We start from the raw sequence: 144,179 nt of genomic DNA, 5'->3' as shown, positions 1-144,179 counted from the left end.
TGCGATTTTGAAAAAAATGGTTTGTGGCTAGCGTGTTGCCTAGAGCCACCTAATGATGGTTTAGTCAGTAAGCCATAGTTTAGCAAAACATGGTTAGTGCAGGGAGTGTGGTCAGGGCGTGAGGGAGGTGGGTGGTTTCAAAGAGGAAAATACATTGCTTGGAGCAATGTGGTTGCGCTTTTTCAGACTTTCACAAGCTTTTCAGGGATGATCCAAAATAAAATGGCTCCTCAAATGATGTGTATCTTTATTGCTCCTCTTCTTGTTCTGATCAATTTGGAGAAATCTCCCCCTGATTAAAAATGTAGCCTATTTGACAACTTTAACACACACATGATAGTGTTTATACTTCTCACATAAGGCAATGCATGAATACATATTAATGGTCAGCATTTCCCCCTGGTAATAGTTCAGAATTCATTGCCCCATTAACAGTACACAGCTGAGCCCCCCCAATCATTGTTGCAAACTTTACTGAGGGTGGTGAACTGTCTGTAGCTGAACCCAGCACCATCCCCTGAGCCTTTTTGCGTACATCTTGTCACCAAGGAGACCCCATCCCTCACCCCAGCCAAATGCATCTAGGGCCTTCAAAGATGAGCTCAATAGGGATTTTCTTATTTATTTATTTATTTTATTTATTAAACACATTTATAAGAATGGGAGAAGCCAGTCCTTCAAACATCCTAGTCCTCATCCATTCAAGACTTTCCTTCTTTTTTTCCAGTCCTGGTAGTGAAGGTGGTTCAACAGTCATAGAATCATACAATTGGAAAGGATCCAAGAGGTCATCCAGTCCAACCCCCTTCACACTGCAGGATTTACCTCACTATCCCTGATTGATGATTATCCAGCCTCTGTTTGAAAACCTCCAGTGAAGGGGAAGAAACCTCTCCATGCTATAACCTATTCCACCGAAATAGGTTATTGGGGGGAAATTTCTTACTGTCAGGAATTTCTTCCTAATGTCTGATCTGTATCTTAACATCTTGACATCACTTCAGTGCTAAAAAGAGCATTTATGAGCCAAATTTAGGGGGATATGTAGATGTCTCCCTTATGTTCTTAAAGGACATGGAAGAACAGAAGATAATCCCTTTGAGCATGTACTAAGCTTTTCCTTCATAACTGAATTATCAGAATTAACTCCTTTGGATTGGAACTGGCTGATATTAGGTTTCAATGGAACTGAATCCCAGGATGCTTATTTTTCCAGAGGTTGAGTGTTCAACATGTTTGACTGAGGACTGGAGTCCTCAGATAAAGGCATGCAAACCTGTTAAACTGGTTTAGAAAATATTTGGGACAAGTAACTTCTATCCTGATTGGTTTGGCTAATTTGCTTTGAATGCTTGATATGTAGATGCTGCCTCACAATTTAAATATTTTATTTCTTCTATTGCTGACATTTGCCCAGAGAGAGAAGGATTCTAACGCTCCCAATTCTCAAATCAGAATTAGGCTGTTTGTTGAAGGCTCTATTCCTTTTCTTGTTTCTAAATTCTTAATTAAACTCAGCCCACAAGAACATTACAACCAGGGTGTATGTGTGCTAAATTTTATTAAAGAAATTTTTAACAAAGTAATAGCTATAAGAGAAAATAAAGATAATAAAGAATAGTATACAGTGAAAAAAGAAAATAGAAAAAGAAATAGAAAAGAAAGATGTATGCTAAATGATATTGGCATTGAATCTTTTGCTTTCCCCCATCCTAAGCAATATTCCCTAACCAGTTGTCCTCCAGATTAGTTGGGACCACAACTCCCAGAATTCCTGCCCATTTGGTGGGGAACTGTGGGACTTGTGATCCTAACTCAGCTGGAATGTGCCAGATTGGGAAGTTTTTCTAAATGGGGAGAGGAAGAAAGGGAGAGAGGCTGATTTCACACATTGCATTAAACCATACTGCGAATTGCTTGGTTTTTGTTTAGAGTTATATAAACCAGCCAGCTGTGTCTTAGACCACACACAGGGTTAAGCAAACCATGCTTAGTGTGTTGTATGATCCTAGTTGAAGATGGATTGAGAAACAACATTTGCAGCAAGGAAATACATTTAATAGAAAAATGGGTTGGGACAAAAGTCCTTCCTCAGACCTTGTGGTCAGTAGACTTCAGGCTCAGCCTGGATGTCCTGTAGGACCGAAAGGAAGGCTAGCAGTTTTTGAAAGGTTGTAAGCTAACTAGCACTTAAACAGAAGACTTTTGCTTCTTTCCTTTCTCTGGGCCTCCTTGGCACCCAGCTCAAGCAATGCGCAAAAAAACCGCAGCAGATTTACAACCAGCCATAAAATTCATATGCCACAATAACGCCCAGTTTCACTGATGTGCCAGAGTGCCACAGGGAATAAAGAGGTCTTTTGCTGGGTGCTGCAAATAAGCTTCCTTTAAGGAAAAGGTGATGGTGGGGATGGACTCAGAGAACGCTTTCTGGTGAGGGGTGTGTTAGAAGAGGGTTGCCGTCCACTACAGAATTAAGAAACTTGTTATGCAGCACCACAGCAAAGTCAGTGAACCCCAACTAACAATGCTGGGAGACTACTGGTAGATTTTAAAAGCTTTAGTTTAGCAAGATAAGCATCTCTCATTCATTCACTCATTCAGGCCTTACATACCAAGGAAATCCTCCTTGACATTGGCCAAGTGGCAATGGGGTGTTGGAAGTCCCCTTGGATTATTCTGTGAGATGATCTTTGATGGAATATAAGACAGGACTTCAGACTTTTGCTCCCTCCAGCTCTCTTTTGTAGGTAGTGCTGGATTATCTCATCTGAATTGCTGGGTGGCCTCATCATCCTTCATCAATTTTTAGTGGTTGGTCACTGAGTAGTCTGGTTAAATGTCAAGATATCCTTTGTCACGACTGTAGCATAATAGTATGGAGTACAAGAATGGCATGTTCAAAAATTCCTACCCCTTCACGCTTCAGCTTAGAACATCTTGCAGTGTCTTCTGTTTCGATTTACTCTTGCGCAATCATTATTTTTCCATTCCAGATGTCTTTTTCAGCAAGCACAAGTTCTCAACCCTTTAGTGTCTGGCCATTAGCTCATAGTGTATGTGTTAATATGCAGGCAAGTTAGCATGTGAAAAAGCAGCATCAGAATGGGTAGAAGGACAACAAATAGATTTGTGAGGTGTTTGCAGAAGAAGGTATCGTTTGAGATCTGTGTTCCTATGAAGTTTTGTAGGGCACAGTAGTCCCTCTAATAAAGTCTCTCTCTATTTATTAGTCCTTCTAAATAAATAAGTACATAGGTAAACAATTAAGGCAACTTTATGCCCTACTCGAACAAGAAGAAATCAGTCACAGGGAACATCTGACTTTGGACAAAAAAAACCCTTAAGTCCACTGCCACCTGGTGACTAAACCATATAATGGCACTATCCACCCAAAGCATTTACTGAAAATTAAGAGTCTTCACTATCCAGTGCCACCCCATGTTTAAGATTTATGGTGGTATTTCATATACTCTCTCTTTTACATGGATGTGTATCTTCACATCTTCTCCATAAAAGTTCTTTGAATGTGATAGCAGGAATGCATAACACCCTGACACTTCGCATAGAAGTTGCTTTCAGTTGTTTACTGATAATACTGTATGGAGGATGCCTAACCAAATGGCCATTCTGTAGGAAGAAGCATAAATCATTGATTAAACTTGCTCAGTAGGTACCCTGGTTGCAGTGAAACTCAGGCAAGGTGTTCCCAGCCAGGAATGGAGGATGAGGTCTAGGGACTAGGAGCCAAAGGCTAGTTGCGTGCAGCCCTCTACTCCTGAGATACCCTTGGTTAATTCTGTTTTGGAATTAATATAATTAACCAAATTAATTTACTCTTTGTAGATATTCATACTTCTGTTCCTTTTGAATGTAGCAGGGCTTACTTCTGGGTTGTTGTTTATTCGTTCAGTCACTTCCGACTCTTCGTGACTTCATGGACCAGCCCATGCCAGAGCTTCCTGTCGGTCGTCAACACCCCCAGCTCCCCCAGGGACGAGTCCGTCACCTCTAGAATGTCATCTATCCATCTTGCCCTTGGTCGTCCCCTCTTCTTTTTGCCTTCCACTCTCCCTAGCATCAGCATCTTCTCCAGGGTGTCCTGTCTTCTCATTATGTGGACAAAGTACTTCAGTTTTGCCTTTAATATCGTTCCCTCAAGTGAGCAGTCTGGCTTAATTTCCTGGAGGATGGACTGGTTTGATCTTCTTGCAGTCCAAGGCACTCTCAGAATTTTCCTCCAACACCACAGTTCAAAAGCATCGATCTTCCTTCTCTCAGCCTTCCTTATGGTCCAGCTCTCGCAGCCATATGTTACTACGGGGAACACCATTGCTTTAACTATGCGGACCTTTGTTGTCAGTGTGATGTCTCTGCTCTTAACTATTTTATCGAGATTTGTCATTGCTCTTCTCCCAAGGATTAAGTGTCTTCTGATTTCCTGACTGCAGTCAGCATCTGCAGTAATCTTCACACCTAGAAATACAAAGTCTTTAACTGCCTCTACATTTTCTCCCTCTATTTGCCAGTTATCAATCAAGCTGGTTGCCATAATCTTGGTTTTTTTGAGGTTTAGCTGCAAGCCAGCTTTTACACTTTCTTCTTTCACCATCATGAGGCTCCTCAGTTCCTCTTCGCTTTCAGCCATCAAAGTGGTATCATCTGCATATCTGAGATTGTTAATGTTTCTTCCAGCGATTTTAACCCTATTTTACTTCTGGGTAAACTTGTTTAAAGGTGTGGAGTAGCTCTTTGCTGGCGGCAAACATATAAACAGCAAATTGCTTGGATCTTTATGGTGAGAAGCACTGCTTTCAAGCTACAAACAGAAAAGTCTTTTTTAATAAATGGAGAAGGAGCATTTTGGCTGGCCGTAAAGGACATCATGAAACATATTTTCCATAGCTGTTCTAATTAGGATCTTTTGGACTGGGGTCTCTTGCAGAGTTGTTTGTGAGAGCTGTGCCCAAGGCAGTAATAGAGTTTATGCAGCACAACAAGGCTTTCTGAAGCCAGTTAGCACATGCTGTTTGGCTGATATCTGCCGTTATTAAATATGAGAGTGTGTGTTATGAAAGAATTTCCTGTAGCGGAGATTCAGAAGGAGTTTTATGCATCGGGTGAAGTGAGCTGCAACTCATGAAAACTTATATCTTTTAATAAAGTTTGTTAGCCAGAAAAAAGTATTACCAGACTCCTGATATTTTGCTGCCATAGACTAATGCGGGTCTCCTCCTCCAAGGCCTGCAATCTGTGGCAGAGATTGGAGATCTCAAACATACAGCTTTTGCTTTCTTCTTAATTCATGAGAGAAAGCTGGGGTGATGTCTAGGACAGAACATTTGGATTTGGATGGAGCAGGAAAAACCCTGAATTCTTGGCAGGGGTCTCAGGGGCGTTGTCAAAAGTCAAGACGGCGTCCACAACTGCATGGTTGAAACCCTGCCTCTTTTTTACATGATTCATGTAAAAACTGAGTAGGGCTTAATTATGTAGTCATGGCTGCCATCATGATCTTTTTGACACCCCCCGCCCCCCGAGACCCCTGCTACCAATTCAGGGTTTAGTCACCGATTTGATAGTAAAAATAAATGTGGGAATGGGAGTAGAATTGTACTAGGATTTTGACTGAGTGATTATGTGCCATCAAGTCAGTGTTGACTCTTAGTGACCACATAGATCAACCTTCTCCAGGATGATCTGTCCCTGTCTCCAGGCCAACCTGGCCCTTCAGGTCTTTCAACAGTGGACACATCACTGCAGTAATCAAGTTCATCCACTTTACTGCTAGTCATTCTCTTCTCTTTCCTTCCACCTTTCCCAGCACCAGGGACTTCTCAAGAGAGCTAGGTGTTCAAATAATGTGTCAGGAATATGACTGTCTAAACTTGCCCTGAGTGAGAGCTCTGGACTCAGGGACGCAACTAGGGTCTGTGTCACCCGGAGCAAACATGGATTCCGTGCCCATTTTGGCGCCCACCCAGCACTCATTTTGGCGCCCCCCCCTAGTTGCAGCCCTGTCTGGACTGATGTGTTCTGTAATCCATTTGTTTGTTTTTTGGCTCCATTATATTTTCAGCAGTCTTCTCCAGTACCAAAGTTCAAAAGCACCAATACTCTTTTCATCCTACTTCTTCAAAGTCCAACTTTCACTTCCATAGAGGGAAAACCATTGCCTTCATGATTCTGATCTTTGGCACCATCATGGCATCTGAATATTTTTTCCAAGGCTTTCATTGCTACACTACCATGGACAAGTCTGAAGTGTATTTTTTGCCTGCTGGTTCTTTTGCTGTTGATAATCAGTCCTAAAAGGCAGAAGCTGCCCACCACTTCAGTATCTCCAGTGTCAGTTCTAAGGCTGGTTGCTTTTGTATATTTGATATAAGTCCCATTTTTTCCCATTTTCCTTAATAGAGTTGCAGCTTGTTTCATGAGGAGGTGAACTTTAAATTCTCACTCAACCATGAAGCTTGCTAGGAGATGCTGGTCAATCATTTGCCCAACTTATATCTGATGAAGCAGACTCTGCTTTACAGAAACTGATGCCTGGATTTCCCAGCTTTTTTGGATGGGTCAACACATTTGGAATTTGGAGAACATGCACTCACAAAATGCCCATTTCCTGAAAGGCAAACTCGTGAGGAAGCTGCTTTCTCTCAAGATGCTTTCTCCATGTCAACTGCTGTTTGTCTTTTTTCAGGACTGGAGGGCACTGTTCCCAAAATAGGTCTCGGCTGCATCACATACAGTTTTTATTTTCTAAGGAGGTTTCCAGGTTGGGTGTGGGACTCAGAGACCGTATTCAAAATAAAGTTGACATTTAATATTAATGCACTGCTTCACAGACAGACAGCTCCTCCCTCCCTCCCTCCCTCCCTCCCTCTCTTCCTTCCTTCCTCTCTTCCTCCCTCCCTCCCTCCCTCCCTCCCTCCCTCCCTCCCTCCCTCCCTCCTTCCTTCCTTCCTTCCTTCCTTCCTTCCTTCCTTCCTTCCTTCCTTCCTTCCTTCCTTCCTTCCAAAAGAAATGAATTAAAATAAAGCAGGACATGGAATCTGGTGTGCCTCAAGGGAGGTGAGGTGTTTGCAGGCATATTGAATCCAGGGAGGCCACACTGGGAGACCATAGTGCATTCCATTAAAGATGTGTGTTGTTAAGTTGCTGCAAGATTCTTTGTTTTTTATATTTCCCAGACTGGTTGTGAGCATCAGCCCCTCTTTGTATATCTTATTGAATTAATATAGGGCAAGGTTTATAATGGTGATACAATTTATCTTATATGGTTGATAAAACCGCTTCTTCGTAATAGAGAAGAGTTTTTGAATCCGAACTCTGGGTGTGTGAAGTTACGGCTCATATTTGCACAGGGCATTTGCCTGACGCCACAAACAGTGACAGTGTATTTTCCAAAGAGGTGTCTAAAGCAATTTCCCTGAATAACTCCCTGGAAACACAAAGGTTGCTTGTGTGCATGTGTGCTTTTCAAGCTTTCTGCAGTGTCTGTGGTTTACATATCATGTGGCTTCCAACGCTGGCCGATGTATTGATCTCTCTCCGCAACAACTCTGCTTCCGTTACAGAAACCAAAATATGTTTTGGGACAGTTTTCACTGCTTATTGCAAGATGAGTCAATGCCATGTCTTTAAAGGCAAAAGGAATTGGCAACTCATTTGGATCGCCCAATGCAAAGTTTTGTCTCTGGGCTGCCTTTGGAATGAAATTTCTTCAGAAATCTGTTTTATTCTTTTCTTTTTTTAAAGTCCACCTCAAAACCTTCCCCATTCCACCTTTCCTTCATTTTACCTCCCCTTCCTGACTCAAGTTCTGCTCAGTACTTCTCCTAAGACAGAAGACTTCACTGGATCTTTGCTATGTTCCTTATAATACCCAATTATATTGAAGGTAAAATATTCTCCTCTGGATTTCCCCAGCTTGAGGCCATTCATTTGGGGTTAAGAATTCTCAGTCCCGCTCCTGAGGCATTTGGAGGGCGACAAGTGGGTGAAGACCTTTGGAACAAGCAAGAGACAGTTGAAAATCTTCCTTTTTTCTTCATTAAAGTTTGACAAAGCAGGGTTCATTCTAGTCTGTATGTAAAAGGAGGGACTTAGATTTTGCTCCATATGAAGCCCTATGATAGTTAGCCCCCGCAAACACAAAAAAGAAGATGTTAAAAAGTGCCTCTTCCAAATTGTGTTTTTTAATATGCATCCCAATGCATTTTGTACAGTGAGCCCATCTAATTGCAATTTCCCCCACCGGAAACCCTGGTGGGCCAGATGATGTACAGCAGGGCATAGGAGCCTTTTCAGGGAGCTAAAATCATTTTACAGTTCTATACATTCTTGTGGGTGCCCCCTCTTAAAACCTTACATTACATTTGTTTTTTTAAAAAAGCTTGAATTAAAAATGTTTAGAAACTGATGAAATCTCGTGCAAGAATATAGATTTTGCAAGATTTGATTAGCTCATGAGATGTGAAGCGTTTAACTGACTTTTAAATTGCTTTCAGTTTTTGTTTGTTTGAGGTCTTGGGGCACTGTCTTGTTAGAAGGATTTGAGGGACACCCCCCCCCCCGTTTCTCCTTCTCCTTGGGGCTGTCGTTGTTGCTGGGAGATGCTTCCCGCCTCTGTGGGCTGATCCATGCAGGAAAGGCGGAAAGGCAACAGACATCTTAGCATTAGTAAAGAAAGGGCTCCCCTTCTAGAGTATCAAACGATCAAAGAATCAAAAAACCTGAAAGACAAAATCCGCAATCAGCAGAGATAGAAACTTAATTGATCAAAGGAGCCAGAAACCACAAAAGCAGCAGCGGGTGGAATGCCTTTGTTCTTTAAGGCTCATTCAGACAATCCTAGAGAGAGATTCCTGAAACTAAAAACAGGTGTGAATCAAGCAAAACTGCTCACCTCCTCTTCCATCAAAGGGCCACATTTCTATATAAGGGGCTGGCAAGAAGATACACATGTGGCCACCTTCCAACCAGCATACTCACTCTGTACATGCTCTTGGGAAATAAACTTTTATCTCTGCTCAAGCAACTGCCCATGTTTCTTCATTCCCGGCTCGGGATGAACCCTTGGTAAGATTTCCTTCTAACAGTCTACTGACATCACAGGCATCATGGCACCCATGGAAATTGTGCTGCCTTATCTCTTTTCTTTCCTCTATATAATGGGATGGCAGTAACAATAATATCATAAACATATTGCTTCTGGGTCCAATTCAAGGTGCTGGTTATTACCTTTAAAGCCCTACATGGCTTGAGGCCAGGTTATTTGAAGGACCGCCTCACTCCAGTCACATCTACCCAGCCCACCAGAGCGGGGAGGCAGGATACGTTGCAGGTCCTATCAATGAGGGAAGTACATCTAGTGGGACCGCGAAAAAGGGCCTTCTCCGTGGTGGCTCCCTCCCTATGGAGTATTATTCCCCCAGAGATAAGATTGGCCCCCATCTTGCTCCTTTTCCAGAAGGCCCTGAAGATGTGGTTTTGTCTGTGGGCCTGGGGACCCCAGGTTGATTCGGAGCAGATCAGGTGGTTAATTTGAGTGTGTTATTTGCTGTCGTGGGGGGTGGGGGTTTATTTATTTATTTTTTTGTATTATGAATTTTAATGTTCTAAGCTGCCCAGAGTCACTGTGTGTGAGTTGGGCAGTCATATAAATGTGTTACGTGTGTATGTGTGTGTGTCTGTATGTATATGTGTGTGTGTATACATACATACATTCATATATATTCATTCTGTGATCTGTGAAAAACAATCCAAAAATCAATAGTTGGGTAATACCTTTACTGAGACCAATCAAAATGTGCAAGAATTTGAGTTCTCCATCTCTTCATCAGCCTGTGCTTAAGTGGCCAAAACAGAGTAAAAACTATGTGTCTAGGTACAAAACAAAACCACACATTGTTTTCTAGCAAGATAGTTGTTGGCTTCACAGATTGTACTGGCTTAATGTAAAGCCTTAGTTTTTCTATGCTAAAAAAAGGCACCCCACTATATTCTGAACTCTACCCAGCATATCCCACATTCTCTCCCTGTCTTACACTGAAGTTCTACCAAGATCTGGGCTGGACACGGGGTCTCTAAAAATCCTGAGTGCTACTGATTAGCCCATTGTCTCTTTTATTTCAGGAAGATGACTGACGGATTTTCGGTAAGTCTGTTTCTGAGGAGATGGTGCTTTTTAATGCCACATTTCCTTTTCCTTTTGTTTTTAATTGTTATTAAATTTATACCCTACTTTTTGGTTTGTCTAAACACTTTATTGTCATTTAAAGAAGGGGCATTTAGAAGTTGCTGTGGACCATACAGCTTTCTGGGAAAGCCAAAAATCCCATACCTAAATTCAGACAAGATATTACTACTGGCTGGGAAAAGGCTTGTAGGTAACAAATGTCTCCTTGTTTCCTTCACAGCTATCAGATGCCCTGTCAGGGTCCAACAACCCTAATCCAAATATGCAACCTACTCCTTGGGGGAATCAGCCTGGTGCCTTCTCAGGCTATCCCGGAGCACCAGGCGCATATCCTGGAGCACCAGGCGCATATCCCGGTGCACCAGGCGCATATCCGGGAGCACCAGGCGCATATCCAGGAGGCCTGTCAGCACCTGGAACATTCTTTGGAGGCCCACCAATGCCTGGCACATTTCCAAATGCACCAGGAATGGCTCCACCGGGGGCCTCAGGAATGTATCCTGCTCCTGGGCAGCCCCCAAGTGACAGAGGAGCACAGCCAACTCCACCACAAAGTGGACCTGGAGGCCTTTCTGCTCCATTGGTGAGAAAACTATGTTCATGTTTGTGGTTTGTGCAAGGCAGGGGGCATCCACATTTTTTCCAGTTCTTGATTAGGATGTTTAAAAAATTTGGTTTTTTAAAAAAGGAACAGCAAATCTTGTTGATAGAACCAAAATTAAATTCTGAATATTTGGTGGGTGATCAAATATTTCACATAGACAACAAAACCTTTCAGCTCCAAACTGAAGGTCCAAAAGTCTAGTCAGTTATTGAACACCAGTGGTAACTTATTCTAAATGCATTTAATGACACTCAAGACCAACATATACAAAGGAATAGTACAGGACAGAGATATAAACTAGATGGAGAATAACATGGAGGAAGCCTTTATCTGAGACCAAGAGGCCAGAAGGAAAAGAGGCTAGGAGGAAACCTTACAGAAAATGGGGTAGTGATGGCAGGGATATATTTTTAACAGAAAGGAAGCTGAAAGTCAAGGCAAGCTACAGCATTAGAAGGTTGGACCTTGTGCTCTTTAATTTTGTTTAGTTTGTTTGTTTTGATCTGATCTGATGCAAAGTAATCTGTTTTTCTCTGCAGAAAGTTCCTTTTGACTTAGCCCTTCATTCAGGACTTGTGCCTCGCTTGTTAATAACCATAACTGGGACAGTGAATCCAAGGCCAAACAGGTAGCAATGCAGGGGTGATAGAGGTGGTGGGTGATACTGATCCAAAGTTTCTTGCAGGATACAGTTGGGTTTATTGTGGGCTAGACTGCCCCTTGGCATCCAACCCATCATCTTTCCTTGAAGCACAGTTCCAGTGTTACTTGGGGGGATTAGGAGGACCAAATTAAATCAGGGATGCATTGGAAAGTTTGTATGTGTTACAAGATGATAGTCACAATCAAAGCCCTGCCCCTTTGTTACATGTATTGAGGCCAATCTCCAAAAGTATAGCCAGTGGGACATAATGGCTAAGGTGTTGGACAAGGATTGGGGAGACCCAGGTTCAAGTCCACCCTTAGCCATGGAAGCTCACTGGGTGACTGTTGGACAGTCTCTCAGCCTGGCCTACTTCACAGGTTTGCTGTTGTGGGGAGAAAACGAAGGGAGGTCTCCTTGAGATCTAAGATATAAGGCAGGATATATATCTAACAATCAGAAGGGGGCATATTTTGGCTCATTCAATCCGTGGGGTTCTGGAGGCTTCAAAAATGATGCTGGAGGCCTGTCACTCCAAGCAAGGTCTGTGGCCCAAAAGACATTAGACACACTTGCTATGGTTAGAGCAGATGGAACTTATATAGTGCCTGCAGATGTCTCCCTTGGATCTTCCTGGTACTCTGTCCCACATGACTATTTTATTATTATATTATTATTATTATTATTATTATTATTATTATTATTATTATTATTATTATTATTATGATATGCTGGTAGGGTGCAAAGCAAGGTGCTAGCCTGTAACATCCTCTGTAATTGCAAGGATACCTCTGGTGAGTGGCTGTCCTCCAGTACTTAGTCTGAGATTGTGCCCACCTGCCTGGAAAAGTCTGGCTTGCTGCAAACACCCAGGAGAGGTTGCACCTGGCCATTCCTTCTACAACCCAAAGTCCCCTTTTTTGAGGGGAGATGGGTGGTGATAGAAATTTGAAAAATAAATAAATAACCCACCCACCGACCCCCTCTCTCCCCACTTTAGCTTTCTTCTGAGTTTACCAAACCCGTCATTTTTATTTTCTAAGAATGCCTATGGGACCAGCATGAACCTAGTGGTATGATTAGAAATAAAGTTTACATGTGAGACTGGCGCTCTGCTTTGCAGCACACTAGGTTCCCATTTAATGTTTTAATATTAAAATGAAATAACCTGATGGTGCCCTTGGGCACACTGGCAACACTGGGGATCCAAGTTTTCAAGGTAATGATTAATTTAATAAATGTGATAGAGGGTTTTTTTGTTTTGTTTTGTTTTGTAAACATCATAAGCGAGCTTCCCGTAGAACATCAGGTAACATTTTGTGTGTCCCTATTTCTTGCAGATTTCAAGTAGATCTGAAGAAAGGCGATGACATTGCTTTACACTTTAATCCCCGCTTCAATGAGGACAACAGGAAGGTGATTGTATGCAACACCAAGATTCAGAATGTCTGGGGGAAGGAAGACCGGACGGCACCCAGGTTTCCCTTTGAGGCTGGCAAGCCTTTCAAGGTAAAGGGCTCTTTTGCGTGTGTCCTTTTGATAGCGAAGAATCAAATAACAACAAATGGCTTGAATACCTGCAATTTAGTCATCTGAACGTTGCAAGAACAGTTTGATTTACCTAAATCCAACTAATCACTATAATTCCCTTTCTTGATCTGTTTCTTGTTCACAAAATTTGTTGGGACCGGTCCTGTCAGAATCCCCAGCAATTCCCAAGTTGAGTGGGAATTTTAGGAGTTGGAATTGTAATACACCTGCAGGGGCTTCAGGTTGAGGAAGACAGGGATTAATATTGCTTGCATTTCCTTTTCATTGGGTTCGCTCATTAAACACTAGTCAGAAAAATACCTAGTAATTGCATTTGAACAATATGCTTAGTGTTAACTTTGGTGTGTGCATACTGTATGTAGTAGTGTTTTGCACAAATCCAGACTTTGATTAGTATATGGTTCAATTTATTGTGCAGAAAATGGGTCACTCACTCACTATTTTAAGTGAGTCATGTGAATGCACGTAAGCCTGCTGCCTTGTTTCTGCATAGCACCTAAAGCAGGATGGAGAACTGGTTCTGATATGGGGGCTGCAAATCAGATGACATCAAAAGATGGGACTGATGAGTAGGAAGCCCCTCCCTGCCCCCAAAGGAGTGCCCCTGTCATCCTCCATTTTTCTGTGTAGGAAGAAGAGCATTGTCATTCCCAGTGTGCTCCAACTTGAGGCAAGCATGGTTCCTTGAAGCTGGACTTAGGAGAAATGCAAAACTCACTCCAGAACAGCTTCATCCTTTGCATGTTTGTCTTGACTGAGAAAGACAGGCAAAGGATGAATTGTCAGGGGCTAGAGAATGTCATCCGTTGCACATTCTTCCTAGCTGGGAAAGATTTAGGAATCTGGAGCCAATGTATCTTTCCCAGTCCTGATCTGGTACTACTCATAATAGTGCTGTGTAAAAGTGCTCCAGAAATGGATTTGTGGCTGACTTCCTCTCACAGAACTGACTCTATTACCTGTTCCTGGATGCCAGCTTGCTATCAGTTATGGGGGTTTTAGGGGGGTGGGGTAATCAGAGCCTTTGTTTTATTAAGGCATCAGTTTATGGGGATCAGGATCTACTTAGTTAGATGTGTGGAATGTCAATCTCAGTTGTCCAGCATAAGAGAAAAAACGGTAAAGACTAGACTTAAAATGAGAATGGAATGCAATGTAATAGATACATTCTATCAAATCAGAGCTTTAAAATGTACACCATGCTCCTTCACATGGTAGGTAGTCATAATTTTCAGTCCTATAATGAAGTGGCTCTAGAAGATGAAAGCTGATGTCAGTCTTCACCAACTTGGTGCATGTTGAATGTTTATTCCATAAGCCTTAGTCAATGTGGCCTTACTGCATTAGTCTCTAGCAGGACCAAGGGTGCACTTAAAAATGTGTGTGCTACCTAATTCAGCACTGCACTCTTTTGAGATGCTTGAGGTGGGGGGGGGTGCTTTTCCCACCCCATTTCGTGGTTTCATACAGTATTTGTCAGTGGTTTTTTATGTAACCAGGACAAGCACAAGATGCTAGGTGTCTAAGCCCAGTGCAACCAAGCAAGAATCAGGTTGCACGAATTCATGGTGTATCTGTTATCCCTATTCACAATTTTTTGGGAATGTTTACATCTGTCCTTTTACAGATCCAGATTCTCTGTGAAGCAGATCATTTGAAGATAGCTGTCAATGATGCTCATCTTATGCAGTACAATCACCGTATAAAAGAGCTGAAGCAGATCACCAAGCTGTCTGTTACTGGTGACATCACTCTTATCAGTGTCACTCCTTTCATGATTTAAGCCAAGCCTTTGGCCCATTGCAGACTAATGCACAATATCCCTGAAAAAACTGGTTGCTTTTTTTCTAAAGGGAAAAAGATATTAGCTAGTCTTTATTGGGCAGTGATTAACAAATAAAATCCTTAAAGGCTAAAGGTCTTATGTATAAAAACATAGTTGTAAACAAGATTCTGGCTTCTTCCTGCAGTGTGTAATTTAGCATCCCAAAATCTTAGCTTTCATTCATTTTTCAAGCATTCCAAGATTGGCTTGTTTCAGTGACATTATTTACACACATCCATGTTTTTGCTGTAGCTTTTTACCTTTTTTAGTCACATAGAAGAATTGCAAGGATTGGTAATGAAGAATTACTTAGAGCAGTATTTCTCAAACTTGGCAACTTTTAAGACATGTGGACTTCAACTCCCAGAATACCTCAGCCAGCTGACTGGGGAATTCTGGGCGTTGAAGTCCACATGTCTTAAAGTTGCCAAGTTTGAAAAACATTGACTTAGAGTATAGGACACACCTGCTCTGATGCCAAGAGTATCAAGGACATTTATCAATCTCCAGGAAACAGTTATCAAAGGCATGGGAAGAAGTCCCTGTGCCTCAATCTCTTCAGTTGCTGCCGCTCATATTGGATGGGTATATTGGCTTGATTCACAATTGCACTAAGCCATGGATTGCTTCAGGCTTAGTATGTTGTGTGAAATTAGCCAGAGTTAGCAGTTTGTGAACCAAGGTTTACAGCTGATATACTGTAGGTAACTGGTTGGCCAGGTGTGCCTCTCCTCCCATCCAAACCCTATTTTGGAATCTTCACAGCGTTGTCAGAGAACCGAAATTTGACAAGAAAATGGGTGATTTTCAGCAGGTCACTTTATGCAAAAATTAGACACAAAACAAGGGACTTAAGAAAAAGATTTTGGTTTCAGCTCCTCTTAAAGGCCAACATTTTTCATCCCCTTCATTCAGTGATATCAGTGTACGGTATTACCAGGCATGCCTTGTAAATCTCAGAGGCTTAGCATAACTGTCCACATTATAAACCAAATGTAGACAGTTACGTTATTAGTATTGCTAGCACCCAGCCCATTAAACTAATCATGACTTAACATCATGTGTGAACCAGCCTACTACTCAGTTATGATTCAGTGATCAGATCTACACAACTGTTTTAGAAATAGTATCAGTGGAGAACTTGATTTAAAGTAATTATTTAAATTAATATTTTTACTTACCCTGATTTAAAAATAAATCCATCTGAGAAACAATGACTGAGGAAAGAATACTAAACAATCCAAATAGAAGGCAGGTACAGATCCCCACATAGATGAGAGATTAATCTAGTTTACAGAACTTTAATAATTGTGTTTATACATTGAAGTATAAGTTGGATTATTTAGATTAAAGAAAATAGACAACGTTTAAAATGCAGCAGCCAAATAATTAAGATACTTCTTCCCCTCTCTCTCTCCCACCCATTGCCACACTTAATGACAAGCAACAACTTACTATTTAGGTTTGAGATCAGAAATAATTTACCAGTGGTATAGTCAAACCAATTCAGAACAGTTTTCCTCAAGTGCAATTTCACTAAAGATGGATAGTCAACAGATGCCACAGAACATCCTAACATTCATATTCTCTATGGGTGTCTTCTCCAGCAGAAGTATACTTTTGAAATGACAGTTCAGTTCAGTAATGGAACTAAAACTTATGAAGGAAAAGAACGCTTATGTTCTTTTTATATCCATTAATTGCGCATATGAAGTTTTAAACTATAATTTAACTTATTTCTCCTTGTCTGGTAGAGGAAAAGGAGAAAATACAATAAGGTCGTTGCATGAATCAGCTGATACACATTTTTCAGCCTTGTTCCTCAGAGGAGTGAAGAGAGGGCTGGCATCCAGATTTGGCTGTAGGGCAGAAGAAATACATTTAATACATTGTTAAAATTTAGGTCTCCCCAAATCCCACCAAGCTCTTTTATTCTGGCTGAGTTTTTGGATGGAAGTTATTTGCTGCCAGGTTTCAAGGCAATTTAAGAGCTCCCCTCCATTCCAGTTTTAATATGAATTCCATAAATGTTTCCTTGAAACACATGAGATGTCTCTAATATATTCCTTGAATTTGGGGGTGGGGTGGGGGTTGGTGTGAAATATAAAATGCCACAACCAGAAATGCATGTCTGTAGCTCTGCTAGAGCTATTGACATCTTGAGAACCCCAATTTTGTTTGTTTGGAAGTGGGAGAAATTAAGCAAAGGAGAGAAAATTGTGAAGTCCTTGGTGTTCTCTGAGCCTTGTTGTTTTCTTGCAGATGTTTCATTGCCAGACTAGGCAACATCTTCAGTGTCGTACTGAAGATGTTGCCTAGTCTGGCAATGAAATGTCTGCAAGAAAACAACAAGGCTCAGAGAGCACCAAGGACCCCACAGTTCAACCCTGAGCTACAAATATTCACTTTGATTGGAGAGAAAATTGCTTGACCTCATTGATGCAGAAAACTGAGACAAAGGAAAATAGAACTTCTCACAAAACTTCAGGCAAGGCTTTTAATACCCCACCCCCAACAAAAAATGGGCTGTTGGAATCTTTCCACCAACCTGGAATTGTAATGGAACTCAGCCACCCAACACTTGCCCTCTTTGCCCATATTTTCATACTGAAAACCTACATAATTACCAAACTCATACTTTGAAGGTAGGCCATGTTAAGCAAAAATCATTTATCTGCTCAGTATGGAACGGTGATTCCAACAATAATCAGTTTCCTTCATATTTAAAGTTCTGGATTTCTCTTAATTTGGCACATAATACAACCCAACCCCATTTCACTCAAATTGGGTCCAGTGTCAAAAGGATGAAACACTTTTTAAAAAGCTACTTTCCACACTATGCACTTACTACATAACTGGAGAGCAGAAAAGCCTCTTGAAACGCCTTACTTAATAGTGTTAACTTATGGAACATTACTAAAAGCCCTCAAACCAGCCTAACAAGTTGTGCAGTAAGCAGCCTAACGGAGGTAAAGAAAGAATCCTCCTATCTGAAGTGTATCTGAGTTCCTTTGGACAAATATGTATTTTTCTTTCAGGATATTGTTACGGTATAACAGTTGCTTCTATCAGACATTTAAAAAATCATCTTTAGTAGCTCAAAACTTTAAAAGGTTTTCTCCTGGCAGATGTTCTTCACACTTAAGGACTCACTATGACAGTTGCTGTTATATTATGAACTTGTGCACTCATCTCTGACCTCGAGCTGGCCTAGCAGCGAGGATTCTGCCAGTACTGCTTTGTGACCAATACTCCATAGTGGAATGATGATGATGATGATGATGATGATACTAATCATCACGATCCTAGTACAGTTTTGTCCCAAATGGAGCTGTCTAAATGTGTGCTCATAACCATGTTGTTTGAGGATGATGAGAGCCGTAATCCAAGAGGAGATGGAGGGTACCAAATCAGAGAAGGTGGTATGAGAATTGTTGCTCAATGTGGCTCCAGCTAACTTTCTGTGTCCCTTTTCTCCAGATTTAGAATGTAAGTTTTTCTGGGGCAGGGCCCCAGTCTCTTTTGGTAATGAAACTGTCACATTTCATATGCACAGACAGACAATAAATTGATGGCGCTGCAAGAAAGGGATAAGACTAGGTAAGACTAGCTAGACCATTTCCTATGAAGATGCTTTATGTGCTCTGTTTATGGTGCACCGTCATCTTCAGTAAGCAGTTAGTTTTGGAGCTGGTAAATTCTGGTGATGCATCATAATTGTTACAATAAAAACAAGTATTTAACCTAAACTGATCTCAGGCATTTTTTTTTAATTATGGAAAGTCAAGGGGTAACCAGAATAAGGACTGCCCCAAAATTCTGCCCTTTGGTGTCACACATGTGACATAACATAACTCCCAACAATTGTATGAATCACATGAATCTGCGTATATTGAGACTATGTCATATAAATAGGCTTCTATATGAGCTGGAATTTTGACAGTGCAAAGTTTCTACTTGCACGGATGCCTCCTCATACATACAATGTCTTTATGAAACCCTTATCCATACAGATGTTCACATCACAGGCATGGATGCCTGGGGGAGACTCACATATGTGTGGGTTATTCAGTGATGCACTATCTCCATTATAATTTTGTAAATTTTAAATAACATCTAATGGTGCTTCAACTGACTTCAAGCAAACATACCAGGTGATCAAGGATCCCATCATCACAGGAGAAATTGAGAAGACAGCCTGGAAAATAAAATCTAATTTTCAGAGAAGTACTTTAAAAATGCCTACTAAGTTATGCATAGATATTAATTATATTATCTGGAAGCTTCCAATTGAAACAAATGTTGCTTATGCAGACAACATTCTGAGTGGGCTGTACCTAGTACTGCTTTAACCTTATATATCTTTGTAACAAATGATGAAGAACCATGAATGACAAAGTTTGAGATGGGTCAGCTCCCAAAATATCCAGTGGCTAATCTACAGTGGCAATAGCAGCAGCAGCAGGTGAGTTTACAATGAATGGCAATATAGTTGTAATCCTCCTCTTCCTCCTGATTCTATACACATTAATTTAAAAGTGATCTATACCGATTGCATTGGGGACATAACTTACATAAAGGCATGCCCAAATTGCAGCCAACAGTTTTTATCAGCAGCCTGAAGCAAAATAACTTAGACATCTATGACACAAGACACAGCTCTGGGAATTTGATTCCCAAATAATTCTTACATGATCTCAGATTATAAGATCATCCAAAGAAGTTCTTTTTACCACTTATCACAAGAAAATCCACCGACTTTACTTACGTTCTGGAGTATGCCGTACTTCATCCCAATCACAAGTTTCTGCAGCCTGAGAATGCCCTGTAGGACTGAGAAGACCCTGTTTGGCCTCATCTGCAGTGGTCTGTTCCATCTCATCTCCAGTTTCTGAAACTTCATTTTTAAATTGGTAACTAGCAGAATCTAAAACATCCATGTCACTTGAGAATGAGTGCCTGTCACCGCTGGCTGTTTGTGCATCCTGGATTCAGAAGCAAAGATAAAAGTTCAAGGAGCACAAAGATGGGTCATTCTTTGCAATACAGAAAAGCGACAGACAAGATCTCTTTAAACCACTGACGGGCATTTATGCAAGGGCATAAACTGGCCCTTGTATTTTCATCTAGTTCAATGATTCAACCAAGGTTAAAAAAGGAATTAGCTCACAGTTTCACTTCCATTTCATATCATCCCTGATCGGCACCCATCCAGACTCTACACAAAAAAACAAGACAACCACCATTTTCCAGGGTGCTATTTCTGTAGAGAGTGAGCAGAATGGCCTTGACAGAAATGTGCAAGAACTGTTGTGCAGGCAAAAAGGGCTGAAACATTCATTAAGCCCTGAGAAACCAGATAATATTTAGAAGCAGCTCAGATGGACACCTCGCTGACTCACTGGAGTATACCAAGGGGAGGATGGGCAACACAACCAGACTTGCAAGATTCTGTTACTGTAGCCAGTCTCAATGAAAACAGTTATAGTCTTCAGGTGGAGTGGATTTCCTGGTCTGGACTCCCTAGTGGGGCTGACATGTTTCCACTGCCAGCAACTTCTGCAGTCCCACTTTCTGAAGCAACAGAAAACAAATCTGTGACATCCTGATATTAAAGAAAGGCATGTTAAAAGATGGTAACACTTACAGTTGCTATTTCTGCCATGTCTGTTATAGCACACAGTTCTTCTGTTGCTCCAGTGCCGCTGGAGATAACGAAAAAGCACACAGATGTGCAAATTTGAAACTCTATCGCTTCCCAGTTTTTAAAAGCTTTTAGCTTGCAAATGCTGCATGCATACAAACATCATAGCATAAAAACAATTGTGCTCTCTAATTAGTCAAGCATTCTATTCCCAGTGTGCCCACCAGAGATCAACGGGAAGCCTACAAGCAGGACACGACAATAATAGTACATTCCCATTCATTTTCCCCAGCTGCTGGCATCCGGAGGATTGCAGGAAATAACATATTAACCATCATGACCGGGAACAGCCCCATATCCATTTGAGAGGAACGTGAACTGATTTACAGAGGCATACCAAACTGCAAGGCATTGGAAGAAAAATGACAAAACTTAAGTTTCGAGTGTGAATTAATACAAAGATAGAATTAACAGTTCTTCTACAATGAAGAGCAATTTCTCACATTTGCAAGAATGAACCCACTCTCACCATCCCATGCTATTTTATTCAGCATAGGAAAAGCTGATAATATCAGCCATGTGATTTATTAATAAAAATTAGGTTTAACATCATTGCTGGAAGGATTAGAAATCTGAAACAAGAAGATGATTTTAAACCCTTCAGCCATTAGGCATCATCATCAGAAAAATTACACTCACTGCTTCCAGGACAATTTAAATCTACACTATATTTTCTGATGCGTGATGGAGGAATTAAGAATTTACTATGGAGTACTACGATGCAGGAGAGCAGGAGATGCAGTTTGGTGTAGTGGTTAAGGCACCAGGGCTAGAAACCAGGAGACTGTGAGTTCTAGTCCTGCCTTAGGCACAAAGCCAGCTGGGCGACCTTGGGCCAGTCACTCTCTCTCAGCCCTAGGAAGGAGGCAATGGCAAACCACTTCTGAGAAACCTTGCCAAGAAAACTGCAGGGACCTGTCTAGGCAGTCTTCAAGAATTGGACATGATTGAACAGAAAAAAACAACAACTATGATGCAAAAAGAGGCAGTGCTGCTTCTGGCTTGAAAGAAGAAAATGCCATTTGCTCAAAAGCCCCAGCAAGCTTGTGGTGTGAAAGTGAAATGGAGCCCTTCTAAAGGCAGAATTATCCTGCGTAATATGCAAGAATTGTTCTGTACATTTGAACACTTAAGAAATATTTTGCTGTGGAAAACACAAGTTTGATCTTTCATTTGACCCAGAAGTGATTATTCTGCTGTGAGACCCCCCTGGATTTCCCCAACAGGGCTGTTATTTCTACACCAGCCAAAACAAAGGGTTCATCTAGCTGCATACCTTTGTTCAGACGCAGAACCAAGGCAGTCAGTTCCAGCAGGATTTGAGAATGCCTTCGGATCTGGAAAAGGAGAAATGGCTTTGGACGTACTTGGTGTGCCTCGTCTTAAAACACAGAGCTCCGCACAACTCTGAAGCAAAGCTTTATTGGCAGACCTTGGGGCCGTCCGCTGGGAAATCCTGCTGGTTGATTTAGGAGTCCAGCCTGTAGGCAGTGGATGAGGGATGCAATTGAATATTGTATTAATATGTTACCCATGTTAAATTTTGAATTATTAATATGTAGCTCTGTGCCCCCAAATTTGCAGAAGACTGGGGGGGGGGCAGAATGCTTGAAGCATGAAATACACACACACACACAGAGTACACACACACACACACACACAGTATACACACACACACACACACACACACACACACACAGACTGTAGATATAGATATATATAAAAATAAAAGGACTGAAACAAGCCATCCCCACAGTTAGTTTTCCTCACACACGTTATATTGAGACAATCTGGCAAGTTTTAAAAGGGGATTTGACTAACAATAAGGCATGCTGCAGATGTCCACCTCAGCTTTCCTCACAACTTTGAGGCAGGTTAAATTGAGAGTGCCTGACTTTCCCACATGAGCTTCATGGCTGAGTGAGGATTTCAACCTGGGTCTCCTGGGTGTAGCCAGACATACCCTAACGCAGTGTTTCTCGACCGTGGCAACTTTAAGATGTGTGGACTTCAGCATGGCTGGCTGGGGAATTTTCGGAGTTGAAGTCCACACATCTTAAAGTTGCCACGGTTGAGAAACACTGCCCTAATGCAAGGGGCCAAAATGCCTCACTTGAATTTTGACTAGTGTGCTGGAAGCCTTCCCGGAGCAGGAGCTTCTCAGTGAAAAGTCTCCATTTGTAAGTATCCCTCCCTTGGGAAGCTCAATTTTCTCAACAGAGTCTCTCACATGTTCTACCTAAGGTTAGAAAATTATTTACAATCTATGTGTGCTTGTATGCATATTCCATAAACCAAGAGTATACAATGAGAAACCAAAGGGAGAAAGAGGCAGCTCCCTGGGAAACTGTTTTGCAATAAAACAGCCTTTTCCCCATTTACATTCCTTATTTCAGCTTTGATTATTAGCCACTGACTGCTCTAAGGCACACTACTTTCTGGCTGCGGTTCACTGAAGGCCCAATGGATCCCATCACCTTGGGGATGGACAGTTCCATCCACCCAGGCTTTTGGAGTGGGTGGCCAAAATAAAATAAAATAATAAAATATAAAAAATTAATATAAATATAAATAAATGTATTTTATGTGGGGATGCCTTTGAAGATTACTTGATAGCTACGAATGGCATAAAATGTAGCAGCCTACATACTGTTGGATGAGAACCACCATAATCACGTAACACTGTTATTGTGGGCACTGCACTGGTTGTCAATAGGGCTTTCAGTACAATCAGAGTGTTGCTACCTATGGAGTTCTACCTGTCTGGTCACCAGCTGCTTACCACAACTAGAGCCAGACTATCCAGTTTGTACGTACTGAGTGGAGGTGCTAAAGATTCCCAACCCCAGGTGAGCTTCAGGGAAGGTGGACTAGGAGGCAATATTTCTTAGTCTTTATGGAATAACTTGCCCTCAGAGACCTGGGTGGCATCTTCCTTGATGATCTTTAGAAAAGCAGTGAAAGAAAACTATTTCAGAGAGCTTTTGATCTTTAACGCTGCTGGAACTTGAACAATGAGGGAAAATGGATTGTTTTGATGTTTTCTGGATATTTTGTAAACCACCAAGAATTCATGAAGAGTCAGCAGGATGTAGCTACTGCAATAAGCATCATAATAATAAATACATTCTTGCACAAGGGCAGTGCTCTGGACTGACCTGGAAAGGGTTTAGCAGGAGATTCAATTTGGAAAAACCCTCCATCAAATATCCGTTCTGCTTCTTTTGGTGTTTCTCGCCCTGAAGCCTCTGCTGCCAACCCTTCTTTTTTCTTGTTCTTCATGGCTGCTTTTACAGCTGCAAGGCGTTTTCTGGCTGCTCTCCTTTCAGCAGACCCCCCTGCTGCTTTGGTTGTCCTTCGGAGGATGGGCTTTTTCTGGAAATCAAAGGATAATCTTGGAAACACAGCCTTCAGAAACACAGAGCACAGGGAATACAATCAGACCTCTCTAGAGATCCTGCCTATGTCATACAGACACTGCTCCTTCACTCAGAGAGGAAGAGATAAGACCCAGCTCTAGTGGCTTCTCAGCCATCGGAGTACAATCCTGAGTAGTCTGAGAGAGTGTAGGCATACAATCCAAAGAAAAATAAAAACAAAACCCTATATTGAGTGAGGTTGATTGGGCTTGAGAAGCATTGCTAATAACAAGGCAGCAGGAGAGGACGGTGTCCCAGCTGAACTGTTCAAAATCTTGCAAGATGATGCTGTCAGGATAATGCATGCTATATGCCAGCAAATTTGGAAAACACAAGAATGGCCATCAGATTGGAAAAAAATCAACTTATATTCCCATACCAAAAAAAGGAAACACTAAAGAATGTTCAAACTATCGAACAGTGGCACTCATTTCACATGCCAGTAAGGTAATGCTCAAGATCCTGCAAGGTAGACTTCAGCAATTCATGGAGCGAGAATTGCCAGATGTACAAGCTGGGTTTAGAAAAGGCAGAAGAACTCGGGACCAAATTGCCAATATCTGCTGGATAATGGAAAAAGCCAGGGAGTTTCAGAAAAACATCTATTTCTGTTTTATTGACTATTCTAAAGCCTTTGACTGTGTGGACCATAACAAATTGTGGCAAGTTCTTAGCGGTATGGGGATACCAACTCATCTTGTCTACCTCCTGAGGAATCTGTATAACAACCAAGTGGCAACGGTAAGAACTGACCATGGAACAACAGACTGGTTTAATATTGGGAAAGGAGTACGGCAGGGCTGTATACTCTCACCCAACCTATTCAACTTGTACGCAGAAGACATCATGCGACATGCTGGGCTTGAGGAATCCAAGGCTGGAGTTAAAATCGCTGGAAGAAACATTAACAATCTCAGATATGCAGATGATACCACTTTGATGGCTGAAAGCGAAGAGGAACTGAGGAGCCTTATGATGAAGGTGAAAGAAGGAAGTGCAAAAGCTGGCTTGCAGCTAAACCTGAAAAAAACCAAGATTATGGCAACCAGCTTGATTGATAACTGGCAAATAGAGGGAGAAAATGTAGAGGGAGAAAATGTTAGACTTTGTATTTCTAGGTGCAAAGATTACTGCAGACGCTGACTGCAGCCAGGAAATCAGGAGATGTTTAATTCTTGGGAGGAAAGCAATGACAAATCTCGATAAAATAGTTAAGAGCAGAGACATCACACTGACAACAAAGGTCTGCAGAGTTAAAGCAATGGTGTTCCCCGTAGTAACATATGGCTGCGACAGCTGGACCATAAGGAAGGCTGGGAGAAGGAAGATAGATGCTTTGGAACTGTGGTGTTGGAGGAAAATTCTGAGAGTGCCTTGGACTGCAAGAAGATCAAACCAGTCCATACTCCAGGAAATAAAGCCAGTCTGCTCACTTGAGGGAATGATATTAAAGGCAAAACTGAAATACTTTGGCCACATAATGAGAAGACAGGACACCCTGGAGAAGATGCTGATGCTAGGGAGAGTGGAAGGCAAAAGGAAGAGGGGCCGACCAAGGGCAAGGTGGATAGATGACATTCTAGAGGTGACAAATTTGACTTGGGGGAGCTGGGGGTGTTGACGACCGTCAGAAAGCTCTGGCGTGGGCTGATCCATGAAGTCACAAAGAGTCGGAAGCGACTGAATGAATAAACAACAACAATATTGCTGCTGCTGCTATTCTTATTCTTTGTATGGCCACCCATCTCATCTAAGCAACTCTGGGCAGCTTACAACAGGTAAAAACAATCCAATAAAAACAAGTTAAAAAACCAATATACAAGCAAATAAAAACCACTCATCAATTTAAAACAGAAATCTTTGCTGAGAAGCTTTGCTGGGAAGTGTGCCCTTCCATCCAGATAAATGATAAAGATCAGCCAAGTTGGTTACCAGCATCCTACAATGAGTGGTGGAGAAGAGCCTTACCAGTTTGCTTTCTGGGAAATTCACTTTTTGTGAATAGGGACTTCCATCACTGGATGAATGTGTGACCCAATCCATGATGGGATGCCCAAAGTGTACTCTCAAAATTTCAGATGTGACTACCATTCCAAAAGATTTGTCTATCCCAGGGAATATCTCACCAGAGAAAACAGTATTTCAGGTAGGAAAAAAAAAGTTCTACTGTATTTGGGTTGCCAGGGGCTGTTGTTCTGACATCCGAACTGTGATATGTGAAAGTTAAAATATACTTCCAACAGGACATGTTCTTCTGTCAACCCTCCTCCTGACTATTCAGGCAACTACTGTAGAATTTATTTATTTTATTATTCAAATTTAATTACCACCCATCTCCCCCAATTAATGGTTTATTAATAGGAGTGGAAGAAAACAGTACAGAAAAAAGCAGGTTTCCCCCCCCAAAATAAAAGCATATTACAATTCCAAAGTGTGGAACTGCTTGTCACAATATTTTTAGCCAAACCCTGCTCCTTGACTCACAAAGATGTCCAGTGCCATGCCCTCTAATGATAACCTACGATATGAGACAGCTTCACTCACAGGAAGCATTTAAAGGTCATCTTTCTCAATCTGGACTCCAATACTGATAAATTCAGTATTGAATATTGAATTATATAAAAGACAGATTTCACAGTATTATTCTTAGCAGCTAGCGTAACTCAGGACTGTCAATGCAGGCCAACCAAAACATCAGCCGTGTTCAATATTAGCTTCACAACACTAAGATTCACCGGAAATATCATTTACATGACAGATATTAGGAGCTTGGATCAAAATTCCAAAAATCAATGCAGCTATTTATTTATAAGAAGCAAACTTCTGGTGCTGCTTACAGGAAAATGGGCAATAGAATGCATTAACAGGAAAACCTGAACCAGCCAGGAAGTGAGGTGGCTACAAAAAGGAAAGTTGGAAGAGAAAGAGATGCTTCACTGGCACTTAACTGTCAGCCTGAATATGGATGGTGATGCAATTAATTATCCATCAATGTGCACAATGATTTACCAAGTACAGTAAGAGAGATCTCCACTCCAAAGAATTCAGTACTGAAGAAACGTAATAGAAGAGGCAAAGGGGGCAGGAAAGCAATATATGATAGTTCTGCTTATACATGCTTAGCACGGCTGGGCATGGGCATGTTTGCTGTACCCAGCGTCACCTCCTTAAAGAAGCTGTGCCTTTTTCTGATCTCACATGGTACCAGCAAAATCCCAGGAAAATATGGGTATTTCAGTTAAGGAGGGCGCCACTACTTTAATGTCTGGGACTGCATGGGTATCATGCAAACCCAGGAAAAGGCAAGCTTATTTAAGGAGATATTGACAGATGCAACGAACATGCCCATGCCCCCACAAATCACATTTTCCATTTTGGATCCAAATAGCTGTGCATCCCTGGTGCTTAGACTTGGTTACATGATGAGTTACAGTTGCCAGAAGATGAACGGGTAGCTAAGTTTCTGATCCATAAGAAACTGAACTGTACTTTTTTTGTGCAGTTTCCTGTACCACTCAGGACAGTTCACCTTTGGGAAATAGTCTTGGTAATTACGTGCCATGCAAAATCGCCTCCTACAAGCAGAACTAGCGAAGACCCTCAATACCTTGGCAGGTCTTTGGGGCTGAACATTGTCCACCATTTGCCATCCATTCACCCGAAGTTTCTTCAAGTTCTCAAATTTTTTATTTATGTCTTCTACCTGTTTGAGGAAAAGAAAGGTTGCAGAACAAGACTAAAGTGAACATGTTACAAAAAAATCTGGTTATATTTTAAAAAAAAGATATTAAGCCTTAAAATGCATAGTAAGTTTCCTTAGGAAATACTGAGATGAATGTACATCCCAACAGGAAGAAATCTCAGAAATGCCTTTTTTGCAAGCGCGTACTGAAAACATGAGTTAATTTCCTGTATCAAAGTAGTGGATTGACAATGTATTCCATGCACCCTTATATAAGTTTGCTTTCTTTAGAAATCTCTAAGTTTAGGAATTGTATGTTAAAATATGCCATTGAGATGGAGCCATATAAAGCACATCAGCCTCACCTAGAAATCAAAGATATGACACTTTTGGCCATATCTTACGAATGTTCCACCACACTCCACTGTATCCTGCTGTTTTGTGTGAATGAAAATTTAATATGGATTGCCAAATTTAGCATTTGCTGGAGAACCTTAGCTTTTATTGTAAGGTACGAGTTTCAAGTTTACATGATGGCCAAAACAGGCTTGAGTTTTGTTCGTGGAGATTAGTAAACTCTCAGAAGCCAAGAGACATGCACGTTCAAGCTGAAAAATGTAATTTCCTCATGATGTATTTTCTACAAGTTGTATTTTTTCCCCAGTTTAGGGTAATTCTTCTAATTTACGTTTTTAATCAGCTGCAGAATCTGAATTATCAGGCGAGGATTAATTTGTTTACTGTTGACCAAGCAGAGGCCTGGCCATTATGTAAAGGTAAAAGACAAAGAAGGCTCAGCTGAATGCAAACAGGAGCTTCACAGCTAAAAATTCTTACTTGAAAGTTCACCATATCCCAGAATCCATCCAGATCTGCACACATCGTCTCTTTCTCTCCACGTCTGAATTCACAGTTATCTATCAGCCCTTCAAACTGTTTGAATCTCTCTGCCATCAACAGTCTGGTTTGCCCGATGGTTGTGCGGACAAGATCTTTTGCTGGAAAAATAGCAATATTTTGTTGCATACAGTATACAAATTAAAACTGCAGATACAGATATAGATATATAAAGGTAGGTCGTGATTTGTGCGAATTCAAATAATATGATATTCAATTTAGGGCGAATTGTAAATTGATTCTAGGTCAAGTTTAATGTGGCCCAAAATTGAGTTAATGCAAGGCTAGCCCATGTGCAATTGAGGCTAGTGCATGTGCAGTTGCAGTTTTAGATGCTGCTAATCATTGTGCAAAGTGCAGCAAAGGAAGATTCTGTCAGAGGAAAAGGTAATTTGTAAGTAAAGGAGTTCACTCTCAAGGAATGTGAAATCTTTTGAGTTGCAGGAGTTGTGAAGCAAAATATTATGGAACCTGACCCTAACCTCGATCGAAGCATGCAAAGGTGTGGATAAAGCACGCTGAGTCAACCAGCATATGTAAGAAGATTTAAAGAGAAAACAGTTCAGTCTACACTGCTAAAATAAACATAAAGGTGTATTTGTCAGTGTAAGTTTATCTTTAAGAATGTATAGAATTTGTTTTTATTTTGCCTTCTATAACTACTTCGTGACTTTGTTGACCATAAATTTAAATAAGTATATTCTTTTTATCCTTTACTGTAATATTTCCTTAATATACATATAAAAAATTATGTTTAAAATTTTTCATTGCCTATTTCCATTAAGCTGGAACCAAATACCATGTTTTCCATAGAAATATCGAATTCGAATAATGCAACCATTTTGTGGGATTCATTAACCGCACTAATCGAGACCTACCTATACAGATAGAGATATGGGGCTTATCAGAGTCACAGTCAGACCCAGGTGGCTGTTTATTTCCGACAATAATTTCACAAAACCTCTCTGCATTTTGCCTCTTACCCTCCTCTGGAATATCCATTTCAATAGTTTCATCCCATTCAAGACAAAACGATGCCAGCCTCTCTGTCTCAGATCGAAGAATGTTTCTGTTAAAAAAAAAAAAAGCAGATTCAGACATATAATTTCTCATTATTTCAATTAATGACCCAGCTTTCTACTCATAAGACACTCAAAGGAGCTAACAGTGTAAAACTAAATATGGTAGCTTCAAGACCAATAATAGCAATTAAAATTATTATTAATCTAAGTAAAAAACACAACACATTATATTACACAGAGTTATCGCTATCAAGTACTGGCTAAGGATGGACACATTACAGTTCTTTCGGCTGAGGATTACACCCCACTTCTGCTGCTTCTTTTCCTACTCCGACCTTGTTCAAAACAAAGACTGGCAGAACGTGCTGATTCAGTTTTATGCGTGTAGTATCTTTAAGATTAGGTACCCTGTTTGCAATTCAAAAACATCAGTGCATATAGTAGCAGCATGGGAAGTATAGTCCAAATTACAGGAATGGATTCTAGGCTATGCAGTACTGAGTAGGCCCTTTTTGCCAGCCATTTTACTTCACTGCTGCTGATTCAAGGGAGGGAACAGATAGTAGGGAAAATGTTATTCCTATCATTCTGTTCACGCTCTACTTAGGCAGTCCACTTAAGTGCTGGTGCAGGGCTGGTATATATCTTTCCGAAACAAACGTGCTTGGAAAGATATAGGCCTTGGTGCACTACAGCAAACTTATAAGAAGGTATAATCTCATTTTAACTCCAAACAATTACATTAGCTGGTAAATGTATCCCTAAAGCAGGTAAAATGGATTTGGACACCATTTCTACTCCCCAGTACTCATGGTCAGCAAATCTTTTGCTTATTTTAGTACAGAGGTGAGTCTCTTTGGGGAAGAGATTTTAACAAGCATCCCTATTAGTCAGGAAGTTTATTAATTTAGGCCTCTTTGATCTTGTCTACAAACCTGAAATAGGACACGTCATGCTGGAGCTTTGTTGTTGACTCCAATATTTCAGTCACTGGTGGGTCTGGTTGCTGCATACTGCTCTTACTTTCAAAGGCAACATTATCCCCCATCTCATTAGGCCCACATTCTGGAAAAAAGAAAATTATTTTAGAAAGCAAATTGCAAAATCTGCATAAAATATAGGAAGAATGTAAACTGCGGCAAAACAGGCCATAGCTGCTGTTTCAGTAATTATCAATTAAATTTAAACCATCATATTGGCCAAAACACCAGTTTGCTGTACGTTTAAAGTTCCAATTAAAGTTGACTAAAAGCTATCTTTTCACCTTCCTCTTCTTTTACAGTAATGCAAGGGGAAGGGAGGGGGTAACCTGTTACCCCAGGGCTGCTTACGGTCTCTGAACTTTTTTGTTTTTTGTGGCCCTGGAACCTGACCATCTCATTGCCAAATTTTAATATCCTGTCATTTTGAAGCAGTAAATACAGACATTTACAACATTTTAGGCTTAATGCAGTCAAGTAAGATAGATAGATAAGGAAGTTAAATAAGTAAGAAATAAAAAACAAGCTGCCCAATGAAAAACTGAATGCTGTCCATTTGGCTAATTGCAGTCATATTGCATCATCATCATCCCATCCACAGGGATCCCTCAAAAGGTCAATGGGTTTGGATAAAAGCAAACAAACAAACAACCCAACCCTGATGCATTGCCACAGGATCTGAATTAAGGATGTGCCAACAGAGTGCTTCAGATTGAGCATGAGCATGCTGTCAGTGCTCAACCCCAAAACAAATTTTCCTCAAAGATTTCAGGGAATGATGCAATTTCATTAAGGAGGTGTCAACAGATATAGAATGTTCAGCCATACCCATTCCAAAGTACCTCTTCAGTTTCAGATCTGAAGTGTAGCACATCCCTGCCTGTTAGGTGTGCTGGCACTACAAACCAAAGACTGAGGTGGAGGAAAAGGCATCCTGCCTAAAAGCAAATGTGTATTCACAATGGGACTTCTTGCTTCTTTTTAAGTTTTTATCTCTTAGCACCCATAGAGCAGAAGCTTTCTTAGATATACCTCCTTTAACTTCTTCCAATAAATCCAGGGCATATTGGTGTCCTTCAGTGGCTTCCTTTGTCATTTCTGGGTTAGGGGACAACTGTGGATCATAATCTTGTGCTTCTTCTTTGTAGACTTCACTAATAATAATAACAAATATATCATTTGACAAGATATGCATATGAATGGGCTCAATAAGGGTCTACTGCTGGGAAAGGTGGAAGGAAAGAGAAGATGATGACCAGCAGCAAGGTGGATGGACTCAGTTACTGTCATGAGTAAGGACAGTTACAGTGGCAATGAGTACACCATTAGGAGACTTCAAAGAACAGATCAGAGATAGATCATCATGGAGAAAGTCTATCTATGTGGTCACAAGGAGTCGAGAATGACTTGATGGCACATAATCAATCAATCAATCAATCAAATCAATATTATATTCCTATCTGTATGCATGCTCAGATTCAAAGTTTGGTCCTTGAAGCTGAGTCTCTGTGTAGCTCTAGTACAGGTATCCTCCCAAAATTATTTTGAATAATTGCGCCACCTGAGAGACCACAATACCCCTTTGATTTGGTATTTCCATTCAAAAGACTTCCTGGTCCTCATAATTTCAGAGTGCTCTAAACAGAAAACCACGGTACGTAGCTAGGAGCAACTAGGTCATACATAGAGCTGAGGCATTTTAAGAGGAGATCAGCTACAACAGGGGTAAGAAGGACTAGAAATTAGCAAGTGAGGGAATGGGAATAATTATCTTCCTTTGCTGTTTCCTAAGTCAGTTTGACTCTGAGGCAGCATCAAGAAAGGGGAGAAAATAAACATAGCTTGAACAGATTCATAAGATGCTTTATAAGAAAGTCTGAAGCATGAGATCCTTACTTGGTTGCTTCTGAAGGGCTCCAGGAAAGATCAGGTGATAAGAACACATTTGCCCTGGAAGGAGTCATTGGTTTCACCTTATAGGTGGTCAAGCCTTCGGGGGGTTTAAAGACAAAATTCTGAGGGGCAAATGAAGGGTTTCTCTTGGGGGGTGCCGGCATGTTTTCTTTTTCAAGGAAGGCCTGATTCTGTTCACTGCTTGCAGGTTGGAGCTTCACCTCTTCTTCCTCTTGTCCCACTAGAATATCTTGATTCGTATTGTGCACTACCTGCTAAAACACACAGTGATTTCTTTTTCAATTTAAACACACACACACAGCTTTTCTAGAAAATATTAGTAGGTAAGATACCAGTTTCATTTGTCTCTAGGTGATATCTAAGAATTCGATGGATTCTAAAGCTACCAACAAAAAACACAAGCAATCGGGGAATATTTCCATCAGCCTGATTTGCCTGAATATACACTTGCACTCAACTGAGTTGAATCAGCAAGACTTCACTATTTCAGTTTAGGCAAGCCACAGTCATTGATTTCAGAACTGCCAATTGGGGATAATAGTAGCATACCATTTATGGCATGATACACCATAGGTTAAAAAGGAAATAAAATTATACTATGAAAAAATAAACTTACTGCTGTCTCTTTCTTCATTATCTCTTTCTGCTGCTTTCCTTTAACTGTAACTCTTTTCTGTGGCAGATTAACTAAAACAGAACAGATTGAGCATCATTCCCAAAGTGTTTCACCACAGGGAACTCAACGGCAACAACAAAAAAGCAATGGAAGATCACCTGAAATTATATCGGGTTGTGATGCTTGTGGTATTTTGGACTTAGCTGCCACTGCTGCTCTTGTCATTCTTCCATGCGTGGTTCTTGAGATGGCAGACTGCACCTCTGAAAGAAGGTGGGAGAAAGCTGTGCAATCACAAAACCTTCCATGTTCTGTGTAGAAGGCAGGGATAGACACCTTTTGTTGCAGGACAAAAATTAAATGAACTTGGTTGGACCAACCATACTATTGGGCAGGGCTCAGATTTTCTAGTTGTTCTGGTACTAAATCTACTTTAGAGCTTACACTATAGTTTTCCTGTATTTCCTGATCCACAGTGATGTGAAACTGCCTCACTGACTTCTGGCTATTGCATCACCAAAATTCACTAGAGCCATTGGAGCAGGCTCCCAGGGCTGCAAGAAAGAATTCATACCTCGGCTCTCTCTTTTGGAAGGTTTGTCTATGTAGATCTGCTTCTGCTCATGCTGAGATATCTGCAGACTGCAGCCCTTGCTGGCATAGCTAGACGCAATCTAAAGAAATATAAATTTAAAGACACACTCTTTTTTATGAGAAAGCAAACGCACTTAATTATTAATTTAATCCCAGAGTCTATAAGCAAACATTGGCTAGCCCTGTATTCCATCAATGATCCGAGTCTTTGATCCAGCCTTTGTAAATCTCTGTTTAATCACCTGGAGCTTGCCTTAAATCAAACAGCAAGCATTAAAGATATTGCTTCGATAAATTCTATATGAAAGTGATAGCCTTTGCACCTTTCTGCTTAAAACTATACCAACAATGGCACTTAAAATCTTGGGCACATAAAATCTAGTAGTGTTTTAAATCAAAATAATTATTCGAAAATTAATACGTAAGATCTAGAATTCAAGAGAATTGTGCACCTAGTTCCATGTACTAGAAAAGAGAGAGATAGAAGGAACATGAAGCATGTGTTTGTTGACCAGCACTCTCTCCCCTCCTTCATGTTGTAAAACAAATAGCTATGATTAAGAGTTTTCATCACATTTTCTGATATGGCATGAGCCTTCACAAAACCCTCTGGGCATGTCTCTAGATGTTACACAGCCCACTTGAAAGGGAGAATACACTAATGAGGATTTTAAGTTTGTTTTGGATTCTTGGATTTGTCTTTTTTAATCAAAGACACTTTGAAAAACTATTTAATGAACTTAAGAGCATCAAGAAGTTGGAGAAATAGATCTCCTTGCCAACCCCACACCCCAATCATTGTCTGGATTATAGACAGAACAAATCAATTTACATAGTATATTAGTAGTCTAATTCTTCATGGCATAGATCAGAAAGCACAGAACCCCCATCCCCTAGTTTTTGGCTAAAAAATCATTTATTGATCCATCAATGTTTATCTTCTAATATGAACAAAACTGAAGTAGGATAGGTTTAATTTTGGGTGTTGCGATACACCATAAATCACCTAGTTACTAAAATTTCACGTACAAACCAAAACTATCCACCCTGATTTAACTGCCACAAACACAATAGCACATTTTTGTAGTTAACATGCAAATAGTATGTGATCAAAAACAAACATGTAAGACAAACCACTGAGAGCTGTGGTCTCCTTGGTTCTGGCAATTGTTTTTTTGACTTTGACCTTGTTATTCGCATTACAGCTGGAGCTTCCTAGGAACAATCCAGAAATAAGAATGAGCAAAATTCCAATCTTTATATTATATGTACAACTTTTAGCAAGAAGCATTTTGGGAATAATCTGAAAGCAGTTAGGAATTCTCATGTGACTTTAAAAAAAGTCTTATTTTGCTCCTGGTTATTTATTTTCTTAATCACTGCTGCTTGACTGCCTACTGATATTTTAATATGTGGCTTTCAGGAGTTCTCCAAAAGCAATTTATAAAAATGTTCAAACTAAAACAACAACATATTTTTTAAAAAGTAAAGTCAGTAAAAAGGATTGCTGGAGGGTAGGTTTAAAACATATGCAGTTAAATCATTCATGTAACTAGGTACTTTATCTGGAAATTGAAAAGGCTCTGTGTTCACTTAAACTGCTCAATTGTCTCATCCCAACTGAATTTTACACACCACTGTATAACAATTAATGTCTGCCTTTCATGTTTTTGAGATTAATTTTATTCTATCCTTTCTCCAAAGTATTTAGAGCAGCATATATGACCCCCCTGGCATGCTTCTCATAGAAGTCTCTGTTGTTTGCACATTACTGGCTCAAGATCATGGAATCAGATTCATGGTCAAATGCAAATTTGAATTACATTCCCCCACAGTGGTTTAAATGTAACATATCACACTACAACATGGAAATCTCATCTAACGTTACAGAGTACTATACAATGTAAAGCTAAATAGGATGAGCTGTAAGAATCACTTCACCAAACCATACCTACAGCTGTGAAATACCGTATCCAGAATAAAGCATTTGTGCATCAACTCAATGAAACTTTAGAAACTTCAAATATTTAAAGCAGAGAAGCCACCTAACACAGAACATGCAGACCGTTGCCTTCTAGGTGCACCAAGTATAAAGACTAGTTGGTTAGTCATAGAGAAACTGCTTCTTCCTAGCTTGGTCATGTAGCAGCCTCTCTGGTCAGGAAACCAGAGCAGAATGTCAGGGCCATATTTGCGCTGACGGAATACATTCTATCTATTTGGAGGTGATCTGAAGAAGGCTATTCAAGAGCCATGTATGTGTTTATCTTGTTATTCCTTCACTTGAAGAATTAGAAAATTGGAAGTGAAAACTTACTCATAGCTCCTCTTTTATTTAAATAAGGCAACCTGACAAAGCATCAGTTTAAAGACTTTGCCTTTCCTGGAAGTATTCTGGTGAGCATTATGGCATCCCACATAATAATAAAAACAAAATCATGATCTGGCTATTGTAAATGCACCTTATATTATTATTATTAATTTATTCAAAATTTTGCCACCACCCATCTCCCCCCACAAGAGGGACTCTGGGTGGTTTACAATAAAAACAATCAATTAAAACAGCAATCATATTCATGTAACCTTTCCTTCCATTTTCATACACAAATCTCCTCTCCCTTTGTGATTCACAGAAGCTATTGTTATCCACTAAACTACAGGCAGAAACATACTTCAAATCTAGGTATGGACATACAAACAAGAAATGGAATGGACTGAAGTATCTAAGAAGAGCAGAGAACCTGTGAAGTTCAACTCATGCTTTATCAACCCAACATATGAATTCGCTGTTCAGACAACTCAGTAAAAGAATACAAGATGCATAGGAGCTAAATTTAAGTATCAAGTTGTTCTTACCTTCTCCTTTGATTTGTTCAATACTGGGATCTGTGATGCTTTTAAGAGAAAAGAAGGGACCTCTGGTTTGAATTGTCCACATTTAAAAATGGGCTTATCTCTCTGATCTTTAAGCTTGCGAAGTTCTTTTTCAGCTTTGTAGCGCTGAAGCATTTCCATGCGTTCTTGTTCATGAGTCTTGGCTGCAGCACCTAAAATTTAATATATGTGAGGAGGAAAGTTGAAATCCCACATGAAGTGTGGTATCAAGATTAAAACTTAGCTTGAGTAGCTAGAACACTAGACTCAAATCAAGAAGACTATATTCAAGAGAGGTAAAAACAAAGTCCTGCAATTAGATTCACAAAAACACAGTATATGTATAAGGCAGAAAGACCTAGATTGGCAACAATATATGTGAAAAAGATCTAGCCAATTTAGTTGATTGCAAGACGAACAGGAGCCAATATCTAAAAACCAAGGAAGTCTCAGGCTACTTTATAGCAGTATGACATCCAGAACACAAGAAATAATAGCCCCAGTCTACTTTATGTTGCTCAGGTCAGATGCGAAATCATGTTCTGGGCATCATGTTTTAACAGGAACTCTTAAATGAAGAAAGTTCTCCAGAAGAATGCAAACAAGGTAAGTTTGGTGAGAAACAATAAAGAGCTTGGATACATAGCACAGAGAACAGAAAACTAATCTGAAACAGAAGATATAGCAGATCTCAACTGTTTCAGGGACAATAAAAAGTGGAAAATACAAGACGCAGGCTTCATTCTAAACATTAGAGATATAAAGTAAGAATTGCTTCCAGAGGAAATGGCGCTCCTTTATGAGAAATATTTAAACAACAATCTGTTAAAGATGTTATAACCTTGTAAATTCTGCACTGAATGGTGCAGAAAGCAGAAATCCTTTCCCAATTTACAGCCACGTTAACTTGAAAACATCCCCGAAACTGTAATACAATTTAACCCAAGTGTAGGCTAAAACCGAAAGAGCTATGTACTTATAAAGATAACAGACTAACTTAGTGAATTTAGGAAGGGCAATAAAAATAAAAATAAAGACCCAAAACAAGTCTTGGTTAATACGAAGTCACAAGCTTTTACTTACTTGGCTTTGGCAAGCATCCTTTGCTTCTTTCCTGCAGCTGAGAAAGAGCTTTGTCTTTTGATGGCTGCGTATTCACATCAACTAATCCAAATTGTCTGCCCTTATTAAATTCCTTGTGCCTACTCTCTTTCTGAAGTACAGACTTTCGGCGAACAAGTTTTGTCTTGAGTGTCTCGATGCTCAGATCTTTTTTGTACCGAGTGGCAAAATTTGTAGCCATCTTAATCTAGATATAAAATAAGGGCAAGAAGCATTTTGCATTATAGATCTTTGCTATCTCCTCCAAAATGTCTTCACTGACAAGCAACTTGCTTCTATGCATGTTGGTAAACCATATTGTAACAAGCAGCAGAATCTACCACTGTCACACCCCAACAATGTAACTTCCCTCACAATACATGCTTCATCTCTGATAATTTTAGTTACCTTTTTCTATATACCTCTAAATATCTTTCTGGAGTAAGGCAACCAGAAAAGTACACAATACTCTAAATGCAACTGCATTGTAGATGAATGCCTTATAATACTGGTAGAGGGTGCTTCTTTTTTTCCCAGTTCTTTTCCTAAATTCCCAGAACCAAAACCACTGGAAGCTCAGAGTTGCCAAGTCTGACTGGGGGCAGCTCCCTTAGGCATCTTCCAGAGTCTACCTGGATATGGTGAGCACTGAATCTAGGACTTTCTGCAAAAAAGGCACTGAACATTTTCAAATACTGTACCTATTCTTACATTTAAAAATGGTAAAGGCCCAGGAAAAAAAAATCTAGTAATATACAGTAAGTCACAGAACTGAATGTAAATACTTAAAGCCTCTTTGCTTTCTAACATTTTGTCCGACTGCAAACCAAGATTTTTTTTTCTCAAAAACTGCAAAACAAATGCCTTAAACATCAGAAGAATATAATGGTTGGACTGGACCTACAGCTTATCTAGCATCTTGCCTCTTAGAGCAAAGCAGGAAAGCAATGGTCCCCCACTATAGGTGTTCTACAGCAACTTATGTTCAGTGGTAAACTGCCTATAAACCTGGATTTTCCTTATGGTCTGTGGATAAGGCAATTCTAACTCTCTTAATATAGCTGGGAATTAAAGATCTGCTGGTGAAGCAAGTCTTGTCTTTTGCTATGCTACTGTACTACAAGGAAATATGCTATGCTACTGGGCTACAAGGAAACTTTCCATTAATGGAAGACAATGAAGTACTTCGTGCTGTGCACCAGTTACGCCCTTTCCTGGATCGGGAGGCCCTTTGGACAGTCACTCATGCCCTTGTTATCTCCCACATAGACTATTGCAATGTGCTCTACATGGGGCTACCCTTGAAGAGTATCCGGAAGCTACAGCTGGTCCAGAATACAGTCGCGCAGGCTGTTTTTGATGCCCCTAAAAGGGCGCATGTAACACCGCTGCTGTGTGAGCTGCATTGGGTACCAGTCTGCTTCCGGGTCCAATTCAAGGTGCTGGTTATCACCTTTAAAGGCCTACATGGCATGGGGCCAGGCTACCTGAGGGACTGTCTCATCTCCATTACATCGACCTGTCCCACCTGATCATGCAGAAAGGGCATGTTGCAGACCCTGTTGGTAAGAGAATTCCATTTGGCAGGGTCCAGGAGGCGGGAGTTCTTTGCAGTAGTGCCCGCCCTGTGGAACATGCTACCCCTGCAAGTGAGGTTAGCCCCATTGCTCCTGACCTTCTGGAGGAACCTGAAGACCTGGCTCTGCTGCCTTGCTCGGGGCAGAGAGGGGAGTAGCTCCACATGGGGATGGCTGGTACCTTAGAGTGCTCCTCTCACATATGGACTGTATTAGACCCTCCTGCCACTTGGATTTTATTCCTACTTTTATTTTAATATTTATCTATTAAGGGTAATTATATATTTATATATTGTATTTATATTTTATCCTCACTGTTTTAATTGACTATTTTATTGTAAACTATCCAGAGTTTCTCCGATGGGAGATGGGCGGGAATAAATTTAATAAATAAATAAGTACACCAGCCCCTGGGGGGAGATGGGGCCTGAGATGCAGCACACCCAATTCCTCAGTGATTCCCTACACCTCAGCTGGTGGAACATCCACACCAGTGGCATTAAGAAATACGTTATCTCAACTGGCAGAATGGCATTTACTCTACTCTCTGATGCCCCTCTAGTTTTGGGTTTCTTCCTCATGCATTTGAGAAAGGCTAAAACAAGGCAGCCATCCCAGAATATGCTGAAATGTAACCCCCGACATCTCCAGCTGGCACAACCAAGGCCATTACAGACAGGGTGATGGCAATCACAGTCCAACATATCTGGAGGGCATTGGTGGATCTGATTCGTTTTTTCTTTTTAATCCGTCCAATTGCATCTGACTCTGGGAGACTGCCTGGACAAGTCCCTGCAGTTTTCTTGGCAAGGTTTTTTCAGAAGTGGTTTGCCATTGCCTCCTTCTTAGGGCTGAGAGAGAGGGACTGGCCCAAGGTCACCCAGCTGGCTTTGTGCCCAAGGTGGGACTAGAACTCATGGTCTCTAGCCCTGGTGCCTCAACCATTACACGCAACTGGCTCTCTCTGGTTCATTTTAAATCCACATAAATTTAAACCACAATGAAGTTGGTCTGTTTCTGGTAGCACTGCATGCTCTGTTGTTGTGTTCATAGAGGCTGACCAGCACCTTTATGCTAACAAGACAACGATGAAGAAGAGACATCAAGGCTAACTAAATTAACGTCCGCTTCAGCAGAATTTGAAATTAAAATTTCTGCTTTCAAATACAAAGATCCAGAAGACCTTCAGCCCTCCTCCGCCGATTCCATAACCCCACTCCCACGTCCTTCTACTCCCCCAACCACATAACACCCCACCAAGATCCATGTCCTTTTTTTATAATAACTTTATTAAATTTTGAAACAGATAAGATCTAACAGAAACTAATACAGAAAAATAGATCCACGTAACGCCCAACCCACATCCCTGAGGAACATCGCACCGCCATACCTCACGGCTACACGCAACCTCCGCACCAGTAAGATCCACGCGCGAGCTTGAACAGGTGATCGATCAAGCCAGCTTGGCCGGAGCTCCGATTCAAATTTTCGTTACGGTCTCTGATTGGCCGTTGAGACAAAGAAACTGCATTTTAATTGGCTGTGTTCTTATGCCCTGACGTCAGCCCGCCTATCATCGGAGAGATGTAATTGGAAGACGGTGTGGGTCTTTATTCGGTGTCCTAATGGGGACACCCGTCCTTCAGAGCTCGGATTGGTTGGGAGCGACAGATCTCGATCGTTGCTGTTTCATTGGTTATATTTGTCCTCCTTTCTCCGAGCAGTTGGACGTAAAGGAAGTGAAGGCGGGAAAATCAGTTGCTGCGATACTTGTGTAAAATAGCTTTTATGTTGACAGTATAATGCTAAACAACACAGCGCTATTTTATACTGCAGAGGGAGGTGTCAGTAAGTATTATGGAAAAGTTGCAGCCCATCAGTTTCCCGCTTCCATGACCGGGAAGATTGTTTTAATTTAATTTTAATTCTCACCCCCGCCGTGTTTTCTATTTCTTACACTCTTCTGAGAATTACGATTTGAGATGGTTGATTGCTGGAAGCATACATGCATCCACTTTGTTCTAGTTCTGTTCGATTACTATTAGGGAATCGAAGTATGGGTTTTTATGATTCCTCTTCACAGGAATTTTTTATTATGTAACGTTTATTTTTTTGGCTAATTCTTCCTGTTTTGATCGTGTTTGCGTATTGTGAGCCACTCAGTTGACGATTGGAACAGCATCTAGTGAACAAAATAATCACTCCATCTCCCAGTTGCTTCCTCAAAACAGACTCTAAACTATGAATAATGTTTTTTTTAATATACTGCGTTAAAAGTTCTCGTGTCCAAGCCTTCCTCACCCCACTTTCCACTGGGTTGCTGTTGCTGCTAAGGAAATCCCAAGTCAACCCGGAAGGCGGGTGGTGCGTATCCCATCTTATTCTTTCATAAGTCTATGCTCAGAAAACCCGGGGCGTGTCTAGTGTGCCGGGACCGGAAAAGGAAGTACTGCTTCCTTCTGCCGCGTGGATGCTCGTGTTGCGTTCCAACGATTAGTGCAGGCTCGGGATTTTTATAAGCCGTTTTTTTGTTTTTCTTATTGAAGGAGCAACGAGTAGGTGAGTAAAATCTGATGAGAGGACGTTGCTTTGGGGATTTCCAAAGCCGGGGGAAAAGGAGGGGATGATGCATCCTATGCATGTCTACTCGGAAGTAAGTTGCACTGCCTTTAATGGAGCTCTCTCCCAAAGAAGTGCGCATTGCATTTTAAACTGTGCTTCAGAATCCTCTTAAGTAAGAATTGGGACACGTATTTCCTTCGTTCGCTATAATTTATCGTATCCCTTCTTACCCCGTATAAAATCTCTTAATTTGAATAATTTTTGAATATTTGAACATTTAAATATGTTTCTCCCCTTGAGGCAATCAAAAAGAACAATATGGTGCGCAAACTGAAATTTCATGAGCAGAAGCTTCTCAAGAAGCTAGACTTGGTGAACTGGGAAGCTGCAACAGGCAATCTAGCTGAGCTGCGTGTGCTTCGTCGTTTCCGTATACAACGGAGGGAAGATTACACTCGCTACAATCAGCTGAGTCGGGCTGTTCGAGAACTAGCTCGCCGGATCAGAGACCTGGGTGATGTACCAGAATCAGCAGGTTTCCGTGCTAAGAGCACTTCTGCTCTTCTGGAGAAGCTTTATGCCATGGGTGTGGTGGCCTCTAAGAGCTCTCTTGAGCAATGTGATCGAGTCTCGGCCTCTTCCTTCTGCCGTCGCCGGTTGCCTTGTCTGCTCCTAAAGCTCCGCATGGCACAAAACTTGAAATCTGCTGTGACCTTTGTGGAGCAGGGACATATCCGGGTGGGACCAGAAGTTGTAACAGACCCAGCATTCTTGGTGACCAGGGCCATGGAGGACTTTATTACCTGGACTGATTCCTCTCGCATCCGACAACATGTACTTAACTACAATCAGGAACGGGATGATTTTGACTTGACTTGTTAAAAACAGCCTTCCTTTTATTTGGTTATGCATCTGGGTGGATTATAGGATAACACCTCAAATGTTTAACTCAGTTAAACTCACCTAGCCTCAGGAGATGCTCTGCTAGTAGATTTCTGTCTTTTATTTATGTTTTGCTTGTTTTGTTGTGTTAAATACAGACTGTAAACCAAACACACCCATGTGTGATCAGGTGCCAATATTTATTACTTAGGGTTTCTGCCAGAGAGAAGTGGAGGACAACAATCTCATATGAGCAGCTTGGAAAACAAAATGTACTTGCAAAACATTGTGTGTCCCCTTATATTGACTTCATTCTGGAAGATTAATCAAAGGATTACATCTGACCTCTTCCCAGAAGACAGTATCAAATCTTGTTCCATCTAAAATGCTTTAATTAAAACAGACTTTATTATTCCCTTTTGATCAAGATTTGGATGGCTGCCTACAACAAATCTATGCAACCATTATTTTAAGATTTCTTCTTTCTTGGCATCTCAGCAAGTTTATGTTCTGTTTGTTTCTATAGTAACATGTTCCTTAATAGTGTACAAGCTGTTATGCCAATGCTAAATTGTTGGCTAGAACTTCAGGTTTTGAACTGGTTATTGACTGTTTCTACGTCTTTATGCTATCCACAGCTTCTATTACGATGGAAAGAAATTTACTCTGATTAGGATTTTCATATTGTGTAACACCTCAAAACATTAATTTTGAGTTCAGTTTTGGAGCATAAAGATGTTTAGAATTTTTGTAAATTCTTTTCTCTGTAAAATTCCTCTGATTTTTCTGTAAAATCAAATTTACTTTTAGCTTTGTACAGTTTAAAACAAATCATGTGCTTCCCAAATCCTATTAATAAACTGCAAATTGGAACTAATGGAGCGTGAAGCTTTAGCTACCTATCACACTGGCAAAGCAATAACTTAAGGCTCAGGATCTACATAAATCTATTATCAGTTAACTTTCTGGGAAAGCTAATTACTTGATGAAATAGATTGAGACTTTGGTTGTTAAATAGTAAATTAAAAAGCTGAATTTTGGCACATATATTCCAAAATCTGTTCACTTTCTAACAGTGACTTATTTGCATTTTCACAAAAAGAACCCATTACCAAGAGAATGCTTGTGAAGTTACTGCCAAGATCACTGTGCTTAATTAGTCCTTCAATCCTAACCCCCAGCCATATCCACTGTAAGTCAGTGGAGCAGTATTCAGTGAGTAAAATAGTAAATCTAGAAAATGGATAGTGTATACATCTAGATGTGTAAAATCTGGATTCACTGTTTCCTATGGGGATTAAGGAATCCTTAAAACCATCTGCATAATCTAGCAAAAGAGGATTATGTCAGGCAATATCTAGGATTTTAACATAGATGAGATTGGGCAGAGTTCTGTCATTCCCTTTCTGAATCAGAAAGCTAATGCTTGCTCTGATATGCTTTATTTTGGGTTGTTTTGAAAGGGAAGGGAGGTTTTAGTCCATTGAAATGCAATATAAATTAATGCATACATTGGAGCATAAGGTTTCTGCTAGCAAAATTGACCACTGGATTTTAAGTGAGAGGTGTTATGGAAATCATTTCAAACTGATCTTAATCCAGTCTGATGGAGGTAATGCAGGGGGGATTTTTTTTTTACAATAAACTCAAACCAACAGTAGTCTTGAACATGAAAAGTTGATCGTGGCAGATAGAGTAACATTTAAAATTGTGTTTTCTACACAATACAGCCCCAGTATAGCATCAACATTTTTTATATAACTTTTCCTCATTGTATAAAACTCAAAATTTGAGCCTTTGAGAGAGTTACTCAAAATGAGCCACTTTTTGTTTAGAGATTTGCTGCTATACGTTTGCGACTATATTAAAATCCTGGGTTCTTCCATTGTTATGTACAGCTCTTAACTCTGCTCTAAAAAAACCAGGAAGTTTAAGATTTTTCCTAACTGCTTATTACCTATAATCACTGAGATGCTAGTTGTTTGTTTGTTTGAAAGATTTATATGGCCTCCCATTTTAAGCAACTCTGGATGGTTCAGTCGACAAGAATGAGAACTTTTGTCCTAGAGAATACAGTACATAGTCTTCCATCCCTAGAGGAGAATAAATCCTTTTTTAGAATCAATTGAGAAACGCAGAACTGTGCCTTCCTTAAAGATAATTGAATTGGTGAAGAGTATATTAAGGGTGTTTTTACACGATATGCTAAGCTATTGCTTATTGAAAAAGCTAGAGCTGGCTGGAGTCATGTTTAGATTATGATTGCTTAGAGCAGGAGTCCCCAAATTCTTCAGCTCATTGACTCCTTCATGAGTCCCCAAATTCTTCAGCTCATTGAATCCTTCATGAAGTTTGAGATTGTTCATCAACCCCCAAACATTTATTATATGAAACTAATTTAATATTATTTGAACTATTTTTTTTAATCTGTTCAATCATGTCCGATTCTTGGGAGACTGCCTGGACAAGTCCCTGCAGTTTTCTTGACAAGGTTTTTTCAGAAGTGGTTTGCTATTGTCTGCTTCCCAGGGCTGAGAGAAAGTGACTGGCCCAAAGTCACCCAGCTGGCTTTGTGCCTAAGGTGGGACTAGAATTCATGGTCTCCTGGTTTCTAGCCTGATGCATTAACCACTACACCAAACTGGCTCTCTACTTTAACTAATAGTACTATGAATAACAACAACAACAACAATCATGGATAGTCCCATTGACCCTTGCGGGTCGATATTGACCACTTCAGGGAGCCCTGGCTTAGAGTCAAATAGATTGAAATGGAATAAAATTCAAATAAATATGAAATATTGAACTATTACATACACACAGAGCACGATTGGCTGTACTCTAACTAGTAAACTACATTTTGGCTTAATGTGATTGCTACTTGCTAACCTCTATTTGGGAGTATCCAGATCCAGCAACTGATGTTTGATGCCCTTATTTGGACTCGTTGCAGCTGTATTTTCCACTTGCCTTGGAATATATAATCACTGTAGCATAATGGTGCATTGAAAGACTGCTGTTAATACACTGACCAACAGAGGGGTAGGAAATCATAGATTTGTAAATAATTTTTAGCAAGTTGTGTTTGAATACTGTACAGAACTTACCTAAAGATAAATCTTGCTGATTAGGTACAGCACATTTCTGAATAACCATATATTAGCGTAAAGATTTTTTAATGTGTCCGTATTAGCTAGCAAAGCCAAAAGTTTTGCATACAACTTCACATTTATATATGTCAGCCAAAAGATATATTAATGAATTTCAGAAGGATAGTCCTATTTTAATAAGGAGACCTCCAGCCTCTTAAAGGTCAATACAGTAGATAGGTTGCGATGTAAGCTTTGTGGATGACAATACATTTTGTCAAAAGTATGACATGGATAGTAATTAATTAATTAATTTAGCACATTTTTCCACTGCCCATCTCAAACATGACTCTGGGCGGCTTACGATAGAGATCAATGGGATGTTGTTAGATGGATTCGTGGTTTGAACATTGTACTCACAGAGTGCTCCTCAATAATTCATCATCAGACTGGAGGGAGATACCAAGTGAGGTGCCATATGGTTTAGACTCAATGTTTTCCTTAATGACTTGGAGAAAAAAGTGGAGGGAACGTTTATCAGATTTGCAGATGATACAAAGCAGCGGGATAATGAATCATAGAAAACCCAACGCAATTCAAAATGTTCTTGATGTGTACTTGAACAGTGACAAATGTGAAGTTCTTCACTTCTGAAAAAGAAACCACATACACATATAAGATGCAGGAATATCTGCCTTGGTAATAATAATCTTACAGTTAATGAGAAGGTAAATATGAATTAGCAGTGTACTGTGATTACTGAAAGTCAAATGCAATATACTGTATTTGTTTGTATATATAGCTGTCCAACTTGAACAATGTGACTCTGGGCGGCTCACAAGAAATAACCAAGTTAAAAACAATAATCAACAATCAACAGTAATAGTATGTGACCTTGCTCACATTCATATCCTCTCCTGATGGGAACTTACTTACCTTGGCCCCGATATTTGGGAAAATAACCATGTTTTTAAGGCCTTTCTAAAAGTAAGTGTTATTTAATGGGAAAGTACCTCTCATAAGCAAGAAGATAAGCCATCTAATAAGGATAATCAGAAGTAATAATAACAGTAAGTCAATAGAATAGAAAATTGGCAAGTAATTTATTTGGATTATTGTATGAAGAGAATTTTAAAGTTAAGATTCCAGAGAAACTCAATGACATCTTGACAGCTATTTTCACTATAGAAGTTATAGGGCCTGAATTTGTTTTTTAGATTTGTTTGAATAACTGAGGTGTCTTAAATTGAATGAATGAATAAACAATTTTTTTTAAAAAAGGGGGAGGCCTGGACTCTGAGGAATTGTTGCAGATATTGGTGCTGATAGATGAGTTTTTTGATGTTACTAACAAATTGAAAACAAATCACTGGATTCAGATAATTTCCGCTGAAAAATGTACAATGACATCAAATGTATAGTTAGCAACCTAATAAAATATGTAATATAACCCTGAGAAAATGGCCAACTTAAAGCCACCTTAATTTTAAAACACAGAACTGTGGGTAAAAAGTAGTATGTACTATGTGTTTGTTGAGAAGAATGTCAAAAGAAGCTAAAAGATGGCTTCTTGTTTATAAGAGTAAAACATAAAACAAGTTAAAAGCTGCTCGTTTATAAGAGTACATTTGTGCCTACATTGTTATATGGATGTGAGAGGTGGATATGTCAAGAAAAACATAAAAATAAGTTGAATACAGTGGGAATGTGTTCCTTAAGAAGTGTGTAGGGTAAAACAAGAATTACCAAGTGACGAATGAATATGAGCTGAATGTAAAAGAGTGACCAATGCCGTGACACTCCTGCAGTTGTCATGTCTTCCTGTTGGTTTGTCATGTATCTCTGCAGAAAAGCAAAAAACAACTATTAGGTGACAACATCAGAGGTGAAATCTTAAATTACCAAAGAACTGTGAGAAGAAGAATGGGGAGAGAACCTGAGGGAGATGTATAATGGCTGGCATCTAAGTGGGATCTACAGCTCTGACTGTTGGAAGACTAGTTGCTGGTTTTAGTAAAGAGTACCAGCAGAACTGGTTAATCTAAAATGGACAGGGCAGTGTTACACTGCTGAAGCTTGGTTTTGTCCTCTGGAATACTATACATACAGTTCTGGGTGCCATATTTTAGGGATGTTGGATGCATATAAAGGAAGGCAAATCGGGTGTTGAGAAGCCTAGGAATCAAACTGCACAATAAATGGTAGACAGTATTGGGTATATTTCTGGAAAAGGAAAGAACAAATGTGATGGCTATTTTTAACTGAAGTTCTCTTAAGCGGAAGATGGAGCAGATTTTTTATGTTGTTCCAGAAGAATGCATTTAGCAAGAACCGTTGAACAATATAAGTTGTACAATGGAAGATACTGCTGCTTGAAATATCTAAGTATCTCATCTTTCTGCAAAACATTTTCAACAGGGATAGAGATTTTGTTCCAGAGGGCAGGCACCGTGACGAAGAAGGCATGCTTCCTGGGTCCCAATAGGTGGCACTGTTTAATTGAGGGGACCCAGAGAATGCCAACTCTGCCAGCTCTTACTAGATGGGCAGAAACCGGGGAAGATGAGTGGTCCCTCAAATAGCCTGGCCCTATTTTCTCTATAGAAGGGGAACAGGTTGGAGGATCTGCTTGTTGCACACAGGCCAAAACCTATATGCTTCTTCTTGAGCAAATTTTGATTCAAATGACGGAGTATTTGAATCAAAGTAGCTATCCATCTGGAGTATTGTGAAGGCAGGTTGGCTTCATAACCAGAGTGTGAGTATCAAACATTTCACCTGAAAGATAAAAGATGATGCATATACGTAGATTAAACTGATCAGAAGGAACATGCATAATTGGGAAATAAAGAAGGTACGAAGTCATGTTGATTATGAACATGAAATTCCACACTAAACAACAATCTGGTTTGCTTGGTTCAGGTAATGTCTGAAAGCAGGAAACCCAATTAAGTAACTTTGCAAACCATGTTTTAACATGATATGTCAATCCAGCCAGCTATGTCCTTTGTCTTCTCTAATGCTGTTCATTAGTTTTCTAAATTCTTCAGGGGAGGCTTTTTTCCAGTTCCCTTCATATCCCTTGATTGGAAAAATTGAAAAATTGGCAAAGCATCTGGAGCCAGTTATTTTTCTCATTAAAACAAACACCATAGTGATAAGCGGGTATTACCCGGGAGTTAAAAGCCTTGAGACATGCAATGATTAAATCAGGTGGCCACACAAAAACAACAGTGATAAGACATTTTCATTTATCTTTAGAAAGACCATAAAACAGAGACAGGCCTACTGACTGGGGGAAATTATACAACATGCCCACAATTTTTAATTTTGAATAGTGGTTTGTGAATCCCTGGCAGAATGGAGGAGGCTGGTAATGTGCTGGTTGTTTCAAAAAAAGGTGTATCAGCCCACCATTAAAGTTCATATTATACATTTTAAAAAATAAGCAACCCAGCTTTAATAGATTGCACCGAGGATTAGAACAGGGTTTCCCAATCTGTGAGGTGTTACCTCCAATGCCGGCAGCAGCACGAAAGCCATGTTCTTTTGTGCTGTAGGTACAGACAAAGTCCAGGGAGGTGTGAAAAACCTTTTAGTTGTAGGTTATTACAATAAATCCACCTTTCCCCAAGTTTCATTGTATTGTTTTCATTGTTCATTTGTGTTCATTTTGGTGTTTGGATTTTTAGGGGAGGTGTGTACATTAAGATTACACTAAAGGGAGCGGTGATGACAAAAAGTTTAGGAACCCCTGGTTTAAAAAATTATACAGTATTAGCTTGTCCCAAAATTAACATATTGAATGAGAAATATACCGGGTTGATACCTGGCTTAAAAAAAGTGTAAACCTGGAGCTAAAGTCAGCATGGAAGCCGAGCTGGTAGCAGCTAGTCTTAAGGTCCACACCTGGCTTTAAGCGAAGGTGCTACAGCCTGCTCTGCCGCTGGCGGTTTTCTATGTATTCATGTTGTAAGAGAACATGGCTTTTGTGCTGCTGCTGGAACTGGAGGTGGCGGTGCTGTGTGTACACGCTGGCTTCAACTTGGCGCACGGCCCGAAATTCACCCAGGAGAAGTGGGCGGCTGGCCCGCCGATTCCAGGCACGGCGGAGGAAGGCGAGCGGGTGAAGGAAGCCGCTGGGGTCAGAAAGGGCCTCCTGGCCTGGCCGGGCGCCAAGCGCGGGCTCGGGCGGTTCCGGGCTCGGCATCGCGGCTCCGCCTCGGGCCTGGATTGGCGAGGGGCCTCGGCTGAGGCTCCTCCCCGCCGAGTTGGGGCCGAGCGAGGGAAGGGGCAGAGGAGACGTCGGCGAAGGGAACCGCGGCGGGAGACGGCGGAGGCCCCGAGAGCCGGCTGCTCAGCTCGCCTCCTCTCTAGGTAAGGCAGCCGCAGGCCTCTCTAGAAACAGCCCGCGCCGTGGTCGCCTAGACCCGGCTGCCTCCCTTCCCGTTCCGGTGGGCCGGGGGTCCTCTTTCTCCACGCCTGACCCCCTCGAGGGGCTTCCCGGCCATCGCTCAAGGACACATTTCGGAAGAAGCGGCCTCGGAGAGCTGCCCCCCGTGTCTCTTTGGGAGAATGGCCGTCCGATCTCTCCAATATCTGAGGGGCTGGAGGGGAAAATGATGACTTTAGGAGCAGAAGCCTCTCCACTTTGGTGTGAGGAAATTTCGGGTGGGGGCTCCTTTCCTTGTCTATCATTAAGAATTAGGGATTGGAAATTTTTCCCCACACCCGAAGGTCGTGGAGGGGAAAAGAAGAAAAATATTGTTCCAACTGTATAAAATTGAGATCGTTTTTTGAGTTTGTGCTCCTGAAAGAGACCTCCTCTCTGGATAAGGGATGGAGGTCCTCCATGTTTAGATTTTGGTTTAAGATGTTGGCTGCCTTTGCTTTCACAGTTGGAAAAGGCAGCTTAATTTTCTGGGTTTTTTTTTTTAACCCAGAGGGTCTCTGTACGAATATCTTCTGTAATTAACATTTTATCATGAAGGAGGTAGTGCAGAATTGGGGAAGCTGCTCTTGCTTGCAAGATTTGGTACTGGGAAAGATTTCTTCTCTCTCAGATTGATGGGGATCTGAGACTGGGCTTTGGAATAACAATTCATCTCATCTATAATTAGGGTTGCCTTAAACCTTAGACTCAAAATTTAGCTGGAGCAGACAGTTTTCTGCTCCACTTCAATAATTTCAGGGCATACCATTTACCTCATGCAGGTATTCTGATAGGTTTGAGTCCTGGCCAAAGGGATTGGTAAATTCTAGCAAAATGATCAATTAGCCATATTTTAAGGGCTTCTCTCTGTGATTTGTAAGTGTAAGTAGAAAGAACCTACTATTTTTCTGTGTCTGTGTTTCAAGAGTGTGGAAGAAGCTGGTGCATCTTTCCACCCTAGGACAGCTTCAGTGTGTAGGAGAGATTCTGTATGCACTTATATTCTCTTATGCCTACAGGTAAAATCAAATACATGGTGTGTCATGAGTTTCATTCCAAATGGAAGGCTTAAGAATTTATTTTTTGCTCTCAGCTGAACTTTCCTACATGTTGGATTTCTTCTTTTTACCCCATCTTTTAGCTTAGTTTAAGTCAACTGTTAATAAAGTCAACTTTAAACCAGAATTACAACTGAATGTGGTGGTTGAGGAATAATGAGAATTACAAGTCAGTCTAAAAGTCTGATTGTATTTTGGGCACTTTAATGTGTGCCCTTGTCCATAATGGTGGCAGCTTTTGTGTTTGATTGGGTTCTTGCTGTAGCATATTTTAGTGTTTATAGGCATGAATAATGCTATGATGTTAGGACCAGGTTCTCGATTCTGCTGAAAGAGTGGCTTTCTCATTGACTGTGTGGCTGCAAGTATGTAAGGTTGCTTCTAGATTTTACTTACACCCTTTGTTTAAAACAGGAATGGACAACTTGTGGCTCTAGGGTACCATTCAAGCCTTGTTTAATTCCAAAAATCCTCTGTAATAGAATTGGTCAGACCTCTGATAAGAGCTATTAGTCCCTTCTCTGCAGCCTGTTGCTTGAGAGAGAAAGAATATTAAAGAAAAAAGTACATGAGAGAAAGAGAGAGAGGAACAATAAGGTGTCAGAGAGGTGTCTCCATACATTTTTTATTGTGTCTTCTATATTGCTTGTTTCAATCTTGCCCATAATGTGGCTCCCTATAGAGTTTTTGTGTAATGCAGCCCTTGTCAGAAAAAAATAGCCTACCCCTACTTTAAAGCTATATAAATGCAAACCTTCTGGAAAGCTTAGCATGCAATGAAAAATTTATCTTCACATTTCTGTTTCTGTTGAGGAAACTTCAGTCATTCATCCTTTAAAATGCTCCAGCTATTACTGCTACTGCTTCCCTTTAAATAGAATTTTTTTCCTCAAGCAGCGATAGCTAAAGAGTTTTCTTGTCTGTGCCTTTTCTGTCATAGGAGCATTTACATCACTGCCTTTTACTGGGATAAAGTGAAAAAAAAAGTGAAATTGACAAGTGCTATCAATTATACAGTTTGTCAATTACAGTTTCATCTCCCTCTTCCCCCACCTTGAGCCTGTATTGTAGCTTTCTTTAGACTGATGCCCTTTGGATATTTTGGACTGCACCTTCTGTAAATGTAACTCAGCATGGTTATGATGATGGGAGTGAGATATTTGATATTAAGAACCCTCTTTGGGATCCCCATAGGTGAACAATCTGGAACCCTCACATTCTGTATAAACCACTCCAGCAACACCAAGTTTCTTTCCACTTTGAGATAGGAAAAACATAAAATATGTAGAGTGTAATAAAGATTTAACACTGTTGAAAAAATAAATCAGTGAGGGATTTTTTTCTTCTACCCCAGTTCATATGTAGGAGGTGGCCGCTTTATTTTATGTCATTATCTCATCCATCATGCCCTCAGCTTCCCCTCCCAATTATTAAGGATGGCCCCTGGATAGCAGGATGTTGCCCATCCTGCCATAAGGCTCAGGGGTACCCTGGTAATGAAGTGGTTGCTCTTATATACCACCATGGAGGACTTGGAGATATGTCTCAAGGTGACACAATAACATCTCCAAAATTCGAAAGCCCCAAATAAAATATCTAAAAGAATCCTAAGCAATCTTTCTCTCTGGTTTTTCTTCATGGAGTAACAATAAAACATGTAACATGTGAGATTGGCTCCCTCCCTCTGGGACTTTAGGAGACAACTAAAGACCTGGTTCTGTAATTACGCCTGGGGCGAGAGAGAGCGTAGTTATTCCTGGGGATGGTTAGTTTCTTAGAAGGACCTTGCTCTGCTTGCAAATCACAGAGAACTTCCAGCCATTGGGGTTTTTATCATATTTATTTTATTGTGTATTATAGTGTTTTACAGTTTTATATTTTTATATTTATGTTTTATTGTAAACCGCCCAGAGTCCCTTTTGGGAGATGGGCGGTGATAAATTTGATTAATAAATAAAATAAATAAAACATCTGCCTGCAGTGGCACCATCCAGATTAAGCTTCAGTATTTCATTTTGCTGAATGTCTAAACCTTGTATGGTTAAGCATCTATATACTATGTAGTTCCACCTAACATTGGAATGATGTTGTGTAGCGATTGGTGGTGATATGGTACCTCTATGGCTTGGGAGCCATGGCTTACAGATAATGTTTTGCTAAAATACAGTATATTAATGCAGTGGATATTAAAAATAGTTCATGGGTTTTCTCTTCCCTGCTTTTGTGAGTGCTTTTTTTTGCCTTCTTTTCCTCTGTCTCATTGTTGTACAGTGACGGTTACATAAAGAGGATGTTGTGTAATTGGATTGGACAAAATGTTGTAACATGCAGAGCAACACCTCTGAATTTACTAATATTGCACAGTAATGTGCTCAAAACAGTGTGTAAAGAATGAGATAGCATCAAAACAGTGTGTAAAGAATGAGATAGCATCACATCACATTTAAAATATTGAGCAAGTTAGTATCTCTGAAACCAGTAGTGATGTGTTCAATGGCCTGGTTAAATATATTCACCTTTTTCTCTTTTTTAAGCAAAAGAGATAATGATAGTAACTTGTGATGCTTGCCAGGTTTGAGGCTTACCAAATGTTTATGGATGTACTTTGAGCCATACAATTAGATTACCAGCCTGAGCCTTTTATTAACAAATGAAAAGAACATCACTCCAGGTTGTTAGACTAAAAATATCAGAAAGCGTAATTATGGTTAGACTTAATCTGTGTTGCATCTTCTCGTGTAAGAGACAACATATATAAGATTGCCTTCCTCTACTTTATCCCATCACATTCTTGTCTGCAGAGTGCCTTGATCCATGCCTACTGATCATAGATTACCAGCCTTTATCAAATGCACTTTTATTCCCTTGATAAGAAAGTATAGAATTCTATCACCCAAGTCTGGCCAGAATACTTGTTTCCCATTCATGCTGGAAAGGAAGAAAGAATTTGGTTTCTTCATCACTTGCTGTTCCACTATGTATTGATTGGCTGAAAGTGTTAATATTACTGTCTTAAGAACTCCCATGTTTCATTCTTGTTTGTGTGCCAGAAGGTGTTGCTTGCTGGTAATATTTTGGAAGGCTGAAGATTTCATGAATTTCAAAGGCCAGTCCTAACTTAAATCCATCTTGCTAATTGGCCTTGTGTGAAATCACAACCCAAGACTTCCCATCTTGAAGACTGGTGTACTCGAATGGCTTTAAATAAAAAATAGGCACACCACCTCGTTCATTTAAACTTTAGGAGCTGAGGTGCTGCTGGTTTGAGATATAATGAATAGCTTGGAGTACACTGTTAATGCCAACTAACCCATCTTCTGTTTTTTTTTAAGAGTTATGAGGCTTATAGGAGTGTGTTTGTTGAATATTTTATTTTAAAAAATGACATGGCTGACTATATGTGGACATGGGAATATGCTTTTATTTTGGCTGCATGTTGCATTAATTGCTTCAAGAATAGTAGCACATCATGTGCTTATATAGTAGCACATCATGTGAACTACCAAGAGTCCTTTGGGTTTGTGGTGGGACTAAACAAACAAATAAATACTTAGTGTCAAGAATTCTGAAGCTTGTTGTTTATTCGTTTAGTCGCTTCCGACTCTTTGTGACTTCATGGACCAGCCCACGCCAGAGCTTCCTGTCGGTCGTCAACACCCCCAGCTCCCCCAAGTCGAATCTGTCACCTCTAGAATGTCATCTGTCCACCTTGCCCTTGGTCGGCCCCTCTTCCTTTTGCCCTCCACTCTCCCTAGCATCAGCATCTTCTCCAGGGTGTCCTGTCTTCTCATTATGTGGCCAAAGTATTTCAGTTTTGCCTTTAATATCATTCCCTCAAGTGAGCAGACTGGCTTTATTTCCTGGAGGATGGACTGGTTTGATCTTCTTGCAGTCCAAGGCACTCAGAATTTTCCTCCAGCACCACAGTTCAAAAGCATCTATCTTCCTTCGCTCAGCCTTCCTTATGGTCCAGCTGTCACAGCCATATGTTACTACGGGGAGCACCATTGCTTTAACTCTGCGGACCTTTGTTGTCAGTGTGATGTCTCTGCTCTTAACTATTTTATCGAGATTTGTCATTGCTCTTCTCCCAAGAATTAAACATCTCCTGATTTCCTGGCTGCAGTCAGCGTCTGCAGTAATCTTTGCACCTAGAAATACAAAGTATTTAACTGCTTCTACATTTTCTCCCTCTATTTGCCAGGTATCAATCAAGCTGGTTGCCATGATCTTGGTTTTTTTGAGGTTTAGCTGCAAGCCAGCTTTTGCACTTTCTTCTTTCACCTTCATCATAAGGCTCCTCAGTTCTGAAGCTTACCCAGAAAGAAACACATCTAGTCAGGGACCCTCTTGGCAAATACTGATCATGTTCAGGAAACTGTAGTCAGGGAACTAACGTGCTAATTGTCTCACACTTAATCAAGTGAAGGACCCTGACAGCACTTTCTCGCTCTGCTGCCAAGGCCAAACTTCATAAAAACCTTTTTACCAGGCAGCACTTCCTATTTTTAAAATATATGTATATAAACTCAGAGCTGCTGTGTGTGTTGTGGGAAAAGGCTAACATTTTCCGTCATCCTCTTTGTTTCCCGAAAGAAGCTGCCACATACTTCTATGTATGGCAGATGAATAACAGTATAATACAGTAGTCCCACATCTCATGCCCTTTTCCTAGAGGGCTTCCCTAATTGTAAGCTAGCTACTAGGCTGGATTTAGATAACATGTCAAACCATGTAGGCAAGTTAACCTTGGCAAGTTCGTGTTCTAGTTTTGGCTGGCACAGTAAGCCACACTGTCACCTGGCTTAGCATGCAAGCCAGTCAAGGGGAAGTAGTTGACCCTGACCATTTCTCTCTGTCTCTGCTGCAGCACTCTTTTAGAGACAATTGGTGCTAAAGAAACATAAATGAAGTGTTGCTCAGCGGCATCACCTTCAGTACATTCTGCTTTTCTTTGGGGGAGCTCCCAGTTTTGGAGCCTGGCTTAAGCATGGGTTCTTCTGCCAGATTCTGAAGGATAAAAAAGCAAAATATTCTCAGTTGCTGCTTTTCCCTTGCCATCTCCTATATTGGTTAGACCCGGGCCTGCTTAAGTCATGAATGGTGATGGAAACTATTTTAGTTTAAAAGTACCTCGTAACAGCTTATAAACTATATGAGGATCATAAAACTGACATATCTGAGAATGGAACAATAACTTGCGGTGTTTCTGAGATGTTACTTAACTTGCCTAAGCAGAGTTCTAGCACTTGACATATTTCTCTGTCTCTCCACTTCCCAGCAAACCCATGAATTACACTTGCTGTTTCTACCATAAACTTCATTTACCTCTGGACTTTTACCAGCATCAAGTGTGGTCCTTGAAATCACAAGTGGAAAATACTTGCAGTGCATTTCCTCAATAATAGAGTGCCTAATCCTTTAGCTTCAGGGACTGGGTGTGTTTGGGATACTGATTGCTGCGAAGCAAGGGAGTGGCAGTGACAAAATGAAATAACCTCTTTCAGTAGTTGTGCTTCTTTTGCACCCAGCATATGCCTGGTGCTGCATGACTGTTTTATCAATTGTTTTTACTGGGATTTCAGTAAACACATGGCAGCAAAAATAAAACCTTGTGTATTGAGTAATCATTAAACAGTCAGCACCACTCCCTTGCACATAGCCCATGCCCATTTCCTGGTCTTGCATGACTTGTTTCCTTTTAGAGAATATTTAAAAACAGGGTTGCATTGCACATGCTTCTATCAAGTTTTTAATTTAATTTTCTCTAAATTATAATACTGAAATGACTTGATTTTGTATAGTAGAAGTGCTCCATTTCTTAAACCACAAAAGATTTTCTGAACAATATATGCACCTGCAGAATATTCTTTTTCTGTAGTTTTAAAATAAATTGATAACATGTGTCATTTTGTTTAAACATTATATCCTGCATTGCTGTGCTGGCTGGCTCAGAGATGGGGAACCTGTGGCCTGAACCTCAAGTCCCAGCCTCAGTCCACATTGGCCATGCTAGGTCACTGAGTAGAGCAGTAACATTTAGACAATTGTAGAGTTGCCACTCCTGGGCTCATCTATATGCTGTGGAATATATTGATTTTTCCAGTTTTTAGAAAATTGTACTTTAGCTTCTGTTAGTAAATGCCATTTCAGTGTTCACTGTATTCTTTTTAACATGTCATTAAATCACACAGGATTACTTATGATGCTGATGTATAGCCAGTAATTCTCTCAGTAATATGATCACTGTTTTCAGGATTTCTTCACATACTTCCAGGATCACAGATAACAGCTTTGTCCAGGCACCTAGGGTGGACACTTTCTATAACCACTTTTATGTAATCAGTATAATGGTCCTCTCATATGGCTGATCATTGTACGGTCCTATTATTCCTACCAACTTGGGGCTTATTCAGTATCCACGAGACTTCTGGGATCAAAGAGACACAAGTTCTCCATTGCACAAATGTGCAAGTTCTCCTAAAATGGGACTATGAGAAAATTAAAATAAAATATGAGAGCCTGTGTGGTACAGAGGTTAAGGTGCTGGACTAGGAACAGAGAGAATCGGGTTCTAGTCCACCCTCAGCCATAGGAGCTCACTGGATAATTTGGGGCCAGTCATTCTCTCAGCCCAACATACCTCACAGGATTGCTGTTGTGAAGAAAAGTATGCTTATGTTCATGCTATAACACAACTGGCTAGGAATTCTGGAAGTGGTAGTCCAAACACATTTGGAAGGCTGGGAAGGACATTGAGATAGGGAAGACTAATAATGTAGGCTTTGGAGTTAACAAAATGTCTGCAGATAAAGATATGGGATTATGCATTCTTGTTTAAAATACATATCCTGTAAGTATAGAGGTGAATATCTTTGAAAATTGGCTTTGAGATTCTTTGCTTAGGAATTTGGAAAAGTACCTTCTATTTCAAGAATAAACTCTTGGAAATGTTAAGAAGAGAGGAGAGTTCAAGATAAACTTTTTATTGTGCAGTTGCCCTGCTTCACAGAATGGGAGCTTCAGACATTGTCGTCTTTCTATTTTTCCCCACAGCTACTTCCTTTTTTTCCTTACTAAACGAAATCTTTTAGGTTGGAAAAGACTGAATAGCTCTACAGTGTTTTTATTGGTAGAAATAGGAGCCTTCTGGAAGCACACCAAGTTATGTAAAAAGGCTTTAGGCTTCTAAGATCTAGAAGGTTAAGAATAAATTATGAGTATCAGAACTGGATTTTGTCCACAATCCTCTCATCATTTTTTTAAAATCTAATCCTGGCTACTACAAACTTCCCTAAATGATATAATTTCTCAGAAGGTGTACATCTGCAGTTAGCTTTTCCTTTTTATAAGTGCTGTGATGTCACAGAACATTTTTATGCATTACCATGTAAGGAAGCCATTTTACACATTTAAACACATAGCTATATGGAACCAAATTTATGTATCAAAAATAGTAAATATGACATTATTTCTAATAATATATTATGCCAGTCAAAAATGTATTGTACTAGTCAGAGTATGTTTACCTGCAGTTTGTGAAGCAAAATACATTGCAAATAATAACATAACATTGTATGTGCTACCTAATGTTTTTAGAATTTTTTTTTAAATGTATTTGTGCCTTCAAGCAGGCTTGACTTCTGGTGACTGTCTGAAAAAGTCCATTCTGTTTTCTTGGCAACATTTTTGGACGTGGTTTGCCATTGCCTGCTTCCTAGGCCTGAGAGAGAGTGACTGGCCCAAAGTCAGCCAACTGGCTTCATGCCTGAGGCAGGACTAGAACTCACAGTCACCAAGTTTTTAGCCTGAGCCTTTAACCACTACACCGAACTGACTCTCATTTAAAAAATACATGATTATATTCTTTTCCCCATCCCAGGGATTACCTGTAATACTCTCATGAGCCACAGACCACTAAAAGGTAATCACTGATCTGTGCTTTCTTTCTGTCCCAGCTTAATCCACTTGATCATCATTGATTCAGTAATACAATCCAGGTGGTTTTTCCACTGGATTCTGCTACATGTATATAAACTGGCTCTATAGCCTTCATAAAGAAATGCATTATTGTTTTTGATGCTGATGGCCCTTCCTGTAATAATCTTCAATGGCATCGAAAGATTTTTCTGATCTTCAGAAAATCTTTTATAGAATCAAGATCATGTAAAATTCTTCAGCTATCCAGATCTTCACATGGCTTAATAATAATTCATATGAAAATCAATTAGTGGATTTGCATCTGTAGCATTAATATGAAAGTATTCCTTTGCATTTAGACTAGAAATTTGCAATGGGGGGCCCACTAGATGTTCAACCCCTACTGCCATATTCTAGTCAACATAGCCAAAGGCAGTGTTTCTCAACCTCAGCAACCTGCTAGCTGAGGAATTCTGGGAGTTGAAGTCCACACATGTTAAAGTTGCTGAGGTTGGGGAACACTGGCCAAAGGTGAAATGTCATAGGAATTGCAGGCCAAGATTTGGAGCTCTGTGTGCCTGTCCATCCTGATTTAGATTTAAATGTGTTTGTGGAAGGAGAGTAAATAATTTGGCCTGTAACTCCAACTGGTACACCAGCAGAGGGGTGGCACATCTTTGTGGGAATATGTCTGTTCTGAAGTGAGGAGGTATAATGGGAACTTTATACCTTCGGCACTGGAAAATAGCTCCAGAAGCTTAAATTGCCCAACTGAAGAACTGCCTACTTGACACAAACCCTCAGACATTCATCTTTATTGGAGGCCGTTCTCTGCGTGGTCATTGGTGAGAGACAATTCTTGATAGTGGTCCCCAAATAATAGGTATTTTTTTCATATTAATTAATTATCCCTGTTAAATTTTTGGTCCCAGATTAAAGTTATTTTTCCAAGTTTTAATGAGCAGTGGATAGAATTAAATGTTCTGCAAATGGAATAAATATCTGCTTGCACATTGCAACGTCCGCTTGTTCTTCTTTTCTCTGTGAATCACCTAAATCTGTTCCAGATAGTTGGGTGACCCTCTGGACAAGATTTTGGAGAGACATGGAGAGTTGTGGACAGGGAATCATTCTCCTATTCTATGCTACTTCTTGCTCATGCAAATTTATTGCTGAATTTTGCTAAGAATCTTTGTGTACATTGTTTTATCTGGATATTTATTATTATTAGTTTTATGTAGTAAGTTCTAATTGAAAGTGGCTTTGTTCTGAATTTAAATTCTACTTTCGTTATAAGAAGAGCCAGAAACATGTTATTTTGCAGCAGTTTTTCTGTTTAGTTTTAGACAGCTTAATAGTGCATAGTTGTACAACTGCAACATCTCATTTTTACTAGAATATTTGTGTATAATGTATGAAAAGTTTCACTACTGTTACTTGTCTCTTGATATTGGCCACAGCATATAATTTTACGGTATGTTTCCATCAAAGGTGTTTTTGCTGCTTTTGAAATCAGTGATATGAAAATATTGATGAGTTTTTGTTACGCTTCAAAGGACACCACAATGCAGTATACAATGTTAAAAGCATCATTGTATCAAACAATGCAAAGGAAGACCAGAACAAAACATCCCTATAATAACCAGAGAGCAGCTGGCCTGTCAAAAAGCAGCCTCAGTGGAACAATTTTTATCGGCTGCCCAAAGCTTGGCAAAGATAGGACCTGTCTGATCTTTCTGAGAATATTCCTCGGAAAAAGCACTGTTGTAATCGTTCTTGGTGGGAGAACATAAGAGGATCTGAAGAAAATGGTAAACTCTGGACAAGTTCATAGGGGGGAACTGAAGTGACTTTTCATTTATTCAGACTCCAAACTGTTTAGAGCTTTATTGGGTGAAAAAACAACGCCTTGAATAGGGCCTGAGAACAAATTGCTAGAAGCCAGTGAATGTATTTGGGTTGAGACTGATCATATGTATCAGTCTCATACCAAAAACATACACTGCTTAGCTTTTTGTATGAAGTGTATGTTAGAAATTAAACTTGTTGACCAATTTTACTCTAGTGTCAGTTTTTGAACCCTCTTCAAGAGCAGGCCCAATGCGCTATGGTAGAGAAAAGCAGCCTTTCTCAACTTTTTGACCCTTGAGGAACCCTTGAAATATTTTTCAGGCCTCGGGGAACCCCTGCACATTCAGGCTCAAGTATAGGCCAGAAGTCACAAAATTATGATGTTCATCTCACATGTACACCTGCATATATGCAGTAACAGTGTTCTTAAACTAAAAATAATGAAAATGTGAAGTTGCCCAAATTTGAAATAATTTTTAATTAATTGTGATCTCCCAGGGAACCCCTAGTGACCTCTCATGGAACCCTGGTTGAGAAATGCTGGAGAAAAGAATGGGGTGGGGTGGGGTGGGAAGCATGTTATGTCCCCAAGTCTCCCATTCAAGAATAGTAGCATAGGAAAATGCAAACGTATTTTCAGTTTAGAAAAGTTTACCCACTGAGTTTCTTTTTCAAAATGCCCTGCAGCAATGGCAATTCATTGCAGACAAAGCAGTCCTTTTTACAACTTTGGAAGTTAAGTGGTTTTTCCAGCAAATATTTTGAATCATTTGAAGCCAATATGTGAAGCTTTGAAGCCAGTTCTTTGCAGTGCAAATCTAAAACATAGGTGTGAAATCTGCAGGCACACCAGTTGCTGTTAAGAAAGCTCTCTTTTTCACTGATGCTTGTTGATGTTTGTTTTCCAGAGAACACAGTTATTTTGTGGGTTCAAAAGTTACAGTAACTTAAATATGCTTGTTTTTCCATGTACATGACTTTCTAGAAGAGCCTGGGAGCTGAGCAATGAATGGCATATACATTGAATATATTTTCCTTTCTGTTAAACTGCTTTGTTGTAAGGAAATATTGTTGCCAGCATAAACTTTCTTCATCTTATTTCTCAATCCTGGGTAGATTCTTTGTCTAATCTATCTTTTCTTACCGTACTCTGCCTACTGACCTTACCTCTAGTTTGCCAAAATTCTTCGTGTATAACCTTGAAGCAAAATGAGGAAGCCAGAAATAGCGGCCATTAAGGGTGTTTCAGTGGGCATAATAGATTTGATCCTTGAAGGGTTCTCTTGCACAAGCCCCTGTTCATTGCTCACCCATGGTAAGATTATGCCTCCTACTAAGTAGGGATACTGCCATTTGGGGGCGGCATTTTGGATTTTTCTACTTTAGCTATGGGTTACATATTTGTGGTTTCCCACCCTTAGTACTGGTTAGTACTTAGTTCTTCAGGAAATTTTTCTCTTGCCATGTTTCAGAAACGTTTAGAATGGATAATTTGGGGATAGTTCATTTTGATTGTCATGTGTATCTTAGGTGCTGGGCCATTTTATGTAGGGAGTTCATTGCAGAAATGGAAGGTGTAGAGCATTTATTTATTTATTTATTTATTTATTTAGTCAGTCAGTCAGTCAGTCAGTCAATCCTTGCTCATCTCCTCCCATTGGGAGACTCTGGGTGGTTTACAATAAAAATCGATTAAAACAGCAATATATAAATACAAAATTACTCTCAATAAATAATTATACAATAAAAGTATATCCTTGCAATAGTCTTTTTGTTGGGTGCCTCAGATTAATTTCTTGGCTCAGAACTTTTTTGATTCTATGTCTTTGGCATCTGGATTCAGATGTTGAGGATTCTGATTCAAAACCAAATCGCTTTAAACATCTTTAGTCTTCTTATCTTAATTAACCTGTTTTAAGCTAGCATTTTTTTTTTCCAGAATTCTCAGTCTTCTTTTGATTTATGTCTTGGAACATGTTCCTGTCGACCTACTACTGCTGATCTTATAAATTCTTAGTAAGTTTGTGAGCAATTTCAGACTTTTCTAGATTTCTAGTTTGAAAGCCATCATGTTGTAAAGCTTTTTTTCTTTTTTTCCTGTGCCTTTGAGTCAACGTTGACTTCTGGTGGCTGCCTGGACTAGTCCCTACAGTTTTACTGGGAAGATTTTTGGAAGTGGTTCCCCTTTGCCTTTTTCTGGGATGCTTTTTCAGGTTCCCCGTTGAGCCCATAGCTTTGGTGTTCCCAGGTGGCCTCCCATCTAAGCATTAACAAGGGCCAGACTTGTTTAGCTTCCAAGCCCAGACAAAGGCTGCTAGGTGCTTTGACTTAGGTTTTTCTTTGTTGACCACCCACCCCCCTTTGTCCTCGCTGCTTTTCCCATTTGGCTAGTGTAAGGGGGGTTATTTTGTTTGGTTGTTTTTTCTTTTTTGCTGTCCTATTTGCAGGAAAGGTTTAACTAACTTGTGGAGAAAAGTGGATATAATGGTGCTGAGAATATGAGGGTTTACTAGATCCCTGCCAGGAAGTTACCAGGCTATGCACTGCTTGATAGCTCTTGGATGGAAACTTGGGTGTAAGCAGAAAGGACATTGGTGGTGTTGAATTCAGCTTGGACTGGCAGTGTCTTGCTTCTGTTTCATTCATGTGTAAATATCCAAACTTTCTACTCACTACTTTTCCTCCTGAAGGGAAGCTGCTGGATGATCGTTTAAATTGCCATAATGGTGACTTGTATATTCTGGAAACGCAATCAGAATTTATTGCTGGATTGCTTATAGTACATACTCTTGCCTATAAGGTCAAAGAGTGGGGCAGTTGACCTTTTTGATGTCCCTTAGCGGAAATTTGTTAGAAGCTAGTTACCAGTTGATGGGAAAGGGCCAAAGTGAATAGGATCATCCATTCTTTCTCACTCTCTGCCTCTTGAATGCTCAAATTTCAGTCTTTTGACCATCCCCTTGAGCTGTACTAAAAGATGAGAGTTCCCTCTTTGTTGACTCTAATTGGGATCATAAATGCCACTAGAAACTTGCAGGCAGAAGACAACACCTGTCCTGGACTCTGTTCCTGAGAAATAAGTCAGAAATAAGTCCACAGAGAAATAAGTCTTTTTATAAATGGAAAAGCAACATTAAGAGTTGTCAGGGCTTCTGTATCTTCTGTATAAAAAGGTAATATTTTAAAAAAAATTAATGGGAAAGGTGTTACTCAGCAATTCAACAGACTGCCTCAGGAGGTGGTGGATTCTCCTTCACTAGAGGTATTTAAACAAAGCTGGATGGTCATCTGTTAGCAGGGCTGCAACTAGGGGGGGCAAGGTAGGCATGTGCCCCGGGTGCCGCGCTGGGGTGTGTGTGCCAAAATGAGCACTGGGGGGTTGCCAAAATGGGCACGGAATCCATGTTTGCCCTGGGTGACACAGACCCTAGTTGTGGGCCTGTCTGTTAGGGTTGCTATAATAGTGGATTGTTATACTAGGTTAGATGGTCTTCAAGGTTCTTTCCAACCCTTACATTCTGTAATCAGTCTCTAGCATTATTTCTTTACAAGGCTGCCTTTGGATCCCACATGGTCTCCATGGGTGTTCTTCAAAAATAAAAATGGGGGGGGGGGGTGCTGCAGCACACTGACAGAGAGCATCCTAAAGGGCCAAAACAGATAGGATGAAACAGCTTTGGTAAGTGGATGTTTTGTGACTAACCATGCTTTTCATGCATCTATATAGCCAGTTTTAAAAATTCCAGCAATGTCTTCTGTCTCCAAAAGAATTGCAGACTCAGATAGATAGATAGATAGATAGATAGATAGATAGATAGATAGATAGAATAACAAAAGCATATGCACAAGGCTTGTTTGTTTATTTGTAGCGTACAAAAAGCAACACATACCATTACAAACCTACTAAGACAATAAAATGACAATCAGAACTAAAATATATTGTTGAACCAAGGATTCCTGCTTCAAGGCCTCCAAAAATACTATGGTGGTAGCGATGGTGTTGCCACTACTGGTTTGTTGCAAAATTCTTGCCCATGGTAGAGACATCCTTAATTGTACTTCCTAGCGCTGCTGCCTTAATGAGGTGGTTCATAGGATTGGCTATCAGCCTTGCTGAATGCTTTTGCAATTCTCCTTTAATCAGATACTCTTCATTCTTATAATTCCTGTAATAGTAGCTTTGGAGATAGATAGCTGTGGAAGTGGGCAGGATTCCCCAGAGTTTGGTAATCAAAGGTTACCTTACACCATCCCTTGAATTTTCTGAATCTCTCCTCCAAGCTCTTGAAGAAATGTTCACATACAGGAGGAGTACTCCCCTGTTCTTAAAAACACAGATAACATTCAGGATTTGACTTCCTGAGAGCATCTGTTGTATATATGATAGAGTCTTCACTTTAAATACAGTTTGTACCCTGAGACTGACTGGGAGGGATTTTAGTCACTCAAGGGCCACTCCATTAAGCCTCTGGGATGCAAAGAGCCACCACTTCCTGTGAATTCCAAGATGGAAACTGAACCCTGGCCTAGTTTTAGGGAATACCACACCAACACGAGAAGTTGCAGGTTGAGTCAGTTGCCAGGCATAGAGATGTCCATTTAAGGTACTAAAACCAGTATTCCCTCATGAGTGAAGGCCTACTTATGAGTTAAGAATTACGAATTCTGCAACAGCTCTCTTTATGGATTAGAATACCTTTGCTCCGGGGTGTTAGTGGAACAATGGCTGTTCTCTAACTTCAAAGCTTCAGTCAAGATAGCAACTCTATTACCAGATGCTCTTACAGACTTCAACTTTCCCTTGGACTAGCAATGCCATTAATTCTTGTTAGATTCTAGCTTCTTTGTGTGATGGGTCCCTGAGCAGTTTGAAATAGGCAGCCAGTACCACATCTAGGTTCAGCTTCGTTTGAAGACTAAAGGTAGGATATTCTCATCATGTGGAAGTGACTTAATTTCTGTGTTTATCATACCAATATGGACCATGGGAGATGTGGGAAGAAGCAGTGATAATTAGCAGAGGACTCTGAATTAATGTAAAAAGTAACAAGTCGATCTGCCATATTTATTTAGCAGTCACCAGCTTTCCCAAGCAAATGTCTTCCAAATGTGATGGACCACAACTACTATCATGCCCCCCTAGCATGACTAAGCTATAGGCCATGCTAGCAGGAGACATGATGAAAAGTGCAGTCCAACTTATTTAAAAGGCTAGAAGTTAGGGAAGCTTCTATGTGCTAACTAAGGAGGGATGACTGTGGCTTCCATTGAAGAATTACTGCTTTCATGTCCTGCTTTTGAGTAGCATTCATTTGGCAATACAGGTCCTAGAAGCAGCGTGATGCCCCATTTTATGTTCTGTAACTATTTGATCTCAAGTTCTGTATTTTTTTAATCTCCAAAGAAATTTGAATCAGCTCTTTTATTTCACTTTTCTTACCTCCTTGATAATTTATTTAAATAAGCCCTTCAGGCCCCAGGTTGTATGACAGTGCCCTGTCTGAAACAGCTTAGAGTAAAATAGATTTCTGTCGTTTTATAAATGAACTGGAACATAGCAGATTCTCGTTGCAGAGAATGTCAAGGTAATACTGTTTTCGTTGTTACTTTTCTCTGAGGAGGGAATTCGTTCCCGCTTCTGTTCTGTGCTCCTCAGTATATCACTCTTGCTGAGGTTTGTATGGTTTCTTTCTGTCCCAGCAGTTGTCTGGGACAGACATTTTTGTAATTCTGAACTACTTTAGCTTGGCTTGCCATTTAGTACATGGTGTTCCTGATAACTATCAGTTATTAAAATTAATTGGATTTTTTTAAATTTGCCACAGTTTGTGTTGCTTTATTTTGTTGTTTATTCATTCAGTTGCTTCCGACTCTTCGTGACTTCATGGACCAGCCCACGCCAGAGCTTCCTGTCGGTCGTCACCACCCCCAGCTCCCCCAGGGACAAGTCCGTCATCTCTAGAATATCATCTATCCACCTTGCCCTTGGTCGGCCCCTCTTCCTTTTGCCTTCCACTTTCCCTAGCATCAGCATCTTCTCCAGGGTGTCCTGTCTTCTCATTATGTGACCAAAGTATTTCAGTTTTGCCTTTAATATCATTCCCTCAAGTGAGCGCTCTGGCTTGATTTCCTGGAGTATGGACTGGTTTGACTGGTGTTGCTTTATACATGTCAAGAATTGAACTAATCCAGATCTTGACCAGAAACTTCATTGTTCTGTTTGGAAGTGAACTTTCACAAGGATTTTAAAGCAGCCTGGAAAATATATTTAAAGTAGGTAGATTGGACTTTGGACAACGTTTACTGTGTTTTGCTTCTTGGTTAATATAATATTTCAAAATTGAAAATACAAGGGTCAGATGCAGATGATAAGACAGACTTCAATTGATGCTGTGTACATTTGTAATAGGAGATAATTTTCACTGATGTTGCCTTTTCTCTGTCCCTTCTGGAAATCTGTTCCAGAGGGTTCCAGATCCATTTGAGTGATATGGAAGACAGCAGTTTGCAAAATTGGCCAAAATTGCTTACTCCACTCCTCAGGTTCTCCACTGGATTTCAGACTCTTTCATTTGCAAAAAAGACACTCTCGATCTAACCCATTGTCTTTAAACAAGTGTTTAAATACATTCCCTAATATGACACAAACATTCAATTGAGTTTTCACTGGGGTATATCATTTATATGTGTTAGTAAGCTCCTTTTTTGTGTCTTTTATATTAAAACAAATATAAAAGCTAAGGGATTTGGCTTTTTGTAGTGCATACTGCTCTGATGTGAGGCTAAGTGATTTTCATACCTTGTTTGTACCATTTGAAAATACTTTTATTGGAGAAAAGATTTAGTTTCTTCCACATCACTGGAAACGAAACCATTTTCATCTAGGTCTTCATGCATTGGTAAGGATGGAAGTGGAGAACAGTTGAGAACATAGTGGTGTGTGATAAAACAAGATTTTACTCGTGAAGCCATATACATTAATTGATAATATTGCACCTGAATTAAATGTCCATTCAATTAGTTCAGGATATTTTTCTTGTATCACAACACTGACTCAGTTTTAGTACCAGTCTCATACCATTTGTGATTATTTATTTATTTATTTTATTTATTGAAATTGTCCCCGCCCATCTCCTCCCATCGGGGGACCCTGCAGTTTACAATAAAATTACCAAGAGCAATGGTGGCTATTGGCTTTAGTCAGGCAACTTCCAGGCTCAGTAAACTTCCTTTATATCTAGCTTAAACTCACAACAGCAGGGAGATTGCCAAGCCCTGATGGGCTGCAGTACTTTGCTGAAAAGCTCAGTTGGGTTTAGTGGAGTCAAACCATATTCTATAGATCTGATCTAAATGCAGCAGTTTTCTGAGATTATATTCAGATAAAGCTTTTGTTCCCAATGAAGGTGTTGTGGAACCACTTAAACTAACTACAGCTGGCATGCCATAATTATGAGAATGTTCATATCTTGTAAAATAATAATTGGGTTAGGTTATTCAATGACATTGGGTTAGGTATCATCAGAATGGTAATGATGCTCAGCTGTACATCTCTGCCCTCAGCAATCCAGTGCCTTCAAAGTTCTTTCCCAGTGCCTGGAGGCTCTAGAGGTCTGGATGAGGAACTGAACCCTAGCAAAACTGAGTGGCTCTGAGTTTTAGGGCTCCTTCTAATTTGGAGATTTTCTATCTCTGACTGTGAGATAGGTTGTATTCCCCCTCTGACTGGTTGTATTCCCCCAGACAAAGCTGGTGCATTACTGGGGTTTTTCTGGACTTGTGGCTTCTGCTCAAGGAGCAGGTGGCAACTGTGGCCAGGAGGCCTATGTACAAATCCACCTTATGTGCTAATTACACCCAGTTCTGGATTGGGAGGTTCTGCTCATGGTCACTCCTGCCTTAGTCACTTCATGGTTGGACTATTATAGAGTAATGTGTTCTACATGAGATTGCCCTTGAGTGTTTGGAAGCTCCAGCTGGCCTAGAATACAATGGTGCAAGCAGTTTGAGGTGGACCATGACACACCCATATAATACCACTGCATTGCAAGCTGCACTGGCTCCCACTAGGTTCTGGGTGCAATTTAAGGTGCTACTTGTCACCTATAAAACCCTGCACAGTACAGGGCCAGATTATTTGTAGGACTACTGATTGTAGTCCTATGTGTTCTGCCCATCCCACCAGATCCAGTAGGATGGGCATGATCCAGCTCTCTCCTGTGAAACAATGTCATTTAGTGGAATCCAGGAGATGTCCTTTCTTGTTAACTCCACCTGCTCTTTGGAACAGCCTCTCTTCTGAGATTCAGATGGCCCCAGCCCGGTTAACCTTCTAGAAGGCCTTGAATACCTGGGTTTGTCCTTGTCTGCAAGATGGGGCAGATTTGTATACCCAAGTAGTAGGTTTCTGATTGTGACTTTTGCTTAAACTTAACATAGAGTCTTCCGCAGAGGCACAAGGTGGGTATCTGTGTAGGAGAAGGGTGGACAGCTCATGTTCCAGATATAGCTCCTAACCCCTGTTTTGCAGGTTTTCGAATTCCATTGATGGCAAACACCAAATAATATTGGCACAATTTTCCAGTGGTTATCTGTGGAAAACTAAAGATAATTAGTTGCAATAAATATTCCTTATCTGACATAGACTGACATTCCCAACCATCTCACAGTGGAAAAAAAGGCTGAAATTTCAGACCTCACCCTCTCCTTTTTGTGAAGTTATTACATCACTGCCACACTTCCTGTAGCCCTTGACTGCTGAAGAAGAATCAGGAAAAAACAATTCATCTTACCATTGCAAAAAATTGTCCAGCTCTGGTGTAGGAGAATAAGATCTAGGGCCTTTTTTGACAGAGTTCTGTGGGGGTGAAATTTGGAGATTAGACAATTCTTTTATTGCTCTTGTATATTTGTTTTACAGAACGTGCCATTGACTCACCTCTGGTCCACATAGCAAGTTTTGAGCCAAACTTTTACTAACATCAGAATAGCTTTCAAGTGGAGAAATGCCTAAAATATCAGTGAGGACTTTCTTAAACTCCAAGTTGTTCTTTTTAGTTGACATATGTGGCTTTAATAACACAAAAGCTCACATCTGGAGATCTGAGTAGGCAGGGAAGATTCCTCCCCTGCATTTCCTTTTACAAAACCTGTATGAGAAACTGTAATGTATACTTGCAGGCAGGTGGCCATGTGAGCCAAGTGAGGAGTCCAATTTTATAATAGAAGCTTATAGGATAATCTGACAGCTTGTACCTGGCACAGAGCTGTATTTAATTGCATTCTCGTTTTTAAGAACACTTCAAAGCTGGGTTCTCTTTTTTTCTCCCTTTATCCTTCCACCACACCCACCGGTATTGCAGTAAACTGCACGCAACTTCCACTAAAGTTGGACTACAGTATTCACTGTCCTAGGTTTGTTGTTCCACCTCAGGGTTTGAGTAAACAGGCCTCCCATGCTGCTTACACATTAGCCATTCATAGTCCATTTCCTTCAGAAAGCACGATACTAAGGCTGGTGTACTTTTTTATATGTCAGGAGTGCATGGGGAAATGCTTGCTTATTTTATGTGAGCTGTAACTTTCCTGTTTTATTCGCCAGGTCTTTCATTGTTAAGTGGATATTTGAATAATGTCTGAAGGGGAATGGGCGGGGGGAGGAATCAGGATGCCTAAATTACAGTGGGGAGATCATGAATGATTGTGGGGGGGTTCCTAATTCCTGGCTCCTGGGGGATCTGTTTTTCAGTGTGCAATCTATAACCTGGCTTATTCTTTAAAGAGGATGGGAGGAGGAAGCAGATCCAGCATGGATATTATCACATTCCACCTGCATTTTTCTGAGGTGGACTTATCTGTTGTGCAAGGTTGGCCGCTTTAATCACTGTTTGTACAGTAAAATGAACCTGAGAAAGGACTTGTGCCAAATCACCGGTCTCTCTTCATTCTGGGTGGGAACGCAGGTCAATAAGCATGGGGTGAATTTTTCTTTTTTTATGAACTTTCCTTCAGCAAAATAACAAAGAATTTTTCTTTCCTGACCAACATAATGAATTGTCAAAATGGCTTGACTGACTATCAAGGTCCTGTTAATACTCTTGGCCCTTGTCCCAATTCCTATTTAACTGTGAGCCTCCTTGAAGAAGCAGTTATTCTCATGGCAATATAGTTTAAACCTGCTGTTTCAAACTATATGTAGGGGAACGATCGCATGGTCTCTCAAGAGAGGAAAATTTTTGCAAATAAAAATCTTAATGTTACTGGAGAGAAAGCTATGCAGATAGATACCTAGAATCTCCGCCTGGGTTTTGGGGGGAGGGCATGTGATTCTGTCACCTGCAACATGAAGGGCTGCATTCTAGAAACATTTTAACCAGTGATGAGCTTCATAAGCTAGAGACGTTTTATGTGTCGTTTCAGAGGCATCATTAAGTTCTTTGTGCTATTCAGTATTGACTTTTGCCACCTCTTGATATATGGTGGGTAGAACCCTTAAATTGTTTATGTTTCTGTTATTTTACTTTAATTTTGTTTTCACCTCCTGCCCTATCTTATTGGCTGTGTTCAGAATACAGAAAGTATTCTTAAATGCAACACATTCTTGCCTCACAGAGCAAGTCTAAGATGGACAAGGAAGAACGAGAGATAGCATCTGTTCAGCCTAAGTTTAATCTTTCTATGTTCTTGTTTCCTATTCTTTATTTTATGTCTCTTCCCATCTTCCCTACACCATTGCTCTCTTAAGCATTATGGTCCTTTGCTCCACTTCTTTCAAAGCTAATATTTCCACTGGTTCCAATGTTGGAGAAAATCTAAGCAACAGTATAAACTTACCTGTATTAAAGCATTTCTAACTTCCCTTGTGGCTCAAACTAAACCTTCAAGGAGGTACACAAGAAAGAAATTAAAACAAATTTAGAGCAGACCAGATTAATAGCAAAATTAGCTTGCCTACAGTGTCTTTTTAATGTCACACAGTACAGTACCTCAGAGAGATTGTAAACTATTAGGGGATTCCTATGGGAAAAATCAGTCATTCAAATAGGATGCTGTAGGTAAGAACCAGCACTTTGAATTGGGCTTGGAAGCAAACTGGAATCCAAAGCAATTGTTACAAGGTAGGGGAAATGTAGTCTGTAAAAAGCATTAAAAAGACTTGATTAGTACATCCAAAGTACTAATCTTCCAGCCTCATCTTCTGGGAATCTTCAGCCAGATCAACTGGAACCAAGCAGTACTGCATCTTAGGTCCCATATTAGCCAATGTTCCAGGAGAAATTCATAATTGAGTTGGAGCACACATGAGGAAAAAAAGTCTACCATTATCACTTCAACCCATATATTTGCTAGCTGTTACTGAAGATATTTGTATCTTCAGTAACAGCTATCTTCAAGTTAGGGTTCTATCTCTGGTTTTTCGAGGCAAAGTATCCTATGACAGAAATGGCTTGGGAGAAGATTTTAAATATTTCTCTTTGTAGGGTTTTTGGTCATAAAATAAATGATTTCCAAGAGATCTGGCAAAACTATGTGACAGGCATGGTGAGCTCTGAATGTTTAATTGTTCATAAAGATATGTAGTTCCTGACCAAATAAGATTTTTGGTAGATTCCCCCTGCCCCCCTGTGATTTTGCTTGGGCAGTTTTAATTCATGATCTATTTTTAATTCCCTTTCTAACTCCCTACTAGCCCTGTGTTGAAGAGGACAAAAAGTATGTCACAAGGTAGAGAACATAATCCTGGTGGATTTTTTTTTTTTTTTTTGCTGCACTGAGATATATATACTGAAGTGTCTGCAATAATTTTAGGCAGGGTTTACATAACCCTGTACTGAGTGCTTTGTCCTTCATAGAAAACTGCCAGTTCCATCAAAAAGATAGCAGACTTCAAAGACAGGTTAATTGAGCTCCGTATATCACAGCTATTTAACTGTGTTTTAAAGAAGCACTAACTCCAGAAGGCTGACAATTAACTAGGCCCTAACTTGCTTTGTGTGCATGTCTTTGAAAACATGCACATTTTCGATGTGTGTTTTATTTTTACCCCACATTTTTCAGTCTCAAGAATAGAGCCAGCTGTGATTATTCAGTGAAAAATAACAAAGCAGCATGGTGGTTCAAGTTAGCAAAAGTTACATTCATTCTGCAAGTTCCCTTTGGACTTTCTTCAAAAACTTCACCTGGGAGGTTGTTTCAGAGGCTGACACCCTGTGAATTTGGGTGTAAAATCCAAATTCATTGTCTCTGCAAAATTAATAGCTCTGATGATCTAGGCGTTGGAGTGCAATGGGGAATGGTCTTTGGGAGATAACTATGTGGACTGGAACATGAGAAAAATATATTTGTCCTTTTAGTGGTGGGGAGGATAATTATTTGGTTCATGGATACATTTTGTGAATAAATGCACAAGCCAAAACACATTTGTACTATGGTTTGCAGAATTGTCTCTGTTTTCTCACTTTCCAGATTTTTTAATGTAGTTTTTCAGACCAAGAATGTGAACAAAAATGCTTGTGCTAAAGAACTTTCTTTACTAACATATATCTGTTAAAAGAAATGTGTATGAACTTTGGTGCATATGACAATGTATGTGAGTTTTCATGCAGACTATATAAATGAATGTTTGCTAACTGAGATGGGAACAGAATAAAATGAGTTTGAAAAAATACACACCTTATAGAAAACAGAGCAGACGTACTGTATTTATGCATTTCTAGTTAAGATAGTTATTTCTAGCATAAAGTATGGGAAGGGAGAAACAAGTACTGTACATTAAAGGTATGACATCAGAGCAACTGATTTAATACTGTACAGCTGGAAATAGAAAGTAAATTCTGGTGGCAGAAAGAAGTGGGAAGTAAGCCCACAGTGTACCTCTAGGTTTTAGGTGGGGTCAGAGGCTTGAATGCTGCAAACAGCACCCTCTTTTCTAAGGCAGAACTGTGTTTCCTGTTCTTTCATTGAAAGCTCCAAAACACGAAGCAGATTGCTGTCAGAACAAATTAAAAATGAATTAATATAAAATCTCATCGCCCCCCACATAGTTCTCTAATCTTCCTTCCCTCATCAATTTCACCTTAACTTTGGCATCTAGAAGTCAGAAAAGCAGATGTTGAGTTTGTCCTGTTTCTAGGACAGTCTTCTACATTCTGGTGACCTCCACTTACACTGAGGCTACAAATTCCAGTATTCCCAGCCAGCTGGAGAGCATCCAGTTAAGGAACATTGACCTATAAGATAAGCAGGTGGTGAGAAAATGGAGTGGCAAAAATGTGGAGCAGCTGTTGAGAACATGCTTTTTGGTGTGCCTTTTCTGTATATCCATGGGCTGTCCTTTGCATGAACACCCTCAGTCAGACTTTGTGATTGTGATGAAATATCACTCAAGGTGCTGTTTTTGCTCACTGTATGTCACAGCTTTGAATATTCTGTTCCATAAGAATTTTATTATGCAAGCCCTTTGATTGTGGAAATAAAGCATCTTTGCATATTGTTCCTGCTTTTTCTTATAACGAAACGATCATGAGGCTTGCATCCAGGACCCAAAAAAGTCAGTCATCCCTGTGGCTTCAACATTTCCACCATTTTTTTTCTCTCTGTGCTGTTGTACTTTCAGTCATAACAGCAAGAAAAAATGTACCTCTAGTATGTAGTTGCCAGGAAGCCAAATTGCAAAATGCATATGCTTCTCTCATTTTTATGGCTGTAATCATGTCAAAGACACATAGTGATATCCTGTGCAGATGTGCTCAGAAATAAACATGTGAAATATACATTCAGTAGATCTAGGATCTTCAACAGGGTTCCTATAGGCACCAGTGTACCTAAAACCCCTCCTGTTGCACCTGCCACACTATATTTCATTGATATATTTGTTTTGTAATTAGCAATGTCCATGACATCCAGAACTCTCAAAATTCCAAATATAGCCACTAGCCAAAAAGGTTGGAGGCCTTTATATAGATAAATATATGAATAATAATAGATGGAACTGACTTCTGAGTTAAGATGTAGGCAACTGAGTAGCTGGTCTAGTCTAGTGGTTTCTTCTATTTTGACTGCAAAAGCTATTAAGCAGCGAAATAGCTGGCTTCCTGATGTCCTGGGTGGTCCATCACTGGAGGTTTTCAAGCAAAGGTGGGAAAACCATTTGTCTAGGATGGTATGAAGATTCCTATGCTGGTCATGGGACCGGATTAGAAGACCTCTAGGTTCCCTCCAACCCTGTGATTTTAGTTTAGTTTAGTTTTTTAAAACTTATATGGCTGCCTATCTTATACATTAGATGCTTTGGAACTGGTGTTGGAGGAAAATTCTGAGAGTGCCTTGGACTGCAAGAAGATCAAACCAGTCCATACTCCAGGAAATAAAGCCAGACTGCTCACTTGAGGGAATGATATTAAAGGCAAAACTGAAATACTTTGGCCACATAATGAGAAGACAGGACACCCTGGAGAAGATGCTGATGCTAGGGAGAGTGGAGGGCAAAAGGAAGAGGGGCCGACCAAGGGCAAGATGGATGAGGTGACGGACTCGTCCCTGGGGGAGCTGGGGGTGTTGACCGACAGGAAGCTCTGGCGTGGGCTGGTCCATGAGGTCACGAAGAGTCGGAAGCGACTGAACAAATAACATCTTATACATAATAATCCTAGATGGCTCACAATAATATTCAGTAAAAACAGAATAAATAAATCTGACCAAACCCAACAATAGTTATCCTGAACACAGTGCCACAATATCCCATAAACTCTACATTTACACTTGCATTTGCTGGGTTCACCTCTATCCTTGTCCAATGCCTGGGCAAAGAGCCAGGTCTTCACAGCCTTCCCAAAGGCTAACAGGGTGGGGGCCCTTCGAATTTCAATGGGGAGGCTGTTCCATGGGTTGGGACAGCCATGGAAAAGGCATGTCTCTGAGATCCCACCAGATGGCAACGTTTTAGAGAAGCAGCCTGGCGCATGCCTACCCTGTCTAACCTGGTAGGACAGGCAGGTACCCTTAGAGAAGTGTTTAAATCTTTAAAGGTGATAGAACAGTGGTGTAACATGGGAAAAATGTGAAATGCCCAGAACTGCATGCCACTGCATGCTGGACCAGTTGTAACTTCTGGGTAGTCTTCACGGGCAGCCCAACATAGAGTGCATTGCAGTAGTTCAACTGAGAGGTGACTAAGGAGTGAGTGATCAAGATCTCCCAGTTCAGGAAAGGACACAATTGGCACACAAGACAAACCTGTTCAAAGTCCCCCTGCCCCCCATCACAGTGAATCCAGGATTCTAGCTTTCTTTTATGATTCTAGCTTCGACATTAGCATGTAATCCTGACATTTTATTATTACAGGTAGTCCTCGTTTAGCAATCACAATTGGGACCAGCAACTTGGTTGTTAAGTAAAGCTGTCACTAAGTAAAACCACACCTGTGCTTATGATCTTACTTCAGCTTTCCTTTGCTTTACAGACCTGCAAAGGTCGTAAATGTGAAGATTTGTCACAAAGTTACTTTTTCATCACTGTTGTAACTGCAAATGGTCACTGTCCGAAGTAGTTGCTAAATTAGGACTACCTGCGCCTCTTTACATTTTAGGTGATTTTTAAAAAAATGCTAACCACAGAAAGTGCAGGGCTTCTGGAACATGCAATGAGGTTGAGCAAGGGAAATGTATTTCTTGGCCCGTCTTGCTTCCTTTCAAGCTCCTTCATTTTGATTTGGCTGCAGGTCTAAACTTAATCAACTCACAAGAGGGGTTGTGCACTTCTGGGTCTTCCTGGTGTTTTATGCTACAGGATATATAAGCAAGATCCCACACACAATTCCACAATCTTCCTTTGGTAATGAAGTGAAAACATTCCATGTTTTTGTTGTCTGTAGCTTTTGAGATACTAAAGCAGGTTGCTGCCGGTTTTTTTTTCACTGCTGTCTTAGTATCGTTCTTTAGGAACATTGCACAGCTGATATTCAACATGTCCAGACAGAGTCAAGATTCCAATTTTGCTTTCAGATCTGGAATAAGTACAATACTCCATTGTTAACTGGCCTGACTGTGAGAAGGATGGGTTGGGACTGCAGAAATAAAAATAAACAAAAATTTGTCCAGATCTAATTTCTGATTTTGAATGCTGGGGCCTGCCTGTTGTAATCCTTTCGGGTGCCAAGCGCATAGAGGATCCCAGGACAATGTAAAGGCTAGATAGGACTAACCTTTAGTTTAATATTATATATTTTTGTTAGATTCAATGCCCTCCTTTCTTCTAGGGGTTCAAGACAGTGGACATTTATTTATCTACAATAATTTGCACACTGCCTCTCTCCTCCAATTTTATCCCCAGTTACCCTTTGAAGTAGGTAGGATTAAGAGATAGGAGCTGACCCAAAGTTATTCAGTAAGCTTTCATACCTGAGTATGGACTTCCTGGTTTCCATGTTCCTAGTCCAGCACCTTAACTGCTATACCAGACTACCTCTTTATAAAGGCTATGTTGACCGAGAATCATTAGAGTTATGTTCAGTATATCTGGAAGGCACCATACGCACTGAAGGAGGCTGAAAAATTTCATGTCCAGAACCTTGACTTGGGTGCACTTTGGCATGAAAATTGTGTCTTTGGGCCAGTCACACTTTTTCAGCCCAACCTGCCTCACAGGGTGCTATTGGGAAAATGGGAAGAGGGAGCGCCATGTATCCTATTTTGAGGTCCCAAATGAAAGGAAATTTAATAAAACTTCAGAAGTCGGAATTGATCTTGAAGTGCCTGCTTTATTGTTATTAAAGTTTTGTCAAAAGTTCATTGTAGCCTTCCCCAATCTAATGTCCTCCAAATGCAGTGGGACCAACCCCTGTAATTCTGGCTGGGAGTTAAGGTAACTGATGTCCAAAGCTGCTGGAGAAGGCTGCCATGAAGAGATGCTATCTGTTAATGCTAGTAGTACTTGAGTTTGATGGACAAATGGTCTCGCTCTGTACAAGAAAAATCCTGTATTGCAGTAAGATATTTTTGCATTTACCCCATTTGTTTAGATATTGTCCAGTCCCAGTGGTCAGGGATTCCTCTCCTTGATTGTTTTGAATTGAGGCTGTCTAGGAAATGTCAGAAGTCAAGCATTGAGTCTGTGTCATTGTGCCCTTAATCTCAGCCATGATCAATGTGGTACCCTGTGGATATGTTGTAAATCAAAGGTCAGGCTGCTCAAGGATAACAGAAGTTGAGATGCATCTAACAGCACCATGTTGGAGAAGCCACCTTTGATTCACTTGGCATTGTAATTCTCTGTGTTCTCCAGAGAATTTAGTCAGGCTGCCACCTCTCTTAATGCATTGGATCTTGTCCCCTTTAACTTGTATGCTATGTTCTTTTTATCAAGATAAAATATTCAGTGTCTGCTAATTGCCTGCTGTCCTCTAACTTCGTCCCCTCCCTATTTGCTTTTCAGAAATGCCCTTCAAAGGATTATATAAAACACTGCGGGTGCTGTGATGCCTGAAACTGCGCAGAGGGACTGCTTTCTGAAGGTAGTCCTTAAGCTTGCCCCAACCAATGTGTCTGCGGGCAGTTCAACTTATTTCTGATTGCCTCCTTGGGGATGGGGAACGCAATCTGTCCCAGCATGTACAGTGATTCTTCCAAAACTGGAGATATGCTACCTCATAGTGTGGTTCATTTCTTATGATGTACAAATAGGTCTAATGAATAAACCATGGTTTGTTTTAGAGCAGTAAACCCCACAATTTGCTGTTGGCTTACTGATTGCACTTGTGTCTTAGTATGATGTTCAACTAGGAATGCAGGGTTTGTTTGAGGTTTCCGAGTTTGTTTTTGTATCCTGCCCAAGCCTTAAACCATTGTACAGAGGCACAAGGCGAGAACAGTTTAAAAAGGGGAGAAATCAAGGCATGAACTGATCGAGCAAATGCTGATTATTTGTAAGATTGGCTCTAGAGCAGGAGTTATACTAGAATCACTTTTATGTGTGAGCGATAATGTTAAGAATATGAGCTGAGGAGGCACATCTCATAATTGCAGGAGGAGTAGGAAATGCTAGGAAGGGCATGTGTATCTGGCAATCAGTAGCGCTGTATTTCCAGCAAAGGTGCAGCAAGTTTTGAGAGATGGTTAAACACATCTCTAGTCAGCTGTCAAAATCAGCTACCAAATACAGCAAGGGTTTTCCATGTGAATATATGTGTGTGTTCATGAGGGCCATCACAGAAATATATTTAACGAAGTCATGACTTAAGATGAACTGTGAAGAGAACTAAGTAAGCATTGCATTTTTTTTTCCAGATACCCATTTTGGGTGTTAAAATAAAAGCTGCTTTGTGGTTACATTTTTATTTGCTTTAAAAATAATGAAAGAAAAACCAGGAAATATTGGGAGGTGGTGGCTCAGAGGTATTCTAAGCATTTTGTTAGAGCTCGCTACAGAGAAACTGCTATGAAAAATAAATGAAACAACTGAAGTCTCCGAGTCCAAAAGTGTGCACACACAGGAGGTATTCATCACATGTCTGCAGGATTTTCTTGCACTGACTTTCTCACCTTCTAATCAGTCTCTGCTAGTTGTGAATATAATAATTCCCTTCTCACCCCTATTGGTGGCATGTGTCTTCCTCAACCTCGGGTCCTCTACCAGAGGCCTGGGAGTTTGAGGGTTCTGCACAGGATCTTAGCTGTTCTTAGCATTGCACTCTTCAGGACAGAGAGCTCTGGTGCTGTTCTTGGAATCTCTTGGAGCCACTCTTCCTGCTTAGAAGTCAGAACCCTGAGTGCCGTTATCACCACTGGGACCACTTTGGCCTTCACTTTCCACATCCTCTCTAGTTCCTTCTTCAGGCCCTGGTACTTCTCCAGCTTCTCATATTCCTTCTTCCTGATGTTGCTGTCACTTGGCGCTACTACATCTATCACCACCACTGTCTTCTGGTCCTTTTCTACTACCATGATGTCTGGTTGATTGGCCAGTACCTGCCTGTCTGTCTGGATCTGGAAGTCCCACAGGATCTTAGCCCTGTCATTCTCCACAACCTTCTGTGGAATCTCCCATCTGGACTTGGGAGGGTCTAGCCCATACACCGTGCAGATGTTCCTGTACACAATGCCAGCGACTTGGTTGTGTCGTTCAGTGTATGCTGTTCCTGCCTGCATCTTACACCCTGCCACTGTGTGTTGGACTGTCTCTGAGGCCTCTCTACACAGTCTGCACCTTGGGTCCTGTCTAGTGTGGTAGACCCCTGCTTCTGTGGCTCTGGTGTTTAGTGCCTGTTCTTGTGCTGCTATGATCAGTGCCTCAGTGCTGTCTTTTAGTCCAGCCCTTTCCAGCCACTGGTAGGATTTCCCAATGTCAGCCACCTCAACTATCTATCGATGGTACATCCCATGCAGGGTCTTGTCTTGCCATGGCACTTCCTTTGCTTGATCTTCCTTCCATGTGTGCTGCCGCCTCAAGCATTCTCTCAACAGCTCATCTTTAGGTGCCATCTTACTGATGTACTCCTGGATGCTCTGGGTCTCATCCAGGACAGTGGCTTGGACACTCACCAGACCCGACCCAACCCGACCTCCCTCTTTCCACCTGGTGTACAGTCTCTGGGTGTTGGACTTGGGGTGGAAGCCTCTGTACATTGTGAGGAGCTTCCGGGTCTTCACATCAGCAGCTTCCATGTCCTCCCTTGGCCAGCTCACTATACCGGCAGGGTATCTGATGACTGGCAGAGCATATGTGTTGATGGCATGGATCTTGTTCTTCCCATTGAGCTGGCTCTTCAGAACCTGTCTTATTGTTTGGTGGTACTTGGATGTTGCTGTCTTCTTTGCCTCCTCATCGTGGTTCCCATGTGACTGTGGGATACCAGGGTAGTTGTAGCTGGTCTGTATGTCTGCTGTGTGGCCCAGTGGTAGTTCCACTCCATCAGTCTTAACTACCTTCTCTCTCTCTTTACTTCTATCCAGCCATACCAGTCCAAATGACATCCCAGTGTCCTCACTGTAGATCCGTGTCAGGTGGGTCAGCAGGTTGATGTCTTGTTCACCCTTAGCATACAGTTTGATGTCATCCATGTAGAGGAGGTGGCTGATGGTAGTTCTACTCTTGAACTTGTATCCGTATCCACTTCTTGTGATAATCTGGCTGAGGGGGTTCAGGCCCATGCAGAACAGCAGTGGGGACAGTGCATCACCTTGGTATATGCCACACTTGATGGCCACTTGTGCAAGCTGCCTTGAATTGACTTCCAGTGTTGTCTTCCACAGTCCCATTGAGTTCTTGAGGAAGGTCCTTAGACTTTGTTAACAGGACATTTAGCGCCAGGCATTCACAGATCCATGTGTGTGGCATTTTGTCCTAGGTTTTCCTGTAGTCAATCCAGGCTGTGCTCAGAATGGTCTGTCTAGAGCTTGAGTCTTGGGTGACTGCTCTATTTAGGAACAACTTGTGTTTTCAGCCTCTGGTGTTGTTCCCAATGCCCTTCTGAGCTGTGCTTATGTACTGGCCTATATGGTCCTTTAGCTTGGCAACTATAATGCCTGAGAGGACTTTCCATGTTGTGGGGAGGCAGGTTATTGGCTGTAGTTGGATGGTGTTGTTCCCTTGTGGGGGTCTTTCATAATCAGCACTGTCCTTCCTTGTGTTAGCCAGTCTGGGTGGGAGCCTGCTGCTACAGCTGGTTCATCTGTGCTGCTAGGCGTTCATGCACTACTGTTAGTTTCTTTAGCTAGTAGGTGTGGATCAGGTCCGGGCCAGGTGCTGTCCAGCTCTTTGTGTTCTTGACCCCCTGTTGGATGCCTGCTACTGTGATGGTGACTGGTTCCTGTTCTGGGAGATTGCTGTGGTCTGCCCTCAGGTCCTGCAGCCACTTTGCACTGGTGTTGTGTGTCTTCTCTTTCTCCCATATGTTCTTCCAGTACTGTTCAGTTTCTGCTGTTGGTGGCTCTGCTGTTACTGTGTTGTTGCACTGCAGTTGGGAGAACACCTTGGATGGTTCTTTGGCAAACAGGGCATTTATCTTCTTGGCCTCTGCTTCTCTAGTGTATCTCCTTAGCCTGGTAGCCAGTACTGTGAGCCTTTGTTAAGCAGTCTCTAGGGCTTCAGATGGAGTCAGGCCCTTTTATTTTTTCAGTAGCCGAGTCTTATTGTTAATCTCCACACCCTGCTGTAGTTCCACCAGCTAAGTAACTCCTCTCCTAGTTGCCTTGATCTTACCCTCCAACCTCATTTTCCAGGGGGGCTATGTACTGCTGTTCTTCTTCATCATGTAGCCAAGCATCTCCAGGATTACAGCGGCTGTAGCGTATACTAGTTCATTGGTTTGAATTATAGCGATAGTAGGGATTGTCATGAGGGCTCTGTTGGCATCTTCTAGGATACTATCTGATGGTACGTCTCCACTGAGCCTTGGTAATCGGTCTCGAGAGTTGACTGTAGCTAGTTTATCCATAATCTTTTGCCTCAAAGCAGCTGGTGTGTTCTGAAATGGAACAGGTGGCAGTGAAGTTCCAGCTTCAGGTGTTGGCTGGACCTCCAGTTGTTCTTCTTGAGTCTGGGATGTAATGTGTAGTTGGTCTGTCTCAAGTGTGAGAACAGCTTCCTCTTCACTATGTTGAAGCATTGGGTAACTAGCTATTTCTCAGTTAGTGTGCTGTTTCTCAGTTAGCTGTTTCTCAGTGTGGATGCAGATCTTCTGTCTATCCATCCATACCTCATACATTTCACATATCTCCTCCCATTAGGACTACTGTTGTAGTAGCGTTCCATCAATTCCAGGTTCTCTTGTCTCGTCCATGTATGGTTTGTTCCAGTAGCCCACTTAACGTCAGATTGTCCTGGTTCCCAACATCTGGCACTAACCTTGTTAATCGGGTGACGTCCAAGCCAGCATGACTCTCTTAGTTCATGTCAATTTCATATCTGAGGTAGGCAGGTGAAGTGTTAGGGAGTCTTTGCCCAAGGACCCCTACTGGTAAGGTAGGTACCAGCTGGGATTTGAACCCAGGTAGGTAGGTAGGTAGGTAGATAGAATCTCTGCTCCTCCAAATGCTCTTAGTGCAAAGATGCCTCTATACACTTAGTTTCTCTATAATTATGGCATTAGTGGAACCGAGGAGAAACTGACTTCAAAGAGATTGATTTACTGGTTAAACAAAGGCTCCCTTTCTCTAGCATTGCTTGTTCTGTGCTAATGTTGCCAGGTGATCAGAAGGAGATGGTGTTTGAACTGTTCCACATATTTTGCGCAAGAAGGTTGCTCTGTAAGTTGTTGGAATTAAGAGGTGTTGATGCAGTAAGTCATGAATACATCTTAAACTATTGGTAAGCAGTGACATTAGTGATCAGTACAAGTTTCTATTGTTTGATTACTGGCTTTCATGAATTTACCATCTCTTCTGGCATACCAAGGAGAGCATCTGTAAACCAAAAGAAAGTTTAATGTTTTTATGTCTTGGTGTGTTACCAGTTGCAGTTTGTTTTGGGACCACTGATGTGCCACACAGATTATGTGTAGGCAGCTGGGAAAGTAAATTGACAAGTTATTTTGTGTGTGAATTGGTTGGGCTCAAAGATAGTCAGATATCATTACAGTACTTTTGTCCTGGGACTCATGTATCAAGGATGTGCAAACATTTTTTTGTTGGAGTATATTAATTCTGGATGTCCTTGGAAGACCTTAATCATGAGAAGATGTGCTCTACTCATGATAATTGCTGGTCTTTTCAGCAAGCCTGTGATGTTGAGGACCATTCTAATTTTAGAAGAAATACCAGAGTTTTGGACTATAGGAATGCAGATGGATAGCAAAACAGATTCTGCTATCCATCAACATAGTTCTGCAATCTATTTTTAAATAGGCACACCAGAATTCCTGAAATTCAGATAGATGGACCATACTTCCATACTCAAAAAGGAATCTAAAATTTGGATGTATAAAAAGGGGGTAACAAATCTGTAGCTATCCTACACGTGGGGAGAAAACCTTTTTCAGAATAGCCAATATTAGTAAAATGAAGGCTTAACTCTATGTAATGGAAATGGGTAGCCTGCAGGGTCCTTGCAGCCCCAGTCTGATATTTGTGGCTCCCAAGCACCCCCGGATTGCACAGTCAGAATTCAGTGGCAAAAATACTTTTTTTGTGGTGGTGCATTTTTTTGCCCCTTTTGACAAAATAAGGGATAGAACAGATGCCTTAAACCCCCTTCAAACCTTCCCCAAACAAACACAAAACAAAATTGAACATTTCAGAGCTATCCATGTCAGTGATGTCATGTTATCAGTTACTATAGATCCTCTGTGGCTCTTGGAGACCTAAAAAAAAAGCAGAGAACAATGGTTATCATCTGTAAAATAGATCCTATGCTTCATTCCAGTGTCTTATACTATAAAGGAATAGCAATATTTGTAGAAGGTGCTGAGGTGGATGGGTGAGTTAAGTGAACACTTGCAAAATCTGTTTACTCCGGGCTGTACAGCCTGAGTCTCAGCATCACAGCCTTGTGAGATTTGTATAGAAAGGGATGGAAAGTCTGCTAAGCAAGAGGTGGCTTGTGGGGCTGAAGTGAGGGTCCTCTTCCCCCAAAACTTCTTCCTGTCATCTGCAACCTGAACAGTCCCATGGGAAGTGACTGCAAATTTGGTCTGTCTTAGCTGCTCTAAACCTTCCCCAAAGACAAAGAACCAAGATAACAAAGACCACAGAGCATTGAAAAGAAAATACATGGGAGAGCTAAAATTGGGCAGGTTCAGGTGGTGTGCCTGCGAAGTAAGGTACTTAAAGGGGCTTCTGTTATTTTGAAGTGGTGCCTCTAAGTGTGGGACAAAGGCGTTGGGGATAGGACTGGATGTTGGCCCTTTCTACAGTGATGTCATCTGGTCTACATAATGGGAATAGAGAGGACATACTGTAGCCTATGTTCACTATCCCTCCCCTCCAGAGGTAGACCAATGGAGAGCAGTTAATAGCCAAAGCTACTGCCAGACAGGAGGGGAATCCAGCAGATACTGAAAGGCAACTGCACGCATCCCCCCAAATGTATATTGGTTGAGAGGTGAGCTTATCTTTTTTTCTCTGACAGTCTCTTTGCCTCAGAGAGATTTGCCTGGAGGTTTCTGTCTATTAGTGCCTTCTCCAACACCACCTCTGAGTTGCTATCCCCAAGTATGGCAGGTTGTTGGCTATTTGGGCACTCCTGATTCAAGCAAACCTATTGGAGTTCAGCATCTTCTGATCAGCTAAGAATTGCCTCTTTTTTCAAGCTTGGCATTGTAGACTAGAATTTATAGCAGTATTTAGAATTAGGATGACTAATTCTGCATTATGGGAAAAAGTCAGCCGAACTCTGATCAAAATTCAATTGCAGCTGCTTCTTTGATGGTCGGCAGCAGCTGTAAGTGGTCTGTATTCCCCGCCCCCCCCAAGTCTTGGTCAGAGGAGTGAACTAGCCCCATTCTCTGGTGCATCAGCTGTTCACCAAGGATAATGTGTTTGCACACAACCACCTGTGTAGATAGGATATCCTTCCGCTAGGAGTGAATGGCAGTCTGCTTGCTTGTGACCAAAGCATGATGGTGAATGAAAGCCCACGTACAAAGAGTGGGCTTTCCTGTTATACCTACAGGGAAAGTATTAAAAGGCTCTTTTCCCATTAACAAAAAAAACCTTCAAAACTGTGAATATGCTTAAAAAGAAGAGATGTCCCAAACATCAGAAAGGCCCCCTGAAATAGATTACAGCACATCATGCTGCAGATGTGTGTTTTGTACAGGTGAAGCAGCACAGCATGGACTTTTTCCAGCATTCAGCACCCTGGAAGGCTTTACCCTGGTGAGACACTTGGTTGGCTGCAGGAGTGATTTCATTTCCTGTGAAAATGCTTCCACTTCAAATGTGTCATTCTTGCAGCTTGGTTATGCTGAAGTTTGATCTCCATGGGAAGATCTAGTCTCCTGGGTTGCAGTCTTAATCATGGACTCTGTCTTCTGATCAAACATTTTCATTCATAAGAGCAACGTCCATAAACCATTCTCCAGATTCAAGAAGTTGCACAAGAACTGACATTTATCTACAATTCAAAGGAATTCAGGATTTCCCTCTTAGCGATCAAAGACCAGGAGTCTGAGTCATTTTGAGTTAGGGTTCTCTAAAAAATTTTCTGTGATACACCTGCTCTTGGATTTTGCTACTCAGGGCACTTCCTGAGCCACTTTGAATCTGCATCTGATGAAGTGAACTGTGATTCACAAAATATTATGTAATAATAAATATGTTGCTCTTTAAAATGCCCCAAGTCTCTTTGTTGCTTGAGTTTGAGCTCTGTAAGGAACTTCCTGTAACATGCCTGCTCTTCACCTGCAGTTCATTGTGTCTGTGCTCATTCAGGCTGCTCACAGTGCAGACTATGGCTGTATATGCACAATATCTAAGCTGCATTAAGGTTAATTGGGAGAGGGGCTGGGAGGCTGGCAGACCCTTTTTGTGGTTAATCTGGTAGACCCAACACATCAGACCAGGGTTTCTCAACTTTAAGATGTGTGGACCAACTGGGGAATTCTGGGAATTGAAGTCCACACATCTTAAAGTTGCCAAGATTGAGAAACACTGCATCAGACAGATACTGGTTTTGGGAAGACTTTCTGACAATCAGATAAATTGGATTGTGTGAGCCAACCAAAAACAAAGGAAAATAAGTTTCTAGGAAGCACAGCAGAATTAAATATCCTGGAGCTCTTATCCACTCCTTATAGTCTGGAGGTCATATAACCCTAACTTCAAAACTATAAAGCTCCATGTATTGTTATCTTTGTGTCAAAGCAAGGCCCATACAAAAGCTCCAGAGATGGTAAGTGCTTTGGACACTGGATTCATACTTTCTCTGGTTTCAGAAGAGCAGCTAAGATCTATCTCGTTTGCCAGATTTTAAACAGTTAATGTTGGTATTTGTTTTGACTGTTTTGACTGTTTATTCTGTTTTGATATTTTATTTTATTTAGCCACTTTGAGTACTCAATTGAATAGACAGATAAGATATAAATAGAAACAAATAATGATTTGGTGTAATGTTCCTTCCTATCCCCACTCCCATCTATGGTTCAGCAAGGGACTAATTTGAAATTAATCTGAATCTTCAGGCTATGAATGAAACCCTCTACTTGAAAGAATGGCACATTTATGAATATTTGCCCTCAGGCCCTGGCAACATATGCAAAAGGCCAGCTATGTTTTAAATTGGGATCCATTCCAGAATGGACTGATGAAGGATACATATTTTACTCAGCTGTCATCCCCTCATTTTCCACTCCCACCCAGAAAAATCTTCCTTGTTAACATTTTATCACAAGCAAGTTCATGGCACCTAAATGCACATGCCGTAGCTTTGCTCATTTTGCAATCATACACAAAGTCCAAGTTGAATTGAGTCTCTGGTCATCTTCATCAAGGCAAAGCAAATCCTAGAAATAGCTATTTAAACCACAGTTTTTTAAATTGCAGTGCTCAACCCCCCTACCCTAACTTCTCTTCCCCCAATAGCATCAGTCCCCAGATGAGGACTGTTTGACAACAGCAACTCATGAGTGTTCCTCCTCCAATGTATTCAGTATGATGAAAAACAGGATCTGTGTGAAAACAGACTTTTTTGTTCAATATGGCATCCTGAAAATACCAGCTTTTCATTTGAAAAAAAACAATCACCAAGCTTCTAGCCTTCAGGGCTGTTATTATTTGTGTTGGTTGTCAAGAAGGAGTTACTTATTTATTTATTATTCAAATTTAATTTCCGCCCATCTCCTCCCAAAGAGGGACTCTGGGCAGTTTACAGTAAAATCAGGCTCCAATATAAACATTAAAATCTCATAAAAACACATCAGAATTATTATAAAATACAATAAATAAATATGAAATCCAAGAAGGTATAAAATCCAGGCTGGTGGGAGGGACTCTAGGGTGTGAGCCACCCCCAAGAATGGTTATTCACTTTCCTGCCCCAGGCAAGATGGCAGAACCAAGTCTTCAGGGCCTTCCGGAAGGTCAGGAGTGAAGGGGCCTGCCTCACCTCTGGGGGCAAGATGTTCCAGAGGGCGGGGGCCACTGCAGAGAAGGCCCATTTCCTGGACCCCGCCAGATGAAATTCTCTTACGGATGGGGTCCGCAACATGCCCTCTCTGGATGATTGGGTGGGGCGGGCCGATGTAATGGGGATGAGACGGTCCCTCAGGTAACCTGGCCCCTGGCCCCATGCCATGTAGGGCTTTAAAGGTGATAACCAACACCTTGAATTGGACCTGGAAGCAAACTGGCACCCAGTGCAGCTCGCTCAGCAATGGTGGTATATGTGCCGACCTAGGGGCACCAAAAATAGCCCGCGCGGTTGCATTCTGGACCAGCTGAAGCTTCCGGATACTCTTCAAGGGTAGCCCCATATAGAGCGCATTGCAGTAGTCTATATGGGAGATGACCAGGGCGTGAGTGACTGTTCGGAGGGCTTCTCATTCCAGGAATGGGTGTAACTGGTGTACAACCCGAAGTTGCGCAAAGGCCCTCCTGGCCACAACTGCCACCTGCTCTTTGAGCAGGAGTTGTGAGTCCAGGAGAACCCCCAGATTACTCACTGAGTCTGTCTGGGGCAGTGCAACCCCATCCAGAACTAAGGATGACAATTTCCCAGAAGATGAACTGCCATCAATCCACAGCCACTCCATCTTACCAGGGTTCAGATGAAGCCTGTTGTTCCCCATCCAAACCCCCACAGCCCCCAGGCACTGAGAAAGGGCAGTCACTGCATCACTTACCTCACCTGGGATGGAGATGTATAATTGGGTATCATCAGCATACTGATGATACCTCATCCCGTGGTGATGGATGATCTCACCCAGTGGTTTCATGTAGATGTTAAATAAGAGAGGAGAGAGAACCGAGCCCTGCGGGGTTGAGGGTTGGATCTCTCCTCTCCTATCACCACCGACTGGGACCGGCCCTGGAGGAAGGAGGTGAACCAGCGCAGAACTACGCCGCCCACCCCCAACTCCCTGAGCCATCCCAAAAGGATACCATGGTCGATGGTATCGAAAGCCGCTGAGAGGTCAAGGAGAGCAAGGATGGATGCACTGCCACCATCCCGCTCCCGCCAGAGATCATCCATGAGTGCGACCAATGCAGTTTCTGTCCCATATCCTCGCCTGAAACCTGACTGAAAGGGGTCCAGATAATCTGTTTCATCCAGGACCCTATGGAGTTGCAACACCACCACCTTCTCAACCACCTTCCCCAAAAAGGGGAGGTGGGAGACTGGACGAAAATTGTCCAGCACAGTTGGGTCCAGCAATGGCTTCTTGAGGAGGGGGTGCACCAGTGCCTCTTTAAAGGCAACCGGGAACACCGCCTCACTCAAGGATGTATTTACCATCGCTTGGACCCAACCACACGTCACCTCCTGAGCTGCCTTCACCAGCCAGGAGGGGCATGGGTCTAAATGACAGGTGGTGGCATTCACAACCTGGAGGATCCTGTCTACTTCCTCGGGTCCAACAGGATCAAACTGTTCCCAGATAACAAGGCTAAAACGTTCCCTCGGCATCTCCTCAGACCCTGCTTCACGCATGGAGTCCAACATGGACCGGATCTGAGTGATTTTATCCTGCAGATGCTCAGAAAACTCTTCCGCATGGCCCTGTAGGTGGGTCACTGGGCCCACCTTCCCCAAAAGCATGTGTGTGATCTTAAACAGGGCCATCAGACGGCAGTCTGTGGATGCAATAAGAGCGGAGAAATACTGCTGTTTCGCCGCTCTTACCACCACAAGGTAGGCCTTAATAGAGGCTCTAGCTTGTATTCGGTCAGATTTGGTCTTTGTCTTCCTCCAGCGGCACTCTAGGCATCTCTTAAGCCTTTTCAAAACCCTCAGCTCCTCCGTGAACCACGGGGAGTGTCGGGTTGGATGAGGCAGGAGAGGCCGCACAGGTGTGATCCTGTCCAAGGCCCTGGCCACCTCCCTATTCCAGGCAGCAGCCAGGGCCTCTGCTGGACCATGCAGCAGATCCTTGGGTACAACCCCCAGCTCCCTCTGAAACCTCACTGGGTCCATCAATCACTGGGGGTGGACCAACCGAATGGGTCCTGCCTCCCTGCGGAGGGGGGCAGCACAGGAGAATCTCAGGGCCACCAGGGCGTGATCTGACCATGACAATGGGGACAGATCTAACTCTCCCCTCAGATTACATTGCCATTACTCCGACAAGAAGACCAAGTCCGGAGTGAGACCACTGTCTCAAGTCGGGTCCCGGATAATCTGGGACGGGCCCATGGCTGCCATGGTAGCCATGAACTCCCGAGCTGCCTCCGAGGCACGCCCCAGGGAAGGCAGATTGAAGTCCCCCAGAACCATAAGCCTGGGGAACTCCACTGCCAACCCCGAGATAGCCTCCAGCAGCTCAGGCAGGGAGTTTGCTATGCAGCAGGGAGGCTGGTACAGTAGCAACACTCCCAACTGTTCTCGGGAACCCAACTTGAAGAACAGGGTCTCACACCCGGCCACTTGTGGGGCAGGGCCCCTGAAGGCCACCAGAGACTCTCAGATGACAGCAGCCACCCCTCCTCCCCTACCCTGGTATCTCGGCTGGTGCCACACCCAAAACCCAGATGGGCACATTTCCGAAAGGGCTACCCCCCCTTCTGAGCCCAGCCAGGTCTCGGTGATACATGCCAGGTCTGCCCCCTTCTCTGCTATCAAATCACATATGAGGGGGGCTTTGTTGTTAACTGACCTGGCGTTAAGCAGCAGCAGCCAGAGACCAGGGCCCTCAAGGATCTGCTGTCCAGGGGCTGGATATGACCACGGAGGGCCAGAACACGCCACCGGTAGCAGACACCGGGGGCATCTTCCCCGAAGATGGCCCACCCTCCAGTTCCCGTCATAACATCCCCAACCCGTCACCACCTCGATGGTACACCCCGCCCTAAGGCCCCCACAATTTCCAGGCCCAGTTGCCTCCACTCCCAGACCTCCAGAAACCCTGGATGGGAATAAGGGTCTCCTCCTCCACTCACACATCCCCAAAACTCAGTCAACAGCCAGGCAGTGGCTGGCCCCACAGCACACCAGCTCACGCTCTCTGCGCTGCGGGAGTCTAGCCAAAGCTCCTCACACCCTCCCTGTGCCCCCCTCAGCACAGGGCTGAATAACATTTCCAGAGCTTGGTGCATCAAGACTTTCTACAGCTTAATTTTCTTTTCTAATTAGAGCTTGTGGCCTTTATTTAACTCCCCACCTTGGGGAGGATGAGGATGCTCCTCAAGCCAGCTGAACAAGCACCTGAAGCAGCTGTTGTGAAGTGAGTCAGATACTTAGGCTAGCACTGTCAGCCTAATATTCCCACAACTGCTCTCCAAGATCTCAAGGGAGAGTTCTCAGTGCTGGATTGTCGGTGCTGGTGGCTGAACCTGGGAGCTTCTGTATGCCCAGTATATAAGTGCTCTGCTGTTCAGCTGTGGGTCCTTTTTTGTACATTTTAATGGCCATCCCCCACCACTCTCTGAATGTAGCTTTTCTTCAAGGACAAATTTTGTCTGAGAGACAGTCTGCTCTCGACTGTAAGAGAGGAAATCTGGACCAGTTTGTACCGTGTAAAAGCAGGCTCTGCTGATTGATCCTGCAGCAGTTCTGTAATGCTGGGTTCTGAACATCCTCATCATTCCCATGGTAACAGGCTGATGTCACAGCCTGAAGGACGTGATTTCAGTGCTGGATGATGCCTGGAATTTGTTTCAGGTGAAGAGCAAGTGGACTTTTGGCAGGACTGAAACTCCAGTAAGGGATGGGAGTGGCGGGCAGTTCACCTCACCTGTGTAAGCCTGCTTGCATGAACAGAACAAGAGAAGCGTTACCTATGAATCAGCTGCTTTTTTTGCCCTCCTGCTGACTGACCTTGAAGAGGGAATGACATGCTGCAGGTATCTCTTGTTTGGATAGGTATTTTGCTCTGGTGCAGCGGGGTAAGGAGGGGCAGGGGGTTCAAACCTTTTCTTTAGCCTTCCCCAGCTTGGGGCCCTCCAGGTATGTTGGGTGACCATTCACATCTTTCCAGGCCAGCCCAACCACGAGATTGCTCTGGCCTGCCACGTATTTCTACTTGCTTTGGTATTGTTTTCTGGTGTTACGGCCTCATTTGTATCCCCTTTGAATCATTTCATGTTTACTGAGCCATGCTCTTCCCAGCTCCCCTCCTCCTTTTTTTCCTTGTATTCATTGGGAAAGGGAACTCTGGTCATATTTTCCTATATCCTATTAGCAGATTCCAAGGTTGTGGAACAGGGTCTCCACCCATTTAATTTGGCTGCAACCTTTTGCTCCCATGAATGCTTTGCTGATTGTTCTGAATCTCGTGGTATATATGCTTTGGCATGGCATGAAGGGACCTATAATCATGCTGCCCATTGTTGGCTTGCAGATGTGGCTACAAATAAAAAGGGTGTGCAGCCCCAGGGCAGTTGAGATAATAGTGAGGTACTGTTTCCTCCCCCCACCCCCAAAATACAACTTCCCATAAGCAATCACATTTTTGCAACTTGTTTGTAACTGACAAACGTTAAGGCTTTGGTCTCACTACTCCTGTTTGGGAGACTGAAGCACAAGTTTCCTTCCCCATGGGGTTTTGCTATTTTATGCTGTCCTTCATTTCTTGCTCCTGTGTGCGGGAGAGTTCATGGATGTTTCCTCTGCTTTTATTTGCATGCTTTCAAAGTGTACCCAAATCTTACTGTTTCATTGTTGTCTGCACTGATGGCTTCTTGTTGCAAACAAGCACATTTCAAGATTAAAATAGCTTGGTGGTGGTAAAACCTTTTTTGAATTGTTGGAGTTCAGCCCAGAGCATCTGCGTTGTTTTCTCTAGGTGCTTGCTGTATACCTGGCAGTTTTATCTCAGCTGATACAAGGAAATGTTGTGCTCTTGCAATGCCCACAAAAATTGCTGCCCTCTTGTATTTTGCTTTGAACAAATAAACCTTGTTCTTAGTTGGACAGTTTTTATTGTTCTAAAACTTGAGAAAGGGTAGCAGTGATCCCTGGTTGAGAGTAGTTGGCACTTTCACTGTCAAGCCTCACTATTACTGATCAGTCAGTGAATTGATAATTCTGTGGGCTAATATCCTGTGTTTTGGTAATTTTCTGCAATCCAGATTAAATGTATGGATGGATTTTCTGAAGAAGGGCCTCTAGGTTCTAAATGCATCAGTACTGAATGATACAGGAAGAAGACATGAGATTATGGGAGAAAATAACATCAGATTAAAGAGAGAAATGATCTGATCCCAGATATATTGTCATTAGATATTTTATGGAAGGATGCTTACCAGCAGTCCCCAGTCCTCCCACAAGTGCCCAGGGCCCCTCAAATCAGCAGCACAACCTTGACTTTGAGAAACCCAAGAAACTCCATTTGCCAAAACTAAGAAAAAGCGTAACCATTTCAGTCCTGTCCTCAGCAGCAGAAAATAACAAAATAATACTTTTTTTAAAGTGCCAAAAGACAAAACAGTGCTTTTCTCCATTTCATGTATAGAAGAGCTTCCTGACTATGAGTAAATGTTTAGCGGAGGGATCCATGATTCTGTATGTCCAGTTGTCTGCTGTGGTCACCTCATTCTGTCTTACGTTTGGGCTAGCAAGGGATGTGCTTAAGGCTGTTATGAAGCTCTTCAAAACCAGACCACTATACACATCTTGCTAATTAGAACTCTCCCCATTTTCATTTTTCAAATGTAAGCCTTTTGGGTGAGAGTCCTGCATTTGATTATGTACTCCTATGAAATTCCTTGTGTACAATGATAACAGTTTCTAAATTATCAAAACTGTCACTGAATGTACAAAATTGGATCCAGATTTAGTCACATTTGAACAGCCCCATTGAAATCAATGGGACTTTCAGTAATTATAACTGACTTATATCCAGTTGATTGCAGTGGATCTACTTAAAATAGTGGTTAGGTCAGATTCTAGAGCAGAATATCCACCTTCTAAATGATCATGCATACAGGTACACAGTTAATGCTGTGTTACTGGGGGGTTTTTTCATGCCAGAATTAAGACAGTTATTTGCAAACATTATTACAGGTTCTTAGATATTACAAAGCATTTAGTGGTTGTATGTGTTTAATATAGGGATAGACAACCTGGTGCTTTGGGCTTTAAGTACTATCAGCTTCAAGCGGCATGGCTAATGGCAAGTAACTGTGGGAACTGTATTGTAGAAAATCTGAGTGGGAATTACAGGGTTGCTTATCCCTGCTTTTCTGTATTATCTGCTAGGCTTCTTGATTGGGTCTTGCATGTTCTTGTGAGAAAAGTAGAAATTATTTTATAGGATAAAGTGATGGGTAAACAGAGCTACACTTTGAATAATAGTAGTAATAATATAATAGCCCTTTGAGGGCCGCAGGGAGAGGGAGGGATATGCAGTGACATCATCATTGGGTTTGACTATGAAACTTGCATGGGGTTTTTTTTCCCCATGGGGGGTTGGGGGTATTTAGAGAAATTGGAGTGGTTAGCCACAATGTATCTATTTTCCTTTTTTGTCCTCAAGAAAAAAAACGAAAAATTGTAGTGCTACATTTCAGTAAGCAACGTATTGAGGCACTGGTGGCCACCAAAAAAATAGCTGAGGGCCACACATGACCCTCAGGCTGCAGGTTGCCCACCCTTATGATAAAACTTTAGAATCTGCTGGGATCTTGGGAGGCACCCAGTTCAATGCCATGCTGTGTCCATGGATTTATAAAGAGGAACTTATGTGTGTATGTGGGGGGTATGTGTTACTTCCAAGAAGAAAGTCTTATATACTAGAATTGATGATAGTCTGGTGCATTGCTATATCTCTTTATGAAACTTTTCTGAGTTCTTCAGAGTGTGATGTAAGTCCAGTGACTTTCCAGATTCCTGTCAGTATGAACTGGGAGGATCTGTTTTGAGTAGCAGTAATAAAAACAGCAGTCCCCAGCTGGAAGTTAGTCAGATCTCCAGTATCAGCACTGTGAATGCCAAAATGGAAAAAAACAAGTTTCTTGGGTTTTGTTTTCCCTCCACCTCTTGGAGGAAAGACAGAGGAGCATTGGCTTGACATCTTGCAGAATCTTAGTAAAGCAGCAAAAAGTGTTTGGCTTTGTCCATGTAGCCTCCATAGGCAGTAATAAGGCGTGGTGGGAGATGTAGTTCAGAACAGGAGTCCTAGTCCTGGAGGTAAGACAAGGCTGAACTTCCTCACCCTCCTCTAATGGCACCTGTAATGAGCAGATTCATTCACTGACTGACTGACTGAGTTACTGGGGCTTACGGGCTGCTGAGCAGTTGACATTCTCTTCTTACTGTTAAAAGGGTTAAATAAAAGGACAATATAATAAAATAACAAAACTAATAACTAATGATAACAAAAATTACTGAGAGACAAACTAACGCCCCCAGGAACATAGGCATCCAAATACAGCCTAGGGTGGGGATTCTAATTTATTCTAGATCCCCTCCCAGGGCTTTCTTTATAGGCCGTGGTTTATGATTCATTGTATTGTGCAATGAGCTAACTTAGTAATTGGGTTGAACATTTTGTGCAAACTCAGCCACTGCATGTGTGTGAAGATGAATTCCCCTTCTACTAGCCTGCTGCCCAGATCAGTTCAGTCTTCCCTAGAAGAAAGGGCTAACTAGAAGATCTGATTACAGATCTTTCCACATTAATAATACTTCTGAGAATTTGCAGCCAGACCTTATCTTCTTGGATACATTCTGACCCAGCCTTCGCCAACTCAGTACCCTCCAATTCCCTGAATTCTCAAAACTCTTTTAATTTGGCAATAAGAGTTGGAAATTCTGGGAGTTATTGCCCTACATCTGGAAGGCCCAAGGCTAATCTGGCCAGTCATTACTTGAAATAGAATGTTGGACTGCATGGAATTGTTGGTTCTGACATTTTGTATTCTTACTCCGAGAGCAAAAGTTTTGTACTGTTTCCTCAAGCAAACAGTATTAAGGATTACACCAGAGAAGTACAGTAGAGAATAAAGTCCAAATGACTTTTAGATTCCTTGAACTATATAGTCATTTCCTTCTTTGAAGAAAATGAAAAACCTTGGTGTTAATTTGCTGTTTCTGTTTCAGCCAAAGCCTGTGATCTTTTTTGGAGATGTGCAAATTGTAGTTTTACCATCTTAGTTTCCTAGCATTTTATAAGCTTTGATCGTAGTTAAAATTGAATCACAAAGAATTTGAGGACTGTTTGCATGGCCCATCAGGTTAAGCTGCTTTGATTACCAGAACAGATAGACTTCTGGGATTCCTAGTTGGACATCTTTGATTTACCACATCAATCCACTCTTACTCCCTGATGCAGCCTAATTACCTGCATCAACAAAAGATGCACTGTACCTTTGAGACTAAAAATGGGTCTTCTTCTGAGATTAGACAGAGGACTTAAAGTGGCTTCCCAAATGAACAATTTCTTATATACAAAGTTACTTTCTGTATATAAAATAGCTCAGCAGGAGTATTTATACTGTTACAACATTTGACAGAACATTTTTGAAGGATTTTTTATGTGCAGTGTTCATGCCTTCAGTGGCAACAGTGCTTTGCCCTTGTGGACACACATGGTCACACAAAGATTGTCCACTTCTGCTCTATGTTCAAGCAGACTCTATCCTTCTGGTCCCTTTTGCATTTTGAGTCAGTGATGGTGGCCATGCCTAATCCCAGCCCACCAGGATTCTTCCATTTTTGTACATGACATTTCAGGCTCTGGTCAGTCCAGTTGCCCAGAGTTTTCTTCCAACTCAGCTCATTTTCCAAAATTGCAGGAATGCTCTCTGTGGAGATCCTCTGGGCACCTTGTTTGAGTACAGTGTTCTACAGAAGACTGTCTATTTAAAATCATGTTTAATTCTTTTATGCCCAATTTGATTTTATGGATCACTTCTTCTAAATCATTATTTTTTAAAATAGCTTTTATGTCACTACTTTTTAAAAAATATGTGTTGTTTGGTGGTTTGTTTATTTATTATTTGTAGAGTGACCAATTTTAGCTTGCTTGATTTTATACTTTGTTAATCCTTTTGTAAGCATCCTTACATTTTGTTAACAGCAATCCTAATCATGATACAGAAAGCTCCCTCACTTTTTTTAAAATCCTTTTAAATGCAATCTACACCCAAGATGCTACTATTGTATATATAGAACAAATGCAGTCCTGCTACCCTAAAGATCTGCTGAGCAGCCATTTGCTTCAGGCCATTCTTGCATGGCTTCCAATACTTGGCATTGGGGTTCCTGAATTTGCTGAGATCAATAGCATTACAGAAATGTCAACATCCAATAAATAATATGACTGCTCCCTTTAGCAGTCATTGGCTGCTTTTATTGCTCAAACCAACTTGTAGAAGCCTGCTTTGATGTGCTTATTGATTAGATAGATCCAGCCTTTTTTTTTTTACTGATTTTGTTTTTCTCAGGGAGAACCAGCAAGTCTGACCCACAGACTGTGGTGCAGTATAGAGGTACTATAGTAATCTGTGTTTGATACGCAGTCCCCCCACCTCCCCGCACCTCCATTTTGTGATCCTTTGAACACACCATTAACATTTGGAGCAAAATTATTTTCAGTGTTAGGGTGTTTTATTTTCATTTTCCTCCTCCCTCCCTTTGGCCTATAAAGTGCAAAAGAAGTGCATTAAGCCTTCACAAGGTTAAACGCACCGATTTGTACTTAAGCCTTTCCGAAATGCCTGAAAAATCAAATAACATTAAAGGGTAAGCATTTTCCCTGGCATTCTAGGGTAAAGTGCTGAAGAATTCAGAAGCCCTGGTTCCATGCGGTAAATCATATGACCTTGTCAGTGAGAATGTGTCTTAGGTACAGAAATGCAGACAAACACCACCAGCAGGAAAAGTGGTGTTTGTAGAATACCTCTGACGCTAGACTTTGTGTTATTGTATGTTAACCAGTTGTGTGGAAAACACCTCTCTGCTTCAGAGAGGAAGATAAGCAGGAAGACTCATACGTGCTATCTCTGTGAAGCAGATGGGATAAAATATGCAGCTTTTCATGATAGAAACTTAGCACCTTGCTTATACAGAGAGGACCAATTTTGCTTTGTTTTTAAAAAGTACTATCTTGTTCTTTGTACTGTTCTCTCTGTGTAATGTTTTTTCTGGGAATAAGCCATAGTGTATGTGCATGTGTGTGTTCAATTTCAGACAAATGTGAGCAAATGGTTAACATTTCACAAATGTTTTTTCACTCTTTGCAAATCACTTGTCTACTTGCATTTGGATATTTTTGAGGGGGGAAATGGTGGAAAAATATGTGAAAGCCTTTCTGATAGTGACAGTGAGCACCACAATGAAACAATGCCACAAAGCATTGAGGTCGCCATGGATACACAGTTGAAAGTACTCAGAATAGGTCTTCAAAAACAGGTGGCCATCTTGTCACCTTCCATCCTCAGTGGGGTGCCTGTCTGAATTTATGCCGATATGCCACGATTATGTGGGCAGCTAGAACTGGACAGGGCCTCACAGTGAAAATGGCCCAGCACCATTGGCTGATGTCACTGCATGGATGAATTTGCGGAGCTGCGTGTCAGCTTCCTTTGAGGAATCGGTTGAAGAGCAAGGAGTGAATGGTTTCTGTGCCTCTGTAGAACAGACTTCTTGAAATATGAATTGGGTGCCACCACTTCACTGTCAATTAGCTTCTGGTATAAGAGTGAAGCTCAGGGACTGTGCAGGTCAGGCAGCTGCTGCTATTGGGAGAGCAGAGTCTCTAATTCAGGGTTTTTCAACCTTGGCAACTTTAAGATGTGTAGACTTCAACTCCCAGAAATCCCCAGCCAGCCATGCTGGCTGGGGATTTCTGGGACTTGAAGTCTACACATCTTAAAGTTGCCAAGGTTGAGAAACCCTGCTCTAATTCAATGATGCTGCATTCTTTGATGCTGCCACCCATTTTGGCACTGTCGTCCTCTATCAGGAGCTTGTTCCTTGAACACCTGCAGGATTCTCAGCCTTTTTTCCCCTCCAAAATCCACTTTTTCTATGAAGCCTTTGATTTAGCCCAGCACTCCATTTGCACTCTCCCAGCACTCAGATTGTGTTGCCAGAATTCAGTGGTAAAATAGCTGAATTTTGACAGGACAATTTCAGTCCACTTTTCCAGATTTTGGATGCTTTTACACATGGGAATAGAAGTGGTTTGCCGGCAGGAGGCTACTCTTGACTGAACCTTTCCATCTTTATCCTCAACAACTCACATCCCTTCCATGTTACCTCTGCTTTTCCTTTTCAAGTGCAATAGATCATGTCTGTTTTCAACATGTGACACCCCTTTGTCATCTCCAGCCAGACAGAATCTCAATTCAACACATCAGGAGGACAACACATTGGGGAAGACTGATTCAGGATTTCCAATAAAGCATTGCCTTCCAGGTTTATTACAGCAGTATTAATAGCTTTGTCAGTGTTGTAAATATTCTGTATTCAGCAGTGGAATTAATTATGTCACTTGCTTGTTTTATTATTTTTTTTAAATGCATATATTTTGTCTACCAATTGAAGTTCTCAGGGTGGATTTAATCTAGTTTGCTCTGAAGGAACTTGAGGTTTTGGCAGAGTTGAATGACATTTGCATACTTACATATTGTTTCACTGTGATCCTCTGGGACCCCCTTGGCAGCCAGATGAGCTATTTGAAATGGAACAGCTTTCTGATAGATTACGGAGTCCAATTTTTTATCCCATGTTAACAAACAGCAGAGAATTTTGATAAATGCAGCAAAAAGTGCAGCAGGCCTGAGCATCTGTGCTGGGAAGTAAGTTCTGTTCAAATCAATGAAATTCGCCTTTAGCTAAGTGGGCTTGAGATGAGGTTGAGTGGATAAATGAGGAAATGGGGAGGGAATTTGGGGCATTTAGTCAAGAATGCTTAACCATAAATGATTATGAACATTCAGACAAGCAAAAAGTGAAAATCTTGTGGCTCTGGTCAATTTGTAGAAATTTGATCACTTTTTTGTTATATCTTTTCAATTATTCAAGGTTGGTTTATAACTGGAAATGATTGTTAGTTAGAGATGTAGTGTTTTGCATGCTGAAAATTCACTTCCAAGCATTTTAAGCTTGGGTGGAGAAATAATACTTGGCTGAAATCATAGCGAGTCATTTTCAGCTAGCCTAAAATTCTACTGTCAAGCAGCTGGTTGTTACAACAGTTCAGAAAGGTACCTTTTAGCTGAAAAGGTATGCCACTGAAATTCAGCCACCCTGACATTGAATTTTAGCAGATTGATCTACTGTTAACTGCTAATGGTGGCACTTGGCCACCAGTCTTTCCCTAGTGGCTAAACAACAGTGATTTGGTCTGCATATCACACCAAGCTACAGTCTTTTATTTAGGATGTTTTTATTTATTTTTTATTATATTGATTTATATGGTCACCCATCTCTCCAATGCAACTCTGGGCAACTAACAGGGATTAAAATACAATATAAATTTAAGTAAATTTAAGTAAAACAGCAACAACCAACCAACACAAAGTGGTTCTTGAACACACCATTCACCAGTAGTGTGAACTACTCTTCTGACCCCCCTACCTGGGAAAACAGCCAGGTCTTCAAGGTTTTCCAAAAGGTGAGGAGAGTCACAGCCAGCTGGACCTCAGGTTCTGTGGTGTTCCAAAGGCAGGCACAAGTACAGAGAAGACCTGCTTCCTGGGTCCCGCTAGATGACAATCGCTAATAGATGGGATCCAGAGCATGCCCTTCCTATCCGACCTAATGGAATGGATAGCAATGATGAGAGTAAGGCAGTCCCTCAAATATCCTGGGCCAATGCCATGGAGGGCTTTAGAGGTAATAACCAGCACCTTGAATTGCACCTAGAAGCAAACTGGAAGCTAGTGCAGCTTTCATAGCAAAGGTGTAACATGGGCATAGCAAAACATACCCATAATTTGCCAAGCCGTTGTATTTTGGACCAGTTGAAGTTTCCAGATGTTCTTCAAGGGCAACCCGTTTACATTGCAGCAGTCCACTTGGGAAGTGACCAAAGCACGAGTGACTGAGCACAGTGCCTTCTAATCCAGGAAGGGATGGAGTTGGTTCACATTATGAAACTGTGCAAAAGCCCTCCTGATCACAGCTGCCACTTGCTCTTCAAACAGGAGCCACGAGTCCAGGAGGACCTCCAAATTGTGCACCAGTTCTGTCTGGGGTAGTGCAACTCTATCCAGGATGGAAAATCACCAGATCCAGGAGGCCCTAACGCCCAAAGCCATTCCGTCTTGCTCAGATTGAGCAAGTCTGTTCTTCCCTGTCCAGACCCCCATGGTCTCCAGACACTGAGATAGAGCCTCCACAGCATCAGTTGGCTGGCCAGGGGCAGAAATATACAACTGAGACTTCACCCCATGCCGTTGAATGACCTCACTCAGTGGCTTCATGTGGATATTAAACAGTAGTGGGTAAAGAGTAACGCCCTGTGATACCCCACATAAAAGGGGCCATGAGGCAGACCTCTTCCCCCCATCAACACTGACTGGAACCAGCCAGGGAAGAAGGGAGAGAACCAGCATAACACTAAGCTCCGGACTCCTAACCCCTGGAGCCGGTCCAGAAAAATACTATGGTTGAAGGTATTGAAGGCCACTAGCACAGCAAGGATGGATGGACTACCTCCATCCCACTCCCTGCCAGAGGTTATCCACAAGTGCAACCAATACCATTTCAATCCCATACTCCGCCTGAAACCCGACTGGGAAGAATCAGATAATCCAGTTCATCCAGGGCCCTCTGAACTTGCAAAGCAACCACCTTCCCTAAAAAGAGAAGGTTCGACACAGGGCAAAAATAGTCTAAAATGTTTGGTTTTACAAACCCAGCTAATTGTAATATATTCAGTAACCTATGGTCAAAGAAGCTACAGTCAATGTGTGAATCCATCTAGTAAAAAATAGGTTCTTACATTACTTGGTTTTCTGGCAAGTGTTGTTTTGCAGCTTCATGATAGCTTTTAGTCTTCTATCCTAGAGATAGCACCAGTTTGTTGAGAATGAAGGAATTCCAATGTCCTTCTACTCTGGAATCCTGAGATATAGGGACAGTATTGGCATTTCTCCGTAGCATATAGAGTGACACACCGATGCTGTTTCATGGGGATTTAAATCCATAATACAATTATACTGATGTCCATGTGTTGATAAAAGACCCAGAGTAGGATTGCTAAGGGTTCTAGAGCCATAGTATCTTTGATACTTCCTTCATCAGCATTCAGCAAACATATGCTATATGAGATGGGCAGTGAAGAAACACTCGATCAATCAATCAATCAATCAGTTTCTAAGCCCTGAGGGCTTAGAACCAATTGCCTCTTTTTTCCTTAGTTACAAGTATAATTCTGAAAAGCAATTTGAAGTATGTCATAGTGGTGACATTTTGAGTATGGTCAATGCCAGGAATGGTAGCAATAAGAAATGGGTAAAAGAACTGTATTGGGCACAGACAGCACTTACACAAACTCTGTGATTCTGTTTTTTTGGTTTTTTTTGCTGCAGCCATGAGGAACCATTATCGATTTAAAAAATGGGAGGTGTGAGAACATGTAAAAATGGTAACATTTGGGACTCTGTATGCTTGGTCAGTAGTTAATGGATTGCACACGAAGTCCAAATAAGATTGATATTTTGAGATAAAGCAGCTTAAAATGGTATGTTAAAACAATGTTCTTTATCAGCCATTTACTCTTCAGCAACTCACCAGGAATTTCCTAGATACCAACAAGGCTTCTTTCCAGGTATAAGTGTAGAGGTATCAGTGCAAATTAGCATAAGTCTGGGTTTACAATACCCCACCAAACAAGCAATCAGGGAAAAAATACCCTAGTGGAGGCTGGTCGGTCAAGCTGCTCCATGTAAACAAACCGTGGTGCTGCTACGTAGTCTGGTAATGAAATGTCTTCAGGAAGAGAGGCAGTGGTTTGGTTAGACTCACAGTAACTATTTGTACTCACTTGATGGCTTACCTTGGTCCACTAGAGCACCAAGGGCAGCTACCTTGAAGATCTTTTTATTTTTCTCCAAAATCCAATATGCTATGTAAATTTTAAGAGCCAGCATTGCATTCTGATAACATTTGCAATTTTGATGCTCTCCTCTCCTACCATAATAGCCATAAAAGGAATTTTTTTAAAGCCATTATATTGTAAGATCAATCCTTGGTTCTGTTACTATGCATATTACAGTACAGGTATTTACATGTGTATGGATGCATTTGTGCATGTGCATATTATAAAACAAGCTTCTGAGCCTTGAAAACCCTTCATCAGAGTGTCCAAAAGAAAATATATGACTAGCTAGCACAAGAAGTGGGGAAGGGAAGTTTGACCTGTAGGTCAGTGATAGGTATCTCCCTTGGATGCAGAAGACACTGAGTTTACTGCCTGCCATCTCTAGGTAGGGGTGGAGAGAAACTGCTTTCTGAAAGCTGCAACAGGACAGTCCTGATTCAGATGGATAACAGTGAGGCAATTATACTCACACATAACCTTGGTCATGATATACACCCCATAGTTGGCTGAGTTCACTCACCATGGCTTCCAAACCGTAACACACAAAGAAACTATCGTATTGCTTAGCGTTTGTGTGAACTACCCTTCTCTGCAAATTAGCCTGTGTCCTCCTGTTTGAGAGGGCATTACCCTGAATATTGGCTGAAATGCTGGTGGAATGTACATGCTTTACTAATTCAAGTCTGATAGCATCATTTCATTTCTCCCCAGCGGTTTTTAGGTGTCAAAGACCCAGTTGGCCGTTGCAAGGGGCGAAACAAATCGATGCAAGAGCCCTGGCAGTGGACTGAGATGGATTGGCTGTGACAACCTGCTGGTGGAGGGGGGAGGGAGTGGGGAGAGTGATGATGAAGAGTTCCTGCCGAGCTGGCCTCCACCGGGAACTGCTGAGTTCTACATCCTCCACCTTCCACCCAGTCAAACGGTATGGAAGACAAAGAATGCCCCGCTCCTCCTGTCTGTCGCCAAGTGAAATGCTCCACAGCCTTAGTGGCTTCTGCTTTGGGATCACCACCCTTGTTGCTGCACTAATCGGCAAAAGGAACTGGGGTGGGGATACCCCCAGGAATGTGTAGGCTTATATATTGTGTTCCTAGAAAAATAATGAGATTTGATTTACGGTGCACTGCTTATTTCAGAGATAGAAAAGGAGAGGGCGGGCTGTTTCTGAATCAGACATAGGAATAAATCAAATTATTTGAGCTATTTAAATAGGGGTATTCTTTGAATCCTAAAAAGGCTTCAGCACTAATCCTATCATGTAAACCAGTGTCTCTCAGCTTAGTGACTTTTAAGATGTGCTGCCTGGGGAATTCTGGGAGTTAAAGTCCATACATCTTGAAGTTGTTAAGGTTGAAAAACACTCATATAAACCACAGAGCAATTCAGGGAGAAGGTGAGGTTAAAACCTCATCACTGACCCACTTGAATCAGCATCATCTGTTGTAGAATGGTTCCACAGAATCAGCTGAGACTTCGGGAAAGCTCCATTCATTCCTTTGGACCTTCCCCCTGGAGTCCTGCTGCTGAATAGGCAGTGCTAGAAGTCCACCCACCTCGTCAGCCCAGCATCTCCAGACATCATACTTACATGCATGATCTCAAAGAAAGATGATTCTTGATAAGCAGCTCCCTTGCTCTGGATTGGGGGTGCTCTGCCTGGCTACATGTTTGCAGCCTCTGTGGATCCCCAGGATGCAGCCACTAAGGCAGCATCATTGTTTCCTTTTTAAAAACAAGACATTAAATGGATATACTGAACATTCACTACTCTAAGTAAAACCCAAACCTCCAGTCCTTCGGAAGAGAAGTTTTCTTTCTTCTCATTACCTGTCACTCTACTCCTTTTATTTTAATGTGGTCCCCTGTTACAGAAAGTTGGTTCATTAGTGCTTTCGGTCAGCTTTCCAACCTTCTCAGCCTCATCTGAACTAGCAGAAATCTTAGCCATGGTTTTGCTGGATTAGCACTTCTGGGAGTTGGAATCTACACATCTGGAGAACCCCCAGGTTTAGATCGTCTGCTCTAGACTGGGTAACTATTGACAGGTTTTGAGGTGGGGGCTTTTAAGGAAGTATAGTATGTGCCTTAAACCTGCTAGGGTCTTAACAGATCCATTATACTTGTAATTAGAAAACATTATGCTACCAATTTTGGTACTTTCAGCTTTCCATCACACAAATGTTCTCAGAGCAGGGGGGAAAAAAGAATTGGGGGCACTTAAGGTCCTTTCCATACGGGTTGCCCATCCCTGATACAGTGATTTGCACTTGCAGCGCAACCCACAATGTAATGATACCAAAGTTCATAGAGCATATCTCCTTTTAATCTTTAAATTCATCTTTACCCTTAAATCAGCAGTTTTTTAAAGTGCATCTCTTCTTTCTCACCCTCTTCCCCCTTCCCTCTCCAGGATATCTGGAATGCACTTAAAGCCGTATCTCAAGTTACAGAAGAAAGAGAGATCTTTTGAAATAAGCCCAGACTCTCCACGAAGCCCACCCATGAATGAGCAGAGATTGGCAAAAGAGGAAAAACCGAGGAGCCCCAAGCCAAGATTTTTACCCAATCCCCCCCTTTGGAAACCGCTGGGGAACCTCTCTTCCAATACACGCTATAGTAGGAACAGCAACCAAAGCCATGTGGAAGGACCCTGGGTCAAAGAGAGGAGAGCTACCCCACCTGCCACCATCCATCAGGGGGAAGATGAGGAGGAACTGCTGGATATCTGGGCAGTTGTGAAGCCAGGGAACACAAAAGAGAAAATTGCCTTCTTTGCAGCCCAGCTATGTAGTGACACCCGAGTACTCTCCATGAAGAACAAAAGCACCTGGGACATAGATGGGCGAGCAACCAAACGCCGGAAAAAGTCGCTAGATATCAAAAAGGCAAAGATCCACCTGGAAAGGATGAGAGAGGCCAATGGGAGGTGCTACCAGCCTGAGCCATTTGCCTGTGGCATTGAGCACTGCTCTGTACATAATGTGAATGATGGTGGTGAGGGGGGGTTCCCTGGCCGACCATTATCCGTTGTTGAGATGGTTGCTTTCCTGGAGCAAAGAGCAAGTGTTTTGCTGGCCAGCTGCACCAGAAACTGTCCCAGTGCCTCTGCTGTGCCCAGGTTTGCCGGGCAACCCAAAGCTGCCCCTTCTGCTTCTGGATTCTTTTCTGACTTCAGGGCCTGTGAGCTTCGGCCTGAAAAGCCACCCTGTGGCAGTCATGGTGTAGAGCAGCAGGCTGAGCCAGTGCGTGTCTTGGAGATGGTTGCAAAGCTTGAATCAGAGTGCCTGAGGCGCCAAAGTGAACGTGAAGCAGGGAGCTTGTCTAGAAACAGTAGCTTCCGGCGGAATGTAGGGCGAGTGCTCCTGGCAAGTGGAATACTGCCAGAGAATGAGTCTGACAAGGTATCATCTCTGGTCCTCCACCAGGAAGAACGTAGTGGGGAGGAGGTTGGGTGGGGATCAAAGCACAGTGGTTCAATGGAAGATAACTTATGGGAAGGTCCCTCTTCTGGCCAGTCTTCCTTTGATGATTCTCTTGAAGGGAACCATGATCTTACACATGGGCAGGGAACCACATCTGTCAACTGGTATGATTCTCAAAACACCACTGAGTCACAACCCTTTACGTATCCAGAAGTTGTTCAGACATCTCCACATTTCTTATATAACAAATCTTCATCAATTGAACGTACACCAAAAGAGTCACTAGATGCTCCTAATCTGAATTCAAATGTAAGAGTGAGTGAATCCCTGAATATTAGCATATCTGTCAGCAAGATAGATCAAAATTGTAGAAAAAACCAGTCTTCTGACACAAGCTTTGTTGAAGATTCTCTTCCAGGAAGACTTTTCTTGCTTTTATCCAAATGTGAAATCTCCCAAGAGTGCCTGCAGTCAGTGGAGACTCCTACAGAAGAATGTCCAGCAGGGACCCAAGGAAAGGAAGCTTCCCCTGCAGACCAAGTTTGTATGAGAAGCCATGTTTCAGGTGACTGCCCTGATGTTTCCTCAGAGAATGCACTGCAGATCCTTGACTCATCTCATCTAAAGAGGCAAAGGTCTCATGACTTTTTGGAAACCAGGTTTAAGATCCAGCAACTTTTGGAGCCCCAGCAATATCTGGTCTTTCTGCCCCACCACATTATAGTGAAGATATTTGGCTTGTTGCCCACCAAGAGTCTGGTGGCACTCAAATGCACTTGTGGATATTTCAAATTTATCATTGAGTACTACAATGTCAGGCCAGCAGATTCACGCTGGGTTCGTGATCCACGCTACAGAGAAGACCCTTGCAAACAGTGCAAAAAGAAGTACACCAAGGGTGATGTCTCTTTATGTCGGTGGCACCCCAAGCCCTATTGCCAAGCTTTACCTTATGGCCCTGGGTACTGGATGTGTTGTCACAGATCCCAAAAGAATGTCCCCGGATGCAAGCTAGGCCTTCATGACAATCATTGGGTCCCCGCCTGCCATAACTTTAATCGTGCGATTCACAAGAAATCCAGGGAAATAGATGAGGACTGTTAGCACATTCTGCACGTCTTTTGGGAGCCTCAATCCTGGGTAGGAGGAGAATTCCACGCCTTGTGATGTTTACACTGTATATAGTTTGTGGGTGGTTTTTCTTTCCCTCTTCCACAGGGCTACGAAACTGCACATACTTTAAGTCACAAAGGCCTTTTTACCTTTTAGAGAAAAGATTGTGTTTAGCCCATCTGTGTACATAAGTGCTCTAGAATAGCCTCGTCTTGGGTGTCTGACAGCCAGTTGACCAACATCAAAGTGCTACAACGCAGTACCCCAGTGTTGTGGCTACAGTCCTGTGTTTTAAAAGTGTCTCGTTTTCAAATCTGTATATCGTGTATAAAATATACATTTATATATATGTATAAATATATATAAATATATATTAACATTGTTTCTGAAAAGAAACTCTAAATATGTAAAAGATCAATCTTCAAAAAGGATGGTTTAACTGGACAACCTTAAAACTAGACTAGAACACATATTTGTTATAATTTTAGGGTGGCAGCAAGCAAAAGAAGACTGTTCTCATAGAGCAGAGGACTAAGAAAAGCTGTGGTCTGTTGCATCCACCTTACCTTGGGTTTTTTTTTTTACTTAATAAAATGCATTCTAAATCTGTCCTTTATTCATCTTTTTTTTTTCTTCCCAGTATTTAAAAAAAAATATTTGGGGAATAAATGTCTATTTTGTGGCAGTTTTTTTCCTTCTTTTTTAAAAACACCAGGTTCTGCTACCAAAGACTTGAAAATGAATATTAAATGTTAACCATGTCTGATGAATTTTGCAAATCACAGAAAATTTTGTCAGCCTTCACAGATTAATCCTATAGTATCTCTTTTCAGACATTCAGAAAATTTTCTTGAGATTGCCAGCTTGCATAAACATTTGCCTTGATCAAATAACAGATACTGTTACCTATATGCATATTTATCTGCACATTACATAATTTGTATGGTGCCAGCTTCAAAATAGCCGTAGACTCTTTACCAGATATAACTGGTTAATAGGAGAGTCTGTGATTTAATCAGCAACAATGGCAGACAACTCAACTCATGTTTATTATGGTAATGTCTTCTCCTGCAGACATTCACACAAACAATATTAATCATAGACTGGGGGCAGCTGCTTACATCAAAAAGCAACTTTCTTCATTAATCATATTTTGGCTACTAAAAAACAAGTCTTATGTGCTTGATCTCCTATATAATCAAGATTTTGTTTCTGGCTTCAGTCTGTTTTTTAATTGTAATCTCCTTGGTTGGTTCTTCCTGAATAAATTAACTTGTTAATCTTCTGGAAAGTTCACGAACAAAGTAGCTAATTTTAAGAAATAGATATTATTTATTTATATTTCAAATTTCCATCACCGCCCATCTCCCCCGAAAAGGGGACTCTGGGTGGTTTACAATCAGAATTAAAACACATAAATTACAATATAAATAACTCTATAAAAATAAAATTAATATAAATATAAATATCCAGCAGTGCAGATCTTGTTTGTTGGGGAAAGACCTATAATAGCCACCCCCAAGATGAACTGGTGCCCCTCCCACCCCAAGTGAGGCAGCAGAACCAGGTTTTTAGGTCCAGGAGCGAATGGGCCTGTCTCACCTCCAGGGGCAGAATATTCCAGAGGGCGGGTGCCACTGCAGAGAAGGCCCACCTCCTGGACCCCACCAGGTGGAATTCCTTTACCAGCGGGGTCTGCAGCATGCCTCTCTGCATGACCGGGTGGGGCTGGTCGATGTTAAGGGGATGAGGCAGTCCCTCAGGTAACCTGGCCCCATGCCATGTAGGGCTTTAAAGGTGATAACCAACACCTTGAATTGGATCCGGAAGCAGACTAGTACCCAGTATATTAAGAAGGCTATGAAAGCAAATAAGCATAGAAGGGAATAGGTTGGTCCTTAGCTTGAAGAATTCCCCCCTCCCCCCCCGTCAGTGTGTAGTCCAATATCCTGTGCAGTGGTTTCATTAAATAATGGGCAATAAATTGCTTAATTTTCCAGATGACATAAAATGAAGATACTGCAAATATTTTAGAGCAGTGTTCTTTGAACTTGGCAGCTTTACGATGTGTGGACTTCAACTGCCAGAGAAATTTAGCCAATTGATAATGAGTCAATAAATGCAAGATGAGAAAACCTGATAACCTTTCTCAGAAAGATTTGGTTGATTCATGGATTGTTACATACTCTGCAAATAACAGCTTCAAGATACTGTGCACTAAAATGGAAAAACAACGAAATGAGTTTGTAGAGTTCATACATTCGAGGCAAATGTTTAAATTATTTTTAAGAAAAATATGCATTCTGAGAAATAGGAAGCAATGCTTTGGCAGTACTTCATATAAAGCAGCATAATTAGTGAAGAATGGAGAAGTTCAAAATGATTGCAGAATTTCAGCTATGAAAATAAACCAAGTCTGCAAATCTCTTAAGGACAGGCGACATCTCAACTGGCTTAAATATTGGGAGGAAATGGGAGAAGATTTTCAGTTGAGAAGAGAGAAGTAGGTGGACTTGCTATGCTCTTAATTAAGGGTACTACCTTAGCAATGATTTCTGATCTGAAAAGTTAGTTTTGCCATTATCTCCCTGTAAGGTTTTGTCCAGAAAATGATTGGTATCGTGCTTTATGCAAAGGGCATCCAGACTTTATTTCTAAGGGTTGGGTTTGATCTGGCAGCCAAGAATCTAATCAGAGATTACAACAGCTATGAGAAAAATATGTTGTATCAGGGCAACACACCCATTATGTTTAACAACAACAAAACACCTAATTTGGTATTGGTGTTCTTGTAGATCTGTTTCATCTGAACATGCATACTTCAGGGTGTTAATATTTTACAAACTTTATAACTCATAAAGGTTTGCATTAACTTGCTCCTGTTTAACTCTTTCCATGGTTTGTTTGGTTTTGGGGGGTGGGGTGGGGTGGGTAGCAGCACACGTCCTGTAAAGAGTTGGTTAAGTAGGAGCAGTGTTCTTCTAAGCCAAAGTGGAAAGAATTGTTTCTGAAAAATGAAGGACAACTAGGGAACCAATAGCCACCAGATAGCATCATGGAGCTCAACTGGAATTCTTGAGACCGAATGCACTTTACCAGCAATATGGTGGCTACCTTACAGTTCTGTGCTGTTTCCCTCCTTGTGGGTATCTCTATTTTTTCTCAGTTGCTTTTATTAGAGTAAGATAGAGAAAACCTCTTAAGACCAATGCCAGTGCCAAGGGAGCACCTGATAGAGGGGAGACCAGCCACACTCTAGTCTTGCACTCTGAAATTTCATGGTAATCACTGTATGTATGTATGTATGTATGTGTTTGTTTGTTTGTTTGTTTGTTTGTTTGTTTGACAAGTTTACATGACCGCCCACCTCACACGTAGTGACTCTGGGCGGCTTACAAGATTAAAAACCAATAAAACACCCAGCAGCAGAAACAAGCACACTCTAAATTAGCCATTGATCAGTTCCTTATTGGCCTGGGGTCCCCAGGCCCATTGACACAGCCACATCTTCAGGGCCTTCTGGAAAATCACCAAAGCAGTTAGCAAGAGTCCTTAGTTGGACTGAGAGAATTGGTATCGGGCATTAATGAACGAAAATCAAGCAGTTTCCAGTACAGCTCCTTCAGCAGTTTTTGCTGAAGTTGGGTACCTGAGGCAGCTACCCCCACTGGTACTTCCCATGGATATTACAATACCTATCATCCCACTTTAATTATTAACATTGGAATAGGGGCTGATGTTGCTGAACTACAGCATCCCTCATTGTCAAGCTAGAACAAATAACTATATATAATAATCAAAATCTGTGGTATGTGTGCATGTGTGTGGGGTAAGGTTTTGAACTAGAAACTCAGTTCAGCTTCTACCACGGATCTCCCCGTTAGCCCTGGGAACTGCTGACTCCCATCTGTAGTATTTATTTAGCCTGTGAAGTTATTGGAAGACAGACCTACATGATTTTCAATTCATCATGCAGAATAGCCAATGTATGATCCATTAAGGGCTCAGTAATTTTTATTTTATTTATTTATTTTATTGTTTATTTATTATTCACATTTCTATTACCGCCCATCTACCCCCAAAAGGGGGACTCTGGGCAGTTGACCATAAAATTCTCCCTAAAACCTCAACATCATAAAATCACCAAATCAACACCTACAATACTAAAATGGTAAGTATAAATATGGAATCCAAGTGGGAAATTTCCATTCAGTAGGAAGAGTAGGTAATCCTATTTTACTGCCTGCCTAGGACCACACAAAAATGTATTGTGTGTGTGTGTGTGTGAGAGAGAGAGAGAGAGAGAGAAAATAAAGATGGCTGATGTGCTGCTTGTGCACAGTGAGCCTCATATGGACAAACTTGTAGGATTTAGGTAGAGAAATGCAAGATCAAAAGCACTGCATAACTATTAAGGGCTATTATTACAAGGAAGGGATTAAAAGACCCACCCCTCTGATTGGATCAAACCTGAACAGCTTCTCAGATTTAGTTGAAATGGAAATGGGATTCTTTCAAAGTAATCTGTATACACAATGGGATACTGTACACACTGTGAGACACGAGACACGACTTCCACTTACGCACTGCCAAAGATACAGGGATGGTCTGTCTTCGTCAGTTCCCATTATGTTCAATAGACTGGGCAACCTGAACCAGGTGCAAAACTAATGGTTCACAATATATGCTCACTCTGGGAATTTGTTTTCAGTGCCAGACAACTCTACATCTGATTTGAAACAGTTTTGGCAGAAACATTTGAACAAATGGCACAGCACCTGGACAACTTGTCTGCCTTGATACTAAGTAGGATTAGGTCAGTTTAGTACTTACATGGGAGACTACTAGGGAATCTTGGGGCTTTAACAGGGAAGCTGAAAAAATCCCCAAAGATGCAATGATAAAATGTTTTATTGGTAAGAAAACCGCATGGACACATCCACGCGATCATCAGAAACGGAGTTCAATCCAAAGATGCCTTTTCTTTGAGTCAGAAACACTTGCTGATCTGCTGTAAATTATCCAAATGTCTAATTATAGATCATAAAGTATTTGTTTTCCCACCCACCCATCTGAATTATTTGAAGGTTTCTAAGTAGTGAGGGAATCTCCTAGAAAAGTGAGTGTTGTAGCACTGGAAGAAAGCTGGTTGTCCATGAACAACAAAGACAAAGCAGTGAGCTTCTCCTGCTGTCTGCAAGCAACTAGTGCAGCTGTCACCTGGCGCTTCAGCTACTTCACCAGTTGCACTTTTCCTTGTCATGCTCACTGCTGTTCCAGTGAGTGTGGCAAGGCACCCCCCGCCCCCTTCCCATCCTGTGACATCACCCCCAATCCCTGGTGGTGTTACAGCTAAGTGCATAATTGTCTTCTATGTGTTCAGAACACACCATGTTATACTCTCAGCTGTTGACAGGAGCCAGGTTCCTATCCATCACCACAACAGGGTTGCAGTGGTGATTGAACTGCTAGGAAATTACTAAGAAAAGTTTGAATCAAACCTAGATTTGATCCAAACATTCAAATGTAATAGGTTTCTGCTAGCCAAACAGTTCTTTCAATATTTACAGAGGAAGTGAGGTCTCTTCTATAAGCTTCCTTCCAATTTTCTCTCCATCTCTTAGATATATAAAGTTCCAAAATTAGCTACAACTGGATGGATAAATTGTATCATAAATTAGGAAAAAAGGGCTCAGTCTGGGGTTATAGATAACCACTGAAAAGATTCCTGACAAATGTTTCCTTTAAGTTAGTTCTTGATTATGTAAACACTACATACCCTTAGCATGAAATGTGCATTTTCTCCTTGATAGTCTTCTGCAACTTCCACACAAGCTATTTGGACATCAAGTATTAGTTTCAATGATAACAGTAACGTCAGAACAGAATAAAATCAAACTGAGCAACTATTAAAAAAACAACAACAAAGATTTATTGCAGTAATACAATTTTAAAAACACAAGTCTGTATTTAGTTAGGACTACTAGTTTGAAAGTGGCACCACAAGGTCATGAAGCTATGGATTTAGGGGTACTCAAATAGCAATCCTTCTGTTTGGAGGGCCAATTTTCAGACAGCAAACCATTTATGTATTTGTAATAACCCACTAAGCATTTTGAGATTCTTGGGCCTCAATGTACAACTTCTGCCTTTGTGACACTGTAACATCTTGCAAAATGCTCAATTAGCTATGTAAACCCAGGATACCCATCAATGGGTGGTCTGTCTTTGCCATCCATTAAACAGAATGTTTCTCTTTTGCACTGTAATTTTAGAAACATATTCAGAGCTTCTCCAGATAGCTCTAGAAGTGTAAAAACATTAAAAAAAATACAAAAATCTTTTCTTGAAAGGGAGCAGCACCCTACCTTATTACAAGTTGGATGCCTCTTGGCAGCCTCCAAAGCGATGCTCCATTCTTGAAGGAGAGAGGCACCATTTTAAGAGGTTGAAACTGACAAGCAAAAAGGATTCATGGCTTACTGGCTTTTAAATTTGTCTCAGTTCACTAGAAATGATTTCCATGTGTTTATATTCAGAAATAAGCAGGAGAAAGAACACACAACAGAAGAAGAAAAGGAAATACACAAACATATTTACACAGTGTTGAGAGCCCACCCTCCATTTTTCCAGCAGTCACAACGTTAAGCAGCTCATCTCACCTGCAACCAATAAAGTGCCTTTCTTCTAACAACTTTCCCATTTCATTAACACACACAGGTAAGAGGACAATCCATGTTACTAAAGATCATTGAGACAAAGCCCAAAGTCATTCACAATTCCATTCACTTCCATTTTTTTATAAATCACTATAGCTTCCACAGAAGCCAATAATGATGCGTGTGGATCATAGTATTACTGTCTTTCTATACTAAGTCTTATGAATGGAAAAATCACATCACCTGGGTTTTAAATCAAAACACTTAACTAAAGGAATCTTTGGTTTAGCAACAGAAATGTAAAGGAGTAGATTTCCTATCCTCCAGATAAGTTCCTATTTGGCAGGAAAAAATCTGCATAGCAAAGTTACTCAAATTCTTATGTATTCCATTATACCCACTCCAGGCTCAAATAGAAGACCATCATAGAAACACTTAATAGAACTGATTTGCCAAGAGCCAATTCAGAAGTTCTTGCAAGACTGCAATCTCTCTGTAATGCAGGAAAATGCTCCCAACATAAAATCTCCAAAGCATTAATGTTTGACAAGCATTGGGAGCATGTTCTTCAAGACAGGGTATTATTTTCCTTTTTCTATTTTTTTTCTTTTTCACACTCTTTTCTTTTCTTGTGTATTTTTCTGTATTGGCGTTTATTCTTTTCATTTATAATTCTTAGTAAAATTATTTGATGAAGAAAAAAAAAAGACAGGATATGCCACATGATAGCAGTACCTGCTCTGCTGAAAGGCTGAACTGTCTCTAAGGCAGAAAAGCATCAAAAACTCACAATGCTAGGAATGGGTGACTTACATACTAACTATAAATGTTAGCCACCCAGAATCCACAAATGGGGCAGCGTATAAATGATGTAAAATAAGCTACAGCTGCCTAGCCAGTATTTTGGACCACTAGGCAATATGAAGACAGAAACTGCTTTATGAAGGAGCAAGTGAGCATATGCCATTTTTTCCTTACTGTGTCACAATATAAGCAATTGGTGCACAGAACTGTTGGTTACAGAGGATTTTCTTACTTGAGTTCCACAGAAGATGGTTTGGTAGCTATGCTCAGGGGGAGTCAATAATTCTTATGATCAAGAAAGATACAATGGTACTGAAAGACATGTGTGATGAATCCTTAAGTAAGTCTGACTTGCAAGACATATCCTTTATCCTTTTTGATGGGAAGAATGATGCAAAACTGCCTAACTCCCAAGTTCTGGTCTCAGCATGGATAGCCACCACATGTGGAGAAAGAGAAACATCAACAGACTCACGTGGACTGCTTTGCTGCCCAGGAAGCATCTCAAAGGAGGATGGACAAGAAGAATACATTGCAAATGGAAAGCTTTTTTACTTCCAAACGCCCTCCAAAACAAAATCACAATGGATTGAAGTCCTATGTACAACATGCTACATCCAATAACTGGACATGAAAAGGAGGATAAGTCCTCGTGTTCTCATCTCAGGAGTGCCAGCTTTCCCAAAGACAGAGAACATGTAGTACACACAACCAAACTGCAAGGGAGGTATGCTTCCACACCATGAAAGAATTTGTGAAAAAACAAACCTTATGACTGCAGTAGAGTTGCTCTATATTGGGAAATTATTACGGCCCAGTCTTTCTTTGGTGTCTGGTAGCTAGAGTAAAGAGCCTGGGAACTCTGGATGGCTCACGGTGAAAAACATTCAGAAAGATCTACTAATGGATGAATGCAACACATACAAAAAAGACATAATTATCGCCAGTAGTTTTTTCTTAAAAAAAAAAAAAAGATAATTTTCTGTATTAAAATTTATGGCAACAGAGTTTAGAAACTCATTAAAAAAGCATCATTTGCCAGAAGGTTCCTGAAATGTGCATTTGTGTGGTTAAGTTTGTGAATAATGCACACTTTAAAAGACAAAAAAGTCCAAGGACTTTGCTAGAACTGATTGAGCAGAATAGACTTAAGCATTTGCATGACTGTCAGATTGCTTTCTTCCACGATTCTCTTCTTGTCTCCATGCTTCAAATGATTGCCAGGTTATATACCCAAAGTCTGTTTTCTTAGTTTCTTTGAGAAAATATAAACTAGAAATTAAATGTGCAGGTAAAATTCTTTCCTTTTCAGCACAAAAAGAAAAAAAAGGCAGTGACTCAAAACTGCTGAGTCCCATTGCAGGTGTCTGAAAATATATGTTGGGAGGAATTTACAGCTTGGGCGAATAAAGAGTTTCTGGATTTTCTTTTGCAAATGGAGGCCGGACCGCCATTGTTCCAGGCACTACTGAACTGAATACAGAGTCTACTGCAGCGATGGGGGGTCAGAATAGGGAATTTCCTACACAGAGGTCCAATTCTTTCTTAGCGGTGCCCAGTGTATGCCTTAAACCAAGAGGTAACTGAGGCTGCTGCTGAGGAGATCATGCCACCGGCACTGCTGCTGGCTATCGGTTGTGAAGCCTGCGTGCTCTGGCTCTGCAGCATCTCTACTGGCTGGGAGGGGATGTCGCAGAACCGTGGGCTGGGCAGGTTCTCCCAGTCTGTTCCAAGGTCAGTTTCTTCATCACTTATGTGCTCATCTCCACTCTCATCTGTTTCACCGGCACCGCTGGGGTCCACAAACTCCATGGAATCTTCCAAATCAGCACTGATCTCAAATGGTCCAGACCTATGGGAAGGGAAAGAAAAAGAAAAAGAAACAGAAAAAGAAAAATGCTTTGGTCACACACTTGATGGCCAAAATGGAAAAAATAAGCACACATTTATGTTTAAAGGTGTACAAGCTGAAGTAAAAGAGTCAAAGCTGAAGGAGAAGACACTTCAGCTGAGCAACTGACTCAAAACCTCAGCAGAGCAAGCTAAGTATGTATGATGAATCAAGGATTTTAAAAAGATCAACAGAATAAGGGAATAAGTATCAGAAGAACCCATAAAGCAACAAGCTAGAAGAAGTGGTTTTTCTATGGGATATGGCAGTTCATGTAGAACTGAGACAAATTGCAGTCCCTTGTCACGGTGAGAAAAAAAACTGAAAAACAGGCAAGCTGTTAACTGAAGTCAGAAACTTGCTCCTGCTGTCATTTCACCCAGAAATTCATAGTTCGGTAACAAAGTACATGTCTGTAATTGAAAAGGCCCATCCCAGATTCCTGGACCAAATTCTCTTTTCTCTCAGACTTGGAGAGTTGGTGATGGTCAGAGTGGATATTACTTGTGACATGAGCCTCATTCAATACACAGTAGTTCATCAAACTTCACCTTCACTGTTGTTTACAGTGATGCTTGATACAGAGAAGTGAGAAAGACTGCCAGGAGGCTCAGACGGCTGGTGAAAGAGGAAAATAACCAAGTTACTGACGGCAGGGGAGAAAGAGGGGCATTGATTGTTGAACTGTTTCTCACCTTCCCAAATGTTCTGTCTCAGGACTGACCAAGTACATCAGGTTTCTGAGAGTGTGTAGAGGGTGCAGAAGATCTAGGTTGACATGCTGGAAAAGCACATGAAGGAAAGCAGAATACTCATCAGGCAGGATGAGAGAGATGAGGAAGAAACAATGTAAAGCCTTCCAAAAAACCAAATAAAAACTACCTGAGAAAAGCAAAGGTAAAGTATATTGGCATTTAGCTTTTTCACTGCCCAGGTGAATTTCCTCCTGCTGAGATTTTCTCCGCAGAACTCACTGCAAAATATATTAAGACAAAAATATTAAGACACAAAAACACTTAAACAAGAACTCAAGGCAAATAGACAAACATGTTTCAGGGTCACTCTGACTTTGCAAAATGGATTTGCTGGAACAGCTAGCAGAAAAAGAACAAGACTCATCCAGTTCTATTTTCCATTTCGGAAAGGAGGCAACACACAATTCCTTCCTTCCCTTCCCCCCTAACTTCCTTTCCTTTCCTTTCCTTTCCTCCCTCCCTTCTCCATCACACTGGTTTACAAAACTGAACATATTAAAATACGTAACACCATTTCACAAAAACAACCCTAATGTCTATATTAAGTATTCATGCCTGTAGTTTAACTCTTGCAGAGGCTTCAGAAACTTCCCATTTGTGTTTGTCTGTGTGTGTGTGTGGAGCAGCCCCACCTGCTCCAATGATATAAATGCCAGGAATGTTCCAGCCCTGGGTGGTCAGTTTTTTTTCTTTTAAATGAAGTCACAAGAGCATTTCCTGCCCACCAACTCTAAAGTTCTATTACCATCTCAGAATCCACTCACAAGCTTGGCTTCTGTCAACCTTTGATTATTAGTGCTTCTGTGAAATCTACCTAGAGCTCAAAATTTGGTGTATATGAAGTGCTATATTGTACTGGGCTCCAATTCCTAGGGGCCTGTCATTCAACATAATGTTCTCAAATTACCTTTTTGGCATGCAGTCTAGCTCCTTCTGGATTCCTTACCTGTTGTATAGCTTTTTGGGAAGGTTTACATCCAGTATAAGTGACAAAATGTTAGTCAGCTGAGTTGCATAGCACAAAGCAGCACTGATGGTATAAGCAGGATTGTTATGCTCCATGTCTAGAACAGAAGCAAGGAAAAAATCAGAAAGTTTTCATAGACTCACCAGAAAAGATAAAGACCAAGGATTTACAACATCGTACTCATGGAGAACAAAGCACCACAACAACTATAGATGCTGTTTGTGGAATCTCAAATTTAAATAAAAAAGTATTTAAAAAAAATTAAATTAGTAAAATCTCACAAGATCACCAAGTATTACTAAAGTTCAGTGTTCCTGCATGAGATCTAAGTTTTATTTTTGGGCACCCAGGGTTGCCAAACTATTGAGATCAGCCAATCTTTTACTTCTGGGATTTCTGTATGTAATGCCGTGTAACGAACCATCATCTTCTCAGCAATGAGAGCTAAAATGTGCTCTTGGGAAACTCTCCAGCCAATATTATGTTCTGCAATTCTTAGGCTCCCCATGAAAACCACGGCTCAGTCAGAAGGCAGTTTATGGTATCCTGTGCTTTTCTTACGTTCCAACATGCCAACTATCTGGGTGAGATCATGGAATTTACATTTCGGTACTGATAAAAAAAACTGAAGCAGCAGCTGGTTCCAAGCAGACTCAGAGAAGTTTAAATTGCACCTGGCCCTTTACCTGGTCCTTGTGTGGTTTTCTTCTCTTCTACCCAATTGTAATAAGCAGAATAATCCCCATTATTGGGAAGGGTTATCCAAGGCCCTGCAATGCCAATGCTGGTGTCTCCATTATGGTCATCGCACACCCATCGCCCAGAAAGGTAGGTGGTCCTCCTGGCTTCTGCAAGCTTGCTTACAGTGCTAGATGTCATGACACTGTCACTCTCGGAAGATACATCTGTGGGGTCCCTAGAGGAAAGGCAAGGCACTGTTACTTATAGGACCGCACAGCACTTCAGATTCTATTCCAAAAGGAGGTTTCAGAGTGTGCCTGTCAGGAAAAGGCACGGCTGCTTTAAAAAGCTACAGCCAGGTGCTGTGTTTGCAGCCCAGTGCCATCCACGTGGTGAAGGAAAACACCAACCTCCTTGGGAGTAAGCCTTATTAGTAAGGAATGAACACTTTCAGGCTCAGTGCCTGATAAAGGTAAGGGTGAGGAGGGCTTCTGAGAAGGGAGGAAATGAAGGGCTAAGGAAAGAGCAAGCCAGCTGATGATACAAAAGCAAAAGGTGGAAAACGTCTGCTAGACATCTCTGTTCAGGCCTGCAAAATTCCCCTGGCTCTTCAAAGGGGCCTGGCTGTGAAGTAGCTTACTTCCCTGAAGAAGAACTGAACTGAGCTCTTCCCTCCAGCAAGAATGCCAGATGGGAAACAAAGCAGTTGGTTCTTGCATAGAAAAAGGACTGCCTAAAAGGCTAAGATTCCAAACATGTATGCCGGGAAAAGAGAGACCAACGGACATAAAGTGCTACTATCAGGACAGCTTGTTTTTCTCATTGGACACTGTGATCTGATGACAAACTGAAGCATCAAGGGAGTGTACTTATTTTAAAGCCCTCTCCTTGAGAGCTCAAAGGGGTAACAGTGAACAAACTGATCCATCTTCCTACTTCCATCTGCCTCCTGACACTTGCAACTGCTTATCTGCTCCCCGCCTCTTTACATAAAGGGGCCCAGGTACACTCCAGGGCACATGCTTGGAATTGTATTTTAAGCACTTCAAGCACTTTAATTATTAAATGGTCCAACTCTATGAAACATAGGAAAGTGCCAGATAAGCACCTTAGTACAGGGTTCCTCAACCTTGGCAATTCTAAGCCGTGCGGACTTCAACTCGCAGAATTCCCCAGTCAGGAGTTGAAGTCCGCATGGCTTAGAGTTGCCAAGGTTGAGGAACCCTGCCTTATTAGACCAGAAAGTGGGAAACACATGGTGCTGGAAACTCCCTGGCTGAATCCTAAGAGTTCTCTCTCTCAGCTACCGCATGTGGGAGCAAAATTATGCCCTACTTTTATCTGAGTCAGGTCTGGGAAGAGGTTATGGCCATCTCCACTAATAACGCATTTTGGGAATGCTCCATGCCAGGATGGGGGGGGCAACTACTGCAATTCCCATTATGGTACAAAAGGGAAAAGTTCAGAGGATGCATCAAATAAGAATAAAATAAAGTTAACAGAATCATTATAGATTAAGAGGAAGGATGATGAGCGGACGTTAAAAAAGAAGTGGATGAAGCAACCTGTTCAGCTTTGCAGAAATAAAAGTGAAAATGCCAGAGGCAGCAGGAGAAGGATCAAGAAGAACTGAAAAGAGAGCTTGTTTCTTCAAAGGAGCTCTTGTCATTACTGCTGCTCCTGGAGAAGAACAGGCAGCAAAGCCTGCTCAGAGTGTGACTGTAACTACCCAAGAACTTTCAACACCAGGCTGAGGAGCTCCAGCCTGTGCTACCCATTTCAAGCAAAGGTCCCACCTCATTTGACCTATACTTAAGGAAGGAGTTTAGAGGGAGGCCTTGCTACTGAAAAAGTGGCTAAATAAATAGGGTGCTATCTACCTATGTGACAGGCAGGTGTGGCCTTTGCAAACAAACACTTCTGCAACTCCCTTAATTATGTCCTTTTTATGCAGACTTGTTGGTTGGGGTTACTGATTCACAATCTTGTATATCTGTTGTTGATATGACCCAGTATTCCAACTCTGCCAGAATTTATACTTCAGCTATCCAAGGGCTCAGTTGATTCATTGCCAAACATTACTAAGGGGATTGCTAAAACATACAGCTAATATGGTATGGTGCTGAAGCTTCCTAATATCCTAGACGAGTAATTAATTCTCAGCCTAACCATCTCAGTGTTATGAGGATAAACTACCGTAAGAAAGGGGGAATACAAATGTAATAGATACTTCAAATTAAGAAGTAAATCCAATTGGTCCCAGTGAGGCTTATTTTCAAGTAAACATAGAACATTTCACTCATGGCATCTCCTACTCTCACTGCCTTCTAATGGCACTGGTTTTCTTCCCCTCACTATGAAAAAATATATCTAGAAATCTCACTTCTTCTATACAGACATGAAAGTGAACCACTTCCTGAATATATGATTAACCACATCAGCCACACTACTCCTCCCTGCCTACCTCATACCAATCTTCACTTCCTCAATAGGGAATATAACAGAGGTTAATTCCAGGACATGTGACCGCCGGAGATTTGCCAGTTGCTCATGATGGCTTCTCAAGTCATAGCTCCTCTTCTCTACCAGCTCTCCAAGCCTGCGATTGTGCCTCTGGATTTTCTCCTTCTTCTCCTGATGGCGCTGAGCCCTTCGGTAAAGCTTCTGGTTCTCATCTTTAATCCTAAGAAGCCACTCAGAATCTAGAACAGCAAAGGCAACAGTTAATCTCTGCAACTTGCTCTCAAAATGGTGCTGCTGATTACTCAATGGATACTGTATAAGTAAATTGTATTACTTAGATCAGCAAACTTATACATTCTATCACTAGTAGAAATATATAATGACTGTGAAATAAAGCTGTGCCTGCGATCACCAAACAGGATTAAATCTAAAATCCAAAGCACAGCACCTTAGGATGCCAACATGTCCTTGCCCCTTCTAACTTTTCACATTAGAAAACTTTTTTGAGAAAAACAGAAACTGACATGCTGTAAGGCAAAACAGCTGTTTCAAGCATTATCTTGATCTCAGTAAAATTTCTGGGTCCCAAGACAGCCTCTTAGAAAAGAAGAATGAAGCCAGCTGCAGCCCAGTATTTGGTTTGTATGTCTACTCACATTTCTCCCCACAGTCAAAACAAAATTGGGCAGAAGTAATAGAAAATTATCAAGATTTCAGGGCAGAAGGCATGAGCAGAGGTTGGATTCATAAATCTTGCACATTCTGGGTAATTAAAATACTCCGCTGACAGAGCCATCCCTTCATTCTAGCTGCTGATATGGAGAGAACTGGATAGGAACTGATGTTCAGCCTGTTCTGGATTGAGCTGCCCTCTTGCAGAAAAGAGCAATCTAGTCGCGCTTCTTGGTCCTCAGCTGTCACCGCATTCACAAGAGGTGACTATGGTAAGGAACACCTTTACACAATTTCCGCTACAGCAACAGCTACAACCCTTCTTGAGCAGGCTGGACAAAGATGGTTATCTATGCCTTGGTTACATCCCAAAGTGCTGAACTTTAAAGTCTTAAACACCATTGGGCTCAAGTATTTGAGGGAGCACTGCCACATCACACAAATCAGTAGGAGGGGCAGTTTTGAAGATGTCTCACTGCCAAAGGTTAATCTATCTGGTATCCGGGAGAGGGCCTGTTCCTGTGTTGCTTGCAAGCTATGAAATGTGCTCTCTATGAAGATGCATTAGGTCCTAAGGCTCCAGTATTTTAAAAACATAATAAGGATGCATCTCTACCAAGCATTTACTCATTAACTGATTTTTAATTTTATTTATTTTAATGCTACAGTTTAATTTGGTATTTTTGTTTTAAATGTTTTGAGCTACTTTCAATACCTATATAAGTAGAAAAGTGGGGTATAAATCTATAAATAAACAGAACAAATTAAAATTAAAAGAATAAAAGAAATTATATACCCGATCACATAACAGTGTTCTTTAACACAAGCAGACAAACCACTGGGCTGAAAATATATTTTCCATGCAATTCTTGTAGTTTTAAGATTTTACTTTTAAAATACAGATAATTTCTAAAACATTACCTATATTTCAATATATTATTAATGTGAAAGAATGTATCTATGATTTTCATGTAAAAACGAGACACATTTTTACATATGTAGTACTGTCAAATAATTATCTTTGTACTAGAACATTGTCTTCAAATTATGTACCTGTTCTGAACCTGTTATGTATTGGAAATGCTGCATGTTGCCCAAAGAACCTCTACTTGTATCAAAGGATTCTGGAAGCACATTTGAGGGTACACTAAATACCAAGTAGGACCATTTGGCCAATCAATTTTATACATATTTAAACACATGCCTTAGGATATGCCCAATACTACTTCATAGCACAGGAGTGCAAAGGAAGATCAGAAATATGAAGGTCTTTCACACCATTATTATTCTTATCAAAGAAGCTTTGGTAAGCTAATGAAACTGGTTAAATTACTTTGAACAATTATCAGAGAAGGGCACAGAAAAGGAATTCTGTAACAGAAATCTGCCAAGACTTCTGCAATCATAATTTACTTTTTGCTATTTCTTCATTTTCTTTGCATATTGTTTGCTTCAGCTGCTCAATTCTCATCTTGCATGACATTATTTTCCATCTCTGAAAGCAAAAGAACATCTATTAGGACCTGTAAAAAAATATGCTATTCTTGCATTCTTTAAAAAAAAATCATTTTGGTCAAAGTAACAGATGTGATAATTGGCTAGAATCTCTTGACTCTGTCCCCAAATACATTCAGCTTTAATCAGCAACCCAGAAGTTGCTGAGGCCACTGAAAAGGGAACATTAAACTATTAGGATGTCCTAGATTTACCTTTAAATTTGATGTAATAATAAAGTAAGCCATATATGTTTTTGTTTTGCCCACATTTTGGTTTTACCTTCATTTCAGAAGAGAGTTACACAATAGAATGATTAATTCTTCAACCAAATTGTCTAGTGCAAGTTATAGATATTGATTATCTGCTAGTTCTTTAGGCACCATCTCAGAAGTAGGAAGTTTCTGGTCAAGATACACTGATCCTCAAATAACAATGGCGGTCAAATCCTTGGAAAAAAATTCAGTATCGGACAGGGACACGTCAGGGGAACCAAGTGCCACTTTCAAGAGGCACAAAACTTCCATCAAACTTAAGGGCATCCGGTATCCCTTTTAAAAATATCAGACTATTGTACTATTTAATAACAGTGTGTAAAATGATTTGAGTTTGATATAAATTGCTCCAATCTTATTGGAAGCACTCTAGCACTGTTACAACCCTCCTGGAGGTGTTTTGCACTTGAAACCACTCTGTTTCAAGTGCAAGCTTGAAGCAGAGTGATTTTGACCTCTGAACACTTTTGAAATGTCTGGAGTGACATCAGCATTAGGTAAAGTCAGAACAGTATTGGAGTATTCTGATATTCCAAAAGAGATTTATTTGAATATAATCTGTCTTGCGGTTGAGCATCCAACCTTTACAGGTACAATAAGCATTTGTTCATTTGGAAACGCAATTATTTACAATGATGTGGGCACCAGCACCCACATATCAGACAGACACATAGGAAGGACCAACTATTGGCTCCCTTCCCATGCAAGTAGCACTGTGAATAACAGCCACTATAGAAAACTTGTTGGAATGAAATATGAAGTGAAAGAATTCTACAATGCTCACCAGCTGATCCATTATCTGCTTCCCCTCCATAGCTTTTAACAACCTAGAAGAAGAGAAAGAGGAGAAAAAGAAACAGAATATTAACTGGCAACCAGAAATATATTCCCATACTGGTTTAAATGATTTAAGTTAACTGTATATTAATATCAACTTAAATAAATAAAGTAAAATAGAATGAATCAGGACTTACTGAGACTGGAATTCATGCTGTTTCTTTCTAAGGTGCTTTAGTCTCTCTTTTTTTTCAGAAAACCTAGAAAAGAGTAATGTTTAAATGTGTTTCGCAGTAAGAATACGAATAAGGTCTACATTAGAACGTCCTTGCTTAGAGTGTTATCACTTTACTTTTTTACTTGCTATGCTGGAACTTCATAAATAACCAACTACTGTAGAAGCAACAAGATGACTGAAACGAACCCTGACTCTTGGAGGATTTTCTGGATAGGCATTGGTCTTATTAGACAGAAATGGCAGAATGCAGATCATTATCTATTGGTGGCCAATGGGCTGATCTTGGCACCAAACTAGAGAGACACCATTAAAATTCTTATGCAAGAGTAGTGAATCTTATGCAGCTTAGTTCTCACCAAAATCAGTATAACCATGTCAGTCTTTAGAGAATCGGAATCAATAAAAGCAATGCCAGAGAATAAACAATTCAAAACCAAGAAACATCACAGTTTGTACTTATGCAATGAAACAGTATTGCCCTATCTGAATTTGGGAAGGCAATTTTATGTAGGAATATTAAAACTTTTATAGCAGACTCTCTCAGGCTGGTACCTGTCTTCCAATGTATTGTATTAAACTCCTCTGAATCCAAACCAATTAGGTAAACCATTCTGGCTGAGGATGATAGAAGATACAGAGCAGCACATCTAAAGGAGAGATACCAGGCTGAAGAGAACTGTTTTGTAACATATTCCTATGCAAGATTGAAAGGTGAAAGGTCCCCTGTGCAAGCACCGAGTCAAGTCTGACCCTTTGGGGGGATGCCGCTTTCGCGACGTTTCCTTGGCAGACTATAGAGCGGGGTGGTTTGCCATTGCCTTCCCCAGCCATCACCTTCCCCAGCAAGCTGGGTACTCATTTTACAGACCTCGGAAGGATGGAAGGCTGAGTCGACCTGAGCCGGCTACCTGAGAATCCAGCTTCCGTGGGATCGAACTCAGGTCGTGGGGAGAGTTTCAGTTGCAATACTGCTGCCTACCTCTCTGCACCACATGAGGCTACATGATGCAAGCTTATTCAGAAGTAAATCCCACTGAGTCAATCCCACGCAACTAGATATAGAATTGGAACTTTAAGGTAACTCAGACAACTGGAATAATAAAACACATACCAATTACATTATGGAAAACAATGTCTTTAAAAAGAAATAAAACACAAAACAGCAGTAAGTCTAAAGCTTAAACACAAAACGACCTAGAAGAATTAGAATGGAAGAAAAGCTATGCAATATATATAATGAAAGCTCTCTGCCAAAGAATCCTGCTCAGCCAGTGATAGGAAATCATATGCTCTGCTGAGGGGAAAAGAGCTCTAGGTACTATGAAAAATATTTTAAAGCATAACGTTTTTCTTTCTTCAGTAGATCAGGCCTTATGCTATTTACAACCTGCCTGATTAAGAGCATCTCAACATTCAAATGAGGAAGTTCTACTGCATTTTAGAAATTCTGTTCCCTACCGTGGATGCTGATCCAACATTTGTGTATGATGTTTTGAAGAAACAAGGTAATTGGATCCTGCTCTTAACTTGGGGATGCAATTCCAAAACTTTTTAAAAGAAATAGTTGAATAACTTTATTTAATAATGAAGGTATCTGATTACTATATTAAATTAAAATATGTTTAAAGCAGTTGATTTTATCAGCACATGAATTATATGTTGAGTGTATTACGGATGGATTGATAGAAATTGGTTAGTTGTACAGGTATGCACTGGGTTTCATATCAATCACTTTTTTTACTTGCTAACAGATCTAGTGTCTATACTGTTTTATCCCTTTTCTATTTATGTAATTTTAGAGACAGAAAGAAAGGATTTGAATCCAAATCAGTGTTTCCCTCTTTATTATTTTATGATCTGATACTATGACTAATCTCTCACTGACTGCTAATTCTTTTCCACAACTGAAATATACAGTTTGAAATAAGACCTTTAAAAATGTGGTGGAACGGGTATTACACCTGCTGCTAGGCCTCTAATAACAAATGTCTAACCTGACAATCACAGAAACTATATAAAAACCATTATACAGTTTCTGTTTACTATAGGTGGTTATATCTCACTGCCATTCCTGAGTATAAATTTACCCTATCGATAGGATAGTTTATAGGCTGAAACTCTGGAATTATTGTGCTTGGCTGCAGCTAAGATGATTGCTTTACTAGTAGAAAGATTCTAGTACATCTGATTTAAAACCCTAGATGGAAAATATGTATTTTTATTTAAAATTTGCAAAATATAAAACAATAATAATTTTCTTTGTACTGGTAAGGCTATGCATGCTTACTTAAAAGTAAGATCCACTATGTTCAGTGGGATGAGTTCACCCTTAATGAGTACAGGACTTCACAATTCTAATGGAATTTCCTGGAAGTAATCCTTCGACTATTTTCACATGATACACTGGCCCATTAGCCAATCACATTTTAGCACAGTTTGTTACACAAACCAAGTCTATGGGATTGGTTTATGGTCCATGTGACCTAGGAAATTGGATAAATTGAATAAAACATGGGTAAGTTAACCACAGGTAATCATGTCATTCAGCAAGGAAGGGGAGGTATTTCTACATAAACATGTGTAGGAAAATATTGTTAATCTTTTCTAATTTCCAGCAGGTCCTGCAAGTTCCAGTTATAGCAAATAAAGATACAAAACTTTAAAAAAACCACCTTTCAATAACCATGCTATTATTGTGGAATGCTCTCTCAATTGAGATTTTCTGGTCTCATTGCTGACAATATTTTCTAACAAACAGTGAAGACAAGGCTCTTTCAAAAATCAAGGTGAAGGACAGTGCTTAATGACTTCCTTCCAGTTTATGCTTTTGATGTTGGCTGTTTATCTTGTCATTTAATTCTTGCATTTCATTACTGTGATTGACAGTCACTCTGGAAGCTTTATAGAGTAAAAGACAAGGTGAAAGTATTCATAATAAGTAACTAAAATCCAACATGCATCCTGTCAATCTAGCTATATATGTAAGAGAGCAGAGGTATTTGACTTCTGTTAAAAATTCTCAATAGATAAAGAAGGCATATGCTATCCCTCACAAAGGTCTGCTTATTTATTTATTTTTCAGGTCACCCAGTCCTAAACGACTCTGGGTGGCTTACAATTAAAAAAACCATCATATATTTGTAAAATGCTTGAAAACAGTCTTTCCATACTTAAAGAACTTGGGGTGGGGAAACTATAGGCAAAATCCTGACCTAGAAGTGAACCCACTGATCTGAAGGAAACTTATTTGTAAGTAAACTGTATTGGGCTATATGCTGGATGGAGTTAGAAGTATAGGTAGTCCTTGTTTAGCAACCACAATCGGGACCAGCAACTTGGTCATAAGCGAAGCGGTCACTAAGTGAAATTGTGACTGTGCTTATGATTTTACTTCAGCTTTCCTTTGCTTAAGAGACCCGTGAAGGTCGTAAGTGTGAGGACTGGTCGCGAAGTTACTTTTTCATCACTGTCATAACTGTGAATGGTTGCTGTATGAAGCAGTCGCTAAACAAGGCCTACTTGTAGTTAACAATAGGCCTTTAGATTAAATGCACTTTCTGAGGATGCTCTTCCATGACTGTTCTGAGGCAAGAAAGGAACATAGAAAAAGCAATGTTTGAGGCAATGGAATTTGCCAACAGATTAATCTAGTTAGAAGAATAATCTCTTACTGGCTTCTCAGTGTAACTCTTAAGAAAATTAGACGTTTAGCAGGAGCTTAACTTTGTCAGCTGTTGTGTGACAAAAATACCCTAATAGAAACTATTAAATACCCTAATAGAAACTAATTTCTTTAATTAAAGAAAGGTATCTTGGTAAACTTTGTAATAGGGTCAATATTATCATATACTTGTCTTGTGGAGGGCTATGCAAAGAATAGGCTGGACTGAGATCTGATCACACTATTCAGTAATTGTATAATACAAGTTTTATTATCTCCTAGCAGCTTTTCCTGATTCTCTTGACAAAACTGCTCCTATAACTTTGTCGCAGTGAGATAGACAGATAGATAGATTGTACAAATTAAGGGAAGATGCACACCTTTGTTTTAATTTGCAACAGTTTCTGCCCACAATGATTAATTAAATGTTAACCAAGCTCAAATTTCATAACATATACATTCACACAAGGAACAGGAAGGGCATTCCAGAAACACTACACTTTGGAATGAAATATACAGTAATTTGAGCAATTAACTGTGAGGACATGTTTAAATCCTGTTAAGAATCATGGATCCTGCAGATCCATGAAGTTTACAGCTAAGGAATTACAATCACACACATAAAACTAAGTCCCACTCAATTCCGCAAGATTTATCATCACATATAAAAATAATAAAGGCGGGATAGAAAATAAATAAATAAAATAATAATGAAATAATGGATGTAGCATTCTTATACCATTATGTATTCTTGGGTGCACTGGACTCAATATTGTCCACTCTCTAGCAGCAATGGCTTTCCATGATCTCAGGCAAATCTTTCCCACCACCAGCTACACCATCTTTTGAATGAGAGGAATTTCCATCTGTTTACTGACTGCCACCACCAGCTAGCCTAAGCTACCCCACAACTTCCTCAAAAAAGCTCTCAAACACCACAACCCTAAGAGAAAAAGAAGAGATAAACAATACAGCAAGGAATTGCTCTCTCTCTTCCCTGCTACCATTGCCAGATAGGCTGGAGCTTCCTCCCCACGGAGGCTGTCTGAAAGCCATCACTCTGCAAGGAAGAGCAGCAGCAGCAGCAAAGAGGAATTGTCAGCATTTCTGTGACCACCCGCCAGTTATCAGGAGCCACTCAATAACTGGAGTGTCATCTGGGTCATTCTGAACAGCCCTTTCCATCATAGCTGACCATTATAAAAACGATGAAACAATAAAAATGGGTTTTTATTTTCTGTATGACCTTTTTCTTCTATGTTGCTTTTTTTTTTTAACATTGGAAATCTGTGGGCAGAAACTGCCTCGTTTTTATCCAGTAAGCTTCCCTGGGAGTCTTTCAGGTTAAAGAATGGGATATAAATGCTTTAAATATTCAGAATGTGATAAAATGAAATTAGCAACTTCTGTTTCAAATGGAAATACTCTACTATGGATCCCTGACTTACTCAGGATTGGATGCACAAGGCAGCTGTGTGTAAAAAATCTAGTAGCTCATGTTACCAACCCAACAACCCTAAACTTAGGTCAACAACTATTTTAAAAAATCCTATTTCAACTGAGATAAACAGATATGTTTGGCCCTCACACCAGCTTAATATGCCTATAGAAATTTATTTATTTATTTATTATTCAAATTTCTATCACCGCCCATCTCCCCCCAAAAGGGGGAGTTATCTCAATTTATCAGTTATCTCAAGCATAACATCTTGATTTTAAAAAAAGTTTGTGTTCTACTCAGAGAATAGAACTATAACTAACAGGTTTAGTTACAGGACAGTAAATTCCAATAAAACTTTAAGAGAAACCTCTTGAAGATAACAGTTGAACACTGAAGCCAATTGCCTATAGAATACTGTAGTTTCTCTTGGTGGAAGCTTCAAGACGACAAGTAACTTTTGGGAATAATCTAAGTTCCAGATTTCCTGTGTCAATCAGGCAGACTGACTAGATGATCCTACAATCCTCCAACTCTTATTATTTCAAGGATAAACCTCTGTTCCTGCTTCACAATCAAGGCACACTGCAGGAAGTTCTACAGTTCTTGGTGTTAAGATGTACAACAGCTCTGCTCAATTTATGCAAACCCTCATTTTCCTCAACAATCTGTCTCATAGCAGCCAACTAGATGCCATCAGGAAACCTAAAAGTAGGATGGAAAGTATCAGTACCTTCCTCTCATTAGTCCAGTATGCAGATTAACGAGGCCTACAATATTGGAGATTTATTTATTACAGCAACTTATATGACACTCCATCACCAGGGATTCTGAGTGGCTTAAGCTTTAATATAGTAAGATTAATATTATATTAAGGAGCGTCCATCTGAGTGCTCCTTGATCTCTCAGTGGCTTTTGATACCATTGATTATGTTATCTTTCTGGACTAGCTGCAGGATTTGGGAGTCAGGGGCACTGTTCTATGGTGACTCTTCTCCTTTCTTAGCACTCAACACCAGTCAGTGTTGACTGGGGAGAGGTGGTGGCAATGACATTCCACAAGTCTTCCACAAGGCATTAAAAACCTGGCTGTTCTTCCAGGCCTTGCCTGTGGTGTCTGTGGAGCCCTGGGGGGTTGGTCTGTCTGGGTGCTTCCCACTTAGATCCTGAAAGCCTTCCAGTAGCAGGTCAGGACCTCCACTGCAACCCCTGCCCGGCCTAGTCTGAAGATGTATAACTGAGTATCACCACCACATCTTTATTTATTTATTTTTATTTATTAATCAAATTTATCACCACCCATCTCCCAAAAGGGACTCTGGGCGGTTTACAATAAAAGATAAATAAAACTATAAAACTATAAAACTATAAAACACTATAATACATAATACAATAAATATAATAAAAACCTATATTACTGATATCACGCCCTGTACAGGCAGATGATCTCTCCCAGTGGCTCCATGTAGATGCTGAATGCAGGGGAGAGAGGACTGAGGCTTGCAGAAAGCACAGTGGAGTGGCTGACAACTTGACCTCTCTCCAGCCATCAGTACTGACCAAAACTAGCCATTAAGGAAGAAGGGGAACCACTAAAGAACAATGCCTATCACTAATTCTCACAGCTGATTTAAGAGGATTGACTGCTTATTTGCCATCAAGTCATTGTCGACTCTTAGACATATCCAAGGCCACCAGTACCAGAATAGTTGCATTCCCTCTATTTTGATGCTACAAAAGCAAGTGATGTAATTTCAGTCCCATACCTAGGACTAAATCCTGACTGGAAAGGGACCAGATAAAACATTTCCTCCATGGTTCTCTGTAACTGTAATCCAATCACCTTCTTGAGAAGCTTCCCTAAAAAGGGAAAATTTGGAGCCCAATCAACTATTGTCTAAAATAGCTGAGTAATGGTATCTTGAAGAAGGGATACACCATCATCACTTTCAAGGCAGGAGGCATCACCTCTTCACTCAGCATCCAGCCTCCTGTAACCTCCCCAGTGGCTTTCACCTGGCAGAGATCTAACCCATATATGGTAGTGTTAACAGCATAGAGGATCCTGTCCACTTCCTCAGGAACTACAGGCTCAAATCAATCCCAGATAACTCAAGACAAAGTTTCTATCATCTCTGCAGGAATTGCCTAACCAGTGTCCAAGTAAATATGAGCAATTTTATTCTCGAGATGCTTAGCAAATTCATCACAGCAGCCCCGCAGACCATCTTCCAAGATGGTTTTCCCTAACAGTGACCAAGTTAATGTTGTTGGGCAGCTATCCAGAGATGTAATAAGAGGAAAAGAAGTAAGTTTGCTTCACCACTCTTACCATCATGGTATAGGTTCAGATGCAAGCTCTTGTTTAGTCACATTTATTCTTTGTCTGACACCACTGTTGCTCTAAGCATCTCTTCTGTTGCTTTATATCCTAGAGCCCCTCAGTACACCAAGGAACTCCCCCATGGATCAACGGCTACAAAGAGGGCACTCAGGAGCAATCCTATTAAGTGGTGCCTCTGCCCTCTTATTCTAGAGGTCAACCAGGCACATGACAGAACTGCCCTCCAAGGCTTTGGGAAACTCCCCAAGTGCTATTTGGAAATCAACAGGATCTATTTGGTGTCATGAATGAAGCATGACGAAGGGATGATGGAAATATTCCTCATCTTCATATCCTTTCTCAGCTGTTCCAAGGCACAAAACAGATCTGTGTAGCTGCCTATGTGGGTGGGTCTATGATCATCTGGAACAAGCTCATGATTGTCATGGTGGTTAAGAATTCACAAGAAGCTTCTCCTTCCACCATAGGAAGGTAAGTTAAAGTCCCCCAGAAAAAAAAATCAATGGAATTCCAACACAAACCCTATGATGAGATTGAGTTGAGCAGCAAAGAAGTTGGAACAACAGTAGCACCCCTATCTTGTCCCTCAAGCGCAACCTCACAAATAGTGCCTTACATCCAGTCATCTATGGAACAGTGCCTCCTGTGACCTGGAGAATCTCCCAGATGATAATCTTCACTCTGTCTCCTCTACCTTGGGATCATGGTTGATGCAAAATCTGAAAGTCAGATGGGCAGATCTCCAAGAGAAGACCCCCCCTCCTTACCCATCCAGGTCTCAGTGTTACATGCCAGGTCTGCCCCCTCATCCCCAATGAAATCATGGATGAGGATATATCTATTGCAGGCAGATCAGGCATTTAAGAGCATCAATCAGAACCCAAGTCCCATTACTTGGTTCCCAAGATGAGGTCTGGGGGCTAAAAAAAGGCCTAAGATTTCCAATCTCTGAGGGTGGCCCACCTCACTCTCTGCCATAATAAACTACTTGACATCCCATGATAGCAAATTCCACACTTTAAGGAGGACAAGAAAGCACATAACTTGACTGCCAAGAGTAGATTGCCAAAATGTTAAAAAACTCAGCAGTAACCCACTAACCATGGTTTATTCAACTAACCTCAATCTGTTTGTACAACATACTAACCTGTAATATATTTACCATGGTTCCATGAATTAATTCAGTTGCCTTAGTTCAGAATATATTGAAATATATTCTGAATGCAAACAGCCAACCGCAACTTAACTACTTAACTTACTGTGCTGTGCAAATACAGCCACAACAGATGTACCCAAATGAGCAGGATTCACAAGAGACTTGGCTAATTTGTGATCCAGTTTATTATGTGAACATATTTACTGAGACCCAACTAGCCAATCACATTTTAGTCTAGCACGTTGTGTGAATGTTATTTGTGTGTGCTCACCTGGCGTTATATATGGAGTCTTACATCTTGTTCTAAGTGTCCATTCTCGTCAAAATAAATGAAGCAAAAAAGAAAATACTTATATTTTGAATCAAAATGGAAAAATATTTTAATTTTGGAGTGGCTAAACTGGCAATCCAGCCAGTCATCTTTTAGGAATATTAAGTTGACCTCAGAGATGGAGAAGCAGAGTACATACTGACTACTGAAGTTTGGAACTGAACATCTGGCAAATATAGATTGTCCGCTTCTGGTCTATTTAGTCCCGTAGCCTGCTCTCATGATTACTAACAAAATCTTTCATTCATTCATTCTCAAGTCCTTCTCACAAGCAGGACTTGAGAAATGAACCCCTTGCAACTGGCTCTCAAAGATACGTGATCTCAGTGCATGAAGACTTTTAATTAGTTTTTAAAATGCTTGACAAGACTTGTGTTCCATTATAAACTCAGTGGCTGGCTTTGCATGCCACACTTGCTCATAGTCACCTTAAATGCAGATAAGTTAATTAACCCAATTTGTTCAGTTCACACGATCCACTATAGCATAAACTAGCCACACAAGTTGAGTTCACATCAAACGCTAAAATGTGGTTGGCTGGTCTGTAGTACGGCGTGATGTGCATCGCGACCAAGAGAAGCCAAATTTAACACCAGCAGCTGTCGGCTAGAAACACGAGAGCAATGTTTAACCAACCCACCTAAATGACTAGTAGGGAATTCTGGGACTTTTGCGCTTCAGACATTTAATCCTGCCCCGGGGAGAGACCGGCAAAGAAATAAGGCCAACAATCCAGGCCCCAGCCCACTCCCGTCCTGTCAGGCACCCACCGCTCAGAGTCGCGGCCATCGAAGAAAACGAAGTCGCCGCTGCGGACGCACTTGGCGCAGGTCAAGCGGCGGCGCGTGCTGTTACAAAGAGGGCAGCGCTCCACAGCCACATACAGGCCCTCGGCCCCAGCTTCCGCCTCCGAGGGGTAAGCTCCTTCGGTGGCGGCCACAATACCGGGCCGCCGCCAGCCCGGGCCGGTCCAACCGTCACCCCTGGAAGATGCCATATTGCTGACGGGCTCCCGGCAGGCCGGCGGTCACGTGAGACTTTGTTTTCATACAGAGGCATGATGGGAAGAAAAAAGGGAGGAGGCTGGGAAGAAGAGCACATGCTGAAGGTGGGGCAAACCGGAGCGGCGGTTTTTCTCGCTTGGAGGCCTAAAGTTATCCCGAAAGGTCGAATGATGTGCAGCAGGCAGCGAGGACAATGGTTAGAAAGCAGGATTTTTCTTTTTAATTAAAAGGCTGGGTTCCCATGACGTATTAAACCAGCGGCCAATCAAGTTCATTTTAATTTCAGCTGTTCTGCGTGGTCTACTTCCGTGGTTAGTTTTTGATTCAGTGCGTGGTGAAAATCCGGAACGTTGGTCTAATTCTCAAACCACGAATAATTAGGCTTTGTAAAACAAAAAAAAAGAGCATAAGGAACGTGCAGATTTTTGCTTCTGGTAGAGTTTTTGTGCGTGTCAAAGGCGTGAAAGAAGCATTTATTTTTTATTTACAGAACTTATATGATCGCTTATTCATGTTGTTGTTTATTCGTTTAGTCGCTTCCGACTCTTTGTGACTTCATGGACCAGCCCACGCCAGAGCTTCCTGTTGGTCGTCAACTCCCCCAGGGACGAATCCATCACCTCTAGAATATCATCTATCCACCTTGCCCTTGGTCGGCCCCTCTTCCTTTTGCCTTCCACTCTCCCTAGCATCAGCATCTTCTCCAGGGTGTCCTGTCTTCTCATTATGTGGCCAAAGTATTTCAGTTTTGCCTTTAATATCATTCCCTCAAGTGAGCAGTCTGGCTTTATTTCCTGGAGGATGGACTGGACTGGTTTGATCTTCTTGCAGTCCAAGGCACTCTCAGAATTTTCCTCCAGCACCACAGTTCAAAAGCATCGATCTTCCTTCTCTCAGCCTTCCTTATGGTCCAGCTCTCGCAGCCATATGTTACTACAGGGAACACCATTGCTTTAACTATGTGGACCTTTGTTGTCAGTGTGATGTCTCTGCTCTTAACTATTTTATTGAGATTGGTCATTGCTCTTCTCCCAAGGATTAAGCGTCTTCTGATTTCCTGACTGCAGTCAGCATCTGCAGTAATCTTCGCACCTAGAAATACGAAGTCTTTGACTGCTTCTACGTTTTCTCCCTCTATTTGCCAGGTATCTATCAAGCTGGTTGCCATAATCTTGGTTTTTTTGAGGTTTAGCTGCAAGCCAGCTTTTGCACTTTCTTCTTTCACCTTCATCATAAGGCTCCTCAGTTCCTCTTCGCTTTTAGCCATCAAAGTGGTATCATCTGCATATCTGAGATTGTTAATGTTTCTTCCAGCGATTTTAACCCCAGCCTTGGATTCCTCAAGCCCAGGATGTCGCATGATGTGTTCTGAGTACAAGTTGAATAGGTAGGGTGAGAGTATACAGCCCTGCCGTACTCTCTTCCCAATCTTAATCCAGTCCGTTGTTCTGTGGTCTGTTCTTACTGTTGCTACTTGGTCGTTGTACAGATTCTTCAGGAGGCATACAAGATGACTTGGTATCCCCATACCACTAAGAACTTGCCACAATTTGTTATGGTCCACACAGTCAAAGGCTTTAGAATAGTCAATAAAACATAAATAGATGTTTTTCTGAAACTCCCTGGCTTTTTCCATTATCCAGCGGATATTGGCAATTTGGTCCCTAGTTCCTCTGCCTTTTCTAAACCCAGCTTGTACATCTGGCAATTCTCGCTCCATGAATTGCTGAAGTCTACCTTGCAGGATCTTGAGCATTACCTTACTGGCATGTGAAATGAGTGCCACTGTTCGATAGTTTGAATATTCTTTAGTGTTTCCCTTTTTTGGTATGGGGATATAAGCTGATTTTTTCCAATCTGATGGCCATTCTTGTGTTTTCCAAATTTGCTGGCATATAGCATGCATTATCTTGACAGCACCATCTTGCAAGATTTTGAACAGTTCAGCTGGGATGCCGTCGTCTCCTGCTGCCTTGTTATTAGCAATGCTTCTTAAGGCCCATTCAACCTCACTCTTCAGGATGTCTAGCTCACTGACCACACCGTCAAAGCTATCCCCGATATTGTTATCCTTCCGTATATTCTTGCCACCTTTTCTTGATCTCTTCTTCTTCTGTTAGGTCCTTGCCATCTTTGTTTTTGATCATACCCATTTTGGCCTGGAATTTACCTCCGATGTTTCTAATTTTCTGGAAGAGGTCTCTTGTCCTTCCTATTCTATTGTCTTCTTCCACTTCCGCGCGTTGCTTGTTTAAAAATAATTCCTTATCTCTTCTGGCTAACCTCTGGAATTTTGCATTTAATTGGGCATATCTCCCCTATCACTGTTGCCTTTTGCTTTCCTTCTTTCTTGGGCTACTTCTAGTGTCTCAGCAGACAGCCATTTTGCCTTCTTGGTTTTCTCTTTCTTTGGGATGTATTTTGTTGCCGCCTCCTGAACAATGTTGCAAACTTCTGTCCAGAGTTCTTCCGGGACCCTATCTACTAAGTCCAGTCCCTTAAATCGATTCTTCACCTCCACTGCATATTCCTTAGGGATATTAGTGAGCTTACATCTAGCTGATCTGTGGGTTTTCCCTAATCTCTTTAGTCTGATCCTAAATTGTGCAAGAAGAAGTTTGTGATCTGAACTACAGTCAGCTCCAGGTCTTGTTTTTACTGACTGTATAGATGTCCGCCACCTTTGGCTGCAAAGGATGTAGTCAATCTGATTTCGGTGTTGTCCATCTGGTGAAGTCCATGTATAAAGCCGTCTCTTAGGTTGTTGGAAGAGAGTATTTGTTATGCAGAGTGAGTTGTCTTGGCAAAATTCTATCAGCCTACGTCCTGCTTCGTTTTGTTCTCCCAGGCCATGCTTACCTGTAATTCCAGGTGTCATTTGACTGCCCACCTTAGCATTCCAGTCTCCCGTGATGAAAATAACATCTCTTTTAGGCGTGTTGTCCAGTAGGTGCTGCAGATCCTCATAGAACTGCTCTACTTCAGCTTCTTCAGCATCTGTGGTTGGGGCGTGTATTTGGATCACTGTGATGTTAGATGGCTTGCCCTGAATTCGAATTGAGATCATTCTATCGTTTTTTGGATGGTATCCAAGCACTGCTTTAGCCACTTTACTATTAATTATGAAGGCTACTCCATTTCTTCTGTGGTCCTCTTGTCCACAGTAGTAGATCTGGTGGTCATTTGATGTGAAGTGGCCCATTCCAGTCCACTTCAGTTCACTGACGCCCAAAATGTCTATCTTTAATCTTGACATCTCACCAATAACCACATCCAATTTGCCCTGGCTCATAGATCTTACATTCCAGGTTCCAATGGTGTGTTGATCCTTAGAACATCGGATTCGCCATTCACCACCAGCACTGTTGGCCGCTAGCCGTCCTTTCGGCTTTGAGCTAGCTGCGTCATCACGTCTGGGGCTAGTTGAACTCATCCTCTGTTCCTCCCCAGTAGCATTTTGACCATCTTCCGACCTGGGGGTCTCATCTTCTGATGGTATACTGACATATCTCTAGTTGTACTGATCCATTGAGTTTTCACAGCAAGAATACTGGGGTGGGTTGCCATTACCTTCCCCAGGGATCGCATTTAGTCTGACCTCTCTGTCATGACCTTCCCGTCTTGGGTGGCCCTTCACGGTTTAGCTCATGGCATCATTGAGGTGCTCAATCTCCAGCACCACAACAAGGTAACGATCCTTTGCTGAAGCGCTTATTCATACTCCGCTCCTATTTCTTCCCTTCCTTCCAGGTCCACTTTCTACAATACGTCTGGCAAATCTGGTTTGCAAAAATATCCCAGGCAACCCTTAGAAGGTAGCAATGGGTTATAGTTATGTTTCTAAAATAAATCTTATGGTGGTCCAGTTTTTTTTTAGCTCAGATCTTTGAGCCCAAATTCAAATGTTAAATAAAGGTATTAAGTCAAAAGTAAGCAGAACTCAATAAGTTTACAACTAAGATTACATTGTGAGCAGGAAAGCCAATTTCAAGATTACCTGCGAGGCTTACAGCCCCGCAGGAGATGCTGGGCCAACCGGAAGTGGGTGCGCCTGCGCAGAATGTCGCAAGCTTAAACAAGCCATCTGAGCATGAGTGGCACATGGTACAGCCAAACCAACACAAGCTAGGCTGGAGTGTGCATGTGTGTCGCGAGGGTCAGAAAATGCCACCAAGTCAGGTTGGAGGATTGGGAATAAAAGATTTGCTGGAACATTGCCAGGGTCCTTTCTTCTGCGAGAGGGTCACCTTCGTTTAACTTGCAGGGGTCTCCAAATAAACGACTCTCCCCCGTTCCGTGTGATTTTTGGGTTACGCACACCAAGCACATGAACCAGACCCTGATTCCAGGGACAACCCAGATGGGACTAAAGGCAGCTTGGTCTTCTTAGGGACTCCGGATCGGCGAACCCCGGCAGCGCGCACCGGCGAATTTTACCGGGTCTGGCTCGCCGAACCGGATCCAACAGGACCTGAGAAAGTGGTAAGCCCTCTAAGGGGAGACTCCGCAAGGAAGGCAGGGACCTTTTTGGTGGCAGATGGCTGAGAAACCTGGGAGCGCCAGAGGAAGGTGAGGAAAAGTGTTCCCTGCTCTGCGAAACCGACCAGCCCCACCCCCCAAACCCTTCTGAACGCTGATTGTGGGAATCAGCTCAGGTGAGGAATGCAGCCTCACTGGATCTTTCCGTCTCCCGGCGTCCTGACTCTTGGAGCCGGCACCTGCATAGGGAAGGCAGCCCCGCTAAGGGGACAAGGGAAGCTGCTCTGCCCTAGGGGCAGAAGGAGGGGCCGCAATTCAGTGGGGTCTGGCCAGACTAAAGAACGGAGGGGAGGGGGGGCTGGTGAAGCTCCTGCATGCCATCAGCCACGTCTAACGCCCCTGGCCTTCACAATTGCTCATTTTGATGAGCCCTGAGAAAAGGAAAAGCTGGAAGAGGAGGATGTCCTCCGCCAAATGACTCTTGAGTGGTTCTTATGTACCAAAGGGCACTGGCCGTCAGGGGGGTCAACAGACCAAAAGATCATAAAAGAAATTGGCAAAACGCTGGCGAGCCAAAGGAAGACTGAAGATTTAAGGTACCTGAAATTGTTTGAAAATCTGGCAGAAAATAAAGTCTTAAAAGCAAAGTGTCGCCCTTTTCTAATGCAAGGCACACGAAGTGTAAAAAGGACCACCAGCAGCCCCTGGATGGCCCTGAAGAGCCTCCTCCATATTCCTGTGGTGGCAATGGCTGGCCAGCAGCTCCACCCAAGGAAGAGGAGGAAGAAGAACCCCCATCACCTCAGGAGGAGGGGGAGTGCGAGTGGGAGGAGGGACGCCCCTTCCATGACGATGGTTTATGGTCTAGATCACAATCAAAGCCTGAGAACCTCCCTCCCTTCAGGCAGACCCCCATAATCAGTGACCAAGGGGCACCACACACAGCCATCGTCTGCACCCCATTTTCTACATCTGACCTATACAATTGGAGAAATAACATGAAATCATATAGGGAGAATCCAGCCCAAGTGGCTGACCTGGTATATTCCATAACCCAGACATACAACCCTACCTGGCATGACATTCAGACCATGCTGTCTGTGCTGCTGACTTCTGAGGAGCGCAGACTTGTGGAAACCACAGGGTGCAAACATGCAGCTGTAACGCCAGGGGAGGGAGGGAACCCCCCAGAAGTAGACAAGCTGTTCCCCCGACTGATCCTGCCCGCGTGACACAGCTTAGAGAGTACCAAGCCAGGGTGGTGTGGGCCCTCAGGGAGGGGGTACCAAAAACCAAGAACTTGTCCAAACTGTATGAGGTCCACCAAGAGAGAGATGAGGACCCTGGTAAATTCCTTGAGTGGCTTTATCAGGCCTTCTGGAATTTTAGTGATCTCGACCCAGAGGCCCCAGACAACCACCATATGGTCAACATGTTATTCATAGGGCAGAGCTGGGATGACATTACGAGGAAGTTACAGAAACTGGAGGGAGGACCAGCAAAGCCAATCAGTGAACTACTGGTAGCATAAAAAGTCTACACCGAAAGACCCAGAGAAGAAGAAAAGAAAGAAAGAAGGAATGCCGCCTCCTTAGCACAGGCACTACAAACTTGGGAGAGGGGAGGTAGTGGTTTCCGTGGAAGAGGTAGGTGAACTGGCGAGAGGAAAGATACAAGGTTGCCCCCTAGAGGAAAGCCAAGCATGGATACAGACCAACGTCTGGCCTGTAAAAAGAAGGGTCACTGGAAACGTGACTGTCCCTTGCTGAAGGCCCACCCAAGGGTGGAGGTCCTGTGGGTAGGTGAAGAAGATAAGTAGGGAAGTCAGGGGTGTTGGTCTCTGGGAGGACCTTCGGGCCCCCCTCAGACCACCTCACCCTCCCCAAGCCTGTGGTAAAATACTAAGTGGGGAGAAAATGCTATGGTCAACCTACTGCTTAAAGAGTTTCTGAGCCCAGGAATCTATCAGGATGCAGCTTCTGTGGTTCGGGGTGGTTTAATCTGTTGCCAAAACAACCCAAAGCGGGGAAAGAGGCCTCTTCTAGGACAATTAGAACTAGGAGCAGGTCCTGGAAGTTTTTGGGAAGTGGACTTCACAAACTACCCCAAAAGCAGGGAAAGAAGTACCTCCTAGTGCTAGTAGATGGTTTCTCAGGGTGGATTGAGGCCTTTCCAATAAGGCCAGGGAGGTAGTCAAAGCCCTGCTGCAAGAAATATTTCCCCAATTTGGGGTCCCTTGGCAGGGGATTGGGTCAGATAACGGGCTGCACTTCATTGCTTCAGTCGTCCAACGGGTGGCCAAGGCACTTCAGATACCATGGAAATTACACTGAGCTTACCACCCGCAGAGTAGTGGAGGGGTAGAGAAGGCAAATGGCTTCCTCAAAAGGCAGATAGCAAAAATTGCCCAAGAGAATCAACTGATGGCTTGAGGCCTTGCCTATAGCCCTCCTCAGACTCATGGTGGCATCATGACATCGCCTAGGCCTAAGCCCTTTTGAATTACTCTGGCTGACCCTACCCTGGCACTGTAGCACAGCCCACCAGCAACATCCACAACACAGGAAATGGCCTGCTCAAACAGTATGTGCAACAGTTATCTGCGGTAATCTCCTCTCCTTACCTACAGGCATGCAGACCTTTGCCACTGGGCCAGCCTGTCCACCCATTTCAGCCAGGAGATAGTAAAGACCTGGGACCCCAATGAAGACAACTTGGCACCCAAGTGGAAAGGTCAATACCCAGTACTGCTGTCAAAGTCGAGGGAATCAAGACGTGGGTTCATCATTCTTGCCTGAAGGCTGCTCCACCTCCAGAACAGGGACAGTGGACTGTGTCAACACCAGACGAGGACACGGGGTTGAAACTGCTTTTTCGCTGAACCACCAGAAATAGAAAAAAGGTCTGAGCTAATTCGCCATCCTTAACATCTCTGCATCTCTTGAATGTTATGCCAGTGCAACAGCCAGCGCCCTGGCAGGGTTGCAGGCTGAAGTTGAGTCTGTCTCCCAAATAGCTATATAAAACTGCATGGCTTTAGATTTCCTACTAGCTAACCAAGGTGGGGTTTGCAAACTAGTCAACTCCACCTGCTGCACATACGTTGACCAGAGAAGTAGAGTCCTGACGGATATCCATGAGATCCTGAATCAATCAGCCACCTTTCATGAAATAGCTCAATCTGCCCCCTCAGGCCATTTCTTTGAGCTATGGGAGTCCCTTACTTCATGGCTCCCCACCTTTGGGTGGCTCAAGTCCTTGTTTATGTTCATGTTGCTTATTGTCATCATGTTTCTTGTGACTTGTGCCATACATTGTATGCCTGTTATCACCACCTGCCTCATCAGGAAGCAAGTGTGTGTGTGCAGAATGTCACAAGCTGTAAACAAGCCATCTGAGCATGCGCGGCACATGGTATAGCCAAACCAATCAGAAACTGACACAAGATAGGCTGTGGAGTCCTTGGTGCTCTCTGAGCCTTGTTTTCTTGCATATGTAGGCTGACCGTACATCCCGTTTTGAACGTGACAGTCCCGTCATTTTAACATTTCCAGACCGTCCCGTCATTTTAATATAAATGTCCATTTTGTCCTGTTTTCTTAAAAACTTTACTTAAAAATTTGAAAGTTCCTGCAAACTTGTCAGAATGCAGTCTGACTTTGAGTGGAAGGAGGGGGAGCTCAGCAGAAACGGAAAAAAAGCCAGAGCTCAACCCGGCGGGAAACCTAAAAGAAAAAAACAGGATCAGCTGATAGGCGGTGATCAAAGGGCGAGCCGATTGTCTCCTGCCTTGAAACAGTGGGAAGAAAAGAACGTAAAAGCACAGCCAGAGGAGGAACGGCTTGTCGGGGACAACTGTTCACTAGACTCTCCAGCCCAGCCTTGCCTCTTGCAAACGAAGGAATCCGAAGATTCCCAGCCTGAGAAAACTGGAGAAGTTTCTGCCTGCCGATCTAGCCCATCACCCAGCCCTGCCCCGTTTTGCCATCCCAATGTCCTGTTTTTAACCCTGTCCCGTTTTGCCATCCCAATGTCCTGTTTTTGTCTCAAGAAAATATGGTCAGCCTATGCAGACATTTCATTGCCAGACTAGGCAACATCTTCAGTGTGAAGAGGGAGTGGGCCTTGCTCTCTGATTATATACCGTATTTGTCCAGCTATATAATCAGAGAGGAAGGCCCTCTCCCTCTTCGCACTGAAGATGTTGCCTAGTCTGGCAATGAAACGTCTGCAAGAAAACAACAAGGCTCAGAGAGCACCAAGGACTCTACAGTTCAACCCTGAGCTATAAATATTTGCTTCAATTGGTACAAGATAGGCTGCACTGCGCATGTGTGTCACAAGGGTCAGCAGAGCCAATCAGAAAGTGCCACACAGAATAGCTCACCCAGTCAATAAGTTACATGAGGCAGGATTGGGTATAAAAAAATTGCTGGAACTTTGCCAGGGGCCTTCCTTCTGCGAGAAGG

The 144,179-nt window shown here is 41.5% G+C and overlaps 5 protein-coding genes across 8 annotated transcripts in view; 3 read left to right on the top strand and 2 right to left on the bottom strand.

The window, feature by feature from the left end:
* LGALS3 (galectin 3) overlaps positions 1-14,919 on the top strand; it is a 15,781-nt gene extending 862 nt beyond the window's left edge. Inside the window, exons 2-7 of one of the 2 annotated variants that reach the window (XM_063290511.1) lie at positions 10,141-10,162; positions 10,425-10,536; positions 10,618-10,787; positions 11,348-11,436; positions 12,792-12,960; positions 14,630-14,919. In XM_063290511.1, the coding sequence (XP_063146581.1) occupies positions 10,145-10,162; positions 10,425-10,536; positions 10,618-10,787; positions 11,348-11,436; positions 12,792-12,960; positions 14,630-14,785 (714 nt within the window). In that variant the 5' untranslated portion in view covers positions 10,141-10,144 and the 3' untranslated portion in view covers positions 14,786-14,919. Of the gene's footprint in view, positions 1-10,140; positions 10,163-10,424; positions 10,788-11,347; positions 11,437-12,791; positions 12,961-14,629 lie in introns of both variants that reach the window. The other variant, XM_063290510.1, reaches the window with a different exon arrangement.
* A 1,195-nt stretch (positions 14,920-16,114) lies between these two features.
* DLGAP5 (DLG associated protein 5) lies at positions 16,115-40,717 on the bottom strand. 3 transcript variants are annotated; one of them, XM_063290509.1, is made up of 19 exons: positions 40,598-40,717; positions 37,613-37,838; positions 36,512-36,702; positions 34,790-34,870; positions 33,636-33,735; positions 33,220-33,324; positions 33,062-33,132; positions 32,428-32,699; positions 31,564-31,685; positions 30,487-30,616; positions 29,513-29,598; positions 28,470-28,630; positions 27,558-27,653; positions 23,690-23,906; positions 21,808-22,012; positions 20,471-20,532; positions 19,596-19,799; positions 18,979-19,025; positions 16,115-16,686 (listed from the first exon to the last, which is right to left on the bottom strand). In XM_063290509.1, the coding sequence occupies exons 2-19, from the start codon at positions 37,830-37,832 to the stop codon at positions 16,561-16,563; spliced, it is 2,496 nt and encodes an 831-aa protein (XP_063146579.1). In that variant the 5' UTR covers positions 37,833-37,838; positions 40,598-40,717; the 3' UTR covers positions 16,115-16,560. The 3 variants fall into 3 exon arrangements, with proteins under 3 accessions (XP_063146579.1, XP_063146576.1, XP_063146578.1); XM_063290506.1 differs by having other exon boundaries at positions 19,596-19,812; positions 20,475-20,532; XM_063290508.1 differs by having other exon boundaries at positions 19,596-19,812; positions 20,475-20,532; positions 32,428-32,696.
* Positions 40,718-41,796: 1,079 nt separating this feature from the next.
* Positions 41,797-43,528, top strand: IMP3 (IMP U3 small nucleolar ribonucleoprotein 3). The gene has a single exon (XM_063290512.1). It carries the CDS (start codon positions 42,088-42,090, stop codon positions 42,649-42,651), a length of 564 nt encoding a protein of 187 aa, XP_063146582.1. The 5' UTR covers positions 41,797-42,087; the 3' UTR covers positions 42,652-43,528.
* Positions 43,529-50,016: 6,488 nt separating this feature from the next.
* FBXO34 (F-box protein 34) lies at positions 50,017-108,232 on the top strand. Its single transcript, XM_063290505.1, has 4 exons — positions 50,017-50,117; positions 78,432-78,510; positions 103,795-104,008; positions 105,497-108,232. Exons 3-4 carry the CDS (start codon positions 103,929-103,931, stop codon positions 107,610-107,612), a joined length of 2,196 nt encoding a protein of 731 aa, XP_063146575.1. The 5' UTR covers positions 50,017-50,117; positions 78,432-78,510; positions 103,795-103,928; the 3' UTR covers positions 107,613-108,232.
* A 5,303-nt stretch (positions 108,233-113,535) lies between these two features.
* ATG14 (autophagy related 14) lies at positions 113,536-135,229 on the bottom strand. The gene is made up of 10 exons (XM_063290503.1): positions 134,998-135,229; positions 125,257-125,319; positions 125,067-125,109; positions 123,927-124,008; positions 121,843-122,080; positions 119,384-119,613; positions 118,677-118,794; positions 117,858-117,948; positions 117,671-117,756; positions 113,536-116,936 (listed from the first exon to the last, which is right to left on the bottom strand). The coding sequence occupies exons 1-10, from the start codon at positions 135,222-135,224 to the stop codon at positions 116,630-116,632; spliced, it is 1,485 nt and encodes a 494-aa protein (XP_063146573.1). The 5' UTR covers positions 135,225-135,229; the 3' UTR covers positions 113,536-116,629.
* Between the last annotated feature and the right edge of the window lie 8,950 nt (positions 135,230-144,179).

This window comes from Candoia aspera, chromosome 1 (assembly GCF_035149785.1).
Source record: "Candoia aspera isolate rCanAsp1 chromosome 1, rCanAsp1.hap2, whole genome shotgun sequence".
In the NCBI taxonomy this organism is placed as follows: domain Eukaryota; kingdom Metazoa; phylum Chordata; class Lepidosauria; order Squamata; family Boidae; genus Candoia; species Candoia aspera.
The sequence above is the reverse complement of the archived record's forward strand: the minus strand, read 5'-3'. Positions and strand labels throughout refer to the sequence as shown.

Bases quoted from the DNA above. Each gene is read 5' to 3' on its own strand.
- FBXO34 (XM_063290505.1), top strand. From the start codon at position 103,929: ATGATGAAGAGTTCCTGCCGAGCTGGCCTCCACCGGGAACTGCTGAGT. The intron at 104,009-105,496 runs GTATGGAAGACA...TTCCCTCTCCAG, and splicing joins ACCTTCCACCCAGTCAAACG to GATATCTGGAATGCACTTAA.
- ATG14 (XM_063290503.1), bottom strand. From the start codon at position 135,224: ATGGCATCTTCCAGGGGTGACGGTTGGACCGGCCCGGGCTGGCGGCGG. The intron at 124,009-125,066 runs GTGAGCATTGTA...TTTTGCTTTCAG, and splicing joins AGCAGATAATGGATCAGCTG to AGATGGAAAATAATGTCATG. The intron at 119,614-121,842 runs GTAGGCAGGGAG...CCTTTCCTCTAG, and splicing joins GAAGTGAAGATTGGTATGAG to GGACCCCACAGATGTATCTT.
- IMP3 (XM_063290512.1), top strand. From the start codon at position 42,088: ATGGTGCGCAAACTGAAATTTCATGAGCAGAAGCTTCTCAAGAAGCTA.
- DLGAP5 (XM_063290506.1), bottom strand. From the start codon at position 37,832: ATGGCTACAAATTTTGCCACTCGGTACAAAAAAGATCTGAGCATCGAG. The intron at 30,617-31,563 runs GTATATCTAAGA...TCTTTTTTCCAG, and splicing joins ATTGGAAGAAGTTAAAGGAG to AATGTGGGCCTAATGAGATG. The intron at 28,631-29,512 runs GTAAGAGGCAAA...CTATTTTTCCAG, and splicing joins AATGGATATTCCAGAGGAGG to CAAAAGATCTTGTCCGCACA.